Raw genomic sequence first — 110427 nt, forward strand, 5'->3', positions numbered from 1 at the left:
TAGTGAAGGCTACATAGCAAGACCATCTCAAAAAAAAAAAAAAAATAGCCACCACAAATTCTCGTGAAAAAAAAAAAAAAAAAAAAAAAAAAAAAACTAGTGACTTTTTAAAACAATTTATTTTTATTTTCATACATATTGCACCATATGTTTGAATGGTGTATATGGAAACCAGAAGAGGCCAAGGCCAGAAAAAAGCATCAGATTCCCTGGAACTGGAGTTACAAACCATTAGGGGCCACGATTTGGGTGCTGGGAACCAAATCCATGACATTCAGAGGAACAGTCAGTACCCTTAACTGCTGAGTTATCTCTCTAGCCCAGTGATAGTTGGGTTTTTTTGTTTGTTTGGTTGTTGGTTGATTTTGTTGTTGTTGTTTGGTTTGGTTTGGTTTTCTGAGACAGGGTTTCTCTTTGTAGCCCTGGCTATCCTGAACTTGCTTTGTAGACCAGGCTGGCCTAGAACTCACAGAGCTCTAGCTGGCCTGCATCTGCCTCCCTGAGTGCTGGGATTGTAAGCGCGCACCACCATGCCCGGCTTATGATAGTTGGTTTTAATGTCAACTTAGTACAAGGGAGAATCACCTGAGTAGGAAGCCTAATTTGCAGAATTGTCTTGATTGCTTTAATTGATCCCACCCCCAAATGTGGGCAGCATCTGTGGTGGCAGCCCAGACGAAAGGGCATGGCAGTTGGGAGGGTGTTCGCCTTTCGCTCAGCTGCCTTCCCTCTTGCCACCTCTGCTAATTCCTTCACTGACATCAGAATATATGGAGGCAACATCCATTGGAGTGCTAAGTCAGGAAGTGTTCGAATTCTAGAATGGAGAAAATAGTATTAAAACAAAACTCATCTCTGTTCTGAAAAACCATTCTCTCTGTGTTTCATCACTTGTATCAAGGCAGGTCAAGGCTTTGGTCCTCTTTCTTCCTCTGCCTTTTGCCACTGGGGAGACAGTGGACACAAAAGACTTCTCTCCAAAGCTGGGTAACACCCTTAAAATCTTAAAGAATGAAGTGAGAAAATGGGTGAGAGCGAGCTTCAACGTCTCATCCTCCTGTTCCCAGCCCACAATGCATTTCTTTCATCCTGCCCTCCAGATGAGGCTGGTGGCAGCCTGTGGCTGTCCTGTATCAGATGCACAACACTGAGAGAAATAACATAGTATCCAAATGATACTTGACTCTCAGGACCTTTGATTAAAAGTCTGAAGTTCATTTTCTGGGCGTCTGGCATCTTCGCTGAAGGCTGCTGCAGAAGTTTCTTTTAAACTGATAGGGTCCAGAGGAAGTCACACAAACCACTCAGACACTGATCTCAGCTAGAAATAGATGGTTTACTGAATGCCACACCCGAGACTGACCACGGTCAGGGACACACTGGATTCAGGAGCCAAACTGTGACAGTTGAGATGCTTTAGAGACAAAACCCACAACTAGTTCATATAGGGGGACCATGACAGTGGAACAGAGTAGTCACCTCTGACTCAAGTTATTTTTGCTAACTAGACAAAGAAGTTCTAGCTGGCCTTTTTAAAAAATTCTTTATTTATTTGTTTATTATGTATACAATGTTCTCTGTACATGTATGCCTGCATAGCAGAAGAGGGCACCAGATCCCATCAGAGATGGCCATGAGCCACATGGTTGCTGGGAATTGAACTCAGGACCTCTGGAAGAGGAGCCAGTGATCTTAACCTCTGAGCCATCTCCCCAGCCCTCTAGCTGACCTTTAATTTGATTGGTCCCAAGTGGCTAGGGCCAGCTGCGTGCACTATGGTTGAGAAATTTCTAGGCGTAGCAAGGCTATAGAGCATGCTGAACATCAACATAGTTTTTGTTCAACCTGACCTTGCCCATACAGCTTTTTCCTGTATCAGCAACAAGCTGAGATGGTGTGGCAAGAAGGCCTGAAAAAAAAAAAATAGCTATAGTTATGCTACCCAAATGAAGAAGACCTCAACACTGATTTTAACCAGTTAAGGAACTGGCTGCAATGTGGGGTAAAGCATAACTGAATCTGAAGTTAGGAGGTTCAAATCCAAACTCTGCCCTTGGCGATGTCTAACTCTGTACGTGTTATTTCAGCCCTCTGTGCCTCGGTTTCCTGTCTGGGAAGACTAACTTGCCAGGATTGCTGGGAGAGGAGTAGCTGGAACACGCTGTGAGTGTGAAGGCTTGCTGAGGTGCCTGAGGCAGAGTGAGGGCTCCTGCTGCCCTTCTTCATAACTCAGAGTTAAAACATGAGAACCCTCCCCAGGACACACCACCACCATGGCAGCTCCGTGAGTCATTGCACCAGGAGGCTCTAGCAGTCTCTGCTCCTTAGACTCTTACCATTTAGTAAAGGAGATAGGGTCTCCCCAAAAGTATGCTTCACAATGCAACTCCACAACAGAAGCAACGTGAGCACGGCAACCCTTATAAAAGAAAACATGTAACTGCAGGCTAGTTACAGTTTGAGGGTTAGTCCGTTATCATCGTGACGGGGAGCACGGCATGACAGCATGAAGGCAGGCTATGGGAGCAGCAGCTGAGAGCTATAACTTGACCCATAGGCAGAGAGAGAGAGAGAGAGACTGTGGGTTTAGCATGGGGTTTGGAAACCTCAAAGCCCACCTCCAGTGGCACACTTACTCTAACAAGGCCACGCCTCCTAATCCTCCTAATCCTTCTAATCCTTTCAAATAGTGCCACTCCCTGCTGACCAAGCATTCAAATATATGAGCTATGGGGGCCATTCTTATCCAAACCAATACAATGGCTGTTAAGGGTCAAATGACTAATGATTCTGAGGAGGAGACAGTCTCTGGGTACATGTGGGGTACAAGGGTGTAGGGTGTCAGATGTCGGAGAAAAGGCAAAGGAGGACACCAGAGGTGACACTCCACAAGAATGTGACATTTCACGTTCTAACCTTTCTCAGAAGCCCTTCCCTCCTTCCTGCCCTCCCTGCCCCACTCCTCTGCTTCCTTGTTGCTGTTGCTGTTCAATCACCTGCCTGGCACTTCTAGGTGTTTACCTCTGGACAATCTGAGATGGGAAGCACCTACCTGGAGCATCTTGTCCAACATTAGCCCCTGGCTTCCAGCCCTGACCAGTTCCTGCCTTGCTGTGGTAGAGGCTGCTTACAAGTCCTCAGGCCTAACTAGATACCCTAGTATCCATCTGAGAGAGCTGCGAACTAGTCCCTCCAACTCTACCCGATGTCTGCATCTATAGTCTTGACTTGGCTCAGGATAATGGCATTGGGAATAGACTTTTCTTTTCAAAGAAGATATGGTTGTCCCTCCCTGCCACTGCCCCTCTGACAAGAGGTGAACCTAGGGCGTTATATCAAAGTACAGGTTGGTTGCCCTTTCTCTGAGCTCCCAACGCCTCTGTCTGTTTCACTTTTCTTAAATTTACTTTTATTTTATTTGCGTTGGTGTTTTGCCTGCATGTGTGTGAGGGTGTCGGATCCCTGGAACTGGAGTCACAGATAGTTGTAAACTGTCACGTGGGTGCTGGGAATTGAACCCGGATCCACCAAAAGAGCAGGCAGTGCTCTTAACCCCTGAGCCATCCCTCCAGCCCCCTGTTACACTTTTTAAAGAAAGGAATTGCTTTTTCTGACTCACTGCTCTAATCCAAAGGTTGGTACACAGCAAGAAATCAATAAATGCTTACAAAATAATGTAGCTGAGGCTCAGCTCAGTTCAGTCTAGTGACATGAAAAAGGTCACATGGTCCATTGGTAGCTGAGCTCGTACTTCCACCTTTCCTGTCCTCTGAGCCCTACCTCACTTAGTTCATCCAATTTTGCTGAGCAGTAGGTAGAAACCAGGTTGCTTTTGTCTAAGGCACTGCAAAACCCTTCTTTCTGCTCTTCTTAGCAACATCTCTTCACATAGGTTCTAACTCTTAAATATCATGTACACACACACACACACAGAGAGAGAGAGAGAGAGAGAGGGAGTGAGGTGGAGAGAGAGAGAGAGAGAGGGAGTGAGGTGGAGAGAGAGAGAGAGAGAGGGAGGGAGGTGGAGAGAGAGAGAGAGAGAGAGAGAGAGAGAGAGATTCTCTGACCAAATAAATAAATGTCTCTCTATTATCACAAAATGGATGCCAAACCTCTCAGCTGGTCAGTGAAAGTATTTTGTGCTTCCCTTCTTTCTACCTGTCCAGATCTGACTTCCAGCAATCATTGTCTGTCTGTCTGTTTTGAGAAAGTGTTCCACTTAGCTCCAATTGGCACAACCCTCCATAGGGAACAGAGTCTGTCCTCAAACTCCTGATTCTCCTGCCTCCACCTCCCATGTGCTGATATCATAGGTATGTCCACTAAACGAGGTCTGTCTTCACATGCTTTAATCCTCAGGCACAGCCATCTCTCTCATCTCTATCTTTTTATCCATAAACCTTCATTCTTCTCTCAGGAGCCAGCCCAGAAAAATCTCCTTAATAAAATATTCTTCAAACTTGCCCTTGGACTCAACTCCCAGCATTTCCACAGCAAAATATCAGCTCTGCCTCGTAGCTCCTATTGCCTATCTGACCCTAATCTCTAGGCAGAAAGGCCTCTCCCCTCTAGAGAAATCAGTGTACATTCCAGCTCAAGGCCGTAGTATGACCCTGACCTTTGTGTCCCTACTCCATAACAGGGTTTTCACTGTACAAGAGCCTTGCAGAAGTTTGTGGGGGACCAATGGACAGGCCACCAAAGCAAGGTACCAAAAGAACAGTCAAGCCCTCACATGCTCTGCTTCTATGATTTCTAGGATGTGGGAGATGACAATTCTGTGTGGCCTTTTTCTCCATCACAACTCAGAAAATCCAGCAGCAGGCTCCCAGGCCTCACAGAACTGGCCCCAAACACAGCCAAAAACTCTACTGGAAAACATCCCAGTAAGCTTCTCTCCAAGTACCTTGACGGCCCAGACTTCCAGCCACAGGAGGCTCAGGAAGTGCCAAGAACGGCTTCTTTAGCCACAGGGCCCCTGGATTTGCCTGAGACCATCCTTGAATTATCTTGTGAACTGAACTGCTCTGAAGAAATGTCATCTGTGTTAAAGATCTTTGAGACTGATTAGCATATCACAATGTAGAGAGGCGGAATGCTGCCAAATCATGATCCCATGTTATCTTCAGTTCCCATAGTAGTGGTTTAAATCTCTGTGCCTGACCTACCATCTCTGTGGTGATGCTCTTGAAACCTATTATTGAGCTTAGCTGACCGCTAGGGTCTCATCGATCCGAAAACTAAGAATTTTCTAACGGCAACAGTTATTTCCCTGCTCTGTTGTAAAACATCTACCTGAAATACCTTCCCATGTAAATATATCGATTTATAACTTTCACTTCTAACTTTCTTTTATGTGTGACTTTATCTTCAGGTAACCTCTTCCATAGTGGAATGCATCATTAGAGGCACCCTGGACCTCTGTCCATGGTCACTCATGTTTGTCTCAGAATACACTCTCTCTCATTCCCATCAGAAAAGCTGACTAGGTGGATAGGCCAGATGAGGGAAGAGATGGGTTTCAATGAGAGGCTCTATCTCACTTTTCCATACAAGCCTCCCCCCACAGACCAACACCGACATAATCTGGATGAGGAAATGAAACTCTTCTGGAGTCTGACACTTTTTAGTTTTCAGCTTTCCGAGCTGAAGAATTACCTACTGTGTTCTTTAACACACATGTACCCAGTGGGCACCGTGGCTCATGCTTGGAATCCCAGTAAAACAGAAGGAGTGCAGCAAGTTCAACTAAAGCCTGGGCTACATACTGCATTTTAGCATAGCTTGTCAAATAAATACATTGTAGATAACTCCCCAAATAAATAAAAAATAAAACGCAGATGTCTGGGACCTGAACTTTGAGAATATAACTGAGTAGATTTGGAGGTTGTTTAGAAGTCTGCACTGAAAACAAAAACTTGGAAGGCAGCCCAGTATGTAGCTCAGAAGCCTGCGGATATAGCCCACCATGAACATAGCCCTGGCTTTTACTCCTAGCACTGCAGGAGACTAGGCATGATGGCAGTCAGGACATGGAGGAAGAAGGATAAGAAGTTCAAGGCCTGGGGCAGGGAGGTGGCTCGGTGGTTAAGAGCACTGGCTGCTGTTCCAGGGCATCTGGGCTCAATTCCCAGCACCCATATTGCAGCTCATAGCTGTCTGTAACTTCAATCCCAGGAGATGCGACATCCTCACATAGACATACATGCAGGCAAAACCACCAGGGCACATGAAACAAAAATAAATGTTTAAAAAAAGAAAGAGAGAAAGAAAGAAAGAAAGAAAGAAAGAAACAAAGAAAGAAACAAAGAAACAAAGAAACAAAGAAACAAAGAAAAGAAAAAGAAAAAGAAAAAAGGAAAAAGGAAAGGAAAAGAAAGGAAAGAAAAAAGGAAAGAAAAGGAAAGGAAAGGAAAGGAAAGAAAAGAAAAGAAAAGAAAAGAAAAGAAAAGAAAAGAAAAGAAAAGAAAAGAAAAGAGAAAAGAAAAGGAATGCCCAGTGTGGTGGCACATGCCTTTGATGCAGTATGAGTTCCAGCCCAGGAGACTAAGAGATTCTCCAGACACATAATAGCTGCTCAATAAATATATGGCCACCACTGAGCATTAGTGTCCAGCAGGAAATGGAACAAACTGCTGTAGGAGGTGTGTGGTGGGCAGGACTAGAAATGCCCTCCTCTCCCCGACCATGGGTGCATAGATTTGAACAGGGTGTGCTTTGGGGAAATTATGAAACCTTTGAGAGGAAGAGCCTTGCTGGAGAACATTCCTCTCTTGGGTCAGGCTTTGGGGTTTTGTAGCCTCGTCTTTGCTTCCTGTGTGTGGTTAAGACGTGATCTCGCCGCATCCTGCTTCTGCTGCCACACTTTCCCCACTGTCATGGACATTCTGCCCTCTGGGACCATAAACCAAAGTAAACTCTTTCTTATGAGCTGCTCTTGGCCATAGCATTTCCTCATAACAGAAAATAACCCATACAAGACAGTGAATCCCCATCACCGTAGCTCTTCATTCACAGTGAGACTAACCCATCCTGTGGGGGGGAGGGGGTGGAACTTGAGGAATGCCCATAATCCCCTCCAACACAAAAATGATAGAGTAACAACTCTGGATTAAAGTTGTGGGGGGAATCTTGGACCCCCCTGCTAAGGCCTGGTGAACTGGCCAGCTGATGTCAATTTGGTTTGCAGCAGCCGTATTTCGGGAGACAAACGAAAGAGATTACAAAGCAGCAATGGGCAGAGGGAAGGGGTCACTTGGGTTCTTCAATCTTCCAATCCTGAGTTAGTTTCTGTGGCTTTCCTGGGACTTCCTGGGGCTAACTGGATTCTCCCTGCTTTCCTGCAGTCCCAGGAAAAGTCCCAGGGCTATCTGGGTTCAGTGAGCACAAAGAGCCCAACCTGCCTGGAGGTGAGGCAGAACGATGTAGCTGAGGCCCGTGGGACCTCTATCCTGTCACTGACGGATCTTGGGTGTGCCCTCTCAGGGGGATGGGAGCCATCTAGCTGATTGTGCTCCATGTGTACCCTGTGCACCCGGCTCCAGATAAGCAGGTGGGTAATCATGACTTTCCCTAGTGGTCAGGAGATGAACGAAGGAGGAGGAGGTGTTCAAGGTCTGGGGAGGGAGGTGACTCAGTGGTTAAGAGCGCTGGCTGCTGTTCCAGAGGACCTGGGTTCAATTTCCAGAACCCACACTGGGGCTCATAGCTGTCTGTAACTGCAGCTTCACCTCATAGGCTACCGAGACAGTGAACAGAGCAGACTTCTCGCCAGGGTCTGTTAAGAGAAATGGATGTACCAGCTACGCAGAAAGCCAGCATGGACGTATCTGCAAGATAAGCCTGGAGCTCAGGCATGCCTTGAGCCCCAAGGAATTCAGAGCTGTTAGGAAAACAGCCTGGCTTTCTGCAGTCTACTACTAAAGTACAAATACCTCCAGACTGTCCTCACAGCCATCAAAGGTCGGAGATTCCATGGGTAGGCCCATGCCAGCTCTTCCTCACCCCCTCCCTTACTTCAGAGAATGAGCCTCTGGGGCCTGAATCTCCTGGGTTAGCATGTCCAAGAGTGGGGTGGGGACAAGAGTCCAAGAAGGCAATGTTCAGCGCACTGCTGTGGAGCTATGCGACTTTAAGCAAGCCTGTGTCTCTCTTTGAACCTGGGATTTCTCCTTCTCTAAATGAGTGAGAAACTGGGCTGCTGTTTTCTCACCTTGACTATAAATCAGAATCATCTGGGTGGTGGCAAGACGCAGGAACCAGAGAGCACAAAGATTCTGAGGCCTCATCCCAAAGCTGAGGAACCTGAACCTCCGGGGAGGGGAGAGGAAGGGAGCCTGTGGGGTCTTAAATCCCAACCTCAGCTCCAGCCAGGGAGCCTCTGGAGCTCCTGTGCATGCCTCAAGCCCCTCCACCAGGGAGATCCTTAGGATTCATTGCTCCAAGCCATACCCCATCTCCTCCCAACTTCTCAGCCTCCTTCGGCCAGAGCTGGAGTAAGCTTGCATCACCCCTTTCTCCAAAGAGCTCTGGAGCCTGAAGCACTGGTCAGCAAGCCGTTTATTACCCATCAACCTGTCCAGCATCACGGCCTGCACAGCCGGGACATCATCTTCATCCCAGTCAGTTCGGGCATCCAGCCTCCGCCTCCACCCTCATCCTCTATCCTCTGCACCTCACTCCCTTTCAAGGCAGCACCAGGCCCAGGAAGGGGGCAGTGGGAGGGGCACACCTTAGCTGGGAGAGGGAGGGGAGACTGGAAGACAGAAGCTGGCTCCAAGCTTCTGGAGCCAGCACCCCTGTTAAGGGGGCAAGGAGGCAGGGCTTCTGGAGCCACTACTCGTGGCTCAGGCAGGAGGCTCTTCTCCAGGACGTGCAGGGAAGCCACTCAGGTCTCGGCCAATGATCTCACTCACTGTAAAGGAGGGGCAGTTGACAGAAAGCACTAAGGCAGGTCTTTCCCTTTTCCGGAGACCGACCCCCTTCAATTCCAGGCAGGCCTCCAAGCAGGGCACATCTGGATTCCTCTTTTGCTGTGCCTCAGTCTCCCCAATGTCTCATAACAACCATTCCTCGCTAAAGTTTGCCCAGCCCCAGTTATGAGGGTCCCCAATCCTGCATCTTTGACTGCTCCTCCTGACAGCTTGGCCTACATCTGTGGCAGCGGATTGGGTGTAGGTGTCATCGGTTGGAAAAAGAAGAGACAGAACAGGAATGTCTTCTTCGCCAAGGTAGACTGTAGTCACCAGGGAAAGCTGAGGTGAGGGGAAAACACTCAACCTGGCTTCCCACAAGCCACCGTTCCTCACCCGTTGAAACTCAGTGACTGCATCTACAATCCAGGCAACTGGATGAAATGAATGGTCTTAAAATACTTCTAGGGTTGACATTTTGTGATTAGGGCAGAGGCAGAGGAAAGGCCGGAACAGATACTCCGTGTGCCCCTCAGAATTAAGTTGCTGGATTCAGGTAGCCACACACACACACACACACACACACACACCAAGGACTTGCTCCCGAGGCCTCTGACTAGCCCTGGGAGACTAAGGGTGCCAAGCCTCCAGCCTCCAGCAAACACGCAAACCGATCCCTTGCACTCACTCACACTCACAACCCCCAGTCCCGCACCCACCTTCCTCCAGGGTGACACCCTGGACAGGTACATTGTCTCTGAAGCCGCTGCTGTAGCCACCCCTGGATTTCTCCTGCTCCGAAGCCCCCTCCCCAGGGGGATAGCCTGGCCCCACCTCATCGTAGCCCTCAGCAGGTAGGGGTTGGATAGCACTCTGGGGATGGAAGGACTCTTCAAGTGGTGGGGAGGAAGGGAGTGGAGGCCTAAAGGGGGCCGGAGGGGAGAAGGGAAGCCCCAGGGCAAAAGAGGAGCCCTGTCCTCCATACGGGTCACCAGGAAAGGGGCGGGGAAGGAAGGAGATAGAAGGTGGGCGCACACCTGTGGTACCCCCGGCCTCAGGGAACATCCGCAGGCCTGATCTATAGGATGGTGGAGGCCCTGTCTGGGGGTACAGAGTGGGCGTGCTATAACCAAAGCTTTCTGACAGGTAAGGAGTCTCATAAGCAGGGTCTTCATGGGGATAGGAGGGGTAAGGGGGCCTGGGTGGTGAGAAGTCCATGTCAGTGCCAAAGGGGGGACCCGTCGCAGAAGGGAAGGCCCGGAGAGATGAGTCTGGTAGGGGCTCCTCCTTGAAGATCACTGGGTAGATGAGGAAGCAGGAGGCTGGTGAGGTGCCGGCAATACCCCCCCCCCAACACACACACACACTTCCAGCCTCCTTCCCTTCCAAGGCTTCATCCGCCCCTGAGCCCCTCACATCCGGGGCCCACACCCTTTGCCCCCGACCATAGGCAGCCTTAGCTCGCACCAGGCAGAAACTTGAAGCTTTGGGTAGGACTTCGCTTCCTCCGCCCATTGGAGACGTAGAAGTAGACCTGGACGGGCCGGGACACCCGCTTGTTGCTGTACTCAGGGATGGTCAGAGTCAGTGTCACCTAGTGAGAACAGGGAGCCAGACAGAAGACCTCACATCGCCTCGACCCTTGTCTCCTAGTTCCACAGCTGCGGAGCAAAGTCCATTCCCTCCCTGCTCCAGCCAGGCCAGAAAAAGTGACTCTGGAGTCCCAGCCCATGGGTAAAGGGGCCCTCTTGAGAACTTCCGGTCCTCTTCCGCCCTTCACCCCACAACTAGATCGGGCAGTCCAGGGTCATGGCACCTCACTGCTCTGCAGCCTGTTCACCGCGGCCTCCTCCTCCCACTGCAGCTTTCCATCTGTGCAGGAGAAACAGAGGCTCGGACCAGCTCTGGGCTCACCCCGCTCCCCACCCCAGTCCTCTGTCCTTTCTCCTCTGGCTGGAGTCAACCTCAGGTCTGGCACAGGTGTTTCCCAATGAAAGCGGTGGGGCAAAAAAGACAAACTGAGGCCAAAGGAAAAGGCTGGGACCTACAGGGAGTTAGGGATACCGCCTTGGGGCACTCCTACCTGCTAACCCAGACATCCCCTCCCACGATGTCAGCAAGACAGATGGTAGGGTAGGAATGGGTCCCCTCCTGAAGGGAGGCATGAGACCAAGTCTAATAACGTGGAACCTCTGGAGTGTCTCCGAACTAACTCCAGGGTACTCAATGTGTGGGTCTTGGGGATGGACCATCAGTGAGCAAGAAGGAACGAAGAGGAACCCCACAGTTTGGTGGCCGGACCCAAAATCCTGAGTCTCTCGTTTCTCCACCACTGTAACTTTACCTTGGGGTGTCCCCATAGGCTCTCATATTCACAGCTATGCTTTTATCTCAGGACAGGCCCAGGACAGTCTATGACAGTGTGAGTCCCTCTTCACATATTTCTTTTTTTTTTTTAATGATTTATTTATTATGTATACAATGTTCCTTCTGCATGTACACCTGCATACCAGAAGAGGGCACCAGATCTCACTACAGATAGTTGTGAGCCACCATGTGGTTGCTGGGAATTGAACTCAGGACCTCTGGAAGAGTAGCTGGTTCTCTTAACCTCTGAGCCATCTCTCCAGCCCCCCACATATTTCATCTTCAGGATGGTAAACCATCTCGAAGCCTGTTTCTCTTTAATAGACAGGGTGTGCATTTCTTTTTTTAAAAAAAAATGATTTGTCTTTATTTTTTATTTTCTGTGCATTGGCGTTTTGCATGTATGTCTGTGTGAGTGTGTGTGTCAGATCCCCGAGAACTGAAGTTACAGACAGTTGTGAGCTGCCACGTGGGTCCTTGGGAAGAGTGGCCAGTGCTCTGAACCACAGAGACACCTCTCCAGGCCCACGAGTGTACTCCTTGCCTTTGCTCACTATCCTCGGAGTGCTAGACTGTAGTCACATCGCCCCCTGAGAAACTGACTGTACACAATGAGGGAGGGAGATAAAGAAACTGAGGTTTAACCTGGCAGTTTGGTGACAATGTCAGAGTTGTGCCTGCTGGGTCCTAGCTCTTCTCCCCTACCCTCCTCTCCCCAGTGGGTACTCACCAGGGCCCCTCTCAATGAACACCACCTTGGAGTCTGGCAGGAAGTTGGAACCAGTCAACACGAGCTCCTCCCCTCCCCTCACAGAGCAGGCACTGGGGCTGTAGGCCTCCACCTGGGGCAGCTCCTGGGCTGAGCGCTGGGCTGCAGAACAGCGCAAGAAAGAATCCTGGCTGGGTGGGCTGCAGAAGAGGCAGCCCTCCCAGCCACTGGCAGCACGAGGGGAGCCCTCTTTTTAGTGGGAAGTAACAAAAGATAACCAAGAGCAGCATGAAAGCAAGCAGGCTGTGTAAGGGCTCCTGAAGCAGAGACAGAGCGGACAGGTAGGAGCTGCAAGACACAGAGAACTGGCCAGGGCCTGCTTGCTCACAGCACTCGATGGGCACTGACGCCGCCTGCACAGAGACGACCTTCCCGCCGCCCTGAGGCACGTGAACACGGAACACCAGCCGCACACGTGTGTTCTTGCGCCCGATGTCTGTCTCACCCTTCCGTAGCTCAATGTCTGAGTTCCGAAGCTTCAGGATTCCAGCGCAGTCAATGCTGAAGGCAAAGGAGAGATGGTAAGCCCTTCTAGCTGTAGCTGGGGCAGAGAGGCATATCCCAGAGGGGAAGAACCCCCAACCCTGCCCCGAGTCCAAGGCCATGAGTGTGTAAGGGTGCTTACAGGGACTGTTTTCTAATCTAGAGATGGCCTCTCCAAGAGCTCCCCTGGTTGTGATAATGACTAGCTCTTTGTGGGGAAAAAGAAATGGGCCTCTCTGGTCCTAAGTCCTACAGGCTGAGGGAAAGTTGCCTGGGGACTTACTTGGCAGCCATGTTGTTCTCTGGGAGCAAGGTCATCTCCAGCACTTTGGTCCCGCTGACTACAGCTTCGTAGCTAGCCGTAGCCACCATCTTGCCAGTGATGCGGTGCACCTGGTAGAAGGCGTGCGGCCGCAGGCTCCTTTCATCTGCAGTGCCAATGAACATCTGGAGGGTCAGTGGCTTCTCACTGTAGCCTAGAAGCTGACACAGGGAGACAGAGGCCACCTATGTGAAAGCCCCAGTGTCTTTTAACCTCTATCCATCCTTGGCTTTTCAGTCCAAGGATGGGAATGGCAAAAGATAAAGAACAGCCCACAAGGGATTCCCTGTGGGAAACTGGGTATCAGTTGTAGAGAAAATGTGGCCTCAAGTTCACAGTGTTATTCTTGGATGGCCTGAACTGGGCTGGGCAAAGGAGGAAGAGCTTCCAAGAAAGACTAGCCCAACTCAATATAGAGAAAACCTAACTCCCAGTGACCTTTGGCCTTGGCTGAAACCCTCCCCCACATCTGGCACGTCACCACTTTCCAAAGTAGACTTGAGGCTGATGTCCCCTGGGAGAAGTTGCGGGGGGGAGTGGGGCAGTAGGAGAACAGAAAAGAAGCGGGGAGGGGGGGCTAGGAGAAGAGAAAAGAAGAGCAGAAAGTGTATCCGGGTCTCTGCTATGTGCCCTTCCTCCCATAGTTCCAGTCCCTCCCCTAGGCTGCCTGCAGGGCCACAGCTGAGGAGTGTGGGAAAGGGCAGTGCCATGATTCTGTGCACAGCTGCAGCCCGTTTGCAGGGATCTGGGCCGGATGGAGAGAAAGTCAGGGCCGCCTTCTGCCCCTTACCTTAACCACAGGGTGGCCTCCTGGAGCAGCCTTGACAGCTCCTCGGCTGCCCTCGGTCTCGTAGTGGGCCCGGTGGTGAGCTCTGGGCTGTACCTCAATCCTCAGCTCCAGCTGCTCATACTGGCTAGGCAGAGGCCAGTCCAGCGGAGGTAGGGCAGAGGTCCTGCAGAGGACAGGAGAACACGGCTGTCTGGTACTTCAGACCCATCAGGATCATGCAGGGTTTGTGAGGAAGGAGGGCAGAGTGGATATGGGAGAGATAAGAAACCACAGCAGAAGTAAACCCCAAAGGCTCAGAAGCAGGGGGATTGACAGGGAACAGTCCTTCGTTTGAAGAGGAGGGTGTGGAAGATGACGAGGGTCCCCCGCGGCTAGCTACCTTCTCCTCCCAAGTTCTGGACACAGGGTTTGGAGGCTTTACCAAGAAACAGAGGAATCCAAAGGCCATGCGGGTCCTCCCGCCTGGGAGGAGGGGGGCCCAGGTTCAGCACAGAAATGCCACTTTAGACAGAAAAGGCATCAGACAAAGAGACTGAGGACAGAAACCTAGAGTAGAACCTAGGGCTGACTACTCTGCGACCAGGCTAACTTCCTCCCACTAGTTGGGGTTGAGCAGGTAAAGCTGCAAGGGCTAAGGGCCACTTTTCTGGACTTGTGCTTACAGGTACTCTGCCGGTAATTCTCAGCTGGCAATCGCCTGCGCACACCCACATACCCCCCGCTGATATTTGGGAATGTCTTAATTGCTATAACTGATGCAAAAAGGACCGTTACTGTCTAGAGAATAAAGGCCTGGGGAGATGCTCAACCGTTAGACAGCGTCCACTACAGCCCTGCACTACAGGCAAGTTTCAATATAAATTCTTTGACTTGCAAATCTTTGTAACTTCATTCCGATTTAAAGTGATGCTCTTAAGCCGTGGACCTAGAAACAAGAGCTGGAGGAGGGCTGTTCTGTCTGGCTAGGATCAACGTGCCTGTACCAGGGCAGAGCTGGAGGTGTGGGAGACCCCAAGGAACTGATACTCTTAGAATACTGAAGGGTTGGGGTGAAGAGGCTTTTCCAATAGTTCCACGGGACGCTGAGCTAAGACTCAGCCCATCGTCAGTCAGCTGGCTCTTTTTTTAACTAAATTGCCTTCGGCTCCGTGACTGGGGCCCTGATGTAGCCGTTCTTCTGAGATGTGGAGAACACCTGAAACCAGGACCTGTCTTTAAACTCATCCTTTGACCTTCCTACCCCGGCTTACAACGGGTTGAGGAGCGCAGGGGTGCAAGATCCGGCCCTCACCTGAAGATGGGGCTGTGTCCCCCGATCCGGGCCTTGGACCAAGCCAGGGGAGAAGGCACCGCTAGGTAGTCCATGCCAGCCGCCTCTTTCCGCAGGGCGCCTGGAGCGGCCACGGCCTCCTCCGCGGCGGAGGGAGGCTTCCCGTTGCACGAGGCAGGCTCCTCCGGCCGCGGCAGGGCCGCCGCCTGCTCGCTGGAAGTCCTCCGGGTTTTCTGAGGGACGCTCTCGGTCGGCGGCGCACCCCCATAGTCGAAGGGGCCCGGGGAGCTGGGGTCCCGGACCAGAGGCAATGGGGGCGGTGGAGGGGGCTCTGGCCCGTCTTCCCCGAGGCTGCCCCGACGGGACAAAGCCGGGGAGGCCGAAGACGGGGTTCCAGAACTGGAATAGCGCCGCTTGCCGCAGGGAGAAGCAGGCCGAGGGGAGGCGGGGACGGGCCCCGGGGCGCTGAGGAGCAGCCAGCCGTCCTCGGGCGCTCGGCCCCCGGCGCTCGGGCCGTACAGGCCCCACGGGTCGTCCGGGGTCCACGGCCTGGGGGAAGCCCTGGGCGAGGGCAGCGGAGAGCTCAAGCCGAAGCGGGAGGCTGCCTCGTTGAGCTCGGACTCCACCTCGTCGCAGGCCGCGTACAGCGCCGCCTCGTCCGAGGCGTCCGAGAAGAAGCTCCACGAGGACAGGCTGCTGCTTCCGGGGCTCGGGCTGAAGAAGGCGCCTCCGCCCTGGCCTCCCGCCTCTCGGTAGCCCCCAAAGCCCTCCGGCGGGGGGTACTCTCTGGGAGAGCCGTCCCCCCAGGGTTCGGGGGCGTCCTCCAGGGAGGTCGGTGGGTCAGGCGTGGGAGAGATGGAGGTGATCCGGATGCTGGGACACTCGAGGACACGGCCGCCCCCGGCACCTCCCGCGCCCCCTCCTGGACCCCCCAGCCTCACCGACCGAGCCGGCTGGCTCTCCCAGGTGCCAGGGGAAGGGGCAGGACGGGGCGGTGGCGAGTGCATGCCTGGCCGAGGGGGCGGCGGTCGGGGAATGCCAATTGGGGCAGCACCATAAGGAAGGGTTTCCCCCAGGGCCAAACGGCAGCACGAAGGGGCATCCTCGGAGTCCAGCTCTGTCAGAACGGGAAGAGGGGTAGAGGGAGGTGGGGAGAGAGAAGCTGGTGAGACGTCTAGGTTCCTGGGATGGTCACCCCCAAAGCCTGACACGCTCACGTAGGAGGAGTCTCCTGGACAAAAGCAAAGTTGAACCTCAGAAGACGGAAACCTCTGATCCCCCTGGTCCTGGGACCTAGGGTACCAGAGAAGGTGGGGCTTGAGGTGAGGACGGTGGGCTGCGCTGGGCTGGGGAGTCCTAGAGCCCGGGCCTGGAGGCCTGTTTGCCCAGGCTGGGCTGGGGGCGACTCACACATGAACCCAATTAGCGACGGTTCCCAAACCCCCAAACGGTGCTGGCAGAAACCCCAGTTACCAACGCAACCGTGGCCTGGGGGTGGGAGGGATGGGGGCATGTCTGTGGTGACGAGGGGAGGTGGCTCCTCCCTCGCCCCCCCAAAAAAAGGGGGCGGGGTGCAGCCGAAGGGTGATGCGTGCGGGGCCCAGCCAGCCGGGGGGCGGGGGACAGCAGGCAGCGCGATGCCGTGAGAGCGGCGGCCGCCGCCCCCGACTCGATCCCCGCCATCTGCCTCTCATTGCGGCCAGACGTGGGGGGGAGGGCAGGAGGGGGGCCCCTGCGACGCCCGAGAGAGCCCCCAGCCCCAGGCGTGGCGTCTGCAGAACCAGGCCCAGGTCCCAAAGCCTCAGACTCCGGAGTTAAACCTCCCCTCCCCAAGCCGGCGCCCCGAGCTCTTGGGGGCCGAGGTTCCCTTCCGCACCCCATCCCAGAGATAGTCGGCCGGGCCAGGAGGCGGTGCGTAGCGACAGCACCCCCACTCCCACCCCAGGCGCGACCTAAAAAGGAAAAAGTGGCGCGGTGGCCCCCAGCCTCACTTCCGCAGCCTCGGTCGTCCTCGGCTGTCCCTCAGCCGCTGACCCATCTCACCCCCGCCTCGAGGCCCCCGAGCTGTCCTCACTCCGGTCTCCCAGACCCTTCAGCCGCTGGCCAAAAGACCCCTACCCAGCCCCACACTAACCTTCCCCAGGGCCCCCAGCGCCCAGCGGGGGGGCCTCCTTTTCCTCCCCGAACACCAGCTTAAATTCCAGCTCCTCATCCTCGCAGCTGGCCGCCCCCATGGATCCGGCCGGAGCCCCCAGGTCCCGCCTGGGTTGGGAGGGGGAGGCTCTGGACGCTGCTGGAGCTTCACTCGAGGGTGGCTCCCTCCCTCCCTTTCTCCGAGACGCCTCCTCTTCGGTCGCTGCCGCCTCCCTCCAGACGCCCCCTCGTTATTATAGCAACTTTTCCAAACTTTTTTTCTCCCAAACTTCTTCAAAGCGCCCCCCCCCCCCGGCTAGCCTGTCCCTGATTGGCTACCCGGGATGCTCCGGCCCCTCCTCCAGGGATGAGATGGGAAAACCACGCGCCCCTAGTCTCCCCCACTCTCCCTCCTCCAGTCATCTCTCCAGTCCCACCCCCTCCAAAGGGGGAGAAAAAACTGAATTGAAAAATGGTCCCTTCAAACGTCCTAGGACCCTAATGGTACCTATTGGTCCGCGGCTGTGACAATCATTTCCCACCGGGGGCCAAACCTCAGCCTATTTAGTCCCAGCTAAGGGGGGGGGGGGGGAATCCGGGTCCGACTGCCTTAAAGAGCCCACATTCCGAGTCCCCGAGTAGCGGGCCCGCGGTACATCCTTCCTTAAGATCTGAAGAGTGTGGGGCCACCTCTCCTGCGCTTTCGGCCGAGGGCTGAGTTAAAGAGAGTTCTAGGGTTGAGAGAGGCTCTGGGCTGCCCTGAAGAAGTCATCCCTTCCTCCCCCTCGCTGGGACCGCTCCACCTGGGCCTCCGGGACCGGCCACCCCCACCCTTCCCTGAAGTCGAAGAACTTTTAGCCCCTTCTAAGCCCGGCAAGCCTCCGGAGGCCCTCAGCCCTGCTGGGCGCCGATCCACGCCAGGCTTTGCCGATTCCCTGGTCCCAGCCACCTAGATAGGCCGTTAATTAGCCCCACGGAGGAAGTCGGCCTCCTCCTCCCGAGAGCTGCAGACCCGAAGGACTCTGCTCCCAAGGCAACCCGCTCCCGGCCCGTCTAAACTCCCGGCCAGGTTTAGAGAGGGCCAGAAAGCTAAACACTCAGGCCCCAAGGCCGGACACCTGTCACCTGGGCAGGGAGGGAAGACCCGGCCTGGAGTCACCAGGAAGGAGGCACAGGACAGGGGGTCTCAGTGGGGGCGCAAGAGCGGGGCTGGAGAGCCCTGAGGCGGCCGGGGGCGCTGGAGGCCGGAGAGCGGCGCGGGTCCGCGCGCACGCGCCCCGCACGCCCCACTCCTCCCCGGGAAGCCCCCCCACCCCTCAGAGTCCGGGCCGCGCCCCCCGACAGCAGTCAAGCCCCCGAAAGGGTTAAGCGGCGGCCCTCGGGTCAGACGTTTACAAACACTCGGGAGCCGGGCGGGGACCGCGCCCATTACGCTAATGAGAACCAGGCTCGGCGGAGGGAGGGGGCGGCCCGCCGGGCCCTAGCGCCCGGGCGGCGGGGCGGGCCCCTCCCCCGAGCCCGTCCTGGGGTCCCCCCCGGCCCCCGGGGACCCCGGTGACGCGCGGCGCTGCCCCGGCTGCAGGCCCGGGGGGGGGGGCGGGGAGGAGCGGCCTGGCGGGCGGGAGGGAGGAATGTTCCGAGGCCGAGCGGGGAGGGAGCTGGTTTGATTTTTTTTTTCTTCTCCCCCCCCTCCCCTACGGTTCCTCTCAGGTTACACTCCCGTCCCGCCGCACCTCGGCTCTAGAGGAGCGCGCGGTCGGGGAGCTCGGGCGCAGCCACCACCCTGCACCTAAGGGGGTGCGGGGCAGAGGTGGGGATCCAGCGGGGCCGCTCCCCCCGCCCGGCGGCACGGGCGGACGCGCACATTCTTTTCAAATGTCATATTTCCTTTGATCCTGGGCAGCGTTTCCCCATGTGTCTGGCTCGGCTTCTGCGCGGCCAACCGCCTCCCCGCCCCGCCCCGCCCCGCTTTGTCTCCCTGCACAGCCTCCCCGCTCGCCCCCGGGGAGGGCAGGCTTCGGCCCCCGCTCCCCTCGGCCCCCGGTGACTCAATTTCCCCGCTGCGGTATTGCAAAAGGAAGGGGGCCGGAGACGGCAGCTCGGCGCGAGGGAGGCAGGAATGTCGGGGAGACAGGCCGGGGCCGGGCAGACCCTCCCGCCTGGCCCGGCTCCGTGGAGGTCGAGGGCCCGAGCCGAGTTCGCGTCGCCCTACGCGACTGCCCCCTGGCGACCGCGAAGCCCAGCTGCCTCCCTCCCTTCCTCCCTCCCCCGGCGGTTCTCGCGCCACCTCGTCGAGCTCTGCTCTCTGCCCTGTACTGTCTGTTCTAGAGCAGCGGTTCTCGGCGCGGGGCTCTTACCGACCTTACACGGGGGCGGCGGGGGCCCGCCTGAGACCATCGGAAATACCAGATTTTTTACAACACAATTCGTAACGCCCGCGAAACGACAGTTCTGAAGTAGCAACGAAGATGGTTTTACGGTTGGGGTTCCCCGCAACAGGAGGAAGAGTGTTAACGGGTCGCAGCGTGAGGAAGGTTGAGAACCCCTGCCTCTTGCAGTGCAGGCTGTCTTGGAACTCCTTCTCCTCCTCCCCCCCCTCTTCTCCAAAGTGCTAGAACTATAAACTCATAAGCCATTCCCAGTTTGTGCTCTGTATTCTAATAGGTATTTATGCCACAAACGTGAAGGTGGACCTTAGCTTTTTTTTTTTAATTATACAAAATATTCTCTTTGTAAATGATCCAAGTCAGACAAGATATGGGGTCAACTCTGAGAGTGCCGTTTTGTATCCATTTAGTATATGCTTGTACGCAAACATGATCTTTTATGTGCGTGACCTCATGCTAAACGTACTTTTTCTTGACTTGCTTTTATCCCCTCGGTTAATAAATGGCATCTCGGCCTCTTGTCAGGCCCGTAATCTCGGTTCTCAGGAGACTTAAGCAGGAGGATTACCAGTTCAAGGCCAGTCCTGGCTGCATAGCAAGATTCTGCTAAATTTTTTTTTTTTTAAGGAAAGAACGTTGTTGTCTATAGATCTTCTGTAAGCACTTGTGCATCTGAAGGCGGCAATCACTCATAGGACTGAAGAGGGCTACATGGGCGGTTCAGGGAGTCATCAGCAAACTTACCAGGCTCTGAACCCTGTGAAGTGCAGTAATGGGACAACGCTAGAGCCCTGGATGTTACAGGGTAACCAGCTTGTTTCTGGTTGGATTTCAGGCCTGATCCATGGGAAGAAATACAAATACGCGCTTCGGACCGCAACGCTGAGCAAGAATCAGTGGCTGGGAGCTCGCCGCCGACACACAATGTCAAACTGTTCTCTAAATCCTATCTCTGCAGCCCTGGAGTAGCAGAGCTCTCAAGCTCGCCGCCGACACACAATGTCAAACTGTTCTCTAAATCCTATCTCTGCAGCCCTGGAGTAGCAGAGCTCTCAGACCCCGTTAGAGGCTTCTTCGTGTAGTGGATGGTGATTACCACAGAAAACCACTACTGGCCGAAGAGCAGAGAAGTGGCTGCGGGAGTGCTCCGCCGCAAACGGAACATTCACCTCGCTCCACACTCATTGAGGAAGACGGGAAGGAATGTAAGGGCCAGAGGTCAGAGAGGACCCAAGCGAAACTGCGTCTTCTGGGTATTGTAGGACGAGTAGTCATGAACTCAGAGCGGCCATGGTTGCCTGCACACGGTCAACCCAACAGTCTAGTATAGGGGGGCTCGTGAGCCCCCAGCCCTGACAATGGGGCTGTTGATGCGTGGTGGTTCCTGGAAGAAGGAGCGGCAGTCTCCTTTAGAGGTGTGGCCTCACGCCCATGGTTAGATGGGCAGCACAAACTGGACTCAGAGTATTATTTTTAAAAACAGAAGATGATTGGATGGGGCTGGGAGACAGCGCAGAGGTTACGAGCGCTGATGTTCTTCCAGGGGGCCCAGGCTTGATTGCCAGCGCCTGTGTGATGTCTCACAACTCTGTAACTCCAGGTCCAAGGTACCTGATGCCCTCCTCTGGCCCCTGAGAGCACCAGACATGCATACGGTACCCAGACACACATACAGCCAAAACACGTAGTGAGATCCTGTCTCAAAAAATACATATATTTAAATATTTTCCTCTATAAGAATTTTTTTCAGTATTGGTTGTGATTTAAAAAAAAAAAAAAGAAAGAAACATAATAAGCAATCACCAGAAAAGAATACAGGGCCAAAAGTGCTGATGAAAGCCTTTATCCCAACACTCCACGGCCAAGGCAAACAGGTCTCTGTGAGTTTAGTAACCCTGGTCTACATTGGGAGATCCAGGCCAGCCCAGGACTGTCAAAGGAAAGAAGCAAGAAAGAATGAGGATGAGCTGAAGAGATGGCTCAGTAGGGAAAGCACTTGCCATGCAAGTGTGAAGACCCGAGTTCAAATCCTCAGAGCCCACTGTAACAGGGCAAGTTAGGTAGATCGCCTCTGCAATCCCGGCCTTCCTAAGGCAGGGTGGAAAGCAGAAAGGAGAGTCTCTTAAAGCTCACAGGCCAGCTAACTTAATACAGTTAGACATGACAAACAAAGGGGTGCTATCTCCAGGGGGAGTGCTAAGACAACCGAGGCTGTTTTCTGACCTACACACACACACACATACACACACACACACACACACACACAGACATTGCCTCCTTCATCAGACATGCACACACACATACAGGAAAAGAAATGCAGATTGTAAAAAATTTTATTGCCCTCAAATATAATAATGCCAAATGTTTATGGATAAACCAGTAGATAGATGGATGCATGATAGGGAAAAGCATTGGGTTAATCATTGTAATTTTATGAATATTACATTATATAATATTAATTATATTAGCATTGCAATTGCAATATAATTATATTTAACCATTTGTAATTATATTAATACTTTTTTGGCATGTATATAGTATATGTATATGTATGTTCACATATGTTTGTCTGCATGTGAAGGTGCAAAGTTGATGTTGGGTGTCTTTCTTGCTTGCCCTCCACATTATAGATTGAGACAGAGTTGCTCTCAGAGCCTGTAACTCTCAGATTCAGCTACTCCAGTTAAGTTAGCTTGCTCAGTGGATAAAGTGTCTCTGCCTTCAGCTTCCAAATCCATGTTACTCCTCTATCAAAGTAGAGGAGTCAAAGCAGCAGGAGCTTGAAGCAGACAGTTAGCTCATGTCCACAGTTACCATCAGAGAGGAATAAATGTCCTCATGTTCACTCGCTTGCTCGCTCGCTTGCTTGCTTGGGCTCAGCTCTATTTCTTATACAGTTCAGGACTGTATAGAAGGAATGGTTCTGCCCTTACAGTGGGTTGGGTCTTTCATATCAAATAAAGCAACCAAGATAATACACAGACCAACCCAATTTAGACAATCATTCTCTTTCCAGGGCCAAGCTAACGTTACACCCACTGAGCCATCTTCCCAGCCCTACTTTTTAATTTTAAAAAAGGAAAACTATAGATGACGGCACAGCGTGTAAAGTCACTTGCCACCAAACCTGACAACCCAAGCTCAATCCCCAAGACCCACTCGGTGAAAGAAGAGAACCAGCTCCACAAGGTTGTCTCTGAGCTCCATGCACACACGGAGGTGCACACACGCACGCCACACAGAAACACAAACAAATAAATGTAATAAAGTTATAGAAAGGAAACAGCACACATTAATCTACCGTAGGAGTAAATGAAATTTACAATTTCTACACTGAGTCTTGACTTTTATTGAAATTTATTAGCAACTGTCAAAATTATCCTCACACATATATTTTTACCTTTTAAATTACATTTTAATTAATTCATTGAGTGGGCTTGCCACAGCACACATGTGGAGGTTAGAGGACAATTTGTGAAATCAGTTCTCTCCTTCTACCCTGTGGGTTCTGGATGTGGGTCTCAGGTCATGGGGCTTGGAACAAGGTCTTTACCTGCTGAGCCACCTCACCAGCCTCAAGTATATCTTTAATTTTATTTATTTGTTGTTATTTATTGGGCAGCCAATTCTGCTCCGATTCACACTGGCCTTGCATTGCCAGCGCACTATCTGAAGTCTGCACTGTGGCTGTCACACAGTCCTCCGGGTCTGTACCACTTAAGGTTATCAGAAAAACAGAACTAATAGAGATTTGACATAGGGAACTGGCTTACAGTGACTATGAATGCTGACAACTACAGAATTCTCAGTGTAGATTTACAGGCTCAAGACCTTGGAAGAGTCAAAGGTACAGAAAACATCCGAGGCTTGGCAGGTAGATAATCAATCCCCTCTTGTTAGAGGAAATGAGTTTTTATTTGTTTGTTTGTTTGTTTGTTTGTTTGTTTCATTCAGGCTTTGGATGAGGCTCACTGCATTCCAGAGAACAATGCTGTATTTGTTTAAAGCTCACCAATTTAGACCTTAATCTATTAAAAAAAGAAAAAAAAAAAAAGGTCTTCCCAAATTGGTACATAAAGTTATCCAAAGCAAGGGTCATAGCTCAGTTGATGGAACTCAGTAAGCCTTGAATGCACAAAACCCTGAGGTTGAATCCCAGCTCTGCATAAACTGTGCTCCCAGCAGAAGGATCAGAGATTCAGTGTCATCCCTGGTGGCATGGTGAGTTTGAAGCCAGCCTGGAACAAAAGAGAACAAGGCTCTCCTCCCACACAAGCAGCTTGCCCGCTGCCTGCTGTAACATAAATTCAGACGGGAAATATAGGGAAGCTGCTGCCTGTTGGTGTGATCCCAAGCCAATGAGTACCTAAACTTGTGGACAGTTTCAGCTTCCCATTCCTTTTTAATGTATTTGTTTCTATTTTATGTTCATCTGTGTTCTTCCTGCATGTGTGTCTGTGTGAGGGTGTCAAGACGTTGAAGTTACAGGCAGTTGTGAGCTGCTGTGTAGGTGCTGGGAATTGAACTCCATCCAGCCCTTTGGAGGAGCAGTCAGTGCTCTTACCCACTGAGCCATCTCTCCAGGCCCTATTTTTTGTGTGTTCGTGTCTGGGGCACTCTCTAACCCTTAGAGTCTAAAGCCACTCCTGGGATAGCCCACAACAGTCTCAGCAAAACACCAACCCCTGGCCTTTCTTCCTTCCTGGGTCCAGTCACCGTTGCTGCCTTGCTCTCATTTTCTGAAATACCCAGTTAAAACACTGCATGCATTCCCGCCGTTGCTCAGTTTCCCCTTTTGCAAAATCCAAGCTTAGACAGATGCCCTTTCAGTAGCTGCCAACTCAATGGCTCCCTTCCCACTTCACTACTGTGGGTCTGCTTCTCTGACCTCAGTTGGTCCACTAGTCTGCATGTATGAGAGAGAGGTTGCTTGTTTACCCATTTTAGACTTGGTGTTTTTGTTTTGTTTGTCTTGTTTGTTCTGGCATGCTGGAGATGGAAACCGGAGAATACTGACTTCTAAGTACACACTCTACCACTAAACTTTGTCTCCAACCACACTCCCTTTTAAAGTTTATCGTGAGTCAGACAGAGCCTTAACCAAGTATTCAAAACCAGCCTTGAATTTACAATTCTCCTGCGGCAGCCTCCTAAGTAGCTAGGCTCACAGTGGTACACCACCATGCCTGGCCCACGGTGTTCATCTCAAGGAGGCTTTCGTCACTCCCCATGTCCTGGTCTCTTGCTTTTCCTTGCTTGCTCAGCTCAAGATCCCTTGAGGCTGCAGCATGTGGCTCTCATATGGAGGTGGCTTTTCACATCCATACATAATCTATTTCCACACTTTATGTCCCTTCTGCATTCCATGTCTGAGTTTATGGCCTTACCATCCTGTCAACATCCCAAAATAGAAGGTTAAATATTCAGACTTTCTCATCCACCAGACCTTTCTATTAATACCTCAGAAATATCTCTAGACTGGGATCCTTCCTCTGCAGTCCCACTGCGTTAGTTCTGTTCTCGAGTTACTCTAACTACAGACATTGGTCTAACTACGGACATTGGTCTTCCGGTTCAATACACATTCCAAGCAGCCACTGCCTTGGTCTTCATAAATCATGGATCTGACCTGAAACAACATAAAACTAAGCCTGCCCAGTTTCCAATACTTAAAGAAAAGAAAACCCTACAAGCCTTTGGCAGAGAACTCTGGAAAGGGCATCTTCAGGCTGGTGCAGTGGGTGCTTAAGCATCTTTGGTGCTCATTTGTGTTATTTCTCCACTGCACTCAGAGCAGCAGTTATGGTTCGGGGTAGGGCGTCTCCTTTCACAACATCTAGCTCAAGGTATATAGAGGTTCCTGTTCATAGTTCTCCTATTTAAAAAACAAACAGCAAACAAGCAGAAAACCTCAACTTGTCACTTGCAAAATAAACTTCCTTAAAAACTAAAAGAAAATTTAAAAGAAAATCCATGAGGTACACACCAAAAGTGTAATCCATCAAAACAAAAGAAAACAACAAAAAACCACAACAACCTTGGGTTGGATTTTATCAAATAAAACGTTTGCCCTTCATGATGGGTGGGTGTGGTGGTGTACACCTTTAATATCAGGAGGCAGAGGCAGGTGGATCTCTCTGAGTCTGAGGCCAGTCTGGTCTACAAGAAGAGTCTCAGGAGAGCCACGGCTACATAGAGAGACCTTGTCTAAAAATCAGAAGCAAAACTTTTTTGCCCTTCAAAAACTGCTATGAAGAGAAGACATGTTGGTGCATATAGTAATCACAGCCCTGAAGACACTCAGACTCAGACAGGAGGGCTCTGCACTCAGGCTAGCCTGGGACACATTAAAAAAAGAAAAAGAAAGAAAGAGAGGAAGGAAGAAAGGAAGAAAAAAGGAGGGAGAATGTGGGAGTAAGTCAGGAAGAGAGTATTTTTACTGACATCTTTAAAAGGCTCATATGTAGATGACTGGCCTCAAACTCACAGAGATCCTTTTCCTTCTGCCTCCCAAGTTCTAGGATCAAAGGCAGGCGCCATTACACCTAACTTACCTTTCTTTCTTGTCTGCTATATAATCCAGGCTGGCCTCTCATTTACAATCTTCCTGACATTTGGCAATTTCACAAAAAGTTAAATATCTACCTACCAGAAGGCCGAGCCATTCTAGAGAGTTATTCACAACTGAAAGTGTGTGCCACACTGGGAGTGTTGCTCAGTGGTTAACAAACAAACAAACAAAAAACCTCTCCTAGTCTGCATGAGGCCGCAGTCTGATTCCTCAGCTCCACGGGGAAAAATTGTAAGCGTAAAAGAGACAGAGGCATTTTGTACCTGTACAATGGGATACTACCTACCAATAAAAGGTCTGATGTGCCGATACACATAACAGCATGGAAGAATAATGATCCTGCCAATCACAGGAACAATAATCACATTGCATGAAAGAGATCGGGACAAAAGAGGACACACACATGTGTGATTCCACTTCCATAAAACCAAAACCGCAAGCCACTCTAAAGACTACGGTCATTGGGAAAGGAGCAGTGACCCTGAAGGACAGAACAGGGGGCTGAAAGGGACATGAGGAAACTCCGGGTGACGAATATGCTCTCCTGCTGAGGTGTTGATGTTAGCACAAATGTAACTCTGATCCAATTAAAGACGTTCTGGTTCAATAAAGTTGAACTGTCTCAAGAGAAACAAAAGAAAGGCCCCTCAAAGAAAGGCCCCTCAAAGGTTTCCTCAAAGAAGCTCTCCCAAAAAGGACAGAGCACAAATCTGGGTTTAAAATCCTCATCTGCCTGTTTTTGTATGGACTTGGCCTGCCCTCTCTCTCTCTCAGTAACCTACCTCTCTAACAAGATGTTGCTATGGAGAGCAGGCTGGCCTGGAATTCGCGGTGTAGCTCAGGCTGACACACACACACACACACACACACACACACACACACACACACACACACACACAGAGTGATCCTCTTGCCTGCCCCAGCATGCCAAGCGCTGGGATTCCAGATTGCTACCCCAGGCCCAGCTTCCTTAAAATGGGGCTACTCCACCCTGGAGAGGTGGTTTAACATTAAGAGCTCCAGCTGCTCTTCCGGAGAAGAGCAGTTTTGAGCACCACAGGGTGGCTAATGCTGGGTTTCAAACAGGAACCCCTAACCCTAACCTGCTAGGCCCAATCTCTCTCTCTCTCTCTTTCTCTCTCTCTCTCTCTTTACCTCCCTCTGCATTTTTCTCTCTTTGCATGCATTCCTTCCCCTTCCTATCTGCATGACAATTGCCCTGATCTCATTCTCTGAGACCGGTGAACCTGAATTTATAACTTTTTTTTTTTTTTTAGGTTTTTGTTTGTGTTTTTTCGAGACAAGGTTTCTCTGTGTAGCCTTGGCTGTCCTGGACTCCTTTGTAGACCAGACTGGCCTCGAACTCATAGAGATTTGTCTGCCCCTGCCTCCCCAATACTGGGATTGTAGGCGCGCAGTAAATCATGCCCGGTTGTGATCTTATACTTTTAATTAGGCTTGAATTGGCTTATTTTGTCGGCGGAGAAAAAACCTGTTCTCATTCTCTTGGTGCTGAGACCCCGCCCTCGGCCACACGGGGACTGGGACCACTCCTTCCAAGGACTAACTTTCTTTCCACCTGACCGGAGTGGCTTTCCCAGCAGTTACCTAAGAAGTACTTCTGGGTCTTAGACCCGCAGGACCCCCTGCCAAGCTGCAGCCTCACCGGGCAAGCCTATTCCGAAACAAAAACAACCTTTGTTCCGAAGGCTCCAGAGACGTTGGACCCCACTGTTGACCCCAGGCTATCGGGTGGGACCCTGCTCCATAGCCAGACACCCCGGGGGCCGGGGGGCGTGCTGCAAAATGTATCCCAAGTGAGGCTGTCACACACCTTGCACCCAGAACACCTGATTCCCCTTTTGTTCTGTTGCCTGGCCCCAGTAATGAGTCTAAATGGCCACCAGGGGGCACTCTCCAGACTTTAGCCTCCTCCGGGATATTGGCTATTGCTGCCAGCCGAAGGGCAATTGGTCTGAGCTCCCTATGTCCAGATTTTTTGGGAACTGTGCTCCCATTCCTCCTCTGTAGCCAGTATTCTACGGCCTAACCCCTACTAGCAGGGATGATCACGCGGGCTGACCCCCTGGCCTCCAAAGACCTGGATCCCAAACCTTTCATCCGGGGCACTCAACACCAGATAAACTGCTCCAGCCAAGCTGCTCATCTGACTCCTGAGGAATGTGTGACTCATTTGTCTGTGAATTTGATTCATAATTCTAGGGTCCAGTTCTTTAGCCCGCTGTGCCCACCGCATGACACCGTCTCTCAGCCTGCCCGCGTGCACGGCGCTGTTGGCTTTCTGCAGACAGCCTTCACTGAGCTAAACACCTTCTCGCTTTCTTCACGGACTTAGATTTTATTTCAACACCTTGGCCCCGAAGGCCGGAAACTGGCACTCTTTTATTTCTAAATTCTCACTGCCATGGACAAATGATTCCAAAACATCTTATATCTAAACTCACTCTGTTCTACGCTTAAGGGTCTACGTCCCCACTCTCAAAAACCTTTTATTTCTCGCTCCAATACACTCTGCTCGCGAACAAAAAATATCTTAAGACTATGTTGTAAATTCCTTATCTAAGAATTTGTAAGTTTCTCATTGGGTATGGTTTTATATATATATAAATCTACAACAAAAATTGGCTTTAGCTTCTTTTTTCAATTTTTATTGTTATTAATTATAGTTTATTCACTTTGTATCCTCCCTATAGCTCCCTCCCTCCTCCCCTTCCAATCCCACCTTCCCCCCTTCTCCACCCATGTCCCTCCCCAAGTCCACTGATAGGGGAGGTCCTCCTCTCCTTCCTTCTGATCCTAGTCTATCGGGTCTCATCAGGACTGACTGCATTGTCTTCTTCTATGGACTGGTCAGGCTGCTCCCCCCTCAAGGGGAGGTGATCAAAGAGCCAGCCAATCAGTTCATGTCAGAGATAGTCTCTGTTCCCATTACTAGGGAACCCACTTGGACACTGAACTGCCATGGGCTACATCTGTGCAGGGGTTCTAGGTTATCTCCATGAATGGTCCTTAGTTGGAGTATCAGTCTCAGAAAAGACCCCTGGGCCCAGATATTTTGGTTCTGTTGCTCTCCTTGTGGAGCTCCTGTCCTCTCCAGGTCTTACTATCTCTCCCGTCTTTCAAAAGATTCCCAGAAACAGAAAGACACACTCATAAGTGGATATTAGATATATAATATAGGATAAACATACTAAAATCTGTACACCTAAAGAAACTAATCAAGAAGGAGGACTGTGGCTAATCTGCTCAATCTCCATTCAGAAAGGCAAAGAGGGTGGACATCAGAGGAGGGAGAAAACAGGGAACAGGACAGGAGCCTACCACAGAGGGCCTCTGAAAGGCTCCACCCTGCAAGGTATCAGAGCAGATCCTGAGACTCATAGCCAAACTTTGGGCAGAGCACAGGGCTTTAAACTTGTAACAAAAGGCTTATAATTAAAATCTATACACGGGCGTGTGTGAGAGTGACAGAGAGAAAAGTTCAACTCTTGTTTAGGGCATATATATGTCTGTATGTGTGTGTATGTAACTCAGTTTCAACTTGATATGCATGTATGTATGTATGTAACTTGGATTTAACTCTGTGTATATGTGTATATAACTTGAATGCAACTCATTTAGATAGATAGATGATAGATAGATAGATAGATAGATAGATAGATAGATAGATAGATTCATTTACTAGGAAAGCAAATGTTTTTAAATAGCAGCCCAGTCGGCCACATGCCTTAAAACCTGCCCTGTGACCTCACCATCTTACGATGACCGCATTGTACAAGGCAACAATCATGAAACTTCTCAGCCCTGCTGAGAGCTTCATTTACTATTGTTCTCCTTTTGGACTAAGAAAGCAACATGTCTCAAACATTTTAGATTGGTATGGGTTTTTGTATGATGATAGAAATTCAAAGTTATGTTTGATACAATGTACTGTATATGTGATTCAGTGCTGGTTTAAAATACACTGTATAGGACGGTGAATTTTTAAGGTTATGAAGGTCTATTCAGAATTTAAAAAGCTAACTTAAGATATACATGTGACTACTTACATCTTTGCTAATGGCTCAATACCAAGCTCCTAAAAATAGTTAATAACCAAGACCTGTAAACTCCTAAGGTCTAATGAGGTTCATGGTAATGCTTGCCTAGCTTCCTTGTCCTTTAAGCCTTAGCTGTTTGGATAAACTAAACCATAAAAAAACAAACAAACAAACAAAAACCCTGCGATATTCTACAATAGTGTGTCTGGTCCCCAAAAAAGTCCTTTTTCCAGGGTCAGGCATTTAGACAAAAGAGCCCATTCCCTCAGGGGCTTGAAGAAAGTTCCTGCTAAAAAAGAAGTCATTCTCTTCTCTGGCGAGTCCACTAACTATGACTGTGGTGCCCACTAACCTGTCAAGATCAGTGCTGGCCACTAGGCTCTCTCAGTCCCTGCTCACAAGCCCACCACACCTCACAAGCCCCCCTTTCTCCGGAACAGCCTCAGCAGTTTAGAATAAACGTTTTCCCTTTTCACCCATGGAATGGCTATTTCGGTTTTCTTACTGTGCCCATTTGCAGGACCAGTAAATTTGCCAGTTTCTGTGGACTGTATCTATGATTAAAAGTTATATTGTGATTGTTAGTGTACAGGCTGCTCCACTGACCTGCCTTCAGGGGCCTTTCAGAGACCTTTCAGGGACCTAGCAACTTCTGTTGTGTGCCTGATAAGAAAAACCGCCAATTCCCACCCTAGCTTCCTTTCTCTTACACGCTCTCTCTCTGTCCCTCTGTCTTTCTCTGTCATGGGCACGCCCCTCCTCTCTCTCCCCCCTCCCCCTTTCCCACAATAAGCCCCCTTTATACCAGATCTGTTGTGTGGCATATTAATCATTATTATAACAGTGATATCTAAAGAGCTTCAAGTCAAAGGTTGTTGTTTTTAAGGCTCAAACTAAGCAAGGATAAAGCTGCAGAACCTAACCTTACAGAAGCTACTAACTGCTAAGGACAATTTAAAAATGCAAGAGCTGGGCTCTGGGAGCAGAGGCAGGAGGGTCTCTGTGAGTTCAAGGCCAGCCTGGTCTACAAAGGGAGTCCAGGACAGCCAAGGCTACACAGAGAAACCCTGTCTCATAAAAGAAAGGAAGGAAGGAAGAAAGAAAGAAATGCAAATTAATAGTCACTTTATAAATAAACAAATCCTTTAATGTGTTCAGAACTATGTTTGTAGTCACGCTAAATACTAACATGATTCCTCACAGGAATAAGCCTAACTTAGCCTTTTGTATACATTTTCAAGGTTAAACCTAGGATGGGTAACTAGAAACAAGCAAAGTTTGTCTATTCAGACATATTTTAGATAAATAGGTGGTTCTCAAGCACATTTAAATGTTTAATTTAAAAAAATTTTCATGATAAACATGCCAGCTCTTGACAGCACCCTCCAAAGAAGATGGGCACAGAAGAAGCTCCACCTGCCTGTTCTAAGTGTAGCAAAGCTGGCCGCTGGGCCGTGAACTGCCCTTTACCCCAACGGCCGACAGCATGCTGTTCAAACTGTGGAGAAGCAGGACACTGAGAAGTGGATTCAGTCCCTCCAAGTCCCTGCTTCACAGAAAAGACTGTCAAATCTTCTGGGCCTGGAAGGAGGAAGAAGGGTGCCCCACTGACCACAGAGGAGCCTTGGGTGACTGTCCAAGGAGCTGGTAACTCTGTGTCAGTTTTACTAGTTTCGGAAGCTTGGTCTGCCCTTCCTGTTTACTCGGGTAAACTTTATCCTTCTAGGGTCACTGATGGATTTGAAGACTAGACTAGCAAAAGATTTTTCAGTTTAACCAAGGTTTTGGCTGCCTTCTCAGTCATCTTCAAATGTAAAAACAAGGCCACAGGCCTCACTCTCCTAGAGCTACTGGGTCTAGACAGAGATTACTTTGTTACTAGACTCAGAAAACAGGTTTCAAAGTAACTTTTACTATTCCCTTATCTAAAAAATATCTTGCTTTACAGTGACTGCTCCCAGTAATCAGCCACCTGTGTCTCATGGTGACTAAGGTCAGAGGATACAGAAGCTTAGGTTGTGAGGATCTCAGAAAGTGTTTTAGGATCTAAGAAGGTGGGTTTTTTGTTTGTTTGTTTGGTTGGTTGGTTGATTGGTTGGTTTTTCAAGACAGGGTTTCTCTGTGTATCAAGCCCTGGCTGTCCTAGACTTGCTTTGTTGATCAAGCTGGTCCTTTTTTCAAAACAAGGCTGCTCTGGGTATCAAGCCTGGCTGTTCTAGACTTGCTTTGTTGACCAGGCTGGCCTCGGGCTCACAGAGATATGCCTGCCTCTGCCTCCCAAGTGCCGGGATTACAGGCAGGTGCCACCATGCCCAGTTTAAGAAGGTGTTTTAAGGTTGGTAAATAGAAGCTATGAAGGTTGGAGGACATGAAAGTGTAAATGATGATAAGAAAATGATTTTAAGATATATAAAAAAAATAAAAAAATGCTTCAGATTCCCTTCCCTCGATGTACTATTCTTGTATTAAGACTTCAAAGTTCAGAGATTTAACATTAATCAATGGAGTTCTTATAAATTATTAGTCTAACTCTGGTAAAGGCTTCCACTATATGATCCATTATTATCATGGTCACAAGCTTAAGATTTTAAATTTCCTCTGGTTGTCTTTTAAGTATAGACTTAAAAGCGCTTCTCGGTGTGCTAAAGCCATATATATTCAGTCTTTTAGAGAGGGGAGGGAGCGTTTCCAGTTTATAGTCATACTGAATCAAGATCACGTGAGGTTTTGTCCCTTCTTCTCCACAGAAGGCTTCCGTCTTCCCTGAGCTCACCTCAGTGTTCACGCCGTTAACCCGGAGCCTCTATGACAAAAATGTGAGCCTACTGCCTTCTGTACAGAGTGGGTTTCGGCACAGACTGCAAACAATGGTGATGCTAACATGTCTAAAACGTTTCTCCTTTTGTAAACTTAAAAAGATTCTTGTAAGCCCAGTGTGGTGGCGCATACCTTTAATCCCAGCACTAGGGAGGTGGAGGCAGTTAGATCTGGTTTATAGCGAGACTCTGTCTCAAAAACAAACAAAACAAAACAAAACAAAACGACTCCAGTAAGCTTCAGGGAATCAACTTGAATCCACCACTCACGGGTCAAATGAACTCCAGATTAAGTACCCCTGTCAATCAACAGCCTAAGGTTCCCCAACTATTGCCATTCCACCGGGTGGGGTCCTTTCCCTTTCCCTGGTTTTGGGACTCCCCTCCCCCAGTTATCAAGACAATGGGCTTAAAAGTTTTCAAATGTACACCTAAGGAAAAAATTTTTCTCCCTAAATGCCTTACCTTTATCCTCCTCTGCCCCCATATCTATCTATCTCTCTATCTCTCTATCTCTCTATCTATTCCAACATCCTGTCAAGTATATATGTGTGTGTGTGTGTGTGTCTATGTGTCTGTATCTGTGTAAATATGGCATATAACATATATATGCCAAATATATATATGAAACATTGTATGTATATGTGTGTGTGTGTGTGTGTGTGTGTGTGTGTGTTCCAACATCCTGTCAGGTTCTGGTGTTTCTTCAAAACCTTCATGCAGGACAACTTCAAATCGGCTAGCCCCAGGTGGTTCTACAGAGCCTGGACAGCAAGTGAACCGCCCGTTTGCCCAAAATTCCACCTTTCAGGAACTCCAATAACAACCCCCCAAAATCATCAGGAAGGAGCCATAGATGATTACACTGCCCCTTGTTCATTTATTATCAACAAAAGGCTGAGAGGTTGGGTTCAGACCCAGGGCCCCTAACCCTAACCCTGTTAACATACAGGCAATTCCACTGGACTGTTCTCAGGGACCTAACAATTGCTCATGTCATCACCAGCCAATGCCAGGTGTGTGCTGCATATGAAAAAGGCCCACCAGCCAACCCCCCTGTGTTTCTTCTCTCTCTCTCTGTTGTACACCTCCCCTCCCTGGCTGCATGGTGACTTCCCTAGTCTCATTCTCTGAGACCAGTAAGCTGACCTAAGAACTGTCCCCAATAAACCTGCTTTTATAGTTTTAATTCGACGTAAACTTGCTTATTTCGTTGGCAGAGAAAATCGATTGGCTAACAACCATCTATCTTCAAGAGTCCATTGCCTTTTCTGGTCCATGTGGACACAGCACACACATGGTGCAGAAGTATGTATAGGCCAAACACTCATGCAAATAAAAAGATAAATAAAAAAATTTAAATAGGCTAATACTATCCAGCCTCAAGAGCTCATGTAACAACAGATCAGAATCCATAATATATCCTAGGTGCCAGTGGACATTAGGCCCCAGCTCTGAGGTGGTTAGATTTGGCTGTGTTTACTTTCTTTTTTTCTCGTTCCTTGCAAACAACAACCCTGGTCACAGAGACATTCTTGGGAAAACAATGAAGAGGAAGCCGAGGAGAAGGTGGTTCTTGGATTGTGTTCCTCTGAGAACAGGGCCTAAGACCTACATTGGGGCCTTTGTAGGGGGTGGGTGTCCCATTTCAGGAGGAAGAGAGGAGAAACTGCATATCAGGGGGGAAAAGAGGATACCAAAGCGTATGTGTTGCTTTCTACTCATCAGGACTCAGTCCCTCCAGAGACAATCTGAAGTACTGTAGGAGAACCTTAGGATTTAACAGGGGGCTGAGGGCCACACTCAAAGCATCCCATCCCGTCCCCTTTCCCCACACTTCCGATCAGCTGCTGGAGAGATACAGAGCCAGGCCTCTTACATGAGGCCTTGTCAGGATCAACAAAGGTCAACCACAACCACAGCTCAAACCACAGAACCCGAGGGCTTCTCATATAAAGTGCCCTGAGTGACGCCCCAGCACAGAGCCCACCTTCAGGTAAGTAATACAGCATGCTTTAACCAAGGTGAGCAATACAGCAAGCTTTAACCTCCTGTATCAGACAAGGAACTGTCAAGTGACTTTGAGCATTGACCACACCTTCCTCTCCGTTAAGATGGCAAGCCAGAGAACACTAACTTCCTTAGTAATTCCCTCAGGTCAGGTCTCTGGGAGAAAAGAGAGAATACGTGAAGAGTGAGTCATTAAAGGGCTCTGAGAGGAAAGGGTGGAGCTGGACATTTATCAGAAGGAAAAGCTAGCCATTTGGAGCAGCAGTTAAGTCAGCTTTCTCTGTTCTACCAGGAAATTTGAATCTATGCACGTCCCACTGGAAATTCAGTAGTGTTTATTGTAGTGATGATTACTATTTACTGAGCATGTGTTATGTGTCTTGTTTCATTCCATCTTCACAATAACCTAGCCCAGGAGGTTTTATAATTAATCAAAACACAGAAAGATTGATAAAACAGCTGGTAATTAACAGAGCAGAATTTTATTACTCCAGAGTTTGTACCCTTAACCACTAGACAATACTCCATTTCCTGTGTGTGTGTGTGTGTGTTTGTGCATGTGCACACGCTCAAGCATAATCACCAGCCTGATCTACATAGTAAGTGAGTCCAGACTAGCCAGGGCTTTATGATAAGACCCTGTCCAGAAATAAATGCACTCTTCAAAGCTTCTTTTTCCTATTTTTATCTCTTATGAGTCCTCACAAATATCCTCAGCTCATTTGCTTTAAGAAATAATCTATGCCTTTAATGCCAGCACTTGGGGAGGCAGAGGCAGGTGGATCTCTGAGTTTGAGACCAGCTTGATACAGAGCTAGTTCCAGGACAGCCAGTGCTACACAGAGAAACCCTGTCTTGAAAAAACAAACAAACAAAAAGAGCCAGGTGTGGTGTGCACACCTTTAATCCCAGGACTCCCAGGGGAAGCAGAAGCAGGCAGATCTCTGTGAGTGAAAGGCCAGCCTGGTCTACGAAGTGAGTCCAGGACAGCCAGGAATACACAGAGAAACCCTGTCTCGAAAAACAACAACAACAAAGAAAGACAGGAGTTGGGGAGGATAGCAAAAGGGAGGGAGAGAAAGGAGAAATGGAAAAACCAAAAAAAGGAAAGGGAAAAGAAAAGAAAATAAAAGAAAAGAAAAGAAAAGAGAAGAGAAGAGAAGAGAAGAAAAGAAAAGAAAAGAAAAGAAAAGAAAAGAAAAGAAAAGAAAAGAAAAGAAAAGAAATATTGCCGCACACCCAGCTGGGAGTCCATGAGGAGCGGGGTTCTGCCACACTGGCATGAGACTGGCTCAGAAAGCACAGAACTCAGATCTTTGGCTTTATCTGGACACAGTAAGCAAGCAGTAGGAAGGGCTCTAAACTACTCGATATATTGCAAGTATGCATGTAGGCAAGCTGTTATGGCTGCTCCTTTGTTTGTTTTTACAGTCAATGCTCTAAATGACTGAGCTATCCCTCCAAAATCCCTTTGTCTCTCTACACTAGTTAAGAAATGGAGTAAGTTTGCTTTCCCAGTACCCTTGCCTTAAGGGTTCCGAAAAGGGACTTAGGTTCTGTGAGCAGAAATCGCCGCATACTCCACACTGCTTTCTGTGAGGAAACAGGTGAGGTTTTTAATTTACTGAGACAGGAAGCATAGGTGTCTCAGGATCCAGTGGCTGTGTGAAGGCATCTCAGCTTCAATACAGAAAAACAAGAGGGGCCTGCCAGGCATGGAATCCTGAAGAGAAGCATGCCTTCAGCCCCGGAGGGGCTTCCAACAGAAAACAGCCCAAGAGAAGGGAGCAGCAGAGGCCAGAGCGGGTGAGGCCTCCCTCCAGGCAGAAACTTACCCAGTAGCTAGCTCTTTTCTGCCCAACCCCGGGATTTGCTTTTGTGACTTCTCCAAGTGCAGCCCAGTTCCCCAAAGTGACAGATTTTTGTAGTCGTTCGGCTTTTTGTTTGTTTACTTGCTTGCTTAATTTTTTGTCTTCCCCTAGTTATATCTCTCCCCTTCTGGTGTTTCCCAGCAGTTAGCACAGTGACAAGGGACCTGCAGTGCCACCATAAGAAGAAAAAAGAAAGAAAGAAAAAAAAAGCTAGAGGGTTTCGGATTTCTTCATCTGCAGTATTTCCAACCTCACATCTGTGGTGATTGGCTGTGACAATGCTTTTTATGAACTATCAACTATGAAAAAGGCCAGCACTGGTTACTGTTGATGACAATGACGTGAGGATGCCTGCACAGAAAGGAAAACAAAAAGTAAGTCTGCCCTGTGGACTTCCTTATTGGCTCACAATATCCTCTTGGACTGGAATCTCTCTCTCACACACACACACACTCACTCCAGCAAGTTTATCTCTGTGTACCATAGGCACACTCTGGGCCCAGTAATTTCAGTTAGGTACAAAAGTTCAACAGCAAAGGTTCTGGGTTAGAGTAGCAGGGAGGAAGGGAAGCTGCTTCATGCCTGGACGGTGTCCTAGGGAAAAACAGGAGGCTGCAACCCAGTGTCACTGCGCATGCTCCATGGAGTCATCTCAGAAAAATGAGAAGATGAAGCTTTGAGTAAGGACATACAGGGCTGAGGGACGACTTGGTAGTTAAGAGCGCTTGCTGCTCTTCCAAAGGATCCAAGTTTAGTTCCCAACAAGCAAGTTGTGTGGCTCACAACAGCCTGTAAGTCCAATTCCAAGAGGTCTGTCACCCTTCTAAATAAATCTTGGGGAAAAAAAAAACCCATAAGATACAAGAAAATAAAAATAGTCCACCTATAAAGTCCCTATCCAGGAACAATTAATTCCCTTGAACCTGCTTCTACTTGAGCCTTCAGTTCTGTTTGTTTGAGACAGAATCTCACCACATCTGCCAGGCTAGCCTCACACTCACGGTCCTCCCGCCTCCACCTTTCCAGCATTGGGCCAATAGATCTGTCACTCAGATATCTTTCTAAACAGGTTTATGCACATTTCTGCTCTTCTTTATTGCTTCTTTTCGTTTCTGCTGTTTGAGGCAGGCCCTCTCTCACTGTGTAGTGCAGGCTGTCCTCGAATCTGGGAATTATCAGAGGACCTTGAACCCCTCACCTCCCTGCCTGGACCTGCACAGGGCTGTGATCAAAGTCATGTGTTACCATTCCCAGTTTTATACCGTTCTCTTATTCCCCTCATAAACTTTAATGTCTACACACAGCTAAGTGCTTATTAATACAAACAGTTAACCATTCATTGATACATCTTCATAGAATCCCCCTCCCTTTTTGAGGCACGATCTCATGTAGCCCAGGTTGGCCTTAAACTCACTATGTAACTGAGAAGAACCTCAGACTCTGGAGCTTCCTGCCACTACCACCAGAATGCTGGGGGAATTCTGGGAGATCAGGTGTGTACCATTGCTCCTGGTTTGCGTGCTGGGACTCCAGCTCAGGAGTTCTAGCATGAGAGGTGAGCACTGCACCAACTGAGCGACACTCCCCGTCCCTGGATCCCTTTTCTGATACATGAAAATGTATCTCTATCAGATGAAATATGTGTAGCATAAAAGGTATCATTTTAAGCATTTGAAATAAGCAGTTCAGTGGTTAAGTACAGCCACACTGTTGCTGTTACTACCATCCATTACTAAAACATAGTAAAAAAAAAAACAAAAAACAACAAAACAAACAAACAAAAGAACAAGAAAATGTCTTTAAATTCCCAGATAGATTTAGAGGGGAAAAAAGAAACACCAGCCAAAAATTTGTGTTAACTACTAAAATTGCAGAGCTGGGTCAAACAGAGCCACAGCCAAACAAACAGGTCCCCTGAAAAAGAGCCTTCTTTTAATGTGGCAAAGACAGGCAAGCTTAGTGTAAGGAGCAAGGAGGCTTAACAGACATAAACTTGGAATCACATCAAGAGAGGAGAAAAGATGTAAACGCTGGAATCTTATATCCTGCAAATGTATTTTTTCAAGGAGTGAAAAGACATTTCCAAAGTAATGAAGACACTTCACTCCAACACACTTCGATATTCCTAAGGCAGGCAAACTAAGATTTCAGAAATTCTGACGTGCAGCAAAGGGAGGAAGTTTTCCAGCACATTCAACCCAAACCACTGAGCATCTTACCAAACCCATGTCGATGAGAGAGGTGGCTCTCTCATTTCAACAGTATGTGCTATGAGCACTTCCACTTCTGAAAGAACCAGAGGCCAGGGTTCACTCATAGTGTTCAAAAGGAGAAAACCACCCACATGTCCAGAATACAAGTGTGATATATGGCATGCTAGAATTTATTTTGGGCCTTTACAGATATTATTTAACCTCAATAAAATCCAGAAACATCCCATAACATAATGAACCTCGAAGATAGTTTTGTTGATGGTGATGGTTTTTTGTTGTTTTTTTTGTTTTGTTTTGTTTTGTTTTTTTCCAAGACAGGGTTTTTCCGTGTAGCCTTGGCTGTCCTGAAACTCACTCTGTAGACCAGGCTGGCCTCGAACTCACAGAGATCTGCCTAACTCTGCCTCCTGAGTGTTAGGATGGATCGATGCCTCTTTTATAAGGCTACCTGAAGTGTTCAGATTTACAGAGAGGATAAAAGTGGTAGTTTATGGGACCTGGGAGGAAGAAATGAAGAGTGACTATGAAATCGCTCCAGAGCTTGGGGTTGGCTTGTCCTATTGAGGACTGAATGCTAGGGCTGACTGTCCAGCAATTTCCACCTCCAGGCACAATCATGCCGTGGACCGGTAAAATTTACCAGTACACTTTAAATTCTTTTTAAATTTAATTTTATGTGAATAAGTGTTTTGTCTGCATGTATGTCTGTGACCACGTGCATGTCTAGTGCCCACAGAGGATGGAAGAGGGTGTCAGATCCCCTGGAATTAGCATTATATACAGTTGTGTGTCATCATGTAGGTGCCAGGAATCAAGCCTGGGTCCTCTGGAAGAGCAGCCACTGTTTTTAACTGACAAGCCATCTCTCCAACCCCTACCTTAAATTCTCTTTCACTTATTTACTTTGGGGCAAGGTTTTGCTATGTGGCCTTAGCTGGCTTGGAATGCCTTATGTAGACCAGGCTGGTCCTAGATGTCTGCCTGCCTCAGCCTCCTGAGTGTTGAGATTGAAGGCACTCCTGTTACCCAGCACTGTGACACTGCGGGGTCCTGAAAAGCCTTCTCCAAGAGTATATTCTTATCAGGGACATGAATCCGAGTATTTGCACGCAGGAGGCACCGCACACGGGGAAGGGTGGGAAGCCCTCAGTCATATTTGCTGCAGTGGACACTGCAGAGGCAATTCCTTTACAGCAGGGACAGCATGTCTAGCCTGCAATGGCCTGGGATAGATCTTGGCCTTCCAGCTTCACGGAGCAGGTCATGGAGCAGGTCATGGAGCAGACAAGTCGCTTCCAACGTCAAGAACTTGTCTTAGCAAGAGCTTATTAAGTCCTGAGCAGGAATTCAGAGGGAGGCCCTTCATTCCTACTCATCTCACACCTTCCCCAGCCACCCATACAGGCAGACTTAGACAGCCCAGAGGCATTTGCAAACAGAAGCTAGCTTGAGCTAGGGGAGGTGGGGAGACCACTTGGTGGGTAAGGCTCTCCTCACACAAGCATGATGACCTGAACTCAAATCCCCACAACTCAAGTGAAACTGGGGATGGTAGCCCACGCCTGCCTCCCCAGCGTTCCTACAATAAGGTGAGAGGCAGAGACAGGAGAATGCTGGGACACTCACAGGCTAGTTGGCCTTGTGCACACAGCAGACCACAACAAAGAGACCCCGTCTCAAACAAGTCGGAAGGTAAGGTCCACCTTACCTGAGCTTGTCCTGTGACCTCCACAAGCACGCACATCATGACACGCAGCCCACCCCGACGTACACGGACTTGCACACACATAAAGAAATTTTAAGATAAATAAATGAGCCGAGCGTGGTGGCACACACCTTTAATCCCAGCACTTACTCTGGAGGCGGAGGCGGATGGTCCTCTGTGAGTGTGAGGTCACCCCGGTCTACACAGCGAGTTCCAGATCAACCAAACCTACATGGAGAGACCTTGTCTCAAAAGTTGTTGTTGTTGTTGTTTTCCTTAAGAAATAAAGATGGGCTAGCTCGGTGGGGCAGAACCCGATGCTAAGCTATTTCCACACTTATTTGGCCTGCCTCTGCCAAGGTCAATAAGATTAAAGAAGCCAGCTTGTGTACCTGGCGGCGGGGAGTTAACTGCGTGTTCCTCGACGGTGAGGGCTCCTTTTGTGGCACACCCAATGACTAGTTATTCCCTTAAGCAGAAGCAATTCGAGGCAGGTGCACAGGAAATGACAGCCCCCAAGTTGGTTTTTTTTTTTTTCTGCCTCACCCCAGGGGGCGGGCCCCCGAGCAGCACCGCCTTTAAAAAAGGAAGTGCTTCAGTCATTCGAAGTCCGGGGAACGACCTGGGAAGCGGAATTCGGGGCGCAGACCTCCCGCCTTGTGACCAATCAGTTGCTCCCCTCGCGGACCCTGTCTTCAATCAGCCCACACGCCACCGCCACCCCCAGCCGAGGCGTCGTGTTTACAGCCCCAGCTGTGCCCGCACAACCCCAGGAAGCCGGTAGCTCCAGATGTCTTCTCTCAAGCTATGGTGAGTTGGGAGTGAGCCCTCTCTCCGGCACATCCACACAGGATGCCCTGGGGCGCACTCGGAGGCCGCCTTTGCTGAGGTAGGGCACGGCGCTGGGGCGAGGCGGGCCGCAGGGGGAGGCTGGACACGCTGCCCGCGCGCAGTGCGGAGATCAGGAACCGGAGGATGCTCTGACCCGGAGGTGGGGCCTCCACACTCACCCTCCCTCAGGCCAAGTGGCGCCTCGGCCCCTCTCGTGTGCTGCGAAGAACTGGAGAACCCGGAGTTTGTGGGCAAAGGCGGGTTCGGTGCAGTGTTCCGGGCAAAACACAGAACATGGGGCCACGATGTAGCCGTCAAGGTCGTGAACTCGTGAGTGGCCCCGGCTGCAGGCGCGGTGTGATCAAGGAGCTTGAGTGGGGTCAGGGTGGGATCCCCCAGGGCCCAACCCAACCGTAGCTCCCTTTCTGGCCTGTAGGAAGGCGATATCCAGAGAGGTGAAGGCCATGGCGAATCTGCGTAACCAGCACGTGCTGCTCCTGCTGGGGGTCACGGAGAGCCTCAGGTGGGACTGTGCGTCCGGGCCGGCTCTTGTAACAGGGTTCATGGAGTACGGCTCCCTCGCGGGGCTGCTGCGGCCCGCGTGCCCTCGGCCCTGGCCTCTCCTCTGTCGCCTACTGCAGGAAGTGGTGCTGGGGATGTGTTACCTGCACAGCCTGAACCCTGTGCTCCTGCACCGGGACCTCAAGCCCTCTAATGTCCTCCTGGACCCGGATCTCCACGCCAAGGTCAGGCTTGTGGCCATGTTGAATACCCTCGGCCCGTCCCTCTGAAAACAAGATTACTCAGACGGCAACACCCAACTAAGAGTTTTAGCTCTAGCTATACCGGGTGACGGACGCCCTCCTTACACACCTGGACCGGTTTCACAGGCCTTTTCCACAAAGCCCCTCAATGGACCCAGGCCTGAACATCACCAACTTAGATCTCCTGCCTCAGGTTTCATTGACCCCACCTCTGTCCTCTGGTTCCCCAGACCAGCTTCCAAAAGCTGAGGCTGCATCTTCTGGAGGAGAGAGGGGGGAATTCTGGAGGCTCTCTGGCCCCCTTCATCTAATACCCTCTTCATCCTTTCCTTTACAGCTAGCAGATTTTGGCCTGTCCACATTTCAGGGAGGGTCACAGACAGGGTCAGGGTCCAGAAATTCGGGAGGCACCCTAGCTTACTTGGCCCCCGAGCTGTTGGTTGATGTCAACAGGAAGGCTTCTCCAGCCAGTGATGTCTACAGGTAAGCTGTCCACCCCCAGTGCACCCCAAATTTCTACACCTGTTTGGGCCCTTCTAAAGGATGTGATGTGGGAACTCGGTCTTGCCAGTGGCCAGCTAAGCCTCCACTTTGTCTCTGTGCAGCTTTGGGATCCTCATGTGGGCAGTGCTGGCTGGTCGAGAAGCCGAGAGTAAGGCTTAGATGGACTCTGAGACTCTTAGCCCAGGTGCCGGAAAGCACCAAAAGCCCCAAGCCCGCCCTTACTGCCCTCTTCCCACCTCACCTCCTCCTGGGATGAGACTCCCTGTTTCTGTCCACAACAGAATCGGTGTCTCCTCGTTTAATGAATTCCTTTTGTGATGGTCACTCTCCCCAACTCCAGTGGTAGACAATTCATCGCTAGTTCTCGGAGCCGTGTGTGAAAGGCAGAATCGACCTCCGATGACAGAGCTGCCTCAGGACAGCTGTGAGACTCCTGGCCTGTCAGGACTGAAGGAGTTAATGGTGCATTGCTGGAGTTCTGAGCCCAAAAACAGGCCATCCTTCCAGGGCAAGTTGGCCATTTCTCTGGCGACTAGGATAAGCTTGGGTCTTGAGCAGAGCCTTTCCTAAGGAAAAAAGTTCTGCTCATATACAACTCACTGTTGCCTTTCAGATTGCCGACCAAAAACCAATGACGCTTTCATCCAGGTACAGGACAAGATAGATGCTGCTGTCTCCAAAGTGAGTTTCCAAAACTGCCTTCCTACCCAGGAGCTATTGAGGGATGGCTGTGTGGCCCCCTTGACCGTCTAATTTATGTCCCCTGGCAACCATTCTTTAATGTTTGACCATCATTCCCACCCACCCAAACCTTCCATGAGTCTCCAGTTATTAGATTAGAGACCAAGAAGATATTCACTGTGGCTATCCCAGCTCCTGACACACATGGTCCTCCTGTGTGTGCAGGTAAAGCATTATCTGTCTCAGCACAGAAGCAGCTACAGAAAGTCGTCTGCCCTAGAGCCAAGCCAAAGAGGTACAGAAATGGACTGCCCAGGGAAAACCACAGTTACTGAAATGCTGGACCACATGCGTCTGGAGGAGCCCTCCAGACCAGCTCCTGAAAAATCCATAAACTTTACTGAGAAGAGAACACAGGAAGAACCCACTGGGCACACCACAACAGCAACGCCATCTTCTGACATGGGGGCTCGGACTCCCCAAACTCCACATACTTTACCCTTCCAAGGCCCAACACCTAGACCATTCTTTAATGAGACTCCAGATCCCGGCCCCCAAGGGAATCAGGTGAGACACTGGAAAAACTAGGGTATGCCCCCTTCCCAAGGGAAAGTCAGGCCTGATGGGTATGCAGCAAAGGGACTACCCTCCCGAAAGCCTGTGAACTCTGATGTTTTCAGGGAAATAGAAGACATGGCCCTCATTGGTCCCCTGGGATCCCAACGCCAAATCCAACAGCAGGTACCCATTCTTCATCCCTATTGGTCTCCCCTGCTCAACTTCCCCATCACCTTCTTCCTACACACACACACACAAACATATAGACTCAAGTTACTTTGGAGGTGGGAAGAAATGACTAGAGATCATCTAAGCCCCATATGTCTTATTTAACATGCGAGAAACCTGACACGCACTAGGAAAGGAGCCTACTGAGGTCACACAACAAAACCTAGATTGGCCTGGGACCTGCTGACTTTCCCCAGCACCAGGTCCATGAGCTCCCTCGGTTCCTTTGTTGCTAAGGCAGTCCAGAGAGTCTCCCATCGAAGACACCCAAATACCAAGCACTGCTCTTGAGCTTCTACAGAACTAATTCTGAGGAGGCACAAATCGTACTGTGACACAGTTACTCTCAGGCAAAGACCCCGCACTTGCGCTCCCCAGGGTGAACACAAGGTGCCGCTGCCTCTCTCCCCAGAGCCACACCTTTCTAACCACTGAATCCTCCCACCACCACCTCCTCTCTTAAAGGGCCGCCGCAGCCATCTTTTAGCTTCAACTACTGTTATGGAGTGCAGATCGGGGACCACAACGTCTTGTCAGTACAACCAAAAACTGCTTTTTCCAAGAAGGGCCCAACACAGATGGGCAGAGGGACGGGCCGGTGACCCGTCCACGAGCAGATTTCAGAGAGTGTCTGCAAGAGCCTGGACCCTGGGAGTCACCACATTAGTCATTATGGTGGGAATAAAAGCACTTTCTAAGCAACCTGGAATGGCTGAGACAATCGTAGCCACTCCCTGTGGCTCGCAACACTCATGGAGAGCAGTTGGGCCTACACCCAGACTGACTTTGACCTATCTTCCAAAAGTCAATAAATACAATATGTTACTGTGAGTCGGAGGTGTCAATCCAGGGCAGCAGGGATGGGTGGCCGGGAGCTGGCTGCCAGGGTAGAAGGAGATGGTGCAACAGGAAAAAGGCCTCTAGGGATCAGATATAGGCCAACTCCTGGCACGGAAGGTCAGGGTCCAGCTGGTGGCGGGAAGGCATCAGAGGGCTCTGGTGCTCCAGTCTCAGGGTGGGGCGTTTCCTCCAGGGCTCAGGACTGACACCACCCTAAGCCTAAACTGGCGAGACAAGCTGTAGTCTCTCCACTCTCCTTTTCTCCTTGAATTTGAGCGCTGGGGTTTGGGCCCCTGGCGGAGGAGGGACCTCAGGAGCTGCCCCAGGCTCCCTAGACCGCTCCTTCTCCTAGCCTGCTGCACAGCTGTGTGCGGCTTGCTTTCCAGGCAAGGCAGCGTTTTTGATTTTCTGTATCCAAGAACTGGTAACTGTATGCAGCAAAGCAGCGCACCAAGGAGCTGAGTTTCCGCTTCACACCTGGCCACACCAGGGGGACCTCACCCACACCCCAGCCCCAGCTGGTACCAGAAGGGCGCTTCGCCCAGCATTCTTAGGCTTCACTTCCAGCCTTTCCTTGACCTCCCCACTCTGAAACTTTGTACCCTTACCCTGACACATCCCTTTTGGTCCTCCCCATTACCTCGTGTTCCTCCCACGGCCCACACGCGCTTCATTAAAGAGGAAGGTGATGGTTAGAAAACACAATCTGAGCACGGGAGGCAGCCAGGGGAGCCCAGCTCCGCACGGGAAGGGGCTGGGCTGTGTCATGGGGAAGTGGGAGGGGGCCTTGGCGCCAAGAGGGAAGTGCCAGTCGCCAGGCAGGCCCCGAAGCAGCGAGGGGGAATGAACTTCGGGAGCTTAACCCAAAGCAGTGAGTTGATGGGTAGAGGGAGATTCTGGGGTCCCTTCTTTGTCGGCTCCAACTCTGTCCCTCTGGTGAGAATTCTGCTAGGACAGTAGCACGGCCTGGTGTGTGGGAAGGGTAGAGAAGTACCGCCACCCGGGAGCCCTGGGAGAGAGCACCTGGCGGGGACCCCTTCTGCTGAAAGTTTAGGGGTTCGGGTGAGAGAGGCCCGGGTGAGAGAGGCCCTGGGAAAGCCAGCCCCCTGCCGTCCCCAGAGTAGGGGCTCCAGGCTGGGGCCAGGAAGCCCATGGCCCGCCTCTTCAGCCCCCGGCCTCCTCCCAGCGAAGATCTCTCCTACGAGACCTACTACAGCCTGAGCCAACAGTACCCACTGCTGCTGCTGCTCCTGGTCATCGTGCTCTGCGCGCTCCTGGCACTGCCCGCCGTCGCCTGGGCCAGCGGCAGGGTGAGACGGGCTGCCTCAGGCTGGGGACATTTGAAGGGCTGGGATTTGCGGGGTCCTTTAGTTAATAATGTATTTGCTGGGAACCGGAAAAGAGCACTGAACCTCGTCATGAACTGTTGTGACCCTGGGCACGTGTGACCAAGCTGTCCACCCTCTAAGCTTGTCTAGACTGGGAAGTGAGTCCTGGGTGTTTCTCACCGCGCTCTACTGGTTCTAGAGTAAATCCAACACCGGATTTTCCATTTTACCGGAGAGGAAACTCTACTCACCGGCCCTAGGGGAATTCATTTCCTGACTTTTTTCTCTCCAGATTTGGGAATGTGGGGCTGTGAGCGGTGCCCACAGACTTCCAAAAGGCAGTTTTCATCCCGCTGTGGCTCAGTTGCCCTCTTCCTCCACCAACTTTTTTCCCCCCATCTTCATTTTGCGCAGGAAGAGGCTCTTCCATTTCAAATATGGAGACACTCTGCTCCGGGTTTTCCTTTCACTTCTTGACAGCGAGGTGGGAAAAAAGGATGAGCACAGCTCATCCTTCTCTACCCCAGGTCCAGAAAGAGGTGGGGACAAAGGTGGGGACAGTGGCAGGACTTGCAGGCTAGAGAAAAGGCAGCAGACCTCAGTGCTTGGATGGCAAGGAGTTGCAGAACCTTGGGCTGCCCAGGTAGATGTGTGTGTGTTGAAGTTTAGCACCATGGCTTCAGGAGGGAGCATTCTCCCACACAAATCAGCCATTTGGGTGAATTCACTCCTGAATGCCAAGCAGATGCTAATGTTCCCCATTAACAGGTAAGAACTGTGGAAACAGCCAGACAAGTCTGGAATCCCGGCACTTGGGAGATAGGGACAGGAGGACCAGGAGTTCAAATGTTTCAGCTACAGTGAGTTAGAGGCCAACCCACGCTACAGGAGACCCTGCTTCAAAACAAAGAAGGAGGAGGAGGAGGAAAAGGAAGAGGAGGAAGAGGAGGAGGAGAGAAAGAAAGAGAGAGAGAGAGAAAAGAAAGAAAGAGAAAGAAAGAGAGAGAGAGAGAAAGAAAGCAGGAAGAGCACAGGCTTGCAAATAGCCAAGAGTAAGCAGGTCTTCTGGATAGCTCTCCCTGGTCCCACTGCAAACTTCTGAGATATGTTAGGTTGAACCGTGTCAGACTGCTGACCTTTGTGGATAAAAACAGTTGGATTTCAGCAGTTTCTTATGTGAAAAGCAAGCATCAGTGGCCATGTTTGCTTTCTTTCCTTTTTTTTTTTTTAAATTCATTTATCTAGTTGTGTGTGTGTGTGTGTGTGTGTGTATATGTGTGTATGTGTGTAAAGACAGCTCAAAGGAGTGGGTCCTCATCTCTCAGCATGTGGATTCTGGGAATTAAACCAGATCATCAGGTTTGTGACTGTGCCATCTCACTGGCCCTGTATTATTCTTGTACATGTATTTAAGACACTTTACAGAGCTGGTTTGAAGGACATCTAGTTTGCTCCTTCTCACCTTGAGAAAGCTTCAAAGTATCTGCTCCCAGTGCTTCTTCATCCACCCTTTCTCTACAGGAGCTGACCTCAGACCCAGGCTTCCTAACAACTGTGCTGTGTGCATTGGGTGGCTTCTCTCTGCTGTTGGGGCTAGCTTCCTGGGAGCAGCAGCTGCAGCGATGGACTCGGCCTCTTTCTGGCCTCATATGGGCTGCACTGCTGGCCCTGGGCTATGGATTCCTGTTCACTGGGGGTGTGGTGAGCGCCTGGGACCAGGTAAGAAGAGTCACAGCCAAGGGGACCAGGGAGTGTGGACCTCAGACTCAGACCCTGTGCAGTACAACCCAGGCCTTCAGCTCCCCACACCGTTCTCCAGGTGTCGTTTTTCCTCTTCATCATCTTCACCGTGTATGCCATGCTGCCCTTGGGCATGCGAGATGCTGCCGTCGCAGGCCTCACCTCATCACTCTCACACCTGCTGGTCCTTGGAGTGTACCTCGGGTGGCAGCCTGACCCACAGAGGGCTCTGCTACCGCAGGTAAAAACTCACGTGGTGCAGGTCGTATACCCTCAGCTGCTTAATAAAAACAAACAAGCAAACAAACAAAAATGCTCCCAGCATTTGCTGGGCTAGACCCTGAGTGTAGGATCCATCACAGATAAACTGCTTTAGCGACCTCTTGGAGCTCCGGTACACCAATGTGCCATACCTGCCTTTACCAGAAGAGGGCGCTATAGCCACGGGGACATCATGGTCCTCTCACAGGTACAGAAGAGTGGACCGTACATGGAAAATGTGAATCGGAACTTGAGTAGTTTCTTGCAGGGGGAATGGGCTCGGGAGATGAATATGGTGGAATAGTATTCTAGTCAGAGGAAATATGCATGCTAGATGTAAATGTACAGCCTGGTCTAAGTGGCCAGGTTGGCCCTGTAGTTGAGTGTGCGGCAGAAAGTGCAGAGGAGGAGGAGGACCGGCTCTTCCTCGTGGATGTCACAGTATGGCACCAATTGTTCTGAGATCCTTGGGTCCTTAACTGTGGAGCCAGGCTCACCTCATCCTGTTCTCGGAAGCAGCTCCAAGGCCACAGATAGATTCTCCCAGCCCGCCGGGGTAGTGTGCTTTTTAAGTCTGGCCTTTACCCACAGCTGGCGGCAAATGCCGTGCTGTTCCTGTGCGGGAACGTGGTGGGAGCATACCATAAGGCCCTGATGGAGCGAGCCTTGCGGGCCACCTTCCGGGAGGCTCTCAGCTCTCTGCACTCACGCCGGAGGCTGGACACCGAGAAGAAGCACCAGGTCAGCAGGACGGGAGGCCCGGAAGGGGCTGCAGCTCAGAACGAGCAGCTTTTCAGCACCTTTGTACGAGTGGGTCGGGGTAATTCATTTGCCTAGCTCAAGCATTTCCTCCGTTCTGTGAAGTGTGGCTACTGCCCACCCTTGGAAGATTGTCGTTATGCATAAATTGAAGCCCAGAGAGACAGTTGAGGGTGAGGCCCTTGCTGCACAAGGCTGAGGTCCTAGAGCCTAAGGGAAGGTAGACAGACAACAGCCTCCACAAAGCTGTCCTCTGACCTCCACCCATACACGGTGGCACAAGTGCCCACATACACACACATCGTATAACCATGATAAAATTAAATTTTAGCCAGGTAGAGTGGTGCACACCTTCAATCCCAGTTCTTGGGAGGCAAAGGCAGACGTATCTCTGTGAGTCTGAGGCCATCCTGGTTTAGACAGGGAATTTCAGGCCAGCCAGGGATATGTAGTAAGATACTTTCTCAAGTTATTATTGTTAATAATAACAATAGTTATTATATTAAAGGAAAATTTCAAATCTAGGGGTTGATACTGAGTTCAGTTCCAAGAACAAAACAAAATGGGTTTCCGGAATCCTGCTGAGTGAACTGGACGTTCTGGGGAGCCTACCAGCAGGTCACGCGCAATCTGTGGGAGCCTGTGTAATCGGAAGGGCTGAGGTCCTTGGCTATAGGGCACACGAGGGTAGGAGGACTGTCATTCATAGGGCCCTTCTCCAGGAGCACCTCCTTTTGTCCATCCTCCCCGCCTACCTGGCCCGAGAGATGAAAGCGGAGATCATGACACGGCTGCAGGCCGGACAGAGGTCACGGCCAGAGAACACAAACAACTTTCACAGCCTGTATGTCAAGAGGCACCAAGGAGTCAGGTCTGAGACGCAACAGCTGGCGGGGAGGGCCCCCCGGCCGCAGCCGCGGCCCCACTGACACAGCCCACCCTCCACAGCGTGCTGTATGCTGACATCGTGGGCTTCACGCGGCTGGCCAGCGAGTGTTCCCCTAAGGAGCTGGTGCTCATGCTCAACGAGCTCTTCGGCAAGTTCGACCAAATCGCCAAGGTCAGAGGGACTTACCTCCCCACCCGGAAGCCCTCAAACGAGCACCCATCTTCTAGGAAGTCTTACCCTGGAGCCAGGCCGAGCTCCGAGCTACTGCAGTGGACGTAGGGACCACCCACAAAACTCCCACTCGGGAATCTGTCCCCATCCTCGAGAGACCTCTCTGCGTCTGACACCCGAGCGTCATGCCTCCGCACATGCGCAGGGGTTTTCGGGCATTCTCACCTCGAGAGGCCTTTCTTCCCAGGAGAATTTCCTGTTTTCTGGGACTCAGCTTAACACCTAAGCAGACGCGATGGATACACGCTAGCTCGCCCCCAATCCCGATACCATTGTCATCTGCTGACATGAATGTACCCTACACGTACCAAAACCGGGGAGGACCACAGACACCCCAGCCCTTGGTTATCCCTTCTGACGTTGCCCGAGGGACTTCCCCCCCCCCCCCCCAGTCAGCCCCACATGGAGAGGCCACAGATCTGAGCTAGGCATTCCGAACCTCAGAAGTTCTTCAGGGACGCCACAGTTGCTCCCACCTTTCCCAACTCCCTCCTACCCCTCTGGCCTCTAACCAGGTTCCTCTACCCACCCACACACATACTCCCAGGAGCACGAATGCATGCGGATCAAGATCCTGGGGGACTGTTACTACTGCGTCTCCGGACTGCCGCTCTCCCTGCCTGACCACGCTGTCAACTGCGTGCGCATGGGGCTGGACATGTGCCGGGCCATCAGGTCAGCTCGGGTGTGCGGGTGCGCGCGCGCGCAGGGGAAATTCAGGGGTGCGGGAGGCGGGGTGGGAGCGCGCTCCTTGGGAGGAGGAGGACCGGCAGGACTGAGCTCTCCCCACGCTCTGCTCAGGAAACTCCGGGTAGCCACCGGCGTGGATGTGAGCATGCGCGTGGGTGTGCACTCGGGCAGCGTGCTCTGTGGGGTCATCGGGCTGCAGAAGTGGCAGTACGACGTCTGGTCCCACGATGTCACACTGGCCAACCACATGGAAGCTGGCGGTGTACCAGGGTAAGACCGGGAGCCGGGGGCAGCTGCGGCAGAAGGCCAGCTGAGTCTCCCTCACGCTGCCATCCTGCTCACGGTCCCTTCAGACAAGTGCAGGGAGATCCTGGAGTGTAGGGAGGCACACACACACACACACCGTGACACGGGGCCACTCTTGAAACCGCAGCTCTGGGAATGGTCTGTGAAAGAGATTAAAGGTTTAGAAGTCCCCCCCCCCCGACCGCTCCCTCCTTCCAGACGAGTACACATCACAGGGGCTACCCTGGCCCTGCTGGCAGGGGCTTATGCTGTGGAGAAGGCAGACATGGAACACCGGGACCCATACCTTCGGGAGCTAGGCGAACCTACGTACCTGGTCATCGATCCTCGGGTAAAAAGCCCAGCTTGGCCCCCACAGATTAGACCGAGCAAACCACCGAGTCAGCAAGATCCCTCTTCCTCTCCCACCCCCATGCCGGAAACTGAGTCGCTCTGCTGGGATGTGCGTGGGCCAGGCCTGTTAAGGGTGTGGGAGAGTGGGGAGAGATCTCATTTTTACTCTCACACTTCACACGGCCCAGGCTGAGGAGGAAGACGAGAAGGGCACCGCGAAGGGACTGCTGGCTTCTTTGGAGGGGCACAAGATGCGCCCATCCCTGCTGATGACTCGTTACCTGGAGTCTTGGGGTGCAGCCAAGCCTTTCGCCCACTTAAGCCACGTTGACAGTCCTGTATCCACCTCCACTCCGCTGCCGGTGCGTATGCCCACGTCATACACCTGAGCTCTGTGGGAAAACAGCTTCCACTGCCCGAGGCTCCACTCCCAGCCTCCCCTCGCCCCCGTGGATCACTGGGTAGTGTGTTACCGTCCCGAACTGCCCAGTTGCCCCAATCAGGGGTTCAAGCTTCTCCCTGCCCTCCCTTCTGGCTCACCTCAGAGAGAATGCACCTCAGCCTCCCATTCCCCTGTCATCCGAAGGAGAGAGGGAGACCCTACTTCCTCCTGATTCAGTACACCCGTCCCACCAGCAAATGCCTCTGTCGGAGTCCATTGCTATACTTTCATATTTTCCTTAGTCCTTCTTAAAGTTAAGTTGTAGACAAGCAAGGTTTTGCCTGTACTCCTCAGCCCTTAGACATGAGTAAAATGAGGCGACAGTAAAAATCGCTCATGGCCTTGAAGAAGAAAGGCACCACGAGCAGGCAAAGTGGAGGCAGAGGGAAAGGAGTGGCCTGTAGCTTTACCCAGGAGACGCTAGGGAAGGCCTGTTGCTTTTGAGGTGACCTGTGACCCGCCCGGAGTGAAGGCTCTTGAATCTCTCCCACCAACAGCTTCTTGGGGTTGGTGTTCAGTGCAGGGTCATGTTCCTAAAAGCATGTCCCCCTGCCTGATCATTCTATCCTTCCCAACCTGCTCCACACTCCAGCCACCTTTCTGAAGCTCTCCCAGAACAACCTGGGTGGGGTTCTGAGGTGTCTTCGGAGACTCCTAAGTTCCATCTACTCTCCCTTTCCTTTTCCACCCAGCAGAAACAATTCTAGATCTCAGTAAACAGTGGGCGTGAGGGGATGTTGGCAGCAGTAGCTCTAGGAAGGACTTTCTCTAAATGACGGGTTAGTGAAAGAAGAGGTCATAGGGTTAAACGAGTAGGAGGAAGAGGAAGGAAGACTCCCAGAGTCCGCACCCTGCTGCAGAATGAGTCCTCCAAGGTGCAAAAGGACTGGTGTGTGGAGTCAGTCACAAGCCCCGGGGCCAGGAGACAACCGTGGGTGCCAATGCCTGAAATAAAAAGCCCACCAGAGTGTTGCTGAAAAGCCTGAGAAGTGTCAGGGCTGTAGGACGAACACAGCTTGTTTGAGTGTCTCCTGATTGGAGCCGGGCCTCATCAGCCCAGAAATCGGCCCCTGAAGATCCAGGAACGCAGTCAAATATTAGCAATTCCCAAAATGACCATTCTGTCTCCTTCCTTCCCTTTTTTTCTCCCTCTATCCCTCCCTCCCCGGTTCCCTCTCTGTTGCTTCTATCTCATGTATCCTAAGCTGGCTTTGAACTCACTTGTAGCCAAGTGCGCCCTTAGAGTTTCTGATCTTCCTGCCTCCACGACCCAAGTGCAGAGGCTATGGGCGAGGTCCACTGCATCAAGTATTATGTGCTACAGGGATCAAATCCAGGGCTATATGTAGACTAGCAGCTGCTTACTCTTTTTTTTTTCAAAGTATAATTTATTTAATTTTTTATGTGCATCAATATGAAGATGTCAGATCCCTTGGAAATGGAGACAGTTGTGAGCTGCCATGTGGATGCTGGGAATTGAACCCGGGTCCTTTGGAAGAACAGACAGTGCTCTTAACCACTGAGCCATCTCTCCAGCCCCACCTGCTTATTCCTAACAGTGTGAAACTTTGGAGTGGTAGAACAGTGTCTGTGCTGAAATATTTCATCCATGCATTGATCCTGCCACCGTTTCATTGTTTGAGACAAGACCTCACTATGTAGCTCAACTGGAAGCAATCGTCCTGCCCTGGACCTCCTGGGTGCTGGAATTATATGAACCACACCAACCTATCCCTCACATTTTTTTTTAAATACTTTCTGTGTCAGACACTGGTATAAGTCTTGAGGAGACAGAAATGAGTGGGCATTTTTTTCTACTTTCGTGTGCCTTATAGGCATGAGAGTAGGTTGGCAAAAGCTGAGCCTGTGTACACATGCATACTCAGGCCTCATGTCCAGAATCCCCCCCCCTCTGCCCAGGGTATCATTCTCCCCTCCTTGCCTATACAGCAAGCTTTGACTTGTGACCTTGTGAACATCAAATGAACCAAGGAGGGAAGGAAAGGATACTTCTTGTACTGGCCTGGGGCACACAGAATGTCACTTTCTCCCCTCGGTGATTGCTTTGTTATACGTGGCCATTTTTATATCTTTGCATATATTGTGTGCTCCTTTTGGTGGAGAAGAGAATGACTGTATGACTATAATCCAACTGATTTCCCTTCTCCCTTTTCTCTCTCCTCCACACCTTGTTATCTATCTTGAATAGGTCTCAGCTCAGCATAGCTGACCTCACAAAAGGTCAGAGAGGGTTCAACATTTTCTGTACGGTCACTTCAGTTAAACCCAATGAATATTTAGCCCTTTAGAATCTACAGTCTTCAAGGAGACACAAGAACTAACAGCCTCCCAAATCTAGAGAAGAAAGAGGGTTTCCCAGCTAAGTGATATTCCCCAAGAGGAAACAAAAGTTTTTTTTAATTTATTTAATTTTTATGTTATGTGCATTAGTGTGAAGGTGTCAGATATCTTGGAACTGGCATTACAGACAGTGGTGAGCTGCCATGTGGGTGCTGGGAATTGAACCCAGATCCCTTGGAAGGGCAAACAGCGCTCTTAACCATTAAGCCATCTCTCCAGCTCCAGAAACAAAGGTTTTAAAGGCCCTGGAAGACTGTAGAGTTAGGAGGAGATAGAGTTTGAAATGCTCCTTTCTGGGTAAGTGGGATTTTTGTACAGGATGGGATGGAGGCCATTAGAAGCAGAAGAAACAGTCAGGTCAAATGCAGACGGTCAGGGACCTGTATAGAGAATGTGATCAGGTTTACCATCTGTCTGGATGAAGAGGAAATATTCACCACACCCCCACCGTGTATGCTTTTGACAGGAGAAGGCCTTCAGCCCTCAGTGGAGCCTGGACCGGTGAGGAGACCTCCTCCGTGACAGTGGGGTACCCTGGGTGAGTCCTCCCTGGAGGACTGCTTTGCTTTGTCCGGGCACTCTAGAGGACCTCTGTGGTAACTGGCTTTGCAGGAGTCGCACCCCTCGTGGCCTAGATGATGAACTGGACACCGGGGACGCCAAGTTCTTCCAGGTCATCGAGCAACTCAACTCTCAGAAGTATGGGAAACAGAGGGCTGAGGGCTGGAGGCCCAGAGGGTGTGTGGTGGAGAGGGTGGGTGCCCCACTAAGGGTCTGGAGGGAGGCGAGGAGGTGGGCTAGAGAAAGACCCTCTGAGCACCTCCACCTGCTCCGCCCTGCCCCATCCTTCCTGGTGCTGCCCATCTCCCGCCTCGCGCCAGACAGTGGAAACAGTCCAAGGACTTCAACCTCCTGACACTGTACTTCAGGGAGAAGGAGATGGAGAAACAGGTAGGACAGAAGAACACCAAAAGATTTCCAGACTTGGCTCTTGCCCCTGAGAAGGCTTAGGACTTCTGTCCCTGCCTGCCTTCCCCGGGTCTGCTTAGCTTTTGACCCTAGTATTAGAGGATCATGCCTCTCATAGGAAGGTCATGCTGGGTGGGGTAGTACAGGCCTGTAACCCCAACACTTGGGAGGCCGAGGCAGAAGGATCAGGAGTTCAAGGTCATCCTGGGCTACATAGTGTGCCTGAGGCCAACCCGGGTCACATGACAAAAAAATGTCTTCTGTAGACTGAGCTATTCGGGTGGGTAGTGAAGAGAGAAGGGGCATCTCCCTGAAGAACTGGTGGGGTTACATAGATGAACTGGAAGGTGGAGAGTGAGGCTGGGGAACCACCCCCCCCTCGCCTGAGCCCTTCCGAGCCATCATCACTGTTAGCAATGCCTTGTCTCTGTCTAACCTTGGCCTCCAGTATCGGCTCTCTGCACTCCCCGCCTTCAAATACTACGCAGCTTGCTCCTTCCTGGTTTTTCTGTCCAACTTCACCATCCAGATGCTGGTGACAAACAGGTAAGATGAGACCAGGCAGCCGCAGAGCTGGCTCTTCTTGGTAGAGCCAGCCCTTTGTCCTTCCTGACCCCTGACCCACACTGTCTTCCTTCGGTACCTTCCCCTGAGCTTCACCCACATCCTCTAGAGTAATAATCTTCAGCCCTCATCTTCATGCACACCTTGGGGCGGGGGTTGGGGCTGTAACTGGGTGGCAGAGAGCCTGCATCCATTTCACGAGGTCCTGGGTTCAGTCCTTAGTACTGAAAAAATAAAAAATAAAAATAAAAATAAAAAATATATATATATATTACATCCTGACAAGTTTCAATCACCTGTTCTGTCTTTGAACAGCACCCCTTGAAAAATACGTTATCTTTGAGAAAGCCAAATCTCACAGTGAAAGACTGAGTTATAAAATCCCCTCAAGCCTAGGCCACTACTTTGAAGAGTAGTGAGTTAAACATTTAGAGGGTTAAAGAGCTTCAGCCCAGAGATTGAACCACTCTTGTGAACCCTCTGCCTCCCTCACTGTTTTCCCAACTTTATCAGTTCCTATTCCACTGATACACCACTCTAGACTGTTCAGTGCCCAGAACAGCAGAACCTTCTGTTCTTAGACTCCACTGACTAATCCGGATACCTGAGACTAGTAACCCCCCGACCCCTGTCTCCCAACCAGATGGCAGGCATCTTCTGGCACTTCAAAGCCTCCTCCCTCTTGTCTCCTTTTAGGCCCCCAGCCCTAGCCATCACCTACAGCATCACCTTCATCCTCTTCCTTCTCCTCCTCTTCGTCTGCTTCTCAGAGCACCTGACGGTAAAGAGGTCTGGGGAGAATGGGAGTGACAAGCTGGAGTGACAAGCCCTGCCCTAGCAGTGACCTGCCTGAAGAAGGAACCTCAGCCCCACAGCCATGACACCTCTCTCTTTCCACAGAAGTGTGTCCAGAAAGGTCCCAAGATGTTACACTGGCTGCCAGCACTGTCTGTCCTGGTGGCCACACGACCAGGATTGCGAGTAGCTCTGGGCACAGCCACTATCCTCCTGGTGTTCACCATGGCCATTGCCAGCCTGGTGAGAACAAAGGGGGTTCTATCTACCACCATCAGGGCATACCGGGCCTGTGAGGGGTTGAAAGGGAACCCCTGGATCCAGAATGATGACTGAACTAAGACCAAAGGATGCTGCAAGGAATGTGTGCGTGCGTGTGTGTGTGTGTGTGTGTGTGTATGTGTGTGTGTGTGTGTGTGTGTGTGTGTGTGTGTTCGTCCTACCTTCCAGGCATAATCATTGTTAACACTTTTTTTAGTGTCCTTTCTATCTTTTCTACCTATGTAAACATACATACATCATTCTGAGTTTACTTGGCTAAGTTTACAGAATTTATAATTGTTCTTAGAATTTAATAAGATTCATCCCTCAGCCAAATTACAAAATTAAAAATAAAATAAAAGGAAGGAAGGTGGCCCAGAGTGGAATGGTTAAGTAGTTGGCAAGAGCTGACGGTGGTTTGATGACAATACTAGTATTTGTGACACTTTTCACAGTCCCTCCTGCCAGTAAGGACCCGTCTGGAGCTCTTTTCCTAATCAGAAGCATCAGAAGCTGCCCCTTTATAGGAGGCAGGCTTTAACCCATCCCCAGCTCAGGGGCAACCCAGCTGAAGCCTCCCTGTGTCCGGGGAGTTTACTGCCTTTCAGCTCATCTTCTTCCGCAGCTCTTCTTACCGGTGTCATCAGACTGCCCCTTCCTGGCTTCCAATGTATCTTCCGTGGCTTTCAATGGCTCCTCGGAGCTGCCAGGGCCCCTGCCTCTTATCAGCATCCCAGTGAGTGTTTCTGTGCAGCCCTAGGCCTCCTTCCCCATACCCTTCCTCATCAGTCCCCCAACCCAGAAGAGATTCTCGTCATATCTAGGGTCTGTCTCCATGACACTCCTGCTTGTCCAATGAGCCCCGGGCCCTGGGAGAACAGGGACCCTGGATAGTCTCCCGGTGGTATCTAGGGGGTGTACTGACTTCTGACCACCTTGCCTGGCCCCACAGTACTCCATGCACTGCTGCGTGTTGGGCTCCCTCTCCTGCTCCCTTTTTCTGCACATGAGCTTTGAACTGAAGCTGCTTCTGCTTCTGCTGTGGCTGGTGGCATCCTGCTCCTTGTTTCTGCACTCCCACGCCTGGCTGTCTGACTGCCTCATTGCCCACCTTTATCGAAGCCCCTTGGGCTCCAGGTATGTATATTCACAGGACACTAATGCTCAAGCCCCCGGGAGGGTGGCTAAGACAGGACACAGCAGAGCTGCCCTGTCTCACAGACCAGAACCGCTCACAAGGCAAAGGGGAGGTGGTGGTGCTGAGGGCTCTTTGGGCACTGGGGGCAGGGAGGAGGCCAACAGGAAGGAGGAGGCATGGAGCGATCCTGATTCCGATCTCTCAGGCCCGGGGTGCTGAAGGAACCCAAACTGATGGGAGCCACCTACTTCTTCGTCTTCTTCTTCACGCTCCTTGTCCTGGCTCGGCAGGTACATCTTTCATCCCAGTCCTTCAGGGCCTCTCTATGAATGGCTGAGGCTGGGGCCCCCATATTGTTAACTTGTCTGTTTCGTCCCCAGGGCTGAGCCCAAGTAATATGTGCACTGAAAATTTCTGAGAGAGAGAGAGAGAGAGTTCCAAATCCATTTCTTACTCTTCACTCTCTAAACCTCCCCTCCCCCATCACTCCCTACTTCTACCCCCAAATCTAAGAAAAACCATGGTTACCAAAAAACAAAACAAAACAAAGTCTGCTGGTGGTTCTGTGGATCCTAATTTGACTAGATCCTAAAGGCCATCCCTCTTCAGGACAGCTGTACCTTAAACCTAATCTCTAAGCTGGGTGTGGGGCATTGGGGGTGCTGCTCTACCACCCTAGAATGAGTATTACTGCCGCCTGGACTTCCTGTGGAAGAAGAAGCTGAGGCAGGAGAGGGAGGAGACTGAGACGATGGAGAACCTGACCCGGCTCCTCCTGGAGAACGTGCTCCCTGCACACGTGGCCCCCCAGTTCATCGGCCAGAACCGGCGCAATGAGGTGACTCCCAACCCCACCCTCCAGAGCCCTGGATGCCGCTGGGACTGAGCTTGGATGAAGCTCTTGGATCTTAGCCCATCTGAGGTCCCCAGAGAGTGGGTCAGGTAGTCTCCTTAGCCCCTGCCTTGTGAGAGCATAAATCCTGCACTTTGTTCTTGGTGGCCACAAAAACCTGTGCTTCAGGCTTTTGTTTAGAAGGAATGTTTTTTGAACTCATACCTCAGTGATAGATCTTAGCTACCATGCAGGAGACCCCTGGCAGGAAGAGAGAGAGCGAGAGAGAATCTTTCTGAGCCATGACCATGCCACCCCTGGTCAAATGGCGATGGAGAATGGAAGAAGAGCTCACCCATCCCTCTAGCTCTACCCTCTTCAGTGTGGTAACTGTTAGCCATACGTGGCCATTCAGGCCTACATTTTACTTAATTAAAATAAAAATTCAGTTTTCTGGGACTCAATGGGTACAGCCTTACAACCTGGAACATACATGAAGGTGGAAGGAGAAAAAGAACTCCTGAAAGGCATCCTCTGAGCTCTACATATATGCCATGCCATGCACATTTAACATGCACAGTTAACTTACTTAATTAAAAACATTAATTCCAAAACAAGGAAATGGCGCCATTTTGCCACCTCCTCTTCTCACCCCAAGCCCTGCAGAAGCTGCTCTCCATCCGGCTCAGCCCTCTTCAAACTTAGCCCTTTGGCTGGGGCATGAGGCTGCTGCCCCAGGAGCTGCATGCCTCACCCCTGCTCCTCTTCGTAGGACCTCTATCACCAGTCGTACGAATGTGTCTGTGTCCTCTTCGCATCGGTCCCAGACTTTAAGGAATTCTACTCTGAGTCCAACATCAACCACGAGGGACTGGAGTGTCTGAGGCTGCTCAATGAGATAATCGCTGATTTTGACGAGGTACAACTCCAAGACCCTTGAGTTCTTGGCTCTGGTTTCAGCCTTCGGTCCTTCCTTTCACTTTGCTCTCCTGACCATCAGGCCAACCCCACTCCCCCAACCTCTCTGATCCTTTTCCCTCCATTGCTCATTGCCAACCACCTCCTTCCCACCATTTCCAGCCCTACAGCCTGGTCCTTTAGCTTTTTGAAAAGGGATGGTGACAGCTTCTTCTCCCTACAGCTGCTCTCCAAGCCAAAGTTCAGTGGCGTAGAGAAGATCAAAACTATTGGCAGCACCTACATGGCAGCCACAGGCTTAAATGCCACCTCTGGACAGGAGACACAACAGGTACAGCAGTTCCTGTCCCCCTCCCCACGGGCTGCCATCGGTGGGCTTGTTCATAAGCTGGGCTTGTTTCTGTGCCCCTGTTGGTGGACCCGCTTACCAGGATGCTGAGCGGAGCTGCAGCCATCTGGGCACCATGGTGGAATTCGCAGTGGCCCTGGGGTCTAAGCTGGACGTCATCAACAAGCACTCATTCAACAACTTCCGCCTGCGTGTGGGTGAGGGCCTCCTTTGCTGGGGCAGTGTGGTAGCTCCTCTCTCCAAGTCCTCCAGCTCATTTGTGGACACACCCCCCCTTCAGACTTCCTCCCTCGGCCGAAGCTTAAAGCTGCAAGTCTGAGAGCTAAGCGGTTCACCCCTCCCTTCCCTAATCCAACCCCAAAGACTCTCTTGTAAACCCACCTGAGCTTTCCATCTCCCGTAATCTTGTTTTCAAGGCCTCTCCCTCCCAACCCCCACCAAGGCCTCTCATTATCTCATTTCTTATCAGGCTTGAACCACGGACCAGTAGTAGCAGGGGTGATTGGGGCTCAGAAGCCGCAATACGACATCTGGGGGAACACCGTGAATGTGGCCAGCCGCATGGAGAGCACGGGAGTCCTCGGCAAGATCCAAGTGAGAAAAGAGCCATGTGAGAGATGCGGGGAAGGGAACAAGGGTAAGGCCGCCCGACATCCCCTTATGTCTCCTCCAATTGCAGGTGACTGAGGAGACAGCCAGGGCCCTGCAGTCCCTGGGTTACACATGCTACAGCCGGGGTGTCATCAAGGTCAAGGGCAAAGGGCAGCTCTGTACCTACTTCCTGAGCACAGACCTGACGCGAACTGGATCTCCCTCAGCATTGTAGGCACCTCAGCACCCCTCCTCTAAGGTCCTCAATAAAATGTCTACCGGGCATCTGAAGCCCGTTTCTGTGGCACTGTTTCTTCCCAAGATGCCTACTAGGCCTCTTATTCTGGAGGAATCTTGTTTTACTGGGGGGTGGCTTCTGAGAGACGGCAGGTACGGATCCCCGGAAGATGGGATCTGACGACCAGAGTCCCCAGTGAGACTTCTCTGAGAGAGGAGAAGAGGAAAACCATCTCCCAGGACCCTGCTGAGAGGGTGGAGGCCCCTGGCGGGAAGTTAAACACTATCATTCTCACCAAGAACCTCAGCAGAGACATTCCTCAAGGACTGGTTCTCTCAGATGCCCTGGAGTGATGAGCCTGCACAGCGAATTCTTTTCACAATCCCCTTTAAGCGTCAGTAGTGTGTTCCGCTAAGGGAGATCTGCAGATCACCTATTTCAGAATTAGGAGTGTAGAGCTATATCTTCCCATGTGTCCCTTCTAAAACTGTAAGTCTCTGGGAACTGAGGAACTGTCGAGAGGGCCCGATAAATGCCCAGTGCCCCCGAGACATACACACCTCACTCACAGGCTAAACCTGATTTCACACTAGTTTTAATGGTAAAGCTGCCTGCAGAAGCCGGGCCAGAGCATGCTGTCTCTCTGCCCTGACTCGCCCCACCTCTCCCTCTTCTTCCGCTTGAGCCCAGTCCGCAACCTGTTCTCCTCCAGGGACAGAAGTGGGTCAGGCCCGAGGTGGGAGTGTCTTCAGCGCAGCCGACTGACTGCAGCTCACTTGGAAGACTCAGGAAGGGTGGAGGCCGTGAGGCTGTCGGTGGGACCCGGCTCGGGACAGGCGGGGGTGGCCTTCGGAGTCTGGACCAGGGTGCCCCCGCGGCGGGTGCTGGACGCCTCGGAGCCAGTGGCCTCCAGCAGCTTGACCACGAAGCCCACGCCCGCCGAGCGCAGCAGGCCGCCGCCCGCGCACGCGTACAGCACCGGGTTCACGCTGCTGCTCAGGAAGGCCAGCGCGATGAGCACTAGCGGGCCAGCCTCAGACGCTGCCCCGCGGGGCTGTCTTTGCTCCCGCCCGCCAGCGTGCGGCCAGCCTCCACCAGGTTCACCAGATGGTAGGGCAACCAAAAGGCGGCGAAGGCCACGATGATGAGCGCCACCAGGCGGCCGGTGCGGCGACTGCGGCGGAAGCGCCGAGCCTGCAGCCTGCGCCCGATGTCCGAGTAGCTGGCCACCACCGCCAGGAAGGGCAGCAGGAAGCCCGTGAAGGCCTCGAAGAGCAGGTGGAAGGCCTTATGCCCGTCGCTGGGGTACTTCGAGTCACAGATCAGAGTCCTGTTGCTCCGTTTTAGTACTGTACGGTACACAAGGACGGGAGTGGCCAGCAGAAAAGACAGCACCCAGATGCCTGCCAGCACCCATCTCGCGATCGCCTTAGTGCGAACCTTCTGGGACACGAAGGGGCGGGCCACTGCCAGCGAGCGGTCCAGGCTCATGATGGTGATAAGCAGGACGCTGGCGTACATACTCACCCCACAGACATAGTGACACAGGCGGCAGCCGGTCACTCTGAAAGTCCAGGTGCCCCGAGCCAGGAAGTGTAGGAAAAAGGGAGCAGTAAGCAACACGGCCAAGTCGGCCAGGGCCAAGTTCAGCACTAGCAGGGCGGTGACAGAGCGTTTCTGCATCCTTTTCAGGATGCTCCACACCACAAAGCCATTGCCGGGAAGACCCACAGCCAGGGCCACGGACAGCAGAACGATAGGTAACAGAGACAGGGACATGCCACCGGGAGAAGATGCTGCAGGAGATGTAGTGTTTGTAGCCATCAAGAGGACCTGGAGAGTGAGAGCGGACACACCCGTGAGGAGAAAGCCAAAGGATTCTTGACACCCCGTCACAGCAGCATGAGTACTCCGGACTCCAAAACCAGAAATTTCAGAAGCACCTCCAAAACATACCGCCGCATCACTCATTGTCTCAAAGGGACCCGGCTGAATAGAAAAACTTATTTCCTAACCCGGCCATGGGGCCCCATCTCACCACAGACCCAGTTGCAACAGCAGCAGCGGCTCTTCCAAAGCCTTTGACACTCTTTCCCTCAAGAGACCCCAGCACCCTGCACCAGCCTGGCAGAGTTTCCTCAGCACGGCTGAACCCCTTGGAAGGCCAGCCCTTCTGTTTCCTGAGAGGTCTCTTAGCGCTGTCAGCTCTCCCCACTCACCTACCCTCTGTCTCTAGAGCTGGCCAGGGTGTGCCAGGAAGAACCGGGCCTCAGGGGAGTTAGTGGACAGACCGTGAGAACAGGTCCTTTTACAGTGAGCAGGTTTTCTCTGGGGATTTCTTTCTCACCATCTCTCCAAGCTACCCCTGCCACACACACACAAACACACACACATAGACACACACACACATGTACTCTCACACACACAACACACCAACACACTCAGACACACCTGCACACTCACGCACACTCACAAAGACACAACACGGTGACACACGCACGCCATCCCATCTCTAGGATACTCACAGGGCTTTCCAGATGCTGGCCAGAAGCTAATATCTGCTATGTTGAGGATGAGGGGAGAGTCGTTGGACAGACAATTCCTAGTGCTAGGGGTCCTGGTCCCGCTTCTAGGTCTGCCAGCTAAGTCAGCAGAGAGGAAGTACACAGAGCAGAGGAGGGGGAAGCAGCATCTTCCTGAGGCTGAGACTGAAAAACCCCACACCCTCCTGCACTGTTAGGGAGGGACGATGCTCGCGTTCCAGAACAGCCCAGAGGGGAGGAAGACTCCTTGGGTGGGGCTAAGCGAGAAGTGCCCAGGGAAGAGTAGTGAGAGGGGAGAGGGGGTGCCAGGAGTGAGCTGGCTGGGGTGTGGCCCAAATACTGCGGGTCCAGACTTGAAAGGTGAGCAGAGTTCCGGATCATATCATAGGGGAAGGACGCAGGCTCAGATTGGGACTGCTGCTTTTTAAGAAATGTTATCTTCATAGCTCGCGCTGAAAGCAGTGCACATGGTGTGCTCTGGGAGTCCCAGGTTGGTGGTCTGCATTCTGGGTACTGCTGTGGGTTAGGTAACATCGTGCTATAAAAACAGCATGTTGGGGTCAAGGCTACCCTGGGCTATGTAAGACCAAGAGAAAGACAGGTGCACACACAGAGAGGAGGAAGAGAAAGAATATCAGTAAGAATGTGGGGGAAAACGAATGAATGAAGGGGGCAGCAACCTCGTCCTGACTTTAGGTCAGACCATGATCTCGGTGTGGTTTCAGGAGGCACGCTCCCTCCGCCATCACCCATTGCAGGTCAACCAGCTCTCCGTTCTTTTTGAGAGAAGCCGGAGTCTAAGTGACCTCCTTCGTGGCACAAAAATAGCCATTTCTTCCCCTTCCCCTACCCACTTGACCAAGCCTGTTGGCCTTTCTCATTAGGTGTTAGGTAAGGATGGGCACTGCTTCGTTATCCTTACAGCCTTGGGCTGTCTGCTCTCAACTTTGACGGAGAAGGTGGAGGCTCAGCTAGGCTCTGCTGAGAATGAAGAGAGGTGGTGGCTCAGAGACGGCATCGCCTCACTCCATCCCTACTGCCAGAGCATCTAAGAATTTAGGAAGACAGCCATCAAAGCGTTACCTCTCCACTTCCCCCCACTGAAAGAAAGGACGCCGGCTCTCTGAAGCATCGAGAATGCTTTCCTTTGGTCTGCCATGAGCTTTTCTGTTTGCTTTTCTTTTAACCTGTCACTTCTGAGGAAAGACGGTAGCCACTGAGGTCCCTCACAGGTTCTGGTGCCCTCCCGCTGAGAAAAGCCAAATCAGCATTGACCCAGTAACCATCAAGCAGAGGATATGATGAAAAGGAGGCTGAAACCACAGCGAGAACTGAGGGCAGAGTTGAGGAAGAGCCTTCTGACCACACGGGGGTGTGTAAGGTGAAGAATGTACAACAGGGGAAATTCAGGAAGCTCTGCTCCAGAGCACAGGACAGGAAGAATTCTGTGCTTAGGAATGGAACTCCCGGTTTAGAGGCCCAGGGCCATCCGAGCCCTTTGTACTTTCTCTCAGGCTACCCCACTCCACCTTCCTTGGGGGACAGTCTTTTCTCCTCCTCCAGAGACTAGGCATGCTCAGCACACTTCCTCTCTGGTTCAGAGCTCGCTTCAACCCCCATTTGGGAGTTCCCAGCATAACCCTGGAGACTGGATTTCCTTTTTTCTGTTGGCCTCTGCCTGCCTGAAGGGAGAGAAAAGCCACTGAAGTGGAGCCCAGAGTACCCGCTAGGAAGGCCAGCTGTGTCAGTTTGCTGGGGACTGGTGGATATGGGAACAAGAAGTTTTGAGGAGAAGTAAGAATGTTCTGAGCCAACTAGGTCATGCGTGTGCTCATCATGTTCCCTAAAGAAAAACAAAACAAACAAACAAACAAAAAACTTGCATCCTACTATCCCCTAAATCAAACAAAAGGGTCAGTCAGGTTTTAGATCCGATAACAGGAAGATTCCAGAAGGTGGAGGCTGGAAAGTAATGTAAAAGGATCAGGAACATCTAACAACTTGAAAAGAGGGAAGGCAACACAGAGAAAAGACAGAGAAAGGAGGGGTACCACCTTCCTGGGCGTTTCTTTCTGTTTTCCAGATCCTCCAGCCATTTCCCACACCTCCTCATCACCAACCCTCAGACTTCCTCTTATAAAGCAAGTGCTGGCTCCTGGGCTTCTTCACAGGCGTGGTGGCTTTTAGAGGGCGTGCAGGGATGAGCGGAGGGTCAGAGGAAAGGGTTAAGCCTTGGAGGCCCAGGTCCCCTGCATCCAGTCATGTGCCTCCCTCTCACTGTGCCAAAGGTAGACACTTTCCCTTTCACACTGCACAGATTTTCTTTCTACGCCCCCCCCCCAACCCTTTGTAGGCCAGTTTCTTCCCCCTAAGTGCATGTAAGAATAGATTTTACCCACCCCCCATCCAAACTCCAAAGTGGTTCTCCAGATAGGCCTGGGGAAACAGGTAACCTGGACGGCAGGGCAGGCCAGAAAGCCACTGAAGTTGGGCGCCATGCAGTCCTGACCTGTTTCAGTGGAGAACGAGACAGGAGCGCACTTCAGCCACCGGCTGATGGCTTCCCGGGGTATTTCACAAGAAAAGCTCCTGGCAACACGTAAGCAAGGCTAGTTCCTGGAACCAGGGTGTGCCGCAAGCACAAATTTCGAACACAAGGTACAGTCACCCTCACAGTCCCATGGTCTGGGGGAATCTGGGCCAGATGGAGTAATCCAGGTCCAGCCAAGCCCAAACTGCAATCAGAGAAGGGTCTCCCAAGTACTCCAGTGCTCCAGGGACTATGGAAAGTGGTAGGGGAGCCCGGAGGCCGGGTTCGGGATCTCTACCATTCCAGACTGTCTTTCTCCATCCTGCCGCCGCCGCCTCCAGGGTCTCCATTGCCCCTGCCCTGCCCCACTACTTTCAGCCTAGGAGTAGTTCGGAGCTCAATGGTACCCTCCCTAGAACGGAAGCCCCCTCGGGTCTCCCCAGAGCCCTCAAAGAGCCGCGTAAGGAAGCGGGGCCCCGCCCGGGGCAGCAGATCCCCCGCAGTGAAGACATAGAGCACCGGGTTGACGCTGGAACTGAAGAAAGCCAAGGCTGTAGTCCCAGCGCGCGCTGCTTGGCCCGCCCCGCCGAGTCTGGCCAGGGGCCCCTCGGGCGGAGCAAGCGCGGCCACCGCCTGAACGAGATTGACAGCGTGGTAGGGGGCCCAGAGCAAGCCGAAGGCCAGCACGATGGCGCTCACCAGGCGCCCCGCCCGCGTGCCGTGCCGCCCGGAGCCCCAGCGCGCGCCCCGCAAGCGGGCCAGGGTCACGCCGTAGCAGCCGAGCACAGTCCCAAAGGGCAGGACGAAGGCGGTCAGGGTCTCCAGGCCCAGGTGGGCGGCCGCGTGCGCCGCCGACGGGTGGCACAGCTGACACACGCGGCCGCCCCACAGGTGGCGGTAGACGGCCGCCGGGACGGCGAGCACGAGGGCAGCCAGCCAGACGCCCAGCAGCAGGCGGCGCGCCAGGGCCGGGCTGCGCAGCCGGGGGGCCAGGAAGGGCCGGGTGACGGCCAGGCAGCGCTGCAGGCTGAGCAGGCCGGTGAGCAGCACGCTGGCGTACATGCTGAGCGCGCACGCGTAGTACACCGCCTTGCAGCCCGCCTGGCCCAGCGGCCAGGCCTGCCGGCTCAGGAAGGCCACGAAGACCGGCGTGAGCAGCAGCACCGAGCCGTCGGCCAGCGCCAGGTGCAGCACCAGGGTGGCCGCCAGCGGCCGCCCCGACGCGGGCCGCCAGCCCGCCAAGCTCCACACCACAAAGCCGTTGCCCGGCAGTCCCAGCAAGGCTGCCAGCAGCAGAAAGGCGGTGCCGGTGGCCCGCGAGGCCTTCCAGCTCAGCAGCGTCTCGTTCCCGGGCGGACGGTAGCACACAGACATCCTCCTAGAGGCGGGCTGCGAGAATCCACGGGACGGCACGTTCAGGAGCGGGGCAGAGGCCCACGCCACCTCTGCCGCTGTGAGAAGCGACTGTGCGCCACCCCGACTCCTCTGCCCCTCTTCTTTCCTGGAAACCAATGCGAACAGCGCCTTAGAACCTGTGAGCCCCGTTCCCAGTCAGCTATCCTTTCCCGCTCTTGGCGTGCTCCCAGAGGCCGCTGGGCCCAAGGCTCTGGTGTTCCCCAGTCCTCACTGCAGTCACTGTCTCCGCCTCTGGCTTTCTGAGTAGCCCCCTCTTTATCCCAACCCCATTCTTTATATCTACTGCGAAGGTGAATGAGCGGATCCACTTACCCAGCTGGGAGGGAGCAGCGTTGGGGGTGTCCGGAGGGCCTTAGGGGGCTGACAGGTGAAGCTGCTGCCTAACCCTGCCCCAGTGCCTGTCACATTTGTAGAGGATGAGGCAAGAAGGAAGAGAGACAAGCTGGTGCTTATCCTGGACCCTCCTTCAGCCTCCTCCTTCCCATCACTGACAGGCCCAGGCACGTGAAGGCCAGCCTCCGCAGGAAACAGGACAAGGCTGGAGAGGTGCAGGGAAGGCACTGGCCCACGGAGACCGGAAAAGTACTCTGCTAAAGGCTGGCTTGGTCATGAAGCTGTCCATGCGCTTTGTGAAACAGGACGCCGGAAGCTCGGGCGGAGAGGGGGCGTCTAGGAGACTCTGAAAGACTCCCAGGCAGCAAATTGGGGACTCTGCTCATTATAAGGGCTTTGCCAACGGTAAACCTCAGTCTCTGTGCAATTGTCCAGCTAAAATCGGAGATGAAACCTGGGACACTACAACTGAAGTCCCTAGGCTGGGGAGAGGCTCTGTCAGCGAAGTACTTGCCACACAGCGTGAGGACCTGGGTTCAGCACCCAGAAGCCATGTTAAATGGGGTGCGTGGTTTGTAACCCCAGTGTTGGAAACAGGTATATCTCTAGGGTTCACTGGCCAGCCATCCCAACCAACTTGGTTGGTTATCTCCAGGCCTGTGAGAGACCCTGTCTCAAAAAACAAAACAACAACAACAAAAACACCAAACAAACAAACAAACCACACACGTAGGCAGCACCTGAGAAGCAGTACTCGAGGTTACCCTCTGGCTTTCATGTGCATACGCTCTCTGGAGATACATTATTAATTAATTAGCAGACCAGAAAAGATGAGAGCCGTGGCAGCTCACGGCCATTTCTGGAGAATAAAGCCGAAAAAAAGAATGTTTAGCTAATTCTTCTCCAACCAAGGAGGAGGTATGCAGAAGGGCCCAGGTCCCAGACAGGCTCCTGATGACGCTGGCGCTGTAAACCAGCGTCCAGCCTCTCCTCATGCCATTCCCAGACACACTGCCCGCCTTTCAACTTCTCCAGGTCTCTTACGATGGCCAGTGTGCAAGCTTCCTCGCTTCTAGCCCAGCCTTTCCCGAAGACTGCGGTTTATAACTTCCCAGCAGGGGGCAGCACAGTCAGCCCTAGCTCTCAGACTGTGGGCCAGAAACCGTTCTAGGACTTAGGAGCTGAGATGTGAAGATCAGTTCAAGGTGGCCAATCTGGACTACAAAGTAAAACTGTATTTGGATAAGGGGAGGGATCAAATATCAAATTTCATCTGTAACAACACATCTCTAAAGAGAGACCCAAACAAGCTTCCCCGGCTTTGGCTACTTCCACCACTCTGCATAGGCTCCTCCTTCTTCCCTCTTAGACTTTGACCCTCTTACTGACCAGGCAAGGGGGCCAGAGTCCAGGCTTGACTCATCTCTCACTTCACCAGGGCTAGGATCTCAGCCTTATGCAGAAAACAAGGCTTAGCCTCCGAACAACAGAGAAGCGCTCAGTCCCAAAGCCACAGGAAGGCCTTTTACCTGCTCCAGCCCTCAGCCATGGAGTACCTTTCAGCCTTGAACCCCAATGGCCTGCTGAGGTGATTTCTAACCCTTCTCTCTATACTTCAGTATGGGCAGACACGGCAAAACTCAGCCCCTGAAGACCCACTGTTTTGCCTCTACAGATTTCTTCAGCTCTTAGGCTACTGTCTTGTTCTCTCTCTCTCCATAGTCTCTCCTTCGAATCTGTAAACCTAGAACCTCTAGCCATCCCACCTCCATCGTTATCACTAAATCTGCCAACCCCTTCCTTAGCCTTTCTGATCTTTTCTTCCCAAATACCAGATCAGTCTCCGCTATGGGCTCTGAATTTGGCCGTAGGGTCTGGAACTCGGCTCCACCACCTCAGCGACCTTTCCGCGTCTGTGATCATAAGCGGACAGTCCGGAAAGGGCTGACAGCTGCCACCCGCCAGGAACTGCTAGATAAGGTAAGTGGACAAGTTCCTGGGTTCCAGGACCAGGGAAGCCAACAGACTCAAGGACAGAGGGGTGGTGGGGCAGAAAGTGCGCAGGTCACAAGGTTGCCGCCCACCAGCGGTCTAGGAACTGACCTATGGTTAGCATGGGTCAATTATTTCTTCTCTGAGTAGTGGGCTTTTTTTGGGAGTCAGGAAAACAGCAGATGATAAGTGTTGGAGAAATGGGTTCAGAAGTCATTATGGCAATTTGTATGTTTCTTGTAGTGCCAAGGATCAAAACTCTAGGCAAGGGCTGTGGCAATTTAAATTTCAAGCCCTTGATTTCTATGAAATGCTCGTCTCAAATCCTGATTTTGCTACTTCCTAGATGTCAAATCTTGGGAAGTCATTCAACCTATCAAAACCTGGTTTAGTTTGTTTCTTTTGAAACAGGCTCTCACTCTTTAGCTCAGGCTGACCTTCAACTCAGAACACTCCTGCTTCAGCTTCCCCAATACTGAGACTATAGGCACATGCCACAAAAAACAAAAACCTAAAACTAAAACTAACTTGAAAAATGTTCTCAATGTTGGGCACCATACCCAGGTCTTGAAGCATACCAGGCAAACAATTCACTTCTAAACCACAGCCCCAGCCTTCAGTTTCTTCACCACACAAGGGAATAAGTCACTTGAGGTTACTGAAAGATATTTTGACAGCTTCGGGAGGGAGATGCATTTTGGCTCTGCTTGAAGTAATGAATTCAGTCAAGAGACAATTTGAGATGTTTATTTAGCAAACTTCCAATCTAGCTAGTAAAGGTAAGCAGCATACTCCAGACTGGAGTGGGCTGCCTCGAGGTGGAGAAGCAGGCTGGGGGCAGTGCTGTACGGGATGTTCTTGAGGTCGGGTGATTTTCTCTCCCAAACCCCAAAGGTGGAGTAGACTTTCCCTGTATCTTCTCCTGTGGTATCCACAAACACAGAGGTGTAGGACTGGAGAGATGGCTCGGCAGCTTAGCCAAGGACTGAGGCTGAGTTCCCAGCACCCACCTGTGCTAAAACCACGTAACTCCACTCCAGAGCGTCCAATGCCCTCTCCTGGTCTCCACGCACTCACATGCACACACTATAGACAAACACAATTTAAAATGAAGTCTGAAGGTGTGTCAACCCACAAGGGAAGTGCTGGGCCGTCTTTTTAAGATTAGACCCTTTGTTAGTGTGTACATGCTGGCCAAAATCCTGGTACCTTAGTTTCCGCTGCAGGGGAACAGCATAGGTGCAGCTTCAAGGATGTGTTTAACCACAAGTTCTATCAGAAGGAAGGCCTACTAAGATGTAACTGTAGATTTCCTGGTTGCCTCATGTCCAGCTCCTAATGTACAGGATGTTCAAGGGTAATCTGATTCTTGGGTAGGTGGAGGCTTTCTTAGAAGCTATCCTTAGAACTGAGTCTGTTGCAATCAGATATATTAGAATAAGTCAAAGGGCAACAGCACCTCATGTATATCCCTCAAGATGGCCTTAGAGGAGCCAGTCAGAGCCCTGTCCTTCCTGCTCACCTTGACTATCTTATGCCCAGCTGAAGCCCTTTTATTTCTCATCTCCGTTGTCCTAACATCACTACTTTAACCCTAAGATTCCTTTTAACACTCACACATTTTCACTTGGCCTCAGAAAGGTTAAATGGTGCTAACAGTGAAAACAGTTGTAGAGAATAGGAAGACATGGGAAGATGCTGCAGATAAGCAAAGATAGAAAAGATACTTAGTTGTTCCTATTTTGAGTCAGGGTCCAAAACTGTTGAAGTCTGGTCTTAAACTTCTGGAGTGCAGTGATCCCTAGATTTTGCCTCCTGAGCAGCTAGGACTATAGGTGTGTTAGCACACCTGACTATAACTGATTTGTCATTCAATACCAGTAGAAGTGGCTTTTAGAGGGGAGCAAAAAGCAGATGAACAAAAACCAGTCTGCCTCTGGTTAGGATCTGTCCACAACTCAAAACACCCAAACAAGAGCTGCCATTTTTGTTGGGTGGTGGTGGCACACACATTTAGCGCCAGCACTCAGGAGGCAGAGGCAGGTGGATCTCCTAAGTTTGAGGCCAGCCTAGGCTAGAGTGAGTTCCAGGACAGGCAGGGCTACACAGGGAAACCCTGACGACTGCCACCTTTAGGAAGAATGAGATGAAGTACTCACTTCTACAGTCCCAGGACCCTGGAAGCTAACATAATTGCTGACTTTGGGAGCAGGCTGAACACCCAACACCCTGTTCAAAAACACACAACACAGGGAAGACGGCAGAACATAAGGAAGCAGAGCTGAGATGCCAACCTGTCTAAGGCCTATGGGCCGACTAAAGAGAGGAGGGGTGAGGGAGAAGGCCCGCCCTTCCCTCCTGCCACTTGTCACTGAACAGGTTCTGGAGACCCTGCTGCTGAGCGGGGTGCTAACACTGGTGCTGGAGGAGGACGGGACTGCCGTGGAGAGTGAAGACTTCTTCCAGATGCTGGAGGATGACACCTGCTTGATGGTGCTGGAGAAAGGACAGAGCTGGAGCCCCAAGGTGAGGGGCCCATGGCGGGGCTGCTTAGGTCTCCAACCGTTTCTGGTCCTCTCCAGCCTATCACTGGTCTTGGGGGCAGAAGTACTGGGGAGGTGTGAAGGGCACCAACTATTAAACAATACTGGGGAGGCAGAGGAAGTCTGACACGGCAATGACAGGATTGGGTAGGTATCAGGTATGAGGGAAGGTCCACTTCAATGATGGTGGTGTCCCACAGAGTGGGATGTTGTCATACGGCCTAGGACGGGAGAAGCCAAAACACAGCAAGGACATCGCACGCATCACCTTTGATGTATACAAGCAAAATCCTCGGGACCTCTTTGGCAGCCTCAATGTTAAAGCTACATTCTACGGGCTCTACTCCATGAGTTGTGATTTCCAAGGAGTCGGTCCCAAAAAAGTTCTAAGGTCAGAGATTAACATGTCTTATAACCCTATCCTCCATCAAGGTCTCTTGTACCCATGTACCCCATAAGCTCTCCCTGTGAACCCTCCCACCCAAAGCTTCCAACTCAAGGCCTCCTCTCAGCGTCCCTTAATGGTTTAATTCCTCTATCTCTTCCCTTCAGGGAGCTCCTTCGTTGGACTTCCTCACTGCTGCAAGGCATGGGTCATATGCTGCTGGGAATTTCATCTACCCTTCGCCACATAGTAGAGGGGGCTGAGCGATGGCAGTGGCAGCGACAGAGTCACCTCCATTAAGAATGAAAAGAGCGCTTTGAGCCTGTGCCCCAAGGCTGGTTCCATGCGACACTGTGAGGCCTGTAAGGGTGTCGTCAGGTTTGCAGTCTGTGGCACCCTAGGTAACTCACCGGACCTTGTAACAGAACCTATCCACACACTGCCTTGGTCCTCCAGCCTGTACATTTTTCTCAAAAATGCTGCTTATCTAACCTACATTCCTGCCTTCCACTTACCCCGCAGCACCACAACCTCGTCCCCTGGCATCCTAACCCACCGTAATTGCTGCTACATCTAGCTTCTTACTGACTCCTATCCCTGAGGTCCTGTGTACCAATCCCAAGCAGTCCCTCGAGATACTTTTCCCCTGAAAAATAAAAATACTTCCAAGAAAAATACAAAAAAATGTTTACCAGTATGCCTTGGGGGTAGCGATGGGGGTGGGACAGAGAGACATAGGGATGAACAGGATATGGCTGCCACAGCCCAGGCTGGCCTTGAATTCTTGATATTCTTGTTTCAACCTCCTGGGTAGTAGTAGGTTTACAGTTTTGTGTTTTACATCTGGCTCCATTAGGACTTTTGGCTCCAATTTCAACCAGGAAAAATAACCATGTCCTTTCACCCTCCCTATCGAGAGACCTCAGTCATCAAGGATTGAGTTCAGTAACCGTCTTCTCTTGGCCACAGCACTCTGCTGTTCTTCCCAAGTTTTTCGCCGCTTCAAGAAGGTAGTCAGGGCCACATTTCGAGCCACATGGTGGCCAAAAGGATCTTGAATCAACTCCTGGTTCTGCTCTCCTACAAAGAGAACACCCATGCTTAGAGATAAATTCTGTAATGCCAGGTTCACGGGACCCTCAGAGGCCACCAGGAGACGACTCGATGCAATAGCAAAAGAGCTTTATTTCAAGAGCGATCGAACTCGGGACCCAAGTCTCACTGACGCAGCAGTAGAGAAGTGGGGCCCGAGCTCTGAGTGAACAGGATTTTTAAAGGGAAAGTCTGTGAGCAGGGGGTTTCCATGGCAACAAGCAGGGGAACACAAGCCTTGGCATTACAGAATTGGGTGAAATTTAGCAGGGTGGGGTGACCTTTTTTGAGGCACATAATCACAATGGCTAAGGCATATAATCACAATGACTATTTTTCTAAACCATATCTGAAACACTGGGGAGAATTTTCCCACCCAACTTCCAACCGATTCCCATTGATTATTGCCAGGAAGTTTGTCTCTATTTTCTATGAAGCATTTATTCTGTATTATTTCCTGGAGGCTGTTGCTAGGAAAGTTAACTTTGTTCTCTGCCAAGTGCACATTCTGTGATATTTCCTGGTACCTGAATTCAGCTCCCAGTCAAGATGGCTCTTTACTCAGGCTAACCATACCCAGGCTAATTTAAACTCTTCAATTCTACTTGAGGTGAAGGCCCCTCCTCTCGCCCCACAACACTGGGCCTGAAACAGGAAAAACAAACACCTCACCCACTAAAGTACGAAAGCCAGATAAAGAGGGAAGAGTGAAGGACTGCACAGTGTGTCTGCAGAGAGAAGGCAAAAACTGGCCACTGAGAACTCAGTGAGAACTCAGACCTGCTGAACCAATCAGCTACCAGGGACAGAAGAAGGGGACGTTTAGAAGCCACCCAAGGGCAGTGGTACTTACCCAGTTCAGCAGCAATTTCTGTCCGGGCCCCCAAAGCTGCTCCGCTCCAGATGGCATCTAATACACGGCTGCCATGGCGGCTACAGGCAAGAGCCACGTACTGTCCCTGAATGGAGACAAGCAAGGTCAAGTCCTTCCAGACAAGCATGCAAATGTGTTTTGGGGAGTGGAGGAATAATTTCAAGAGACACGAGAAGCACAGTACACTGGCTGGCTGTGTGTGTCAACTTGACACAAGCTAGAGTCATCAGAGAGAAAGAAGCCTCAGTTAAGGAAATGCCTCCGTGAGATCTAAGGCATTTTCTCAATTAGCGGTCAATGCGGGAAGGTCCATCCCACTGTGGGTGGTGCCATCCCTGGGACTACCATCCCCAGTGGTCCTGGATTCTATAGGAAAGCAGGCTGAGCAAGCCATGGAGTGCAAGACAGTAAGCAGCACCCCTCCATGGCCTCTGCATCAGCTCCTGCCTCCAGGTTCCAGCTCTGCTTGAGTTCCTGTCTTGACTTCCTCCAGTGATGGATCTGAATAAACCCTTTCCTCCCCAACTTGCTTTTAGGTCATGGTATTTTGATGCAGTGATAGAAATCCTGACAAAACCCTGGTTAAAACTACACAGGAACTATGTATCCTGCCTGCATCTCTCAGGTCCAGCCCTGAGGGCCTCATTTTCTCTAAAACAATGATAGAAGGAACCAGAACAGAAGCCTCACCTTTAGTGTCTTCAGCACACGTCGACGCTGCTTGTGTGTCACAGAGGGGCTAGTCAGGATGGCATCAAATACATGAGAGCCAGCAGGACTTTGGGCCAGAGCCAGAAGCTGCGATCCTGTCAAGGCACTCAGACTTCGAAGTATGAGTCCAGGGTTGGAGAAATACAGCAAATGCTGGAGCAGTAAAGACCCGAGTACTGTCACTTCTCTCAGAGCTCTTGTTGTGGCCATTTCTACCTGGGGGTGCAGTAATAAGAAGTTAGGAAGCAGTGACCAGACCAAATGGATGAGCTCATCTACGCCACCTTCTCTTCAAAGAGGTTAGAAATCTCTCCCCCTTAACCCGGGGGCTTCCCAAAGAAGCCTGGCCCCAAAACAGCCACTGCTTTGGCCCCTCCCCTGTCTTACCTGATGTTCTGCAGGCTCTGCCCCCTCCTCCTCCATTAGTTCATAGTATACCTCATAAGCCAACAAAGAGGCAAAGAGAGGCACACAGGCTACTTGCCGGGATGAGGGCTCTGCGCAGTGGAACGCCTACATAGGAAGACAAAGCACAATGACTCTTGAGAACTATCCCATTCCTAACACCATGATTTTCTAGACAAAGAAATGTTCAAGAAGAAGGAGGTCTGCCTCGACAGGAAAGGACACTTCATGAGCACAGAACCTCATTGCCTTGGTCTGTCTTCCAGCCTCTGCACTCCTAGCAGGGGCTGAATCCACACTTATCCCTCACAGGTCTCTAAGTTTGTAGGATAAACTTCATTTCGGGGCTGTTCTTGGACTCATCTATCTCCATAGCTGTAACTCCCTCAACAAGAACCTTCCAGACTGGATGCAGAGTTAGGTCAGAAGAGGCTGAAGCAATACCCGCTCACCTCCAGTAACAGCTGCAAGACCTGGGCCTGGTGAGTCCCAACCCTGCGGCAGGCTTCCACCAGAGCGACAACTACCCCTGGGTGGCCCTGGGCCAGCACAGCTTCCAAGGCAGGGCTCAGCTCCTCAAACACAGGGGCCAGCTGAGAAAACATGGATTGAAGAATCATTGATATTCAGTGAATGGTCACCTATAAAGTTAATCAGAAAAAACTTCCTACCAAAAAAAAAAAAAAAAAAAAAGAAGATCTAGATAAGACATAAAAACCACTGTCAACACCAGGTTGCTCACAGTGCTGTGTAAAACACAGACGAGGACAGCCAGAGATGCCACCCTATAGGGAAGATTCTAAATGATCCTCCTGCAGCAGTCAGGAAGAATCCAGGGCAAGATAGGTCTAGAATTAAACCTGCCCTTCTATTCCATGTGCCAAACCAAGGAAACACAGGAAAAGATGTTGCAGGGTATTTTAACATACTGTGACCCCCGAGACTGTGCACTGAAAAAAGCCTGTTTCTAGTCGTGGTGTGGGTCAGCCCTAGCACACACCTTTAACCCAAGAACTTTCTGTAAACAGAATTAAACAAAGTCAAGAGGTACAGCAAGCAACCAATTGACAGTGAATATAGGAAAAAAACATAGAGAGAGAGAGAGAAGTCCAGAGGATGGCTAGAAAAACGCACAAATAGAAAGGAGAAATGTTCACTTTAAAGTCTAACCTCTCCACAGTGTGGAGAAGAAGGGGCTTTTTTCCTTCTGGGATGTCAGCTGAGTAAGAAGGTCAGCTGGGTGCTCTCTCTGCCTCTCTGAGAGAGCAGGACTTCATCCCGCATCTGGCTCCTGGGTCTTTATTGGTAAAATCAAAAGACTGGGATTTTGTTTAAAAACAACACAAAGTTCCTGGGTGGTAAGCAGCAACGGAAAAAAGAAGCTACGGCAATGGCTTCGGTGCTCCTGTTGATTTATAGACAAGAAGCCACAGAACTAGCTGCAAACTTGAACTGTGGATTGAGAAACTAAAACAAATCTCTAGAGGAGTAACTCCACCCTAATCTCTGAAAAACCCAAAACAAAACAAACAAACAAATAAAAACCCTTCACATGGGTAATGGCAAGTAGACTCTCAGAGAAGAAGAGACAAGCACACAGTAAAATAAGACCCCAAAGCAAGGCAGCGATGGTATGCACCTTTAATCCCAGCAGTCTGAATGCAGGCACAGATCTTTGTGAGTTCAAGGTCAGCCTGGTTTACAGAGCAAGTTCTAGGACAGGCAGAGCTACAGAGAAACCCTGCTCAGAAAAACAAAATGTTTGATTGATAGATGTATGGATAGATGGATAAATGGATGGATAGATAGATGGACAGATGGACGGACAACTAGACAGACAGATATGTAGACAGACAGACAGACAGACAGACAGACAGATAGATAGATAGAAATGGCCCAATGATTAAGAATAGCAAAAAGAGACCCAGGCCATGGTTCCAACTTACCAACTCAGGAGAAGTGATTGCATCCAGTAAGCGCTGCAATGGGAAGTTAGCAATGGGATGTGCAGCCAAGGAATGCAGCTGACCCTGAAAGTGATCCTCAAAGAGGCGCTGGAACCTCTCTGGTTCTAATACCAGTAGCACCTGCTCCAAGAGTCTGGAGCTTGTCTGATCCCGAAGAAATAGGAGTAGAGGGCTAGAGGTAAGAAGAGTGAGACTGGAGCTAGAGAGATGGCTGGGTGGTTAAGAGTACTTTCAGTTCCTGCAGAGGACCTGGGTTCACAGGCCCTCTTCTGCCCTCCACCGTGCACAAACATGGTGCACACACATATACAGACGAAAGATTCATATAAATAAAGTAAAAACAAATATATATATGCATGTTTTAAAGCTGGTTTAATCCCAGCAATCAAAAGGCACGTGAGTTCAAGGCCAGCCTGGTCTATATAGTGAGTTCTGGGCTAGCTGGTGCTATATAGTGAGACCCTATCACACACAGATGAAGAAAGACTGGGGCTCAAGAGATGGCTCAGTGGTTAAGAGCATGTATTATTCTTGCAAAGGAGCCAAGAAGTTCAGTTCCTAGCACCAACAAGGCAGCTTGTAATGATCTGCAATTCCAGTTCCAAGGGTTCTGACACCCTCTTCTGGCCTCCATCAGCCCTGCATATATGTCTAGGCCCAACTTCATAAACATAAAATATAAATCAATCTTAAAATAAACTAAGTCAGGCATAGGTAATACTTGCCTTTAATCCCAGCACCTAGGAGGCAGAGGCAGGAGGATCTCTGAGAGTTCAAGGCCAGCCAGGGTTAAAGGCCTGTGTCACTACCCAGCAACAAATATTTTTAAGAAGATCAAAGAGTCTGAACTTCATCTGGAAATACAGTTACTCTACATCGTCTCATTCACCTCGCACAACATCCCCGGTTTCAACTGCCTCTGAAGGCATGACCATACCTGCCACCCGCTGAAGAACTGCGAGAACTCAGGTAATCGATGACAGCATCACAGAGGTGGGCACAAAGCTGGGGCAATCTGCGGTGTAAGATTTGTAAGGCCACTTGAAGACAAAAGCTGGAGATCTTGTTGGTGATAAATACTGACGGAAAAGGCAGAAATAATTTAATAGCTTGTCACAAACAAGATTACCTATACAACCTCAAAACTCAAGCAATAAGGGGACTATATACAGAAAAGTGTCCATATAGAATGCCTTACAGCATTAAAGCAGACAGGTGTTAAAAGAGGAATGGCCCATATAAGGCTCCTGCTTGGTGCAAATCCCAAGAGAAGAGCCTAGTCCCTTTTCCAGCCTCCCTTCTGTGATGGTTACCCTTGACCGCCCAATTGATGGGACTTGAATCACTATGGAAACTAACTTCTGGGCATGTCTGTGAATTTCTAGAGTAGGTTAATCATGTGGGAAGAACCCCCCCCTCCCCAAAGTGGTGGCACTATCCCATGGGCTGGGGCACTAAACTGAATAAAAAGAAAAAGCAAGCTGAGCACATTTATCCACCTCTGCTTCCTGACTTGATACAGTATAGCTACTGCCATAATTTCCCTGACATCATGGACCCTCCAGCTGAGAGTCAAGCTTTTCTTAAGTCACTTGGGTCAGGTATTTGCCTCTGCAACAGCTAAGGTAATTAATACATCTTTTTACCAGCAATGTCCTTCAGAAAGCAGGCGCTCAGGTCCTGAAGGCGAGTCAAGAAGGTTTTAGGAACCTCAAAATCACTTGGCTTACAGTCCCGAGCTGAGGGCCTTTGCGTTTCTAAAGAAAGACCATGGACAACAGTGAGACCACAGACAGCCAAGTAAGAAGGAGAAATCCACAGAGGAACAAGGGCTCGGCTTGGAGACGCAGACAAACAGGATACAAATGAACAGCCCTTGTGGATGAGTAAGAAATTGTTTCATTTTTCCCTAAGGATCTTCAACTCCCTTCCCTATAGTCCCGAGTTTGTCTTTCTCAGCCAGGATTTAAAATATACCAAAAATCAGACTTCACTTATACCCTCTAACCATATTCTCCACCACTCTTAAATGTAGGTCACATCCTATGATAATAACGTGAAAAAGTTAGTGGTCTCAATTAGCATTTTTTTAAATTTAATTTTATCTTATTTACACTTTATTCACTTTGTATCCCCCATAAACCCCTTCTTCCTCCCCTCCTAATCCCATCTTCTCTCCCCCTTCCTCATGCATGCCCCTCCCCAAGTCCACTGATAGGGGAGGTCCTCCTCTCCTTCCTTCTGATCTTAGCCTATCAGATCACACCAGGAATGGCTACATTGTCATCTTCTGTGGCCTGATAAGGCTGCTCCCCCCTCAGGGGGAGGTGATCAAAGAACAGGCCAACCAGATTATGTCAGAGGCAGTCCCTCTTCCCATTCCTATGTAACCCACTTGGACACTGAACTGCCATGGGCTACATCTGTGCAGGGGTTCTAGGTTATCTCCATGCCTGGTACTTGGTTGAAGTATGAGTCTCTGGGAAGACCCCTGTGTTCAAATTTTCTGGTTCTGTTGCTCTCCTTGTGGAGTTCCTGTCCTCTCCAGATCTTACTATTTCCTACTTCTTACATAAGATTCCATGCACTCTGCCCAACAGTTGGCCGTAAGTCTCAGCATCTGCTTTGATAGTCTGCAGGGCAGAGCCTTTCAGAGGCCCTCTGTGGCAGGTTCCTAGCTTGTTTCCTGTTTTCTTCTTCTGATGTCCATCCTCTTTGCCTTTCGGGATGGGGATTGAACGTTATAGTCAGGGTCCTCTCTCTTGATTAGTTTAGTTTCTTTTTTTTTTTATGACTTGTTTTCTTTTTCAACGTTTATTTAATATTTTATTTTATGTACATTGGTGTTTTTTTTTTATTTTATGTACATAGACTGCATGTATGTCTATGTGAGGAGGTTGGATCCCCTGGAACAGGAGTACAGATAGTTGTGAGCTGCCATGTAGGTGCTGGGAATGGAACCCGTGTCCTCTAGAAGAGCAGTCAGTGCTCTTAACCGCTGGGCCATTTCTCCAGCCCTTGATTAGTTTCTTTAGATGTACAGGTTTTAGTAGGTTTATCCTATGTTATATGTCTATATGAGTGAGTATATACCGTGTGTGTCTTTTTGCTTCTGGGACAGCTCACTCAGGATGATCCTTTCCAGGTCCTACCATTTACCTGCAAATTTCATGATTTCCTTATTTTTCATTGCTGAGCAATACTCCATTGTGTAGATGTACCACAATTTCTGCATCCATTCTTCAGTTGAGAGGCATCTGGGCTGTTTCCAGCTTCTGGTTATTACAAATAAAGCTGCTATAAACATGGTTGAGCAAATGTTCTTATTGTGTACTTGAGCCTCTTTTGGATGTAAGCCTAGGAGTGGTATGGCTAGATCTTGAGGAAGCGCTATTCCTAGTTGTCTGAGAAAGCGCCAGATTGATTTCCAGAGTGGTTGTAGCATTTTTTATTTTAATTTTTTAAATTTTATTTTTTATATGCATTACCTCCTGACTGAAGTTTTCCCTATATTCGTTCCTTCCCACATCCCCAGTTCCCTAAATCCATTCCTTCTCTGTTTCCCCTCAAAAACAAACAAACAAACAGGTCTCCCCTGAATAGCAATTGACCATGACATAACAAATTACAATAAGAAGACTAGGCAGGTGGACACAGTGTCACACACCTGTAATCCTAGCACTCAGGGAGGCAGAGACAAGCAGATTTCTGTGAGTTCAAGGCCAGCCTGGTCTACAATATCAAGGCTACACAGAGAAACCCTGTCTTGAAGAAAAATAAAATAAAATAAAATAAGACTAGGCACAAATCCTCATATCAAGGCTAGATGAGGCAACTCAGCAGGAGTAAAAGGGCCAAAAGAGTCAGAAATATCCCAACTCCCACTGTTAGGAGTCCCAAAAGAACAAGCTACACAACCATAATATATATAGAGAGAGGGCCCCAGACGTACACAGGATCTGTGATTGTCACCTCAGTCTCTGTGAGCCCCTATGAGTTCACTGTGGGTCTTGTTCTTGTGGGGTCCTCAGTCCCCCTGGTTCCTAGAATCCTTCCTCCATGTCTTCTGCAGAGTTCCCCTAGCTTTACCCAGTGTTTGTCTGTGGGTCTCTGCATTTGTTACCATCACTATTTAGAATTTTTTAAAAATTTAAATAGGAATAAAACTTTAAAGGAAAGAAAATATTAGCAAAAAGAGGTAACAAGTGGGAAGGACATCTTTTCCTGAACTTTTACTTGGATCCATACAGAGGTCACATACAGAGGTCACATCAGGGTTAAACAAAACTTTCCCAGCCAGGTGTAAAGGCACACACATATGACTTCAATATTAGAGAGGCTGACAATGGGAAGACAATGAATTTGAAACCAGCATGAACTTATGCCATAAGTTCAAACCAATATGTGCTACACAGTAAGACCTTGTCCAAAAAAAACAAAGCAGCCAGGTGGTGGTGGCACCCACCTTTAATCCCAGCACCTAGAAGAAAGCAGTCGGATCTCTGATATGGGGCCAGCCTGGTCTACAAAGCAAGTTCCAGGACAGTCAGAGAAACCCTGTCTCAAAAAAAAACAAAGCCAAAACAGAAACAAAATCTTAACAACAAATAGCCAGGCATAGTAGTACAAGTTTTTAATTCTAGCACTTGGAAGGGAGAAGCAAAGCAGGAGGATCAAGAGTTGAAGGCCAGCCTGTGCTACATCACAAGTCAAAACATAGCCAGTGTGGGCTATATGGTGGACTCTGTCTCAAAATAAAACCTCAGGGCGGGTCAAGGTATATGATAAGGATGATGGCTACTAAGCCTGACAGCCTGAGTTCAATACACAAAACCCGCATGGCCGAAGGAGAGAACTGGCTTCCACAAGTTGTCCTCCTACCTCCACACAAACACTGCAGAAGGCACACAGATTTGAGTGTGCCCATAGACATTCTAATTTTCTTAAAATGAATGTCTGTGAATTGTGGAAATAAAGTGAAATTCATCACTTTAAATGAATCAACTCCTCCTCATGTCTACACTAGCGGCTATTCCCTAAATATAAGTACATCCTTATCTCTAGATGTCTAAACACACTATTCTCTGGCCTTCTAGGCTCTGCCCCAGGGTTCTGCTAATTCTTCATGGTCAAGCTCCACCATGAAGATTAACTCTCTGTTTACCGGCTTTTGAACTTCTGAAACTCTCCTGCTCACCAGATCCATTTCCCTTTTCTACAGTACTTACCAGATGACTGGGAGCCGCGGGGCCTGGCTTTCTCAGACTCCAGAAGAGTACCTCCCAATACTTGCAGCAGAGTTCTGACCATAAAGCTGCCGTGTGTGTCTCCACAGAAGAAAAGAAAATCATCACACACTTCAGCAGCTAGTCCCAGGACGAGCTCCTCCAGAGTCTGCAAGGGCCCATCCTTCTCCTCTTCCTCCTCCTCGTCATCCTCCTCCTCTGCTTCTGCAGGACTCTTCAGTAACCGAGGCACTTGCAGCAAAGCACTTTGTAACACGTGGACCCCACACCGATGACAGGCCACGAAGCGCAAGTTGGGGCGCAGAGCAGCCCACACTCGACACAGAGGTTTCAAAGGACTGAACCCCAAAAGCTCCTGCAGCATTTCACTACCGGTCCTATTCGTGGCCAAGGCTAGAGCTTGAGCCTCCACTTCCTTCAAAATATTGCGCACCATCAACGCTGAAAAAAAAACGAGTAAATAAATAAACCGTTAGAGACTGGAAGGATAAGACTTGACCATCACTTAGCCAAGAACTCCTGAGGGATCCCTCTGAAAGTTAATTGCGTGGGTTTTACACTCCATCTAGGACGTAGCTGTGCTTACCTCGCTCTTCAGCGGCGTCGGGAGCCACTTTCAGCTCTGACAGCGCCCGTCGGAAATACCCGAGAGCCTCCGGGCTCAGGTGCGGGAGAGCCTCCGGGGCCTTCTCCGCACACGCGCCCGCCGGCAGCCGGCAGCCATCGCGGCCCGGAGGGGGACGCCCCGAGCCCCGGGCAGCGCGCCCCCGTCGGCTTGCGCCCGGGAACTGGCGCCGCGCCTTGTGAGCGGAACGCGGGCCCAGCCCCATGCGCGCTTCAGGACCAGTCGTCCACGCTTCCCGACGGCAGCTCCCACGGCCGCAGCGGCGTTTCTGACGCGCGGTGACGTCATGAGTATGCGACGGGGCGGACGGGCACGGTGGGCGTGGCTGCAGGTCTACTTTTCCGTATTCGCGGGTTCCATCTCCTGTGTCTGACTGCATCTTCCGGGTTAGCTTTGTCTCACCTGCACCGGACTTCACCGGCATTCACGCTAACTCCAACGTGGCCAGAATCAAAGTTCCCGAACTATTTATATATAGGTCCCGCCCCGGCCTATATATGTATATATAGGTCTGGAGCGGTATAGGTCTGGCGAGCTGGGCAGAAAGAAACTCAGAAGCAGTGTGTGCGGCAGGTAAGACTCCTGCGTTCTGTCCACTCACGGTTCAGGGCTTCGCGGTTCTCCGTGGAACTGGACGGGTAGCCAGAAACCCAGAGAGTTCAGGACTGTTCGTGGATATATCTTGTTGGACTGCCTTGCCAGATTCCCCACCAAATTAGACCCACTCAGAGGGTCGCAGTAGGTTTGTAGCCCTGGAGAGTATACCCAGTCCCGTGCCTCCTGAATGGACAGCCCGGCCTGAGTCCTACACTGTTATCCTTCTATGAAATTTCTCCCCCTTCAAAATAGTCCAAGCTTAGAAGCCCCTCCTAGCCCTCAGAGACCTTCTCCGGCCCACAGTCTACAGAATTCCCTCAAAGCGACTCTTTACCTCCACAGATATCCCCTTTGATAGTGAGTCATGGTAGCGCCTATGAAGGGCCAAGTGTGTGTGGTAACTGGTGCCTCCAGGGGTATTGGCCGTGGCATTGCCTTACAGCTGTGCAAAGCAGGTGCCACAGTTTACATTACCGGCCGTCATCTGGACACCCTTAAAGCTACTGCCCAAGAGGTGAGTAACCACCTCAGCCAATCATTCTACTCCCAATCACTTGCCTGACCATGATAACCCCCAACGAATCGTTAATATGTACTGAGTACAATAAAAAAAAAAAAATGTAGGATTGAATTTTTTTCTAGCAAGTGAATTTAATGGGAAGAAAATCTTTCTGTTTGAGAGTTTCAGATTTTGCAAAGAAAAAAAAATCTGGACAACAGACTTCCTCTGATGCAGTTAAGACTTGGCTGGACTGTGTTTACTTCTTTTGTGTGTGTTTGTGGTTGGGTTTGGTTTTTGTTTTTGATTGCCTGTGTATCTTGTGTGAGGGTGTCCGATCCCCTGGAACCGTAGTTACAAACAGTTGTGAGCTGCCATGTGGGCCCTCTCTTAACCTTTGGGTCATCTCTCCAGCCCTCTGGAGGTGATCTTTGAACAAGTCTTGAATAGGAATTAGGTAAAGGACGTTATGAAAACTGTTCCCAGCTACCTAAACAAAGGGGAGTGGGGAAGAGGCCAGCGAGGGAACACTGGTTCTTAAAGGCCATCAGGAGGGGCTGGGGTACAGCTGAGTGGGAGAGCACTTGCCCAGGAAGTGCAAGGCCCTGGGTTTGATCCTGGACACTGAAAATCAAACAAAAAAACATAGTAACAGACAAACAAAAAACTACCCTGGCAAAGGTTTTGGGGTTTTCACACCTTTAATCCAGCACTCAGGAGCCAGAAGCAGGAAGCTCTCTGAGTTCAAGGTCTACGTAGTGATTTCCAAACCAGGCAGGGCCACACAGCGAGACCCAGTGGGGGAAGAGGAGGCAGGGGTAGAAAAGGAAAGAAAGAGAGGAAAAAAAACAAAGCCGGTATGGTGTGCACGCCTGTGTAACCTACCACTGGAAAAGTTGGGCCAGGGGGACTGGGAGGTGAAGGCCAGCTTGGACTAATGTAGTAAGACCCTATCCAAAAAGCTCTTAGGCCTCAGTTGCTTAGATTGGTGGTCCAGTTAGATTTTTTTTTAAATGCTCATGTTTTTGACAGTTAACACTGACTAGATTGGGAAGAAGTAACTTGAGGAAAAGACACTTGAGGTCAGGTGAGCAGCTGGGAAGCATTGCTGCAGTTTGAGCACAGGGGTGAAGAGCAGGGCCCTGAGCTCGCCTCTGGAGAATAGGTTCTCTTCTTCCTCTGAGTTGGTGGGTGGGGCACAGTTTGGGAGGTAGAGCAGGAAGTGTCAATAGTTTATGCCTGGTAGCTTTACTTTTTCAGTTAACAAGCCAGAGCATTGGTCGAGTAAGGGAGAGAGCTGTGGCCGAATAAGAATTCCAGGTGAGTGGCAGAGAGTTGGAAAGGACGAAGAGGATAGTAATTGGTTTCTAGGAGTGGTCGCCATGCCTTGTCTCTTGCCTTGGACTTGCAGAGTATTTACTAAGTAAGGTCTCCCCTGTGGTAGGTCTCAGTAAATGCTGATTTTTTTTTTTTTAATTTCTTCACTTTACATCCTCTCCTCCCAGTCCCATCCTCCCTCCTTCTTTCCCCTATTCTCCCTCCCCTACTCCTCAGGAAAGGGGAGCCCCCACCCTTGCACATCAAGTGGCATCATGACAAAGCACAATCTGAGGTCCATCTACCTTGCTCTGCTGTGGGAGGTCCTACTGTGGTGGAATTCCTAAACCAAACAGCAGAGGGAGCCATTGCATGCCATGTCCCAGCTGCTGGCTGAGTCCTTGGGATTGCTTTCTCAGTTCCACTCTTTAGTTAGGAAAATAAACACTGCTGTGAACTCATAGCTCCTGTTCCTCTCCAGGCACAGGCTCTCGGGGGCCGGTGTGTACCAGTGGTGTGCGATTCAAGCCAGGAGAGTGAAGTGAAAAGCCTGTTTGAGCAAGTAGATCGCGAACAGCAGGGCCAGCTAGATGTTCTGGTCAATAATGCCTATGCTGGTGTCCAGGTAACCTTTGAACTTGATCCATGTCTCCATTCCAGACCCACCCTCCAGTCTTTATCACCATTTGTGGTCCCACTCTCAAGACCTTTATACCTTCCTGCCTTCCAGTAACCCAGTCGTCTCCCTCTTATCTTCTAGGCAATCCTGAATACCAATAACAAGTCATTCTGGGAAGTGCCTGCCTCCATTTGGGATGATATTAACAATGTTGGACTCAGGTTCGTGCCTTACTGCCAGAGCCTAGGCTCTTCTCATTTACCTAGCTCCAGAGCCAGGGCCTTTTCCTGAAAGGACTTCTTTCCCCTCTGGTTTCCCCTTCTCTTTCGTCTCCCTTCTGTTGCATTTGTCTCATTTATTTCTGGAGAAGTTCCATGCCTTTTTTCTTGCACCTAAGAATCTCTCTTTTTTTTTTTTTCTTTAATATGCACATGCTGGTTCGTTTGTGTGTGTATGTGTAAGTATTTCTGTGCCTACCACGGTGCATCCAGAAATCTGAGGACACTTCAGAAAGTCAGATCTATCTACTTACCTACCTACCTATCTATCTTTCTGTCAGTTTGGGGGCTTGAACTCAGCTTTCCAGGCTTGTACAGGAAGCGCCTTTTACCTCCTAAACCACCTCAGGCAGCCTGGGAATGTCAATTTTTTTTTTTAAAGATTTATTCATTATTTATACAACATCCTGCCTGCATACCAGATCTTACTATAGATGGTTGTGAGCCACCATGTGGTTGCTGGGAATTGAACTCAGGACCTTTGGAAGAACAGTGAGTGTTCTTAACCTCTGAGCCATCTCTCCAGCCCCGGAATGTCAATTTTTGCTTTGTCTCAGCTTGTCTTTTTTGTGTTGTTTTGTTTTTAAACACAGTTTCTCTGTGTAGCTCTGGCTGTGCTGGAACTCTCTCTCTATAGACCAGGCTGGCCTCAAACACAGAGATCTATCTGCCTGTGCTTCCTGAGTGCTAGGATTAAAGGTGTGCACCACAGCCCAACTCAGTCTTCTCTAACAAGACCTCAGCCTTGTTCCTGCCTCATCCTTTTGACCATCCAAGTACAAGTCCCAGAAGGGAGAATTCTCTCAGTGTTGCACACAGCCCATAGGCCATGTTTTAAAAACAGTTAGAAGGGGGGCTCAAATTGACAACAAGGATGGACTAATTAAGGTAGAATGAATATGCTCGTATCAGTTCTTATGTCTTCAAGCACATGTATCATTAGACTTTGTTCTCATTCATTCTCATCCCCACTGCCCTCTCCATTCCTCGCCCTCTCCAGCCAGTTGTCTCTCTTTGCCAGTCAGTCGTGTTACATGTTTTCTGTTACCCTTGCTACTTCACGCCTGGCTTGGATCTCTTCCTCCCCTCTACCTACAAATACACATGCCCATACAGACATATACGTGTGTACACATATATGCATATTGTTGTAAGCGACTATTGATATTTACTATGGGTTTATCTTCTGGGAACGCTGCTGTTAATCCTCAGCAGCTGTATAACCAAATCACCACACAGAGACTGGGTTTTTAGTTAACCTAGAACACAATGCTGAGCAATATTTACTCCCTCCTAAACCTCCAAGCCCTCAGTTTCCTAACATTTGGATTTCCCACATTATACTTGCTTTTTGTGAAATCTTAGGTCTGGTTCATGCTTTTAAGTCCTCCAAGCTCTCTCCTCCTGCTCTGCTCTCCTCGTGCTCTCCTCTCCTCTAGCTCCTCCTCCTTCTCGCCCCTTCCTGTTCTCTAGCTCCTCCCCTCTTTCCTGTCCTCTGGTTCCTCCCATTGCACAACATTGTATCTAGTTGCTTTATTTTGTCCTATTTACACAGAGTTGAGACAGGATGCTTATAATGAGTATCACAATGCAATATCCAGATTGAAACCAGAGAGTTGGGGGTGGGGTGGGGGAGAAATCAGTATTTAAATGAACAAGGTATATACATTAAAAAAAAACATTATACCAACAGCATATATAATTGTAAAACTAGGATCCAATATGAGAGATAACATGGTATTTGTCTTTCTGAGTCCAGCTTACCAGGTTTTTTTTGCTTAACGTTTTCCAGTACCAGATTTGGTGGTGCACACATTAAGTGCAACACTCAGGAGACAGAGGCAGGTGGATGTCTGTGGGTTTGGGGCCACCTGGCCTACTAGTGAGTGTCAGGACACCCAGGGCTATTTAAAAAGACCCCCTACAAATGTATTAACCACAGTAATAAAATTGTTGCCCGGTTTCCATTTTCCTGTAAATATTGTGGTTTTGTTTTTCTTTACAGCTATATAAAATTCTCTTTTGTGTATGTTCTGCATTTTCTTTATCCACTCATTAGTTGATGGACATCTAGGTTGGTTCCACTTCCAGACTATTGTGACTAGGTCAGCTGGGTTATATAGGCAAAGAAAACACTTTGGACTGGTGACTTCCTCTGATTTAGGCAAGACTTGATGAACCGTACATGTTTACTTCTCTTTTGTGTTTTTTTGTTTTGTTTTTTTGAAACCGCATGTATATCTATGTGAGGGTGTCAGATCCCCTGGAACTATAGTTACAGACAATTGTGAGCTGCCCTGTGGGTGCTGGGAATTGGACCCGATTCCCCAGGTCTTTAGCTGCTGCTCTGCAGCCTCCTCTGCTGACCATAGCTACTGAGGACTCGGGAAGCAACTGAAGCAGCATCTACAGAATTCCTTCCTTCTTCCCTGACCCCTTCTAGAGGCCACTACTTGTGCTCTGTGTATGGGGCACGACTGATGGTGCCAGCTGGCAAAGGACTCATCGTGGTTGTCTCCTCCCCCGGGGGGCTGCAGCATATGTTCAATGTCCCTTATGGTGTGGGCAAAGCTGCGGTAAGGACCAATGCACAGGAGTTGGGGAGCATACAACAGTGTTGATAGTTGGTACTGTCCAAAAGTGTCCGAAGAGTAAAACTGGTGACCTTCACTTCTCTCTCGGAAAGGAACCTCCCTCCATTTGCCGGAGTAGGTATCAAATGTGGGAAGATGGTAGCAGAAACTTCAGGGCTCCGAAGGAAGGAGGAGGGAGACCTGGGATGTCCTTTTGGATTCAGGGAGGGCAGGGGAGGCAGGGGAGGTGGGCGGGTGTCCAGGTCCTCATTTCCGCCCTCTTTCCCTCCACAGTGTGACAGATTAGCTGCTGACTGTGCCCATGAGCTACGGCGCCATGGCGTCAGCTATGTATCTCTGTGGCCAGGGATGGTGCAGACAGAACTGCTGAAGGAGTTCATGGCGAAAGAGGAGCAACCTGAGGATCCTATGTTTAAGAAGGTTGGCAAGGGGAGGGCTAGGGAAGTAGAGAGCGAGAGGCAGTCTCTCCAGTCTCCTAGGCAATGTGAGTGGAAGCATTCCCCGAGGTGGCGGTCCATCTGTAATCCCAGCACTCGGGAGGCAGAGGCGAAGGGATCTGTGTGACTCCAGGGCCAGCCTGACTAAGGTCGGAGCCAGCCAGGGCTACATAATGACAGTTGGGCTGAAAAGAGAAAGAGTAACTGTTCCCACTCATCAGGCACTTCCAGGGCAGACCCAGGCCGAGCATGCAATGAATTATTTCTTTTAATCTTGTAAAGCACTTAATACCTCCATTTTATAGATAGGGAAGCAGAAACCCAGAGGGTTAAGAAACTTGATCCAGAAACGATCCAAATGCTCAGTGGTAGAGAATTTTCTGGCATAGTCTCAGTCCCTAGCAATGAAAAATGAAAGGAAGGGAGCATGGTCCATGGACATGTCATGACGGGAAAGGCACATGCTTGACCTTGCGCTGATTACCCCAGAAGGTCCAGACACTAGTTGAAATGATCTGATCCTCCCATCTGGGAGAGGCGGGCGGCTGGGGCTGGGGTTGGGGCTAAGGGCTGGGCTCACCTGAGCATGGGGAAGATCACTCTTCCACCTCCTAAGTCCCTGTAAGTCCTGATGAGGTTTGTGGCTTTTGGGGACAGAAGGTGAGAATGAGGAAGGCACAGGACATTAACCCCTAACTTCTCCACCCATTCTTTAGATTAAATCAGCTTTCTCATCGGCCGAAAGCACAGAAATGAGTGGCAAGTGCGTGGTGGCCTTGGCGACAGGTGATGACATTGAGGAGGCATCTTCGGGGCACTGTCAGCCAGTTCCTAATTTTGGTTTGGGAGAAGTTCGGAAATTCTTGTCTTTTCTATCTTTTGGAGGCTCAGAGGGTCAGGATTCCTGGTTTCGGGCCCATGAGACTGTGATCTGTTGCAGGGAGGTGTGGCCAAGAGCTTTTGTCTGAACCCAGAACTACTGCTCGGGGCTGCAGTGCAGGCCTCTATGGTGCCCAGTCGCAATAAGTCAAACTCACTCTGCCCCCTCCCCGTACCCAGCATCTCTAAGCATATGTATGCCCACAGACCCCAACATCCTGAACTTGAGTGGGAAGATCCTGCCATCCTGTGACCTTGCTCGGCGCTACGGCCTTCGGGATGTGGATGGTAAGCGCGCGCTCGTGGCCAGTGCTCATGATGACTCCTTCCCTCAGCTTTTCAGCCACATTTGGGGTGTCTGCAGCAGAGCAGATGAGGGTCTAATTGCCCTTCTGTTGTTCGCAGGCCGCCCTGTCCAGGACTACTTTTCTCTGGGCTATGCCCTCGCACATGTCTCCAACCTGGGATGGCTGGCCTCCTACTTGCCTAGCTTCCTCCGTGTGCCCAAGTGGGTTATCGCCCTCTACACCAGCAAATTCTAACCTCCTCACCTGCTAGCCCAGCCCTTCCAGAACCTCTTCTCATTGAGGCTTGGGGGAGGGGGGGCTGCCTCAGTGGAACAAAATAGCCTTCTCACACACCCATGTCCTTCTTAAGAAAAGAAGGTGGCTGCCAGGCATCCGGTGAGTTCTGGGGGCTCTGAGAGGTTCCTTGTGTCTTGGTTTTCCCTGTCTCTACAGCTCAGTATTTTGTTTCAGTATTTAAAAGTGCTTATAAATAGAAGCTAATAAAGGTCTTGTCTCCCCTTCAATAATGTGTTTGTCAGTTCTGATTCTTTATTAAAGTGGTAAATATTTGAGAGAAAGATTCAACAATGTAAAAATGTGTAGATTCTTAGGCTGAGGTGGTTCAATGGATATGGCTCTTGCAGAGCAAGCATGAAGACCAGATTCAAATCCCAGAAGCCATATAAAGATGGATGCAGTAGCAGCCTGTTCGTAACCCCACCAATCCTGCGTGCAATAGGAGACATAGCTGGGAGAATCCCAGAAGCTCTCTGGCCAGCTAGCCTGATGGACAGATGATGGACAGCTAAAGACCCTGCCTAAACAAGGTAGAAGGGGAGAACCATTGGCTTGTCATGTGACCAGCACATGAGGTGTGTGTCTGCATTCACATGTACATGTAAACACATACTGGGGACTCACGTATGTACTTTTTTTTTAATTAAAAATGTAGTCAGGTATGGTGATGCATCCCAGCACTGAGAAGCAGGGCCAGGAGGATCTCTGAGTTCCAGGCCAGCCTGGGCTACAAAGTGAGTTCCGGGACAGCCAGAGATACACAGCGAGACCCTGCCTCAAAATAAAGTAAAATAAATTAAGAAATTTAAAAGCAAGGCCAGGCATAGTATGTGATACACGCTTTTAATCCCAGAACTCAAGAGGCAGAGATGGATGAAGTTTGAAGCCTGGCTGTTCTACACAGAGAGTTCTAGTCCAGCCAGGAAAATACAATAAGATCCTGTCTCAAAAAATAAAATAAAAATTAAATGTATAGACTGTAAAGGGGCTCCAGTCCCTATCATGAAGCTCTTGCCTTCAGAGCTGTCCCTACTCTTCCTCACAAGACCCTTTTTTCATGCTATGGAGCAGGGCCTCTCTGACTCGGTTTCTGCTTTGCCATCTTTCCATCAGTACCTGCTGCTATCTTCTACAGGGCTGTTTCTGCCCAACACAGGCAGATCTTCTGGTGTCTTTAACTTCCTGGAACTGGGAGAAAAAGTACAACCCAATTCCAAGTAAGACTGAAGCCACTGGCAGTGCTGGCACTCTCGCCCTTCCTCTTGGGGCTGCATCACCTGAATGAGTTGCCCTCTGCAGAACTGAGATCATGAACCCTTCAGGGCTGCCTCTCGGAGCAAAGCATTTCTAGGAAGCCAAGGGCAGTTCTCCAAGAGTGACAGGTGTCACTGATGAAAGCACACTGAAGAGCACTTATCACACCCCAAAAGAGAAAAGCTTCCGTGGGCTGTGGGCAAACATGCCATCTGCTGCAGGAAGACTGGCATGATGAGACTTGCAGTAGAGGAAGCTCCCGGGAGCTGAGGTGTGGGCAGAGGGAGGGTAGTTTGTAGGCAGAAGAGGCTGGCCTAGCATCAGTGTCACCAGGAATTAGGATGATACATAGGTGTGGGCTGAGGGGAGACTGCAGGAAGCAGTGTCCACAAATGGGACCTGAGCCAGAACAACACTGCCATTGTGCTGTCCCTGGCACAGGGGGCACTATGCCAGCAGCAAGCATAGAGAATTTTTGAGAAGCCAGCTTGCCTGAGGGCTTAGCCCTGGAAGGCACTCAGAGGTCAGTTGAGATGTAGCCAACCCTTACTAAAGCAAGATTTTTGCCTGTTGGATGGGAGAGGAATTTTTGATTGTCAGAGGTAATAGTCATGGCCCAGAATTCAAAAGCTTTTGAGTACAACAGAAAGTCTGTCTCTGTCCCTGCGTGGCCCATGCCAGCCCTAAGGTAGCCACAGGGAGAAAAGAGCAATAGGAGTTCTGTGAGAGCTCTGCCTAGTCTGGTCTCTCACCAGGCAATTTACATCATGGATATCAGAAATGTGTCACACCTAACGTGACCTTCTTCTAGGGCAGATACCCAAAAATTAGGAATGCTTCAGCATCAAAAGTATTTGTTGTGCCAGGCGGTTGGTGGCACATGCCTTTAATCCCAGCATTCAGGGAGGCAGAGGAAAGAGGAGCTCCATGAGTTCAAATCCATCCTGGTCTACAGAATGAGTTCCAGGACAGCCAAGGCTACGCAGAGAAACCCTATCGAAAAGCCGAAGGAGAAGGAGAAGAGAAGGAGGAGAAGAGAAGGAGAAGGAGAAGGGGAGAAGAAGGAGAAGAAGAAGAAGAAGAAGAAGAAGAGGAGGAGGAGGAGGAGGAGGAGGAGGAGGAAAGGTGAAGAAGAAGAAAGTTGGTACCAGGTATGCGAGGGACGCACATACAGACAGACAGACAAAGCATTCATACATCCACATAAAAATAAATCTTTAAAAATGACAAGGGAACATTGTAGGGACTTGACAGCAGTCAAGGATGTAAGCTCTAACCAACACCACATCCTAAAGGCTGACAGTCCAAAGTTTTTTATTTGTTTCATGTTTTGGTTTCTGACAGGGTTTCTCTGTGTCACCTTGGCTGTCCTGGAACTTACTTTGGAGACCAGGCTGGCCTCAAATTCAGAGATCCTCCACCTCGGCCTCTCAAGTGCACGTGTTGGGATTAATGGGGTGCTCCCACACTGCCCAGCTCATTTGTATTTTTTTCTTGTTTATGTTTTAGAAGATTTGATTGTCTTTTACTTTACAGTTAATATCCACTTTTAAGTGAGTACCTACCATATTTGTCTTTCTGGGTCTAGGATACCTCACTCAGGATGACTTTTTTGTAGTTCCATCCATTTGTCTGAAATTTTCATGATAACATTGTCTTTAGCAGCTGAGTAGTATGCCATTGTGTAAATGTAGCACATTTTCTTTACACATTCTTAAGTTGAGGAACATCTAGGTTGTTTCCAGTTTCTGGCTATTATGAATAAAGTTGCTAGGTCCTCTGTGTATATGTTCTGGCTGAGTAGCTTGCTGTTCTTGTGGGATTCCTAACAGTGATAAAATGGGGGCTGTCTCTGACTCTTTTGTCTACTTGTGGGACCCTTTTCCTCCTACTGGGTTGTCTTGTCCAGCCTTGATGGTATGTGCCTGATCTTATTGTAGCTTGTTATGCCATGTTTGGTTGATGTCCCTGGGATGCCTGCTCTTTCCTGAAGGCAGGCAGAAGGAGGTTGGGTCTGGGGTGAGAGGAGGTAGTGGGGGAAAAAAGACTGGGGGAGGGGAGGAAGAGGAAACTTAAGTTAGGTTATAATATATGAGAGAATTAAAAATATATATATTTGAAGGACGGTATGTGCCAGTGCGTTTGAGTGCATATTTTATGTGTGTGGAGACTAGAGGAAAGCCTGTGTTACTCAGAAACAACTACCTTGTTCCTTGAGACAAGGTGTCCCACTAGGATTTGGGGCTCACCTATTCAGCTAGGCTGTCTGCTAGCTCTAGAGATCCTCCCATCTCCCCAGCACTGAGGTTGTGAGCCACTCCTGGCTCTTTACTTGGGTGCTGTGAGTTGAACTCAAGTCCTCATGCTTACATAGAGAGCATACCATAGCCCAAGCCCTCCTTTGAGCCTAAGAGTCCAATTTGGGGGCCATATCATTGTCACCATTTCCTTCAACGACTGAAGTCCCCTTTGGGCCCATGGTAAGAATGGAAATCCCTGGTAGCCAAGGGAGGTGCTGAGGTAGATGAATGGCAGTGGGGTGAGGCTTTAGTCACAGGAATCAGGACAGTCGTGAAAGTCAGGTGCGGTGGCACACGCCTGTAAACCCAGAATTCGGAGAGGCAGAGGCAGAGGCAGACAGATCACTGTGAGTTCCAGGCCAGCCTGGTCTACAAAAGCGAGTCCAGGACAGCCGGGGCTACACAGAGAAACCCTGTCTCATAAAACTCATAAAAGAAAGGAAGGACGGAGGGAAGGAAGGGGAAGAAAGGAAGGAAGGAAGGAAGGAAGGAAGGAAGGAAGGAAGGAAGGAAGGAAGGACAAAACCCAATGCTACACGCCTCTCTTCCATCACCTCCAGTCCTATTTCGCCCATCCCTTCTATAAAGCTCCTTCCTTTGCCCCTTCCCCTACTCCTCCTAACCCTAGCTCCTCTACTTGCCCTTCCCCACCAGACCCTCCACTGGAATATTTCTCTAACCTCCATCTGTTAGTCAGTCAGTGTTCGTGACAGCCTTGTCCATGCCCAGCCCAGCCCTGGGCCCAAACAGACAAGCACCTACTGGCAAGCCTATAGACAAAGGTCCAGCCCTCAAAGTCCTTTAGTTATCAGGAAACAGTAAGCCAGGTTTGGTTATGCATGCCTTTAATCCCAGTGCTTGGGAGGCAGAGGCGGGATGCTCTCTGTGAGTTCAAGTACAGCCTCTTCTACATAGTGAGTTCCAGGACAGCCAGAGCTATGTGGAGAGACCCTTTCGTGAGAGAGGGAGGGAGAAGACAACCATGCTGAGACCCAGGGTAAGGATGCCAAGGTGCAGAAGGAGTCACAGTCACCACCAGTCTCCTCCCCTGTTCGCATGCAAGCCTGTTCTTTCAGGGTTTTTACCTTCCTGAGCAGTTTCTTCTCCACACCTTTCTCTGGTAAGTTGACCTCTGCCTGTGCTCCTGCTTCTGGGGAATTAAGAGTGTCAATGTCCATCTCAGTCTGCCCTGAGTACCCTCCTGACACATCTAAGCCCCCACCCCCAATACATGTTGTGGATGCTTCCAACCAAGGATCATGTCCAGAGCCTCACGCTGAGCTGCAAAGGAGGTTAGATTTGCGCCAGGAATGAACAGGGACTAAGGAGGGACCTGGATGGATCAAGGGTAAGCAACTGAAGTTGAACGTGATGGTTCATATATGAGCTCCCAGTATTGGGGGGATGGAGGCCAGCTTGGCTACATATTAAGTTTTCAGTCATTTGTCATTCTGAACTACATAAGAAGACGCTGCCTCAAAATGAAGAGAAAGGGAAAAGAAGAAAGAGGGAAGGGAAGAGAGAAGGCGGGGAGAGGAGATTTCAATTAGGTCTTTTGTTTTGTATATTTAGAGACAGAGTCTCTGCATAGCCTTGGCTGTCCTGGCCTCACTTTGTAGACCGGGCTGGCCTTGAATTCATAGGATCCACCTGGCTCTGCCTCCCCTTGACTGCTGGGATTACAGGCGTGCACCACACTGCGCCTGGTTCTTTTCATTTTTTAATGTAGCCTCTATTCCCGTTTTTGTTTGATAAGCTGCTTCTGGCTTGTGAAGAGGTGACTTGTCACTTCAGGAGGTTGACTTTTTAAAGACAAGCTGTTACTGTAGTCTTGGAACTGGCTATTTAGTCCAGCCTGGCTTCGAAGTCCAGCTCCTTCTGCCTCTGCCTCCAGGGGCTGGGGTTGCATGTAGGTGTGCACTGCCTCCAGGTGCTGGGGTTGCAGGTGTGCACTAAAACATTTTAAAAGCAGACTGGGTGTTGAACTGGAGAGGCCACTGTGAAGAAAGAATGAGGAAAGAAACAAGCAGGAGCTCAGCTGGACCCGAGATCAGGGTTAGGGATGTGATCAGGCCCCAGCTCTGTCTATTAGGTGGAGGACTTCTGAGTCAGGACCCTCCTCACAGAGACCTGGAGGCAGGGGCTCCTCCTTCTCGGGAGTCCATTTCAAAGGAAGGGCTCTCAAATCCTTGAGACACTCTGGGTAGAGCTGCTTCTTCTAGCTGTTGCTCTTCTTAGTAAATGGCCTAAGGAGAGGCCAAGGCCTGTTACCAGGTCAGGCTGGAACACAAGCAAACTTCCAAGCAACACTGAGCTTTCTCAAGAAGGCACTTCAAAGATGGCCGATGTTGGAGGATATTTGATCCCAATGTGAACCCCCAAATTGTGAACTGTAAAACCCTGTTTCTTTGGTGTGGTTGAGCCCTATCATACACCTTTAATCCAAATGCTTTCTGTACACGGTATTTAATAAAGTTAACCCTAGGTCAAGAGGCAGAGAAAGAAACCAGGTGACAGAAATTAAAGAGTAGGAGGGACTTTGAGTTGAGTATTTAAGACAGTGTGGAGAAGGGATTTTAGCTCAAGCTCTGGCTTTAGCTTAGGCTTCAGCTCCTCAGCTTTCTGGCTTTTGGGCTTTGAGCCAGCAAGCCTTCAGCCTTGGGTTTTTTGGCTTTTTCCTCCTGTGCTGTCAGTTGTATTAGTGAGCCTTCTGGGTTTTTTTCCATCCAGACCTGAGCTAAGAAGAAAGGTTAGCTAGTTACTTCTGCCTCTCTGAGCTAGCAGGGTTTTACCCCAGCATCTAGTTCCTTAGTTTTTATCGGTGAAATAGAACAGTTGGGATTTCCCTTCTTTTAAACATCAGGCTGAGGTCACCCTAGGGTAACACTATGTTTGACTTTGGTCCAGTCTCCTAGAGCAGGGATTTGAACAGTGTGCTGGTTACTTTTATCAACTTGACAGAAACTGGAAAGGGGTCAGCTGAAAAGATGGAACCTTAACTGAGCTATTGCCTCTGTCAGTTTGGCTTATGGGCATGTCTGAGGGGTGTTTTCTTGATTAATGTTTGATGTGGGAGGGCCCAGCCCACTGAGGATGGTGCTACCCCTGGGCAGGTGGTCCTGAGTTGTGTAATAAGCAATCTGAGCAAACCATGAAAAACAGGCAGTAAGCAGCTTTCATCCTCTACAATTTCTGCTTTCAGTTCCTGCCCCCAGGGTCGTGCCTTGGCTGGCCTGGATGATGGACTGAAATATGGAAATGTAAGCTCAAACATACCCTGTCCTCAAGTTGCTTTTGGTCATGGACCTGATCACAGCAACAGAAAGCACACCAGGACAGACAGGTCTGAAGTCCTCAGCAGGATGCTGTGGTCTACTGCCCTCACCCCACAGCACCCAGGGGACTCAGCAAAGGCTAGGTATGGGAGGTGAGCAGGTTTCCCTCGCCTGGATTCAGCTATGGGCTCAGCTTAGAGCTTAGCTGAGGAATCACAGGCCTGTCTGTCCTAATGTCAGGAGTGAAGGGGAACTGGAAGCCACCTGCAGTTAATTTGATAATGGGGAGAAGCCCTTCCCTTGGAACTGCAAGGAATGTTGGGAAAGAGGCATAGGGAAGAAATGGGGCAATTTCATATAACCTCTGTCAGCAAGTACTACGCCCCTGTCAAGTGAGGAGGAGATCCTGACATTCCTCTTGTTGGGGAGGTAGTTCAGAAGAAACAGAAAAGCAGAAACAGATGTGGCCTGAACCTCCCTCAAAGGACTTATGCAGGAGGGAACTCTGGAGACCCAACCGGGGTTCAGGCACTCACAGTGACTGCCTAGCTCTCACACCATCTTTTCAGCTGCCCTGTAAAGCCATGCTTTGCAGTAGAGGAAAACACAACATAGATGAGTTGAGTAACTCATCCTAGGTTTCGGTTTTCCTACAACGGAAGAGTCTAGATTCAACCAAATGCATGAAATCTCAGAATGGAAGCTCTTTCCCCTGCTTCAGGCCACTCTGCTGCTTTGGGCTTTGGCGGGCTCTTTTGTCTTCTGCAGAGGTAGTGGGGAGGTTGGAGAATGCTAAACAAAATCAATTTATTCACCAAATTCAGTCTTGACCTTCCCTAAGTCTCACCACGCTTCCTTCTCTCCACACTTCCACTTCAGCAGGTCTGATCTCTGCAGGCCCACTCACTCCCTGGGGACCCCGGCCCCCCAGCCCAGATCTCAGGCCCATTTCTGCCTGCCAGAATTCATCCTGCAAAGTCCATCGCAGCCTTCTAGGAGCTTCTTGCTTTTTCTGATCTTGCTTTTGCCCCCTTCTGAGGAACGTTTTTCCTGCGGCATTCACATAGATCTTAGTATGAGGCACAATGTCCTTAATCCATTTCCTGGGTGACACTAAGACCATACCCTAGGGCAGCACTTAGTCTTGGGGCTCTCATCCCTATGTCCCCTGATGCCACCTCCCCACACAGAGAAGTCTACTGCCAGGCCATCCAGAGTGTGGCTACGTTCACAGGTCCCGTGAGACCCGCTGGAGAGGCCCTCCTTTTCTCAGGATCTATTCCCAGGTACAAGCCTTCTGAGCCTTCTGAGCTTTCCTGCCTCCCAGAATCCATCAGTCCTTCTTTCCTGCTCAGGGACCTGAGGATTGGAAGACTGCTTTCCAGTCAATAAGGCTCTCAGCTGGAGGAACCATGAGTGTCTCTTGGGGTCCTGAAAGTCTCCCCTATCTCTGGGCCAGAGCTCAAGGCTGAGTCATTGAATATGGGAGAGACACAGCAACACAGCCTTGCTTCTTAAGCTTTCACACCACTCCCTGTCAGCTCCCTCTCAGGGTTTCTGTAAGAACCGGAGTACCCACCCTGCCTGACTCACCCCTACTTCCTGTCATCACTTCCGCTAGGCCCAGCGTCTCTCTTAATCCCTTACCAGCCCAGTGAAGCACAACCTGTCTTGCTCTAGCCACCATGGTTCACCAGATATTTAGCCCCAGCTGTCCTGGAACTTGATCTATAAACCAAGCTGGCCTCAAACTCAAAAGAATCTGTCTGTCTCTGCCTCCTGAGTGCTGGGATTAAAGGCATGTGCCACCACGGCCGCCTTTTTACGCATGAGTACTATATTTACATCATTTTCACCCTTCGCTCTCCCCCTCTAATTCCTCCCATGGCCTCCCAACTCCCTTTCAAATTTATGACCTCTTCTTTAATTATTGCTTTGTATGTATGTATGCATGTACATGTACAACCCATTTAATGTTGCTCTCATGTACATGTGCTTAGGTTGGATAACCTGTCAGGGGCCTCGTCCCTGAAGAAGGTTAATGCTCCCTCCCTCAGCAGCCATTGATTTCCTGTACATCTTCATCTAGAGGTGGGGCCTTGTGAAATGTCTGCTACTGGCGCTGGCCGGTTGACTGGCGTTGTCATGTGCAGGTCTGGTGTAGGTGACCATATTGCTGAGATTCCCCGGATGCAGCTTCCCAGCCATGTCTATAAGACGCCATCTCACAGCAGGTGTCCCGACCTTCTGGCTCTTATGATCTCTCTGTTCCCTCTTCCATGATTTTTCCTGAGCCTTAGGAGTAGGGGGTTGCACTGTAACCATGTCAGTGGTCACTTAGTCTCTGTATTTTGAGCACTTGAGGATCTCTATAGGAACCTCTAACTATTGAAATAAAGAAGCTTCTTTGATGAGGGGGTAAGAGCTTCAGCTTGTCTGTGGTTATAGGGATAAGTATTTAGAACATTGTTAGAAATTACATTGGTTGGGCTGGAGAGGTGGCTCAGAGGTTAAGAGCACTGGCTGCTCTTCCAGAGGCCCTGACTTCAATTCCCAGAACCCACCTGGTGGCTCACAACCATCTATAAAGAGGTCTGGTGCCCTCTTCTGGATGCAGGTGTACATGCAGACAGAACATTGCATACATAATAAATCTTTTTGTTTGAAAAAATAAAATTACATTTGCTTAGGGAAATAGCAGTAGTAAGTTCTCTTCTGGGGTCGATGACCCTCCAATCAGTGGTAGTTGGTTGGGTTTACAGTACCGGGAATGAATTCCCTCCTATTGAGCAGACCTTGAGTCTAGTTAGAGATTGGTTACCCCAAGATTAAAGTGCCACTATTGCACCATTGGGGATATCTTGACAGGCCAGTTATTGTTGTGGTTTATAGGCTTCACATCTAGGGTGAAACTCTGTGGGTTCGAGGCCAGCCTGGTCCACAGAGACAGGACAGGGAGTCCCTGTCTCAGGGAGTTGTGGCAAGGAAAGAAAATGCCTTACAGCTAGAACTTACGGAGGCATTTTCTCAATTGAGGCTTCCTCCATTAAAATAACTCTAGTTTGTGTGTCAAGTTGACATAGACTAGCCAGACTAGCCATATGTATATATGTATATATATATAATATATATATATATATATTTCACACATATGTATGTACATATTTGTATATGTATATGGGTGGGTGAATACACAAATATCTAAACACAAATATATTTGTATGTATGTAACACACATATAAATGTGTAATTAAATTTTCTTTTATTTTTACACAAATGGGTGTTTTGCCTGGATATATGTCTGTATATCACATGTGTGCAATGGACACAGACACCAAAAGAGGAGTCAGATGATCTGGTACTGGAGTTTCAGATGGTTTGAACTATATGGGTACTGACAATTGAGCCTGGGTCCTTTGGAAGAGCAGCCAGTGCTCTTAACCACTGAGCCATCTCTCTTGCTCCTTATATATTTCTAAGTAAGCATATAAAATAACATGTTTCCCTGTGGATTTTTCAAACATCTTCAGTAGTATATAGCTTTCTTTTTTTATAAAGATTTATTTATGTGATTATGTCTGTGTGAGTATATACCACCAATGTGCAGAGGCCCGCAGAAGCCAGGAACATTAGGTTTCTGGATCTAGAATTACAGGCAGTTATGAGCCAAGCAACATGGGTGCTGGTAATTGAACCTAGGTCTTCTAGAAGAACACCAAGTGCTCTTCACCACTGATCTGTCTTTCCATTCTTTCCCAAGACCCTCAGTGCTATACAAAGCATAACTAGCTTTGTTTCAGTACAGGGTTTGATTTCCTCAGGGTGCTAATGATGCTCTGAAATCATCTGTTGTATACACAGTCTGTTTCCCCAACTAGAACGTAGAACTACGAGAGAAGGAATCTTATCTTTGATCACTCTGTGGAATTATGCTGGTAATCAATCGATCATTGCAGTTGATAATGACTAGCGGAATTGTATGTTTGCCAAGTAACTGCTATGGTGAAAGAACCTTGACGGGTGAAGGGAGCTGCAGACAAATGAATTTCTTTGGGTAGTTCACAGCAGAAATGGTGCTGAGCCCCGCATGATGAACTAGAATGTAGTTACAGCGCCGCAGGACCTGGTGCCAGGAGGCACAGAGGAGGTGTGCACACGAGCCCCAAGCCAGCCCACCTCTGGACTCTCTTCTTGAAAGAAGCCTACTTTATTCCTAAACAACACAGTCCCCAGCTTGGTGCTCCCCCAGCACCATATTCCTTTGCCTATGTGATTATCCCCATCATCCAGAAGGTTCCACTGGACGGCCCTGCTCTAGGCCATGAGCTCATAAGGGCAGGGATTATATCTGTTTGTCTCCTGCCATATCCCCTGTGCCATGGGTCCAGCTCAGGGCCTTCCGTTACTATTGCACAGTGAAGGGGCGGCACAGGGAAAGAGTGAGCACTTACCCTCTGAGCTCACGGCCAGTCTCACACTTCCCCGAGCGCCCAAGGCTCTCATCCTGTTCCTTGGCCCATTTCTCAGCTGACACAGAACTTCCAGGGATCTGCTTCCTGGTACTAACATTGTGTATGCCCTGAACTAAATTCAGTAGTTTCATTCTAAAGTCGTTCAATGGTTTTCCCAGGCTGCAGGCCATAGGCTCCTTGGCCATATTCCCAACCCTTCAGTCCAATTTTAAGCCAAGTCATCAGCTTCACTAACCACAATGCAGAGCTCCCGTCGCAGAGACTCAAGGAGTCTTCTGAGCTTTCCGTTCTTATTTCCTGGTTGCTTTTCCTTGACTTCTTCCTCAAAGACACTAACCTGAGTCAGCACCTGCCACTTCCTAGGTGCAAGAGGACTCTCTGCCACAGGGACTTTCCCTGTAGCATCCTTTGGCTTTTCTGCCCAGCCCTTGGGCTGTGCCCTCTTATTCACTGGCTAGCCTGTTCCCTCTCCTTCCCTAGCCAGGATGTGTCCTGGGTGCACTGAGTAACACCACTGACCATCAAGAGATTTTGCCAGGCTGACTCAGAAGGAACTGGGGTGTCAGGAGGCTAGAAAGAATCCAAGTACTCAAAGAACCTCAGGACCCTGATGGAATGAGTAAAGTAAGGACATTCCTGAACGCTGAGTCATTTGTTCCCTTTGTCCATCTCAGAGATCAGAATCTTGGAAAGTTCAGGCGAGGAAACAATTGTCCTTGAATGTCTTCTATTACTTTTTTCCTTCCCATACACGGTTTCTCTGTGTAGCCCTGGCAGTCATAGAACTCACTCTGTAGTCCAGGTTGGCCTTGAACTCAAGAGATCTGTTTGCCTCTGCCTCCTGAGTGCTGGGACTAAAGGTGTGCACCACCACTGCCCTGCTCTATTACCTTTTTTTCAAATTGCCTGAGTAACGCATGCTTCATTACCTCACGTGCCAGTGTATTTATCACCATTCACGGAGGCTCATGCCACCTTTGGCCAGCTCGGGTGATTAGAAAGTCCTTCACAGTAAGTCTGTGCATTCACTGGTCTTTGTTCTTTTTGCTCAAAAGATACAGGACTGAGCTGGAGAGGTGGCTCAGCAGTTAAGAATGCACACTGCTCTTGCAGAGGTCCAGAATTCAGTTCCTAGCGTGCACGCTAGGCAGCTCACAGCTACCTGTAACTCCAGCTCCAGGGATTCAACCCACCTCTGGCATTCAGCACATAGACACACACGGGGGGGGGGGGGGGGGAAAGAAACAGAGACAGGGAGAATGAATATCAATGTAGCTTCTATTCTAAGATTTTGAAAACTTACCTTATCTTTTCTTCCAGTTCAGCCCTCATGGCCATCATGGGCTCTCCTCATCATCCTGATTTCTCCCTCCTGAATAGTTTGTCTCTGTGCTTCTTAAAACGGACCACATACTCGCACCTGGACCTAACCACAACAGCCCAGGGCCTAGGAGCCCCCCTCCCTGGGCACTACAGCCCCTTTAGAACCTGTGCTCTCCTAAGCAAAGCCCAGCATCTGCCCTCACCACTTCAGGGCGAACCAGAATCCCCAACCTCTCATCCTCCTGTTAGTCCACTTCCCACATTTTCACTCTTACACACAACACTATTTGAGAATCAAAGAACCTGACTTTGAAATTATTAGGTCTCTCAAATCCATCCCTACAAACTAGCCATCCCATAATCTTCTATTTATCCATCATTGAAAAAAATAGCATCACTAGGGGCCTGCCACAAAAACCTTCGAAGACACTAGTTAGTGTTATCTGGGGCTTGATACCCGGCTGGTGTGGCTGTATTTACTACAATCCCCAGTTCACCACCTTGAGTCTAAGGCATGCTCATATATTGCTGATGGCTACAAAAGCATTGACATTCAGAAACCTGACTCCAACTCTGGCCCCCGCCTCCAGCCCACAGGGTGTACAGTTTTCTTCCCTGAGCATCTTTTGGCTGCTGGGGACTCACCAGACCCTCCCCCTCTGACATCTTGCTCAGTAGAGGTCAGGATCAGAAAAGGAAGGCTTTGAGCTGGAAGCAAAGGCAAATCACAGTCACAGAGGTGCCCTGAGAATGCTCCAGCTCTCTTAGCGCTGCGGGAAGGCAAGTGCCCTTCTCGGGTCTTCCATTTCCTTTCCTGTGACTTGGCCTCATACCTCCCAACACCTGATTCCGACTTACACAAATGTCTAAGCACTTGAGACCTGCTGAGCAACATCAGGCCAGTTTCTGCTTTCTTCTCCTTCCCTGGGAAGCAGGAAGCCACTCTCTATCACACCCGGAAACCTCCAACACATCCTTCCTTCCTTCCTCCCACATTTCCTGCCTTAGTTTGTCTGGCAGAATGCGGTTTGCAAGGACAGGTGTTCTGGAATCCGACAGCCTGGACACCAGCGTCTGCCTTCTTGCCCCACTGGCTATACAGCACCCAGCTACAATTATGGCCTGTGAATAATGGCTTTGGGAACACAGACGCTCTCTTTCTCTTTCCACTGTCCACTTCTCTCTCTGCTTCCCCACTGAGGCTGCTCCGTCCAGCACTCCCAGCCCTGACCTAACCATGACTCTACCAAAGCTTGTTTGTGGGTTCCCTCGTCTTCCTTCTCCCCGGATGGCGCATTCCCTGCCACTGTGTAATTACTATGCGCACATGCCTGACACCCACGCTGACCTCTTCTGCTTTGACCTCTCTTCAGGCAACTGTCTCTTGCTGCCTCGGGGCACCCCCACATCAAACCCAACAGGGTAGAAACGGCCCTTTCTCCTCTCATAACACCCTCCCTTCATCTCCCTACCACATTCCAACAGCTCTGTGGGAACCACCAGTTCTCAAGTCTCTCCTTTCTACACTGCTGCTCGAACAAGTCTTTGTCGGAGTAGCCCGATCCTGTAAACTCGCAGTCCTGCTTGTTTTGCCTTGCCCACCCTCGAAGCACGCCTGCTACCACCTAGGCTCAGTCATTGGATCCGTCTTCTCGGCCAGCTAAAGAATCAATCAAAAGGCAAGGAAAATCTCGAACACAACAGGTAGCAGCAGGGGGAGTCTCCAGTGCAGCAGACAGGAGGCTGAACCAGCCAGTACAGAAAGGCTCTTCACTCGGGGTGGTGACACACGTGTGGCAGGGACACACAGAAACTGTTTACAATCTGGGCATCTTAAGGGCCTTTGAGGGAGGGTCTTCCTCGCCCAGTCTAAGGTTGATCAGTTTGAGTAAAACCAGGGTTGCCAATAGGTCCACAGATTCAGAGCGAAGGCCTCCTTGTCTGGCCTTGATCTTGTCAGGTTGTCCCATAGGCAGAGAGCCGTACTGCTGGGAAAGCGCACTGGGCCTTTGTTTTACGTTGCCAGGGTTTTGTCTCAGGAGAGGAGGGTGAAGGAGAAGCCAGCCATCTTGGAAGTTCACCATCATTACTACCTGGTCATAGCTCCTCTTGCCATCTGTCTGCCTACCAAGGAACCAGTCTGACTTCTAGTCCTTCTCACCTACCCCCATGGCTCTGGCTGACATGTTCTGTCTGTATACCACCGAGGAAGACTTCTAATCACTTCCCCTGCTCCCTATCTTCCTAGTTCCTCTCTAATCCAATCTCTCCTGTGTGGCTGGCAGAATTTCAAAATAGGAGGATCAGTTCTGCAACCACATCATGTGTGTATTCTTAAGATACATGTATGTTATTCTTCCTTAACAATTGTAGGAAGAATTAAAAACAAACTCCAGAAGTTCGGGGTTGGGGGAACATTATTACATATTAACAATGAGGTCTATAGCAAGTGCTTTTAGCTTAACCTGAGTACAGGAAACACTAATAGAGTTTTTACGTTCAAAGCCTAGGCTCTGGCTATGTCAAGAAACTATGCTCAGTCACCATATACTGTTTCGGTATACCAATTAAAGCAGCAAGTAATATGTCTCCTTTCCTGCCAGGAGAGTTACACTGAGGTGTCCCTTCGGTAGACTCCCAGGGGCTCCTGTCCCACTCCACCTCAAGACTCACTCAAGAGATCTGGCCAATTCAATTCTTGCCAAGACCTTTCAGTGGCTATTTAAATTTAATCAAATTTTTAAGAAACTGACAACTCAGCCAGGCAGTGGTAGCGTATGACTTTAATCCCAGTACTCAGGAGGCAGAGATAGGGGGATCTCTGAGGCCAGTCTGGTCTACAGAGCAAGTTCCAGGACATCGAACACTACACAGAAAAACAAATAAAAGGAAGGAAGGAAGGAAGGAAGGAAGGAAGGAAGGAAGGAAGGAAGGAAGGAAATGATTCAATTCTTCAATCATATTAGCTACATTTCAACATGGGACTAAGGCAACTTATATTGGACAATGCTGATATTGAACATTTTTCACTGTCAAGAAACTCGGAGGGTTAAGGACATGGTGGGCTAAGGGCATGGTTCATTGGTACTGTTTGCTTAGCATCCACAAGGCCTTACGGTCTCCAGTGCTGAAAAGGAAAGAGAGGTGGGAGATTGCAGGCTAGGGAGATGGCTCAGTGGCTGAAGTGCTTGCAATCCGAGTGTCAAAACCTAAGTTCCGATCACGTAAAAGCCACGTAAAAAGCCTGGATTCATCTGTAACCTTGGTAATGAGGGTGAAAGAGCAGTGACAGCTAGCCAAAGTGGCAAGCTCCAGGGTGAAAGACCCTGTCTCTTTTTGTTTGTTTGCTTGTTTGTTTGGGGGTTTTGTTTTGTTTTTTAAATATAGTCTCACTATGTAGCCTTGGGTGGCCTGGAACTCACTGAATAAACCAGGCCTCAAACTCATAAAGCTCCACCTGCCTGAGCTTCCTGAGTGCTGGGAATAGAGGTGTGTCCACCTCACGCCATCACAGGGGGTTCTGTCACACAGCGCCGCACTAACCGAAACCTCTAAAAAGGCAGAAATGGTGGGTTTTTTGGTTCAGCACTGGACCCCCGGAGCCTGTGGCAGCCTGGGCCTGATGCTAAAGATCAGATGATGAAATACACACACTGCCTCAGGTTACAGAGCACCCCAGCTCCAGCGCCTGCCTCTTCCTTACTCCCCCAACCTCTGGAGCATGGCTGCCAGCCAGCTCTGACTATGGCTCATTTTCCTCGCTCCCTTCCTCCTTCCCTCCCTCTTTCCCTTTCTTCCTTCCTACGTTCCTTCCCAACCATATTTGGTCTCTGACTGCTCAGGGTCCTGGAAGCACTGTGAGTGCCAATGCTCTCCGCCCCCTTTTCCTCACCGTGCGATAAGAGTGATGATACCTAGTTACGTCCACAGTGCTTTAAGCAAGCTGACTAGTCTCTACTGATAGTCAAATCTTTGCTTTCACAACAAGCAGAAAAATCTCTTCACGTATCAGAGCACAGCTGCCTGCTTCCCACTACCTCACAGAGAAGGCCAGATATAACTCATGACAACTCCTCTTACCATGAAGAGGCTTGTCATCAATTCCTTTATTCTTATCTGTGAGAGCACCTGGCTTGGCTTCTCTCTGCCAGCCAGCTCAGTCTGTTTGGTTTTCTCACCCCCAATCTGCACGTCACGCATGTCTGAAATGCCCTTCCTGCCTTTTTCTTTCCAAAACACAGGCCCCACCCTTTTGAATGCAGATGATTTTCACAAGACTCACTTCCTCTCAAGTCTGCCTGACTCAGCTTTCCCAGTTTCAAGATCGCTAATTATTAAACAGTCTTTCGTGCTTACCTCAACCTTCATCCACCCCCTTCCTCCTCCCTTAGTGACTATGATGTAACGCTGTGTTTGGCAAAACTTCACAGGTTGGCATCCGTATTCCTGGTATCTGGTTGGATGTCTGAGTACCTCCAGAGAAGAAACAAGATCTGAAAGTGGCCAAACAAACATCACAGAAAATGGATGAAGAAGTGAGATTAGACCAGAATCGTGCCTGAGTCTTATCTGGCTACTTACTACATGGGTGGCCCTCAGCAAACTATTAATCTTTTTGGACCTCAGTTTCTTGCATGTTTGTCAGGAAATTAAAAATAATGACTATAACTCTATTATCCTTGCTATATTATCATTTACTAAGTATTTATTCAGTATAGTCATTATCAAAGCACTTCACATAGTTTATATTTAATATTAACCTCAACACAAGCATCCAGATAAAATTTTTCTTCTGTTACTGGGTTTTTTGAGACTATATAGCAGAAACTAACCTGAAACTCCTTTTCTAACCCAAGCTGGCCTCAAACTTGAGATTCTTCTCTCTCCCAAGTATTGGGGATACAGGTGTTCTCCAAGACAGCCAGCTTTTTTTCTTTTTCCCTGTCTCCCTACATAGCACAGGCCGGCTTCAAACTCAGAACCCTCCTTCCTCAGCCCCCAAGTGCTGGGATTAGAAGTGTGAGCTACTGTGTTAGGCTGAGGTATGTTTTTAATCACTCTGCTTCTGCCTCCACATGTGGTCCTCTGTGCATGTGTGTTCTCCTGTGTTCTCATGTTCTCATGCATAACATTTACAGAGCTCCCATCACAGTGCCGGGAGCAAAGATAACCAGTAACTTATGTATGTTTTCCCTGCTGGGACTAAAGTGCACAAGGCCAAGAAAAGCATCTTTTTTTTCCTCTGAAATATGTTAGAAGCCCTAGAAAAAGACTGGTTATATAGTGAGTGCTTTAAATATGTTTCCAGGGCACACAGATAAACTGATAGTAGAGGGGACATAGCTGGGATGAAGAACATTTCAACAGGCTTAGTGACAACCGGAATGGTGAGGATAATAAAAGGAGACTAAAAAGCAGTGAGAGAACAGTGTCATTCAGTACAACCATGAAAATAAAGCAAGCATTCAGGTAGGACAGACAAGACAGTGTCTTTTAGCTTTTATAGTTTGAAATATCTCTGGGACTTATAGGTGATACTAATTTTTCCCTTTTGTATTTTTTCTGGTTTTTTTGAGACAGGGTTTCTCTGTGTGGTCCTGGCTGTCCTAGGACTGGCTCTGTAAACCAGGCTGGCCTTGAACTCAGAGATCTGCTTGCTTCTGCCTCCCAAGTCCTGGAATTAAAAACATGAGCCACCACTACCCATATATAGTCAATTTAATTTTTTATTTTATTTTATTTTTGAGACAGGGTTTCTCTGTGTAGCCTTGGCTGTCCTGGAACTCATTCTGTAGACCAGGCTTGCCTTAAACTCACTGAAATCCACCTGCAATACTCATTTTTTTAAAAATTAGAAATCTCACTATTACCTAAACTGGCCTCTGGAACCTCCTGTGTCCACCCCTGAGAAGCACCACCACTGCCCCTGGATTTTGACTATGTCAATACATATATATATATATATATATACACACACATACATATAATTATTATTGTGATTATCATTATACTTGTGGACATCTGTGCTGGATTTGGGAGCCATCACCTTCTGGATAGTAACCATGAACGCGGATGAAATAAAAAACAGGAAGGAAGCTGGGAATTTGTGACAGTCAGGACTCGCGGTATCAGGTTGCTGGAGAAACTTCTTAAACTAGGCTGTGAGGGGACTCTAGCCAGCCTGAGCATGGCAAACATGGCTCTGGGAGGCCTTGCTCTTTTTCCCCATTCCCCCTGCCTTGCTAAAAACCGTTAG

The 110427-nt window shown here is 50.0% G+C and overlaps 8 protein-coding genes across 15 annotated transcripts; 4 read left to right on the forward strand and 4 right to left on the reverse strand.

The window, feature by feature from the left end:
* Positions 1–8541: 8541 nt before the first annotated feature.
* Positions 8542–41267, reverse strand: Nfatc4 (nuclear factor of activated T cells 4). 2 transcript variants are annotated; one of them, XM_060391154.1, is made up of 11 exons: positions 41073–41267; positions 40831–40908; positions 14935–16030; positions 13644–13806; positions 12815–13014; positions 12377–12549; positions 12010–12150; positions 10729–10784; positions 10380–10506; positions 9632–10210; positions 8542–8914 (listed from the first exon to the last, which is right to left on the reverse strand). In XM_060391154.1, exons 3-11 carry the CDS (start codon positions 15918–15920, stop codon positions 8847–8849), a joined length of 2493 nt encoding a protein of 830 aa, XP_060247137.1. In that variant the 5' UTR covers positions 15921–16030; positions 40831–40908; positions 41073–41267; the 3' UTR covers positions 8542–8846. The 2 variants fall into 2 exon arrangements, with proteins under 2 accessions (XP_060247137.1, XP_060247136.1); XM_060391153.1 differs by lacking the exons at positions 40831–40908; positions 41073–41267 and adding an exon at positions 17048–18279.
* Positions 41268–41294: 27 nt separating this feature from the next.
* On the forward strand, positions 41295–45077 carry Ripk3 (receptor interacting serine/threonine kinase 3). 3 transcript variants are annotated; one of them, XM_060391155.1, is made up of 10 exons: positions 41295–41490; positions 41701–41841; positions 41948–42257; positions 42613–42758; positions 42881–42927; positions 43120–43287; positions 43393–43460; positions 43707–44027; positions 44141–44201; positions 44712–45077. In XM_060391155.1, the coding sequence occupies exons 1-10, from the start codon at positions 41471–41473 to the stop codon at positions 44846–44848; spliced, it is 1419 nt and encodes a 472-aa protein (XP_060247138.1). In that variant the 5' UTR covers positions 41295–41470; the 3' UTR covers positions 44849–45077. The 3 variants fall into 3 exon arrangements, with proteins under 3 accessions (XP_060247138.1, XP_021505985.2, XP_060247139.1); XM_021650310.2 differs by having other exon boundaries at positions 41297–41490; positions 43686–44027; XM_060391156.1 differs by having other exon boundaries at positions 41299–41569; positions 43686–44027.
* A 783-nt stretch (positions 45078–45860) lies between these two features.
* Positions 45861–61134, forward strand: Adcy4 (adenylate cyclase 4). 5 transcript variants are annotated; one of them, XM_060391151.1, is made up of 26 exons: positions 45861–45957; positions 46206–46396; positions 47936–48133; positions 48234–48395; positions 49007–49156; positions 49897–50045; positions 50123–50234; positions 50842–50969; positions 51096–51254; positions 51489–51621; positions 51812–51985; positions 54893–54927; positions 55039–55125; positions 55308–55377; positions 55844–55941; positions 56656–56740; positions 56860–56997; positions 57641–57751; positions 57968–58152; positions 58359–58443; positions 58833–58991; positions 59758–59904; positions 60127–60234; positions 60335–60449; positions 60722–60846; positions 60932–61134. In XM_060391151.1, exons 2-26 carry the CDS (start codon positions 46238–46240, stop codon positions 61076–61078), a joined length of 3219 nt encoding a protein of 1072 aa, XP_060247134.1. In that variant the 5' UTR covers positions 45861–45957; positions 46206–46237; the 3' UTR covers positions 61079–61134. The 5 variants fall into 5 exon arrangements, 3 of the variants coding, with proteins under 3 accessions (XP_060247134.1, XP_060247135.1, XP_060247133.1); XR_009594188.1 differs by having other exon boundaries at positions 45937–45957; positions 46211–46396; positions 60533–60846; positions 60932–60955; XR_009594189.1 differs by having other exon boundaries at positions 45937–45957; positions 46211–46396; positions 60335–60445; positions 60533–60846; positions 60932–60955.
* A 520-nt stretch (positions 61135–61654) lies between these two features.
* Ltb4r (leukotriene B4 receptor) lies at positions 61655–66141 on the reverse strand. Its single transcript, XM_060391157.1, is given in 3 exon segments — positions 61655–62104; positions 62107–62914; positions 66024–66141. Coding segments are annotated over 3 exon segments (1158 nt in total). The 5' UTR covers positions 66123–66141; the 3' UTR covers positions 61655–61853.
* Positions 66142–66431: 290 nt separating this feature from the next.
* Positions 66432–69154, reverse strand: Ltb4r2 (leukotriene B4 receptor 2). The gene is made up of 2 exons (XM_021650348.2): positions 67883–69154; positions 66432–67655 (listed from the first exon to the last, which is right to left on the reverse strand). The coding sequence occupies exon 2, from the start codon at positions 67526–67528 to the stop codon at positions 66449–66451; it is 1080 nt and encodes a 359-aa protein (XP_021506023.1). The 5' UTR covers positions 67529–67655; positions 67883–69154; the 3' UTR covers positions 66432–66448.
* Positions 69155–69305: 151 nt separating this feature from the next.
* Positions 69306–73508, forward strand: Cideb (cell death inducing DFFA like effector b). The gene is made up of 5 exons (XM_021650371.2): positions 69306–69491; positions 69739–69883; positions 72275–72421; positions 72639–72829; positions 72991–73508. The coding sequence occupies exons 1-5, from the start codon at positions 69451–69453 to the stop codon at positions 73121–73123; spliced, it is 657 nt and encodes a 218-aa protein (XP_021506046.1). The 5' UTR covers positions 69306–69450; the 3' UTR covers positions 73124–73508.
* Nop9 (NOP9 nucleolar protein) lies at positions 73494–84167 on the reverse strand. Its single transcript, XM_021650369.2, has 10 exons — positions 83705–84167; positions 83101–83559; positions 79519–79629; positions 78810–78951; positions 77852–78044; positions 76358–76498; positions 75888–76013; positions 75480–75716; positions 74769–74874; positions 73494–73903 (listed from the first exon to the last, which is right to left on the reverse strand). The coding sequence occupies exons 1-10, from the start codon at positions 84165–84167 to the stop codon at positions 73746–73748; spliced, it is 2136 nt and encodes a 711-aa protein (XP_021506044.2). The 3' UTR covers positions 73494–73745.
* A 9-nt stretch (positions 84168–84176) lies between these two features.
* Positions 84177–91777, forward strand: Dhrs1 (dehydrogenase/reductase 1). Its single transcript, XM_021650370.2, has 9 exons — positions 84177–84316; positions 84683–84854; positions 86638–86781; positions 86917–86996; positions 89497–89629; positions 89921–90067; positions 90801–90870; positions 91171–91251; positions 91369–91777. Exons 2-9 carry the CDS (start codon positions 84705–84707, stop codon positions 91503–91505), a joined length of 942 nt encoding a protein of 313 aa, XP_021506045.1. The 5' UTR covers positions 84177–84316; positions 84683–84704; the 3' UTR covers positions 91506–91777.
* Positions 91778–110427: the final 18650 nt, after the last annotated feature.

This window comes from Meriones unguiculatus, chromosome 9 (genome assembly GCF_030254825.1).
Source record: "Meriones unguiculatus strain TT.TT164.6M chromosome 9, Bangor_MerUng_6.1, whole genome shotgun sequence".
NCBI lineage: Eukaryota > Metazoa > Chordata > Mammalia > Rodentia > Muridae > Meriones > Meriones unguiculatus.

Coding starts and splice junctions, on each gene's coding strand:
- Adcy4 (XM_060391151.1), top strand. CDS start 46,238: ATGGCCCGCCTCTTCAGCCCCCGGCCTCCTCCCAGCGAAGATCTCTCC. Junction 51,622..51,811: donor ACCTGGTCATCGATCCTCGG/GTAAAAAGCCCA, acceptor CACACGGCCCAG/GCTGAGGAGGAAGACGAGAA. Junction 55,126..55,307: donor GAGCAACTCAACTCTCAGAA/GTATGGGAAACA, acceptor GCCTCGCGCCAG/ACAGTGGAAACAGTCCAAGG.
- Ripk3 (XM_021650310.2), top strand. CDS start 41,471: ATGTCTTCTCTCAAGCTATG. Junction 42,759..42,880: donor CCAGCCAGTGATGTCTACAG/GTAAGCTGTCCA, acceptor GTCTCTGTGCAG/CTTTGGGATCCTCATGTGGG. Junction 43,288..43,392: donor AAACAGGCCATCCTTCCAGG/GCAAGTTGGCCA, acceptor GTTGCCTTTCAG/ATTGCCGACCAAAAACCAAT.
- Dhrs1 (XM_021650370.2), top strand. CDS start 84,705: ATGGTAGCGCCTATGAAGGGCCAAGTGTGTGTGGTAACTGGTGCCTCC. Junction 86,997..89,496: donor ATTAACAATGTTGGACTCAG/GTTCGTGCCTTA, acceptor GACCCCTTCTAG/AGGCCACTACTTGTGCTCTG. Junction 89,630..89,920: donor ATGGTGTGGGCAAAGCTGCG/GTAAGGACCAAT, acceptor TTCCCTCCACAG/TGTGACAGATTAGCTGCTGA.
- Ltb4r2 (XM_021650348.2), bottom strand. CDS start 67,528: ATGTCTGTGTGCTACCGTCCGCCCGGGAACGAGACGCTGCTGAGCTGG.
- Nop9 (XM_021650369.2), bottom strand. CDS start 84,167: ATGCCGGTGAAGTCCGGTGCAGGTGAGACAAAGCTAACCCGGAAGATG. Junction 83,560..83,704: donor CGACGCCGCTGAAGAGCGAG/GTAAGCACAGCT, acceptor TTTTTTTTTCAG/CGTTGATGGTGCGCAATATT. Junction 79,630..83,100: donor CCGCGGCTCCCAGTCATCTG/GTAAGTACTGTA, acceptor GTCTTTCTTTAG/AAACGCAAAGGCCCTCAGCT.
- Nfatc4 (XM_060391153.1), bottom strand. CDS start 17,147: ATGGGGGCGGCCAGCTGCGAGGATGAGGAGCTGGAATTTAAGCTGGTG. Junction 16,031..17,047: donor CGCTGGGGGCCCTGGGGAAG/GTTAGTGTGGGG, acceptor CCGTTCTGACAG/AGCTGGACTCCGAGGATGCC. Junction 12,151..12,376: donor GTCAGTGCCCATCGAGTGCT/GTGAGCAAGCAG, acceptor GCTGTTCTGCAG/CCCAGCGCTCAGCCCAGGAG.
- Cideb (XM_021650371.2), top strand. CDS start 69,451: ATGGAGTACCTTTCAGCCTTGAACCCCAATGGCCTGCTGAG. Junction 69,884..72,274: donor GCCAGGAACTGCTAGATAAG/GTAAGTGGACAA, acceptor GTCACTGAACAG/GTTCTGGAGACCCTGCTGCT. Junction 72,830..72,990: donor GGTCCCAAAAAAGTTCTAAG/GTCAGAGATTAA, acceptor TCTTCCCTTCAG/GGAGCTCCTTCGTTGGACTT.